At 43.9% G+C, this 144179-nt stretch overlaps 2 protein-coding genes across 10 annotated transcripts; one reads left to right on the forward strand and one right to left on the reverse strand.

Moving 5' to 3' along the window:
* Window positions 1-1957: 1957 nt before the first annotated feature.
* GTF2A2 (general transcription factor IIA subunit 2) lies at window positions 1958-9900 on the reverse strand. Of its 3 annotated transcripts, XM_033167868.1 has the most exons (6): window positions 9778-9895; window positions 9398-9470; window positions 6639-6783; window positions 4553-4657; window positions 3646-3772; window positions 1958-2209 (listed from the first exon to the last, which is right to left on the reverse strand). In XM_033167868.1, the coding sequence occupies exons 3-6, from the start codon at window positions 6708-6710 to the stop codon at window positions 2184-2186; spliced, it is 330 nt and encodes a 109-aa protein (XP_033023759.1). In that variant the 5' UTR covers window positions 6711-6783; window positions 9398-9470; window positions 9778-9895; the 3' UTR covers window positions 1958-2183. The 3 variants fall into 3 exon arrangements, with proteins under 3 accessions (XP_033023759.1, XP_033023757.1, XP_033023758.1); XM_033167866.1 differs by lacking the exon at window positions 9398-9470 and having other exon boundaries at window positions 6639-6812; window positions 9778-9900; XM_033167867.1 differs by lacking the exon at window positions 9398-9470 and having other exon boundaries at window positions 9778-9898.
* Window positions 9901-10111: 211 nt separating this feature from the next.
* BNIP2 (BCL2 interacting protein 2) lies at window positions 10112-94890 on the forward strand. Of its 7 annotated transcripts, XM_033167859.1 has the most exons (11): window positions 10112-10200; window positions 14046-14173; window positions 15908-15972; window positions 17578-17742; window positions 19320-19496; window positions 19607-19709; window positions 20237-20368; window positions 21371-21457; window positions 21553-21651; window positions 23890-23925; window positions 26566-27520. In XM_033167859.1, exons 2-11 carry the CDS (start codon window positions 14124-14126, stop codon window positions 26612-26614), a joined length of 963 nt encoding a protein of 320 aa, XP_033023750.1. In that variant the 5' UTR covers window positions 10112-10200; window positions 14046-14123; the 3' UTR covers window positions 26615-27520. The 7 variants fall into 7 exon arrangements, with proteins under 7 accessions (XP_033023750.1, XP_033023751.1, XP_033023752.1 ...); XM_033167860.1 differs by lacking the exons at window positions 23890-23925; window positions 26566-27520 and adding an exon at window positions 94822-94890; XM_033167861.1 differs by lacking the exon at window positions 23890-23925.
* Window positions 94891-144179: the final 49289 nt, after the last annotated feature.

Consider the following 144179-nt stretch of genomic DNA (forward strand, 5'->3'; position numbering starts at 1 on the left):
GTGAGAGAATTGGGAATGTTTCTTTTAGGATGTTGCTAGCCATACACAATTTTTATAAATGTTTGAATAAGTATTTTTTTTAAAAAAATGTGCTTCCCAGTTAATCAGGGTTACTTTCCACGTAAACTTTTAAAAACCAGTAATCTACATAAAAGGAGTAAGAATTTGCTCCATGGCAGCACGTTGTGGCAGATCTCAATGTTCTAGAAGGAAAATGAAGCCTCTATCCAATGAAGTGTGTGTTAACATTTCTCCAAAACAACAGCACAATTAGGAGGAAGGTTGCTCATAAAGGCAGGAGACCAGAAAAAGATCAGTGCATCTGAAATATTTGTTGGCTTCAGGTCATTAGGTTCATTCCCATTAAAAGGAGCATACCAAACCATTTCTGCAAACTTTTGTACAAGTTAAGCCAACACAATTATAGCTTTGGGTGCATGAATGATTGTAGTGTACATGGAACGCAGTACAGGTAGATCACTCACCACTGCCCTAGAGAGAAGCAAACCTGAAAAATATGGTACCTTAGGGAATACACCTTGACCTGTTAGGGAAAAGTTAGCAACTTTCTTAGGAACAGAGCAGGACCACAGACTTGTTCTGTAGATCTGGGATGGGGAACAAGGGGCCCTTCAGCTGCTGAACAACTAATTCCCATCAGCATGGCCAGCACTAAAAAATGATGGCAGCAGCATTCCAGCAACACCTGAAGCACAACCCAAAAAACCTTCGGTAAGGAGTGTTGTGTGGCACATGCATTCCTATGAGACTGCAGAGGTTGTGGGATTCCAACTCCCATCAGCTCCAGCCAGCATAGCCAATGGTCAGGAGATTCTGGGAGTTGTTGGAAGGCCACAGGAAAGTGAGCTATGGAAGGGTAGGCCTGTTAAGCAACTAGCCATGATGGCCAAGATGATCTTCCATGTATGGAGCTCCTTGACTTTTGAGGAAGCTCATTTGCCAGTACGATTATCTGCCATTACTGTTTGAATACATTTCCTACAAATCTGTTTTTAGCTTATGCATGCTTTTCGCACTGTTTTACTTTTTGCTTGTTCATAGGTTCATAGGAACGCGGGTGGCGCTGTGGGTTAAACCACAGAGCCTAGGGCTTGCCGATCAGAAGGTCAGCGGTTTGAATCCCCCCAACAGGGTGAGCTCCCGTTGTTCGGTCCCAGCTCCTGCCCACCTAGCAGTTCGAAAGCACGTCAAAGTGCAAGTAGATAAATAGGTACTGCTCCGGTGGGAAGGTAAATGGTGTTTCCGTGCGCTGCTCTGGTTCGCCAGAAGCGGCTTTGTCATGCTGGCCACATGACCCGGAAGCTGTATGCCGGCTCCCTCAGCCAGTAAAGCGAGATGACCGCTGCAACCCCAGAGTTGTCTGCGACTGGACCTAATGGTCAGGGGATACTTTACCGTTACCTTTTAAGGTTTAAAGTACATCAGAATTGGCTCTTTCTAAAGGGTTGTAAATGGTGCCTTTCATATACTGTACATGGTTCCCAGGGTTTCCAAGGCTTGAAAACAACAGGCATTATTATTCTATACTTTCCTTATACTAGCTGCCTTTTCACACTTCTCTTCTGTGAGGGGAGGGGGTGGTTACCCTTTTATACTAGCAAAGCCTGTTTGCACCATATATTCTGGTAAAATACAGAACTAGAATAACTTTAGAAGATTCAAAGTTTAACAAGTCTGCCTACTGTGACATCAGAATTTCTCAATTTGTGTAGATTCCCAGCTAATTACAATGTGGGGCATCCTTCGGCATTATATACATTGTTGACTGTATATACACAAGATAGCAGATTCCTTTAACCCACCCAGGGATTCCTATTCACAGAAGTAAAGGAAACAGGCCTACTTACCACTCATCTAAAAGTTTTAAATAAAATGTTTATTGGAGAAGTTACCTTGATGAACCAAAAAGCAATAGCATTTCATCCTTATTTTTTTTTTTGTTTCTCTTTTTAAAAAAGCAATATTCTTTGTCTTCATGTCTTAGGTGAACTCAAAAGATGCTCTACAGAGCTTCTGCCAAGACAGTTCCACAAGGCATTCCAGCATGGATTACTCATTTCTGCATCATTAAAATAGGTCATCCACACACTCTTTGGCCACCCTCCTCTCTCAGAATTGCAGCCTCTTAAAGACATTGCTGGCACAGGGGCCCATCTTCCTCTTCACTCTGCAGCATTGGAACCAGTATCTGGAAGCGAGAAGAAGGCAATTTAAAACAGGACACTGCTGTTAAAGACAACAACTCCAAGGCCAAAATGAGATCTCACAAATTTTATGAGCAATTCTCCAACTTTTGTTAGCTCCACAAGGCTTCTGTGAATCCTGAATGAAACTAAGAGATTTGTGCCTAATTTTTACATTACTCAACTCTTTTCACTGATTTCATTCTAAACCTTACCCTGAGAGTCAGGCCATTGCGCCATATATCTAAGCATTGCTGCATGTGCTTGGCACCTCTCCAGGTGTCTTGCCAGTTGCAAAAGATTTCAGGGAGTCAGGCTAAGATGCCAAGAACTGAACCTGGGGCATTCCTTATGCAAAGCATATACTTTACCACTGACATAGAAACCCTTCCTGCTGAAGTTCTGGTGTAAGTTGTATGGGGAGCTGAATACAAACTTCATAGACCAAGTTTTTCATATGGATTGAGCCAGTTTTGAACAGAAGGCAGCCAGACAGGAAACACTGCAATCAGTAACAGTGGCTCACTCTCATTATCTCTAGGGCTGTTGACTGCACCACATCCTTCTGAAACTCTTCAGTACCTAACACTGCACCAGCAAGTTACAAAAATTGCATTCATGTGACGAAGGAAGACTGATTTTTTTTAAATAAAAAAAGAAGGCACATAAGTCTGTAAGTAAGAAGATCCTTCAAGAGGCAATGCTGTTAAGATACAAGGGTGCCAATTTTTTAGTCAGCCCCTGCTTCACTGTCTTTAACACAGGGTTGGGCAGCACATACCAGTAGTGGGTAGGGCGAGAAGCACATGGAGGTGGAACAATGCATGGAAGCTTCTTCTCTGTACAATATGTCACATTCCATCCATGCAGAAGTTGAGATATTTCTGCACCCATACACCCATCTCTCCATCCAGGCAAGCAAGAGGCGTTGTCACACTTCAAGGACATATTCCAGGCAGGCAAAAGTACCCCAGAAGGGCTCGGAGAATGGTGGCTGAGAGGTGTGGCTTGGGGAGAGTCCCAAGGGCTATATAGGGCCTGAGGTTCCCCACTCCTGCTTTAAAAAAGAACATGGCAGACAGGACTTTTCTCTCTCCCACACCTGGAGATGCTGCAACTGAACCTGGGACCTTCTGCATACAAAGCATATGCCCTAGTCCAGGCACAGGCAATGTAGTGCCCTCCAGATATTTTGGACTATGAGTCCCATAATCCCTGACCATGAGTGGGGTGGCACCACCACCAAACAATGGGCAAAATGTCTTTTAGGATACTTTAAGGGAAGGGAGAAGAAGCCTTTCATATGCTTTGTGCAAAATTTTCTCATCAAAGACTCGTGGCTTTGCCTACAGCTGTAATTCTTGTGCATTAAAAAAAAAATCTATTGCTACTCTGCCACTTGTTCTCAGCATCTTCACACACATCACATTCCAGAACTTACTTTTCCCATCACAGGCTACTATTTTCACTTTATCCACTTTCACAAGCTCAGTGACCTCTCTGAATTCAACATCATTCAGTACAAATGTCCAAACGTTGTCACAAAATCTGTATGTGTTCAGGGAGCCCTTCAGGAGCGAACAGGGGAAGGAAGACAGAGGAAAAAAGAACATCTAAGTAACTTCAAGAAAAGCTTCTTTGGAATTGTTTCACTCATATTTTGTGCCACCCATGTGGCCTCAGAGTAATTCTGAAGGGTGTGCTTCTTGTGCCACCTTGTGGTAGGCTTAAAGAAAAAAAAAAAAAACACCCACACAGAATTAAAGGAGAGGATTAGAATAGCCAAATGCCGGACTGAGAAGTACAATTAGATCTCCCCCCATAACCCACTTAAACGCACAGTTCAGCCCTTGGGCATATAGCAAAGCTAACCCAGTTATTTGAAATTTTGCATTACTGCTGCATGTCCTGCCACCAAAATTTTATAACTAATATGTTATAATGATTTATATCCGCCTTTCAGGACACAAAGTCCATATGCTGGTTTCTTTTCAGATCATATATTTCACCTTTTATAAATCCTTCCAAGATGGCTCACATGAAACACTAAACCACATTTTTTAAAAATCAGGAAAAAATAATGTCAACGTATAGAAAAAATAACCAAGGTGCCTCCTCCAGTTTTGCGCTGCATTAGAACATCAAAGAATATATTCTTCTGAGTCCACATTTTTGCTGATTCCTAACATTAATTTTAAAAAAACTTGGAAGATTTTCCATACCAACTTGCTTCAGAGGAAGATGTTGCAAGCTGGAGTCAAAAGAAGTCTGCACCCATTTTAAGTCAGCAAGTTACTGTAAATGGTAGAAGCCATTAGCTACTCCTCATTAGCATTTAGCTTTCTTACCCTGAAATTGACTCTGTTTCTGACCCGTTGTGCCAATGCAGAATTGATAGCTTTGTCAAACTGAAGTAGCACTTGAAGGGCAAGCTGGGGGGTGATCTGCTGAGACTGAAATGGGAGAGGAAAAATGAAAACATTCAGCTTTGAGGATAAATTACATTCAATATTGAATACAAGCTCATATCTCCAAAACCTTAAGTTATAACAGTTCTGATTACATAGGTAAAGGGACCCTGGACCATTAGGTCCAGTCGTGTGACTCTGGGGTTGCGGCGCTCATTTCGTGTTAATGGCTGGGGGAGCCGGTGTACAGCTTCTGGGTCATGTGGCCAGCATGACTAAGCCACTTCTGGCGAACCAGAGCAGCACACGGAAACACCATTTACCTTCCCGCCGGAGTGGTACCTATTTATCTACTTGCACTTTGAAGTGCTTTCGAACTGCTAGGTTGGCAGGAAGAAGAAGAAGAAGAAGAAGAAGAAGAAGAGTTTGGATTTGATATCCCGCTTTTCACTACCCGAAGGAGTCTCAAAGCGGCTAACATTCTCCTTTCCCTTCCTCCCCCACAACAAACACTCTGTGAGGTGAGTGGGGCTGAGAGACTTCAGAGAAGTGTGACTAGCCCAAGGTCACCCAGCAGCTGCATGTGGAGGAGTGGAGACGCGAACCCGGTTCCCCAGATAACGAGTCTACCGCTCTTAACCACTACACCACACTGGCTCACTGGCAGGAGCAGGGACCAAGCAAAGGGAGCTCACCCCGTTGTGGGCATTCGAACCACTGACCTTCTGATCGGCAAGCCCTAGGCTCTGTGGTTTAACCCACAGCGCCACCCGCGTCCCTTACATAGAAACATTGTAATCAGCACTATAAAATTCCTTTATTAATTTATTATTTCAATTTCTAGCCTGCCCTTCACCAAATCAATGATCCTAGGGTAGGACACAATGGACAACATAACAATAAAATCATACAACAGTTTAAACAAAAATGTTAAACCATTATCTAAGCAACACAATCCTAATAACAGAGCAGACTGACAATTCAATTAAATTTGTGGCTGCTCTGTTACACCAATCCAATTTAAAAGGCCTGAGCAAAAGTTATCAAAAAATTATGCTTTCACAATTCTAACTACAGATAGAAAATTCCCTTGTTAAATTCTAACCAGTAGAGTCCCAACGATTTTCCATATTTACCTGAACACCAATACAAAAAAAAATAAAAAATAAAAAAATCCTTCCAGTAGCACCTTAGAGACCAACGTAAGTTTGTTCTTGGAATGAGCTTTCGTGTGCATGCAGTGTATCCAAGAACAAACTTAGGTGGTCTCTAAGGTGCTACTGGAAGGATTTTTTATTTTATTTTTTTGTTTTGACTATGGCAGACCAACACAGCTACCTACCTGCAACTGAACCAATACAAAAATTAGCTACCCTCTTAACATATCTTAGTCAGGTCTGTGTGTGTCTTAGCATGGGTATTCTGCCCATCTTCAGTTTTTCCAGACTAGCAAATAAGCATTTTATTTCTGGCACGGAGTTTGCAAGATTGCAAGCCTTATGCTCTCAGCTTAAAAAGTTTAAACTTTAAATGTTAGGGTTGCACTGAAAAGTTAGGACCATCTTCCTTTGTGGATTTCCTCTTACCATTACACTGATGTGTTTATTTACTTATAATTCACACATGATGTAAGGTATGGGGGGGAGGGGGTAAACAGCAAATAAACACTATGTTACATTTTATTCAGTCATATTTTGACTATCTGTTGTGGCTTGTTCATGCATCCCACCATTTACGTGTGTTCAAGTCATGTACAGTGCCAGAAACCTGGAAGTGTGGCAGAGACCTGAAGAGCCCCAACAAAGCTCTACTGCACCTCTGGCTCATGAGGAGAGCATTCCAGGATCCTGAAGAGGATACTCCCTTTGGGCTCTGAGGAAAGTCTCCTTGTGAGCTGGAGGTGCAGTAGGGTGCTCCCCACTAATGCTCATTCCACTTATGTGTCCAGGGGGCCAGAACGTAACCCTGGTGTAAGTTCAGCACTGGGCTGTTCAGGCTTACAAGGGCATAAAAGGTTACAGTCTACCTGTATGAGCTCATCTAGGCTCTCCTGAAGACTATTCCCCAGCGTGGTGTTTCTATAGAGCTGGTAGGCCATGGCTCATGAGAAGGACAGAAAACCGTTGTTGACCATCCACAGATCTGAAACTGCTGCAACTTTCACCAAAAGCCTAGGAAATCCAGCATAACAATTAATGACCTAGACAGGGAGCATTTGAACAAAGTCTGATGAGAACTTCCACCTACCAAAGAAATGCAAGTTAACAAACTGGCCACAATGATAAAAATTACAAAAATCAGAAAGAAATCAAATATACCTTGGAAGCAAACATAGCTTGTCTACAGCTTAAGATTTTTTAGGTGTATTAGAGATTTAATTCTTAAGTACTGGCTGCCAATGCAAATAACAAAACATGTAAAGTAACACAGTTTTCACTGTAAAATAAGAAAAACCATACAAACTCCCTAGGTGTGACAAAATTATTCCTGTGACTAAACATCAACAAATATTTTTCACAAGGGTGGTACATGGCCTTGAAAGATTTCCACTTTGTCAAATCCAGGAAGTTTTATCCTTAGTTAGCAGATATACATACTACATAAAAAGGTAAAGGGACCCCTGACCATTAGGTCTAGTCGTGTCCGACTCTGGGGTTGCGGCGCTCATGTTAATGGCCGAGGGAGCTGGCGTACAGCTTCTGGGTCACGTAGCCAGCATGACTAAGCCGCTTCTGGCGAACCAGAGCAGCGCACAGAAAATGCCGTTTACCTTCCCACCGGAGCGGTACCTATTTATCTACTTGCACTCTGACGTGCTTTCGAACTGCTAGGTCGGCAGGAGCTGGGACCGAGCAATGGGAGCTCACCCCGTCACAGGGATTCGAACCACCGACCTTCTTATCGGCAAGCCCTAGGCTCAGTGGTTTAGACCACAGCGCCACCTGCAACCCACATCACCCGTGTGATGTTAGGAGGAATTAAATAATAATATTCATGTTTTATTGGTGTTCATAATACAATCATGAATTATAATAATTCCAGAGATGATTCTGAAAGTTTTTTCTCTCTCTCCCCAGAAGGGTACCATCGTTAATCTGTCACAGCAAAAATGTTAGGGATGTTAAAGACTAACAGCGGGGTCGAATTGGAAATACCAAAGGCAGTACTGTGGCTTTTCTAATTTAAAAGCATACGGAGTAAGTCATTATATTTCTTTTGCATACTTTTAGCACTTCAGTCACAGAGCTTCTTCTGCACTAATTTAAGGCCTCACAGAACCTACTTGCTGCTGTTTGCTTTTAGCTGCATTCAGCTGCTTTGATATTATGCGACACTGCAAGGGCTTACCTGGCCAGGTGCCACCCACCTTGCTACAGGGTGGCCACCCTGCTCCCATCTTGGCAGGACAATGGGCTGCTGGCTGGGGGTGGGGCGAGGGCCAGGAAAAATGGCCAATGCCCTTTGGCCTACTAGGCTCACTTTGTTTCCTTCCAGATTCACCCACCCACCCCTCCCTAAAAAGATAACATGGTCTTCTTTTGCAGGCTAACCTCTTGCTTTCTAGGTCAGCAGGTGCTGCTATGGTTGTAAGATGGTTGTGATATTCAGAACCGGGAAGGAATTTTCCTGCCCGTAGCAATTCGTCACAACTTTAGCAGTTTTTAGGCTTTGGTCAGTATCCTATAGTCTATCTTCGAGATGGGGGGTGACATCCTCATGTGTTGCAGCATTGCAGTGCCCCTTAAAGTGTGGATTGCTGGAGTCACTGGCCCTAGAGCGGCAGGTAGGTCAAACTCCCGGCTTTGGTGAGGTGGAAGGGCACGCTGAGTAAGTTCACGCTTTACAGTCCCCTCCAACTGCACCTGACTGCCCTGCGCATCCTCAGCCCTTGTTGGGATAGGGATACCTTCCAAGGCCTAAGCCAAGGTTCCTACACCTGAAATTCAATAAAGTTGTGGCCTAATTTAAACCCATACATTATTGTCATGTCTCATTTTTTGGTGGGGGGGGGGGATAAGCTCCGGGGACAGGGTTTACTGCATGGGCTTGCAAATGGATGATTTAGCTGAGGTTCTTGAATTGCAGGTGGGGGACTAGATGACTATCAGGTTCCCTTCTATGATTAAAAATTGGATCCCCAGATGCATATTTGGGTTAAAAGGTTGAAGGTACCTGCCCCAGGGGTTGCATGACAGTGGAAGGTTTCCTGCACACACAAACACGTGTACAGAACACGCACACCCCAAACAAGCCACCACCCACTTCAGCTGATGCCTGCAGATTGCCTGGTGTGTGTGGGCGTATGCCATTGCCCATACCAGACACATCCAGCAATTGATCAGATCACCAGAGCTGGATGAGCAGGCAACATCCATCTCCCCAAAGACCCCAGCAACATTTGTCCTTTACCATATTTTTCTTTTCATAGTGGTGCTGTAAGAAAACTGCTAGCACATGTGCGAAGTAGGGTCTGTCCGGTATTGCTTTCAAATTGGATTGGGAACTGTGTGTTGAGATTCCTGCATTGCAGGGGCTAGACTAGATGACCCTCTATGATTCTATGAGAGATTTCCACCTCTGCCAAAACAAGTAGAGTCTGGGGCAGGACGAGGAAGATTAGGATGGGGGACCCTGCCCCAATACTTGGGAGTTAACCACCCCTGTTTTAAAACCACAGAGAATCTAAATAACAACAACAACAACAACAATACCGTACAATAAAGCAGCCTTGTAATAGATTTTTCAAAATATTGTTTTAGGATTCAGTAACTTTGTAACTGCTACCTTTCACACGTGTTTTGCTTTTTGTGTTATATCTGTGCTGCTTTGTCGTGGGTAAGGCGCCTGGAGTTCAGACCTGGGGAAAGGGCGGGATATAACCAAACAGAACAAGAACAACATTTCCATAGTAGAACTACGACGTTTCAATAGCACGACCGTTCCCCACATGAAAGCCCTAGCAGAGCAGGAGCATTTTAAACCACCACACTTTAACAACCAACACTTATTGTTGCTGCTGCCGCCGTGGTTATTGTTCTTATTATCAAGTGACGACCCAGGGACGGCGAAGGAGCAGAAGCGCTGCCTTCCGTGGCGGGCGGAGGCCTTCCTTTCCCGGGGCGCCGCCCCGACAGAGTCACCCCTTTCCCGGCAGAAGGCGGTACCTGGAGGAGGAGGAGGCCGCGGCGCCTCCCGCCCCTCACGGCCACCGACGCGGAAACAGCGCACGACTCTTCTCCCTCCGTTCCCTCAGGCTGCTCGGTCCGGAAACGGAAGCTCCCACTCCGGAAATCGAAAGAGGAAGTCGCCACCATAGAGATTCCGCGTAGCTGGGCTTCGGTGTGTTCCGCGCATGCGTCTACCGGGGCGGGGCGAGTGGGCGGAGTCGAAGAACCCCCGTTTTCTTTTTGCCTCGTCCGCTTTTTTTTGTGGCGCCGCCGCTTCCTGTCCGGCGACGTTTGCTTCCGGGGCAGGGGCGTCCCTTTAGGAAGATCTGCGGGGGGAGGGAGCTGCTGGCGGGGGAACGGGCCGGGCTCGTAGTGGCCGGATGAGAGCGAGGAAAGGCAGGCCGGAACGGAGGTGGACTGGTGAGTATTGTGGCGGGAGGTTGGAGAGATATTATGGGATGGGGAGCTTGGAGGGGGTTTTTAATTTTGGGGGGGGGGGTTTAAGGGAAATTGACGCACACACAAGCTTCGGAACAGGAAATGAGGGGCTCTCTCTGTCACGTCACATTCAACCCCCCCCCCCAAATAATCTGGATGGTTATTGTCATTGCTTACGTATATCTGTATATTCGTTGAAATACTTATAAAACTGGGAAGCATGTAGGGTTGCCACCTTTGTTCTGGCAAAATACAAGACAGGGTGGGGCTCCACCCCCCCCCAATCTGGTACTGTAGTGACTTCAGTCTGTTGCAGCCTCACAGGATGGCCCCTCTGGACTTCATCAGGGAGACACGCAGGCACACAAATGAATTTGTAAATCTGTCTGCTTGGCTACCCAGAGCTTAAATGCATGGCCTTTCCCACAACCTTTCAAACACGTGCACTTGGAGAGAGTGAAGACCTAAAATACAGAACAAAACTGTAACAATACAGGATGTAGCATTTTCCATTGGAATACTGACAATCCTGTATTATACAGGACAGGTGGCAACCCTAGCATGCAGATGTAAGCTTATGAACAGAAATCGAGGGGGGCAGCAAAAAGCCATCCCCATGTTCTAACCAAGAGCACTGAGAAAATAAGTAGTAGTTAGAGTGTCAGGCTAGGACCTGGGACACCAGGGTTCAAATCCCCTCTCAGTCATGAAGCACACTGGGTGACCTTGGGGGACAGTCACACACCATCAACCTCACCTCACCAGGTTTTTTTTTTGGGGGGGGGGGTGCTACGTAAGCTACCTTGAGATCCTTGGAGGAAAGGTGGGATAAAATTGTAACAACCTCTACTAATAATTATGGTTCGTTTATTGACTTGAATAGCTTTCACTGGAGTCCTAAGTGCATATTAATTAATTTCTATACTGCCCTTTATCTGAGTATCATAGAACTGTTTACAATATAAAAACACAAAAATATGTAGCATAGTAACAAATAAAAACAATACACCCATCCGCACTTTGAAAAGCCATAGATAAAACTCTTATGTGTTCACATAGCCTGATCCTGTGCAAGCTTGCTTACCTGGAAGTAAGACCTGCTGAGCTGAATTGGGCCTGCTATTAAGTAAGCTTGTGTAAAATGAGCTCCTTGGGAGTTGAAGTGTGAACATAGGGCAGGACAGGGGTTGTATGCAGTTCTGCTGCATAAACGAATGGGATTTTGTGATCTTAAAGATGAGAAATGGAAAAAAACCCAACCCTGCAGGTTAAGAAGGAAGGAATGAAAACCCGGCTTTTAATGGAAGTAATGTAGAAATAAAGGTAAAATTGAGATATCATGACTATGCTGTGAACTAGGTTTAGCAATGGTGGAAATTGTGTGATTAGTGATGTGTATTTTGCCTTTTGAGCTTGTCCAGTCTCACAAGAAAGGATATATGTTGTTCAGTTATTGAGCCAAAGTGACTTGTTCTGCATATATTGGCTTCTTAGGATGAGTTTCAATATGACTTTTGAAATTCTGTAATATTAAGAATGGCATTTTATGTAATCTTCTACAAAAACTCAAGCTATAATAATTTATCAGTGTTAATTGTGACTGAACTTGATAGCCTTGTCTGTGATAGCCTATGCAGTTAGCTCAGTTCAGAGGTGATGTGTCAAAATCCTATGGCTTATTAGGAATAACCATCAATGCTATTGTGACTTTTTTGTGAAGAATTACAGGTAAATGTGATCCTCAAAGGAAAACAATTTGCACATCATATATTCAAAGTACATTAATAACTTGCTATTTCACAGCTATAGCTTTGTGTTTTTTGTTCCTGGAGGCTGTTAAGTGAGTGTTTTATTAAGCAATAAGTTGTTGGGTTATGTTGTAAGGCACACAGCCAAAACACTGCAAGCAACATTGCTTGTGATGTGCTGGGTGGAGTTGAGCAATTACGAAAGAGCTTTAACTGTTCTTCTAAGGGTGCATAACTTGCTAGAATTTTTTTCCCTTCAAGGTTTGCAAAGCCAGACAATGAACTTTATTGGGGATTCTCCTTGGGAGGTGGGTTGTCTTTTGTTTGCCTAACCTACTGATCAAGCCAACCTACCTTCCTCGGAGCTATCCTGGCAACCCCTGCTCCCAAAGAGGGTGTCGGCTTCGTTGCCATTGCCACTGCCCAAGCGCCTTATCATAACAGTATCCAAGGCAATTCCTCTGGAAAGGCTGGTGGGGAGGTAGGAGGCTGGTTGATTGTTCGGAGACACTCAGAGCACTCTGTGGCAGCAGAATCCAAATCTCTGGCAATAATTTGTGTGTGCATGCGGGGTGGGTTGGCTGACTTTGCCCCAGGTGGCCAAGGCTCTCTAGGTGCCTTGGGAGGTGGTGGGATGGTAATCCTCCACAGTTTCAGAGTTGCAGGGAAGTCTGATCTCTTGTAAAAGGATGACACTGTACTGACCGCAGCAGGTAGAACTGTTGAAGCTGCTCTTTCTACTAAAGAGCATATGGGATGTTGCCAATGTAATGTGGGAGGTATATGTTGCCAAATCTTAATTATATAAGCCACAGACTTTACTAACGGAAAGGGATGATAGCCCTCTTTTAGCCAGAATGTTATCCAAGGAAAAGTTGACTTCTTTATATGTAGTATTTATATATGGGTTCTGTCACAATAAATCATAAAAAGAGAAGTTAGTGATAATAAAACATATGTGGATTTACCTATTCCCAAAGTGTGCACAGTAAAATGTCTTCCCCAACTGAGTTCAGGTGAGCAGTTAGGAAGGGTCTTCAAATATTGTTGGTTTCTGAGCATTCCTGGGGTGGGGGTCCCTCTGCTCTTTAATAGTATGAGGCTTATGAAGAGCTTGAATGGAATCTGAATTATTCAATCTGAATTACTTAAAATAAGGGGGTGTGGGTAGAGATATTAGGTGCTAAATTGAAGCAAGTTGAAAACCACATATTTCTCTTCAGTCCCCTGGGTTTTATACAACAGAATGTATTAACGTTTTTATCTTTTACACCCAGATGTTTATATATCTATCCACTGAGGATTTCACTTTGTGAGTGAATGAAGTACCAACTAATCCACAAAAGTTCATGCAGCAATACATTTGCTAGTTTTCAGGGTTCAAAAAAAAACCTCATTCTGGTCTTCTCCTTGCCTTTATGATCTTCCTGGGTAGCAGCAGCCGCAACCTCCCACTGGCCCTTGGTACCCTGGCTCAGTGTTTTTCAACCGTTTTTGGGCAAAGGCACACTTGTTTCATGAAAAAAAATCACGAGGCACACCACCATTAGAAAATGTTAAAAAATTTAACTCTGTGCCTATATTGACTATATATAAAGTAATTCTCTTGAATTTTTCAATTTTTCCCACGGCACACCAGGCAACATCTCGCGGCACACTAGTGTGCCGCAGAACAGTGGTTGAAAAACACTGCCCTGGCTGATATTTGGGGCCAAAGCATGCTTCCCTTCAACTCTGCAGTCCTAGCCAACTTTAAATATATATCTGCCTTTACTTATACTTCCTTCCTTCATATGTAGTATGTCCTGGATAGTGGAGCTTACCATAAAAAGTGGAGAAAGTTCCCAAAAGATGCATAAAGCCACTCTTAGGGAACTTTCACGTAAAATATGTAGTAGGTTATGGGATTGTTCAGACAAACCCATGCCTCTTCGCTTTGCCCTCAAATGTGTGTCCTCATATTCCTGTTTCTCATTTATGTTACTCATCTGCTTATTGCTGTGATTCTTAGGAAGATAGATCAGCTCATGAGTACTGGAATTTCAATTGCTGAGCAAACACTTTCAAAATACTTTGCAGTTCTTTCCTAAGATCTAACACGAAGCAGGAATTCTGGATCACGTAGAATCTGCATCAGCCATTGAGGCGACACTGAGGATGGAAGGAGTTGAACTTAAAGAAGAGTGGCAAGATGAAGACTTTCCAAGGTAAGATGTGGCTATGGCAGAGCTTGATTTGCTCTGGAACATATTCTTCAGAAAGTGGAGTTTGGCTTGTCCCTAAAAAGTGTTTGTCTGTTGTAGCCAAGGGAGGTACTGCTTCCTGTGTGTTCATGTGGCTCCGTAAGCCTCATCTTCTGCCCTCTTTTTATGTTGGGGATATTTCACATATTCAGCTATGAATTTAAATTATATTATTTCAAAAGCAGACTCAGGAAAAATGTGCAGTTTATCTTTGCACATACATTCTTTTCTTGGGTATGTATGCACATTTGCCACATGATCTGAACCTGACTGCAGAGGTTCAGCATAGAGGTAATAAAATTTTGATTTACCATTTTTTTCAAACTGGGCCTTGAGATTTTAAAGAGCTTGCAAACTTTTCAAGGTCCCGAAGAAGGAGTGTTTTACTCCAGAGCATGCTAATCTACAATTAAGAGTTTTGCACCAATGAGCACTGGAGACTGTTCTCCATTTCATTTTGTTCATTTGAGGTCCTTCCCTTCCTGCTCTTTTTTCTGCCCTGCACTGCAACTCTCCTCACCTGATATAAGGGGCAGGACATACTTTCTTATTGCAGGATGGTCATCTAGTCCAACCCCTACAATGCAAGAATCTTAGCTAAAGCATTCATGACAGATGGCCATCCAACCTCTGCTTAAAAACCTCCAAGGAACGAGAGTCCACCACCACTTGTGGGAGTCTGTTCCACTGTAGAACAGCTTTTACCATCAGAAAGTTCTTTATGATGTTTAGTTGGAATCTCCCTTCTTATAACTTGAAGCCATTGGTTCTGGTTGTACCCTCCAGAGCAGGAGAAAACAAGCTTGCTCCAACTTTCATGTGGTAGCCCTTCAGATATTTGAAGGTGGTTATCAAATCTCCCTCAGTCTCCTCTTTTCCAGGCTAAACATCCCCAACTCCTTCAACCATTTCTCATATGGCTTGCTTCCCAGAACCTTGGTTGCCAGAACGTTCCAGATTGTCAATATCCTCCTTAAATTGTGGTGCCCAGAACTGGACACAGGTGTGGTCCGTCCAAGGCAGAATAGAGTGGTACTATTGTTTCCCTTGATCTGGACACTAGACCTCTCTTGTTGCAGCCTTGAATAGCATTAGCCCCCCCCCCCCCCCGCACCACACTGTGGTCCACTAAGACCCCTTGATGCTTTTCACATGTACTGCTAGTAAGCCATGTGTCCCCCATCCTATATTTGTGCATCTGTGTTTTCCTGCCTAAGTGCAGAGCCTTACATTTGTCCCTATTGAAATCAATTTTGCTAGCGTGCACCCAGTTCTCCGACCTGTTAAGGTTATTTTGAATTCTGATTCTGTCTTCTGAGGCATTAGCTACCCCTCCCAGTTTGTTGTCATCTGTAAATTGGGTGAGCATCCCCTTAATTCCGTCATCCAAGTTGTTTTTTAAGACGTTGAACAACAATGGGCCCAGGACAGAACCCTGCAGCACTCCACTTGTCACTTTTTCCAGGATGATGAGGAACCATTAAGAGTACTCTTTGGGTTTGGTCAGTCAATCAGCTATAGATCCACCCAAATCTATTGGGTTACGCAAAGCTGATGTCTGGATGCTGTGTAAGAAGTGATTGGGCACTGATAGAGATGAGAAAGATGGAGGGGGTGAGGAAAGATTTTTCTTTTGCCCCCCCCCCCTGTACCTAGCACTTTCTTCATTGTTTCCTCTTATGTTTTTTACTGTCCCAGACCTCTACCAGAGGATGACCATATTGATGATATGTCAGATCCAGCTGAAAGGGGGGACCAACCTGGTAAGTTTTGTATAAAGGTATACAGTGGTACCTCGGGTTACATACGCTTCAGGTTACATAGTCCGCTAACCCAGAAGTAATGCTTCAGGTTAAGAACTTTGCTTCAGGATAAGAACAGAAATCATGCTCTGGCGGGGCAGCGGCAGTGGGAGGCCCCATTAGCTAAAGTGGTGCTTCAGGTTAAGAACAGTTTTAGGTTAAGAACGGACCTCCGGAACGAATTAAGTACGTAACCAGAGGTACCACTGTATATGGTTCTGCATATGACTTTGGACTTCAGCTCACATAATCCCTAGTCAGCGTGGGAGGTGGAGCATCTGGGGGACCACAGGTTTCTCATTCCTACTCTTATCTAAGGGTCACCCATGTGGGACCTGCAGGTGCCAGTGTGCCCATAACTTGGTAAAGGTGTGGGTAAATATCCCCTTAAAAATCAACAATGCCTGAGAAACGATTTGCTCTTCCTGCACAGTTCCTGTTCGTCCTGCCTCAGCCTCCTCTACATCGGTCACTCCCCCACTCCTGAAAACAGGATTGGGCATCGATCATCCCATTCATTCAGTACAGAGGAGATGTTCAAATGGCTTTTCTCTGGGAGCAAGTACCTTTTCTCCACTGATGGGTGGCTGACCGTGGGGTTCTACTTGCACCATTTGTGGTCCTGCATCCCCCGTGACCCCCCTCTGTTTTGTTGGTGACTTCTGATGCTGGGTAAATGTGACAGAAAATGAAACAAGAAAATAAACTGCTCTGGATTAAATATTCAAGGATGGAAGATACTATTTACTTGCTCAGATCTTTAAGGGACAATCTTCAGTCAATTTTTTAATTTCATTTATTTTTTATGTAGGAAAGTTTTGACTGTTTAACAGAAGCCCACTACTCACACTTCTGAGTGGCAACTGTTTGTCAAATAGTAGGAGCATAGAGGGCTGCCTTATACTAAATCAGACCATTGCTCCATCTAGTTTAGCACTGGATTAGTATATAATGAACTGTTTGCAGAACTATATACAGTATGTTAGCTACAACTCTTTAAAAAGGGCGATTGAAACTGTAGCATAATGCTTATGCTGTTTGTTTAAAAAAGTTTTCACTTACAAATGTTTGAGTTTGGTTTACATAGACTTGGAGTATGCTTTCATCATTCTGTTTCTTTTAATAACTTAAGCTGTATTTTGTGGGGGTGTATGGACGCGGGTGGCGCTGTGGGTTAAACCACAGAGCCTAGGGCTTGATGATCGGAAGGTTGGCGGTTCGAATCCCCGTGACGGGGTGAGCTCCCGTTGCTCGGTCCCAGCTCCTGCCCACCTAGCAGTTCGAAAGCACGTCAAAGTGCAAGTAGATCAATAGGTACCGCTCCAGCGGGAAGGTAAACGGCGTTTCCGTGCGCTGCTCTGGTTCGCCAGAAGCGGCTTTGTCATGCTGGCCACATGACCCAGAAGCTGTATGCTGGCTCTCTCGGCCAGTAACGCGAGATGAGCGCCGCAACCCCAGAGTCGGACACGACTGGACCTAATGGTCAGGGGTCCATTTACCTTTATGGCTGTCACTGGCTTTAACATGTCTTATAGAATAAACTTCCCTTCCTTTCCAATTTATTAGAAGTGAATGGCAACAAAGTTAAGAAGAAACTATTGGCTCCAAATATAAACTTAACTCTGGATTGCAGTGAAGAATCCATTTTGTCTGACTTGGATGTGAGCGGGGATATTGATCTGGATGATATGGACACACCGTCTGAAAATAGCAATGAGTTCGAATGGGAAGGTAAGACTTGACTCTATCTAAGCCTTGTGTATAGGTATTTCCTCTGCTTCCTTTGTCAGCATTGTTGATTACTGGAGTTGTTCTGTGTGGTGGGTGGCCCACTGGGTTTCTGGTCGCTTCATCAGAAGCCTGCTGTGGCCTGTTTGCAAGGATGATAAAAGTCCTCCATATCAAATTGTGTACAGTTGGCATGGGCAGAACTTTGGATTGTGTGATCTGTTTTTTTAAAATCTAGAATCTAAAGGCCCAGCAACCAGAGCCTGCTCACATCTGTCAGCTTGGGGTAGGACACTGTGGGCATCGCTGTGCTGGTTAGTAAAATGTATAGGGTGGAAGTTCTAAAAGCACGTGGTAGTTAGTTGTTTTGTAATTGTATGCTTGTTGTTTTTCCAAACTGACATAGCTACCGCTTCGCTTCAAGGCTGCTAGTGGCGTATTTGGTTCAATTTATAAACAAATGCTACTGATATGAAGGGGAACAGAAGTTATTTTTACTCAGCACAGGATTTTCTAGCTGGTACAAAACTGACAGTGATGATAGCTCTTGAATCAGTTGTGTACCAATGGTTCAGCAGAGATTTCAGAAAGGGTCTCTTCAAAGTTATTCAGTTGCTCAAAGCAAGAGGCTAGACCTGCAGCCGATGACTGTGGTGGCATATTGCTTATTTGTATGAGCTTTTCAAATGTGGGGTGAGAAGTTCGCAGCTCTAGGTACTTAGACTTTGCAGTTCGCTGGGCTGAAGAGAGGCTGGAGTTGTTCGTTATTGGAATAAGGTTTCTGTCTTTTCTCTTCTCTTTAATGCGGCTGTCTGCGTTTTCCTGGAAGGATAGTTTCCATTAACAACTCTGTCTTGGAAACAAACTACTAACATGCTGCAGTAGTTTTTTCACACCTCTGTGGTAAGGTTTGTGTTACTGAAATTAATTTGACAAAGCCGTGAGGATGATGTATTCTTCAGGACGCTTCCCAAGTCCTGCTTAGTTTGGATTGAAATCTCTATTTTGCATGTCTGCCACTAATCATTGTGTTGAGATGATTCACTAAAATCAATGGGGAAATAATAGGTGAAGGGTAGATATCTAGGGCTGTCAACTGATCAAAGGGTTTGGGCATTATCCTAATCCACAAACTGATTTGGAATAACAAAATAAGTGTTCTATTGAGCCTATTACATATATGTAATCATTGCCTGATTAAAGGTTTATCCACCTCAAGACTGTGGTCCCTTTTACAGGGGACAGCTCTGATTTACCAAAATAGATTCTTATCTGATCAGAGGACAAGTTGTTTAAGCTTCAATGTATATTTATGGATTTGGAAAGGAATCACAGCTATGTTCTTTCCATTTAAAAGCAACTCGGCACAATCACTGCTTAACTGCTTAGTCAAAATGCAACCCAAACAATTTGTAGATAAGTTTCTTGACACTTCATTCAATATAATGGGCACAGAACTTTTGAAGATTTGGGGCATACAGGGAAGCAACGAACCTACTATCTACTAATCTGCGATTCACTGTAACAGTATTGTAATTCCTTTTTTAAAAAACAAAAACAAAACAAAAACCTCTGAGCAGATGATCTTCCAAAGCCGAAAACTACAGATGTGATTCAAAAAGGATCGTTGCAAGAATATGCAGCATCAGACGAAAAAGAGGAGGAACGGCGATGGCGGATGTTCCGGATTGGAGAACAAGATCACAGGGTGGATATGAAGGCAATTGAGCCATATAAGAAAGTTATCAGTCATGGAGGTGAGAATAGTGACAGATGCCCTACTTCACCAGTCCCCCACCCCCCCCAAAAAAGAATTGCAGGATGCCTGAAGAAAAGCATAACAATTAGATTTTCTTCTTCATTCTAGGTTATTATGGTGATGGGTTAAATGCAATCGTTGTATTTGCAGTTTGCTTCATGCCGGAAAGTGGGCAGCCAAACTACAGATACTTAATGGATAATCTCTTTAAGTGAGTTGTACTTGATGCATGCATGAACCTGCCTTATTCCAAGTCAGACCTCTGATCCCTGCGTTTCCTCCCATGTCAGAGGCAGAATGCTTGCAAGTGGTGGAGGTGGAAGCAGACAGCAGGAAAGGGCCATTGGCTGGCCCGAGTGCTGGGCTAGATAGGTCATTGGTCTGATTCAGCAGGCCTCTGCTCATGATGACCTTTCCTTAACCCAACCTGAAGAAGCTTCTGCCTTAGCTCTTCCAAAGTTCTCCTACCCTTTTCAGTGGGAGATGCCAGAGAATGCCTAGAGACCTTTTTCATGCCAAGCACATGAGTGATGACCTCTCCCTTCTGGCATTGCTAAGGCCAGACTTACAAATACAATTTTGGCTTTCATTCCTGACTCAGTTTTGCATGTTTCTTAAAAGGAACCGCTGCCTGATTAACAGAGTGCAGGAGAGGGATGCAGTGGCCATAAGGAAAGTTGGTGGGGGAAGATAGCACCAGAAACCTCACTGTCTGTCTCTCCTCCCACCCCCAAACAGGTATGTTATTGGCACACTAGAATTGTTAGTAGCAGAGAACTACATGATCGTTTACCTAAATGGTGCAACAACACGGAGGAAGATGCCTAGTCTAGGCTGGCTCAGGAAGTGTTACCAACAGATTGATAGGAGGTAAGAAGAATGTGAGATGCAGACAACTGCACAACACATGACAATTCTTTTAAAGTGTTATTTACTTCTGTCAAGTGATGTAAGAAAGCTCTGTTGTTACGTCCTTTGTGATTTGGGTTCCATACTCCCAGGGCAGAAGTAGTGCTGGCGCTTAAGGTGGTGTGTTCTCATGAAGAGAAAAAAATGGCACCTGGCCTCCTATGAAAATGTAGCAGAGCCCATTTTTACACAGTGTTGAGCATAGTTCTGAAGAAACTTTCAGAAGAGTGGACTACTGAACCTAGAAAGCTATTTATACTGAGCCAGGGTGTTGTTCAGTATTGTCTACATTGCCTGCCAGCAGTTCTCCAGAGTTTAAGGCAGGAACCTCCCAGCCCTCCAAGGGGATGCCAGGGATTGAACCTGGGGCCGCCTGCATGTAAAGCAGATACTTTCCCGCGGAGCTACTGTATAGAATAGTTTCTGTTCTCTATCCTAGAAGGAAAAGTCATACTGTGGATACTACATGTCATTAGTGTCCATCATGAATGTCTTTCTGGGCAGGTGTCTAGCATTCCTTCAGCAGCTTGGAAAACAGGGTGACTAAGCTCCAGTTTGGAGGCTTGAAACAGCCCCCAAAAGCAAATGTCCCTGACACCCCCCCCCCTTGTTCTGGCAACTAGGTTGAGGATGCAGGTGTTTGGGTTCACCTCTGCCCTTGTCCCAGAATGGCTCTCCATTCCATTCCTATCTCCTGCCCAGGAAACATAGCAAGAGCCTGTCTCTGCAGGTATGGGGACACACTCCCCTTCATTGTCTCTTCAGATCACCTGAGCATAACTGTGACTTTGCTATTTTAGTCTAATTCTAATGCTGATCCCAGACTTACTAGGAGTTTCCTTCTGGCTTACACCTAGAGTAGAGCACTTGCAACGTTCAGTGTCTGCTAGTATCTAGGCTTTGTTGTTTTCCTCTTGCTTCTCTTGTTGATTGTATCTTTTTAATATTTTGATTGAACTTTAGGTTAAGGAAAAACCTGAAATCATTAATAATAGTTCATCCTTCCTGGTTCATTAGAACACTTCTGGCAATCACAAAACCTTTTATTAGGTAACACCCATAATACTTACTTCATTTCCCCCCCCAGTACTGGTATGTTTAGCATTTCAACAGTAACAGTGTCTTTTCTATTCCTTTTTTCCTAGCTCAAAATTCAGCCAAAAAATCAGATATGTCTTTACTTTGGCAGAGCTGGCTGAACTCGTCCCCATGGAATACGTTGGCATACCTGAATGCATAAAACAGTAGGTTGCTGGTTCATAATCCCAAAAATGAAGTATAAATGCTCAGTAACAGAGCAATCCAAACTTTTAGGAAACAGACACTGCTATATGAAGAGCCCTGCCAGCTCACAGTGGCTATTACGAGGTTGAAGGAACAGTGTTTTCCCCTGTGCCCAAAAGTGATTCCAGCTGGCATAGTTGAGGGCCTTTTGTGCATGCGTGATTGTATCCAGGGAACAAGGAGGCTTGGGATCCCGTGACTGCATTGCAGGGGGTTGGACTAGATGACTCTTGGGGGTCCCTTCCAACTCTGATTCTGTGACTTTGCTGCCACCTCTGACATGTCCACAACACACCCCATATTCAGCCTTACCACTGTCGGAGCACCACCATTGTGCCAACAACAGTGGTGTTGTTGTGAGCCACTGCCCTGAGAAGCAGTAGATCTTTTCCTCTTCCAATAGAGAATGAGGTCTGCAGCATCCAGGCTGCCCTGCAGCTTCCCTCCCCAGGTCTCCAGTCCTATACATTGAACTCTATGGCATTTACTTCTGGGTAGACATATATATAACTGCACTCTGAGCTTTTGAAAAAGTTATAAATGCTTGCCTCAGCCAATATTTCCTCCCAGTGCAGCTGGTAGTCAAAGTAAAGGTACAGTATAAGTTGGGTTATGTGCATAATTATGTCCCGCAGCAATTGGTAGTACTGCCAGAGCTGGCGTGGAGAAGCTATACACCTCCTAGTTGCTGTTAGACTAACTCCTAGCAGCCTCAGTCAGCATGGCTGGTAGTCAGACATGACAAGCGTTGTTGTTCAGCCACATCTGGAGGGTGACATGTTTCTCCAGAGGGAGCAGAAGGACTTGGGGGCTGCCTCCGGCATGTTCCTTGGACTTTGGCCTCTATCTCAGTTCAGCAGTAAAATGTTGTGCTGCTCAGGTATATGATGATTTAGGGTTGGTAAGCTATGTAAAGCCCAAGGCTTTAAAAGCCCTCCACCCACTGCGGTCTCTGCTCAAGAAAATAACAGAATTATTACTCATTGATAACCCAGTGATATTGCCTTATGAACTTCCTTGAACCTAAAGGGCATCTGGGGACTTAGAAAACACTGGTCCTTTGGCCTTGTGTGCAAAGGTAGCTTAGTGTGACCAAGAAACACAGCTGGGACAGGGTCATGGGGGTGGGCATGGTAGGGATAGGGGTGCCCTGGGTGAGAAAACCCAGGTCTCAGAGAAGATAGAATGATCTGTTTATTACCTCTGTTTGTTCGGAGGTTGGCAGCTTATTTATTGATGGTCTATACTTACTTTTGACTCAAACGACACACACACATGCCAAAACTCTTAGGATTGCTTTAAGGGTTTTAAAGTGACCAACAGGAAGCTGACTAAACACTGCTGGGCAGCAAATGATCTAGTATGGGAACTGTATTTTGGAAGATCCAACAGATGAGACTTGCTTGTGCCAGTTTCCTAGTGACTCCCCCACCCCATCTTCCAAGGCTGTTATAAGAGCATATGTCTGAGAGATTCGTGCTGTGTGACTAACCACTGCACCACAATGGCTCTCTTGGTTGCCAGACTGGGATGCCCCAGATTCAAACCCTTACTCAGCCATGAAGCTCATTGGATGACCTTGGGCAAAGCACTCTCTCTTTCTGCCTAATCTACCTCACAAGGGGAGTGGGGAGCAAGGGAGTGGGTGCCCAGGTACTTTTTGGAGAAAGAGCAGGATACAAATGTAATAAGGATTTTATAATAGTAGTGTTTCCTATCACTTTCTATGTGCTTCACATACATTAAAAAACACAAGGCTGGCAATTTAGTAGACATGACACAAAAGGAAAACTGAATAGGGAGGGAAGAGGAAAGTTTTTGAGTAGCTCATCCTCTGCTGGCCAAATGAATGGGACCAGGTTGGTCTCCTCCTTGCCATGATGGCCTTTTAGGACACATGGGGTTCAGCCTCCCAGTGGCCCTGGCAGAGGGCAGAGTGTGCCTCCCTTCATCTCTTCAATCCAACTGGCAGCTGGAGCAGAGTGTTCTTTTCATGCAGGGAGGGAGGCACACAGAGCGATCTTGCAGCAGGCATGGTACTTTTACTACAGAGAAGCTAAATGCCTTTACTTTTGTTCACCTTAGCATTACTGCGTAAAGCCCTTTCCCAAGACAGGTGCTGTTAGCTTCAAAACTGGATTTTGCTGGTATACGGAACTGCATCTTATTTACTAAAAAAAAACATTTTCCCCACAAAGGTATGAAGAAGAAAAATTTAAAAAGAAACCCAAAAGGTATATGCACATCTTGATCAGGGCTGTATCTAATCTAGCCAACTTTGCACTGTGCTGAATGTTGGGATATATTTGGCTTGCTGGGCTGCCTGCAGCTTGTATGAATGAACATTCACCCATTGTGCCATTGTGTGTGTGGGTGTATCTGGCTAGCTTATGCTGTGCTGTTCGCAGAATGTTGTGCAAATGGCTCGTTGCTTCAGAAGGAAGCCGAGTAGCCAAAAGGCTAAAGCATTTGCTGTCTAATTATAGCACTAATTGTCAAACCTAGAAGTACAACAATTTTCCACTTTAGGAAGTTGGAGAGCAATTGCTGCAAAATACATTCTTAATTCTAGATGGAGAGTGACTGTGACTCAGCAGTCACTGAGGTTCCAAATTGCTTTAGTTTGCATTGTCACAGTCTAAACTGGCTGAACACCATAAAGGGGAGGAGGGCTTTGTGCTGCCTGTATTTGCTATGTCTTTTTTGTGTCTTATCAATGCATGCCTGGGTTTTCTGGTGCTCAAGAAGTGCATGGCCTGCTAATAAATGTATCTCAGCAACTTCTTCACTTCACAAAATATTGTCCAATCCAGAGCACCAACTGCTACTCTTGCCACTAACAATTTCACTTGATCCAGAATGTGCCCATGGTGTATAATGATTAAAAATGCCTATTTGTGAAGATTTTTTGGGGGTGGGGGTTGTTCCCTTGCAAAGAAGGGAGCAAACTGCTACTTAGCAAGACAGACCTACTCTCTCTTCAGAGCTACATCACCAAACAAATGGATAAACTTGGGAAGAGACTATGTGTACTTCAGGATTCTGAAACAAATTGCAAAGACGCTGTCCCACATTTAATTCCACCCTTTATAGCATTAGAAGGAATTTGGGCAGCCAGTCTGTATGGTTTGTATACAAGGTTTTTGCATCAGGCACAGCATTACTTTGAGGCAAAGCTCAGCTTTTGGTGTCTGAACTGCCCAGCAGTGCTGCCCTCTCCCCTTAAAATGAAACTGGGACTACATTTAAAACGAGCTCACAGGAATCCACTGCTCATTTGCTGTGTTGGTCTTTGCCTCCACAACTGCCATTCATTGACCCGGTTTGCATGTAATGTCACGCCGTGGCTGAGAGTGCGTGTACTCAAGGGAAGGTCACAGGCACTTTGCTTCTCTCCTGGTCCTGCTGCTGTTGTGGAACCCTGAGCTAAGCCATGGTTTTTCATAACATTTGCATTCATACCTGTGCTTATAGTTTGTCTTTCTCCTGACGAACCATGAGCTGCAGCTAAGGTTTGATTTTTGGGAAGGTGCAGAGTGGCCACAATTTCTAATGGGAGTATTTGCATGCCTATGCATTCACACTTAGCCATGGTTTGACTTAATGATGCATGCAAACTGGACCTTTGACTTAACACACAGACCCCCAATTAACTTTCCGCTGTTGTGGAGGAGGAAGGTCTTCACCATAGCTTAAACCAGGGAGAGGTAGAATCAGAGATTTGATACCATTTTCTTGGAGCAGTGAAGGGTTTCAAACGTTGATATTTGGAAGACCTCTGATTTGCTGCTTCTGCCTTTCCTCTAAATATCTGACATAACCTAAATATTAAACTTCACCACCAACTGGAAAGGAGAGGAAAACACATGTGAGGAAGAGAACAGGCTTCATACCAAATCAAATCATTGGTCCATCTAGGTCAGTATTCCCTACACTGGCTGGCATTAGCTCTTTAAGATTTAAGGCAAAAGACATGCCCAGCCCTATCTGGAGATGCTGGTGATTGAACCTGGGACCTTCTGCATGCAAAGCAGATGCTCTGTCACTGAGCTGCAGCCATTGCAGATACCCAGCCCTGTCCCAGCAAGACTGCTTAGAAACTTCGTATGGTTGCAACAGTTCCAAAACTTGGCACGCCTCATTGGCTGCCTGTCAGTAAATTAGGCAATGAGAGTTTTTTTCAAAGCAAAAATACCCTTTATAAAGTTGACTTTCTTGGAGCCGTTGACATCTAGATATACTAACTGTAAGGAACGTTTCACACCACTATATGCTGGCCAACCTGAGTTTGTCACAAGAGTCTACACTCAACATGGAGCTCCAGCGACCCCAAGTACTGTACATGTTGAGTTAACGGGTAGAGATGTCATTATACACAAACTACTAGGGATTTCATTCAATAGGGTCCCGTGCAATGAATAAATTGGTCTGAATAAATTGAGGATAAATGAAGGAAGTGGTATCTTCGGTGCTTTTTTCCTGGGGGGGGGGGAGATGCAGGGGTACGCATACCCCTAAACATTTTGTGAATCTAAGTTTGGCCTCATTGAGGAGCAGTATTTCAATATGAGTAGGAAAATGAGAGTACACCAAAACATATTTTAAGAAAAAAAGCACTGGGTATCTTACTGTATTGTGGTCTATTTTTTCATTTTCCTGTTAATTTGTCATTTTTTAAAGTCACTTTGTATTCTCCTTATAAATTCTAATTCATTATTCTGGGGGGAACTTGCTGCTCTACTTGTGCCTAACAGTTTTGCTGCAATTGCAAAGTAGTAAGCATTACTCTCCCCCCGCCAAAGAATTTTAAATTTCTACACCCTGGTTGAAATTATTTGACATTTCACTTTTCCTCCCTTCTGTCTGATGAGCAGAATTGACCAAGAGCTTAACGGGAAACAGGAGCAGAAGACCGAACAGTAAAGTATTTTATTTTATTTTTGGTGTGTTTTGGAGTCTAACCAAGACTGAAGGAAGTGCCGATGGAATGACGTCTTGCATGATCAAAACCTCTTCTGCGGAGGAGGAGGAGGAGAACTGCCTGCCTCTGGACATTTACCCAATGGACTACTCGCTGCTGAATGGATTTGCAAGTCCAGGCTAGACGTTGACACTTAATAGCTGCCTGTTCTATACTGCAGTATCGCAAAGCATCATAGGAAGCACCCATGTTGTTTTTTTTAAAAAAAAATCCTAAATGATGCTTAGTAAATATTTATATGCTTAAATGTTAAGGAAAGAGATAATATATATTTTTATGACTTCTCAAAACAATTATAATGTTTATCTGCAAAACCCTCGCAGGTAAGCCGTGCTATAAATGACTGTTTCATTTATTTGATAATAAAAGTGCATGGCAATTTCCTATAAACGGTCAAACACTTCTTGCCTAACAGAAAGAAAAGCAAATTAACATGGCCTCATTGATTAGCTAAGCTAGCAAGATCCCCTTGATTTTCTTGCATAAACACGGAGGTTCTTTTGTTTCCCATATTGGGCGTACCCTGCTTGCGGAGGTGTCCTTGACACAAAAAAGACACCACCTGAGTCTTAAGTTTCTTTGGCCAGAGGGCTTTTTATATTTGGTCTGGAATGGCTGCGCTTCTGAAACAGATGGATGTCCTGAAACAAGGAACTAAGGATGTTTACAGAACCTTTGCTGTAATCTTTGGCTGATGGAACTGTGCATGTGTTAGAGCCCTAGTTTCCAGATTGGGTACAAAGCACCGTATTGGTATAGGTGAACCACCCTGAGAACAATAGGTGCCTTCCAGTCAAGCTGGAGATCAAGGTTGGAATTGCATTTTGTAAGGAACACAGGGCTGTTGCCCCCAAATGGTGTGCCCCCTCCTGCAATGTTGAGGTCCCCCCCCCCATGACATGAAGCACACCTCTTCTCATATCCTGATGTCACTCGGGCTTTCTTGCTCACCAGTAATGTGGGTTGGAGAAACGCACAGCATGTTGGCATCAGGATATGGTTGGTGTGGTGCATTGCCTGCTATGGAGAAGGAACGCCTGGCACAGGTGTGTACTTGGTGACAGCCCTCTGCTGCTTGTAAAAGCAGCCTTCAGCAAGTGGGCCCCCTCTGGGTGCTTTGCCTTACAGCTCCCATCAGCCCCAGCCAGCAGGCTTTGTGGCCAGGTTCCCATGCACCTTTCACAAGCACTAAATTCACTTTATGTACTTTTTTTTAAAAGGAGTCTGTGTGTGTATATAAATTCTGCATGTTCAGAAGCCTTTTCACCTGTGTGCAGAAATTGGCTGCGCTTGTGCGGCAGGATCTATAAACTGCAGACCTAAGCATATGCACTAATTCCTATAGGTTAATCCTCAAAGCAGTTGCCTTGCAGCAGAGATCTTAACACACACTTTGCTGACCATGGAAGACATGGTTTTTAAAAAAGTTTTTGCTTATTCACAACACAGTTGAAAACACCCTTTTGTCTCCAAACTGTTTACTTGGAAATGCCGCCCTTGTGTCAGTGTATGAACTTAGTCAATAAATAGTGTTTTTACAGAAAGGACAATGTGTTTTAATTGGGTGTTTTTCTTACAAAGAGTTCTGGCACTCTTCAGAGTGTGTGTTCACAGATAAAGTGGTGGTAGTTGTGTTACTGTCAAGGTTCATTGACTTATCAGAGTCTCTTGTACACCCTGGATGTTAATGTAATGCCGCCTTGTTGGAAATGAATGCTGCTGCTCCATTTATCCTGGAGTGGGGAAGAGTTACCTAAAGGAATTGCAGGACAGATTTCCTGTGTTGACACTTACGATGCCTGCTATTTGAGGTGGCAGAAGAGCCACTCTGCAGAATGGAAAACCTACGCCTAGATGGACGTTATACACTGACTGTTGCACTTGCTGTTTGGAAATCTGAAAAACTTGTGGTATGGTTTATTTATATACCACTTTTTAATTCAAGGCTCCTAAAAGCAGTGAGCAACAATATATATTAATGCAAATAAAATAAATGTACACTGTATCAATCAAAACAAAATAGCATCAGAATACAGATCATGTAATAGGACTTGATTCTCACGAGGTGGAGTGCAGAAATATTCCATTCTACTTTGGTTCTTTGCAAGAGCAAATAAGTCACCAGAATACCCTTGTTGGGATTTCTTTTTACTCATCATGATAGTCAGAACCTCTCAAGCTTGGCTGTAGGAATGGGGGACCTGTGGCCCTCCACATGTTAGCTGTGCCGGCTGAGGGTGAAGGGCATTGGAAGGCCAGCATCACTCCTGCTCTATTGCTTCACTTGATGTGGATTTTAGCAGGCAGCGTTAGAGTGAAGGTGGTTTGATTAGCCAGGTCTTGCATCCCTACCTGTAGCCCATTGAAAACCTTCTGAAGGCCAGAAGACCCTCTGGAGTGGCGTTCAAGTGTAGTGTGAGGGGTGACAATAAAAAGGAAAGCCAGAAGTTCCTTTAGTTTCTCATCTGTTTTACAGCTTCCTAAGGGCTGGTGTTTTGTTCTCTGTTGTGGCATGCTACAAGACACCTGGAATTTAGAACGGTTTGCCTTTGGAAAACTTTGACACACTTCTATGCAATATGCTTGCGCAAAGTAAAACCAGTGTCTGGGGCAGTATGCACTGAATGGCAGTTGCTGTAATTCATAAGCAGAGAGAGTGTTGTTTCATGGCCTGTTTGTGGGCTTCCCAGGGGCACGTGGTTGGTCGCTGGAGATTAGGATGTTGGCCTGGATGGGTCTCTGGCATGGTAAAGCAGGACTCTTACGTTCTTATGACTTTATGTGGCCTCTGCATAAGTAAATGAGACTTGCACCACCAGTTTCCCTTACTCTAAAATGGGGGCAAGTAACTTCAGAGCTCCAGTTCACATGCAGGCCTTGGCAAGCTTCAGCCTCTTGTAGGAATCTTGTTGGCACTGAAATCTTTTAACAATCCCAGCCAGTTGTAAACCAGAGATATTCAGAAAACCAAAAGCTTTGATGAGGCATCCCTGCTTTTAAATAATCTGTAGAAAGGATGTGTGGGAGGTTTTTTAAAAAAGTGCTAGCTTTCACTAACTTACATAGAAAACTTCTTAATTGTTTTATATTCAAGAGAATCTCAAAGTGATATACGTAATATGCATAAAATACATGGTAAAATATTAATATAAATAATCAAGTAATAGCCTATTAAAATAACATACTAGCGATTCAATAATACCCACAGTTTTCCTCAGTACAAAATCCCAACCAGTTATTTTGTATGACAAGGAGGACTGGCCAGATGACAACTCCTACAGCCTCAGAATTTAAATAAAAGCAATATCTGGTCTGGCCTGGGGCAGCACATTCCCATCCTCCCTGCCTCACATCTGGGAACATAGGTAGCTCTGTGCCAATAAGGCTCAATGAGCACTTGTGTATCTAGATTGAAAGAAGGCCTCAGAGAAAATGAACGTGCAGTGACCATCCTGCTCTTTAAAGAGAACTTTGGGAATTTCACAACCGGTATTGCAGCATCACACTGTGGGCTAACATGGTGAAATGTTCATGCATTGTAACAGAGATGTTAATTAACTCCTACAAAGACATAAGTGGCAGGAGGTTTAAAGTTTTAAAAACTATAATTGTTTTGTACGCTTCTCAGTTTTATTTCAGCTCCAGTTTTGCTTTGTTTTTGATTTAGCTCTTAGGGAATATTACTGAATTTTGTTGTGTTGCTATGTAACACCAGGAAGGTGGGGTTGTCTGGGGGTGGCTTCTATGGCTGTTTTCTGTTTCCAGAGAACCTTACACAGCAGGCAAATCTGACCATGGCATGGGGACAAAGAGCACCTCCTGAGTGCAGCACAAGCTTCTTTTAAAACCACAGGCCAGTCAAAAAGTAGCTCTTCCTTTATTTTTGAACAGAATATTCAGTTGCTACTGTCAAGCCTACGAGGCAGATGGCGATAAAGGAATGTTTTGAACAAGAAGGATAATATGAAGTACTTCTAAAGTGCTGCAAATGATTGCTGTTGAGTGGATTTATTTACTTGAATATAAATAGTGGTTTGTTTTTTTAAATGTTGGTATTCTGTATATTTGCTGTTGGGATATGATGAAAGAAATCTGTATGGTGGGGGTACTGGAGTTATGAAAACAGTTTGTGGTAGAAAAAAGGGAAGTTTTAAGAAAACCTATTGCTATGTGTAATATAGGTAGCCTCTGTAGAAAATGGTAGTCTCTTTTTCTGAGCTATTCTGTGGCATATAGTATGCTCACAACTTACGTGGGAGTTATGTTCTGGGGATCACACCTAAAGCGAATTATACACAAATGGCGGGTGCGGTTGCCAAAGTCCTTTTTTTTTTTGAACCTCACCCTCTTTCCACCCCCTATTTCATTTTCTTTTTTTGCCACAAATATAAAGCTGAATGTGCTCAAGTAAGTTAAATGTGTGCAAGTTGCAGGCATCCTGTACTTAAAGCCAAGGTGATTGTAAACCATTCTGCCATTTTAGGTCTTAAACCTGACAGAAATGGGCAGAAGAAGAGGAAGGCTTCTTTGGTGCTGCTATGAATACAGTCCATGCAAACATATTCTAAAAGCAGGAGATATCCTTTTAGAACTGTGTCTTGTTTTGTCAGTGTTCATATAAACCATTTAGCACATTAGATGATAGATTTTCTAAAACTCATATGATTCGTGTAAAATACTTCCTTAGATGAGAAACGAAAACTAACTGCCATGGTTTCCTCCTTCCTCTTCCCAATGGGAGACAATTCTCTGCAGAGCCATTGTTTGGAACTGTCAGCAGCCAGGAGACCTCTCTTGATAAATGGCTGCTTAAGGAAACAAAATCATGATGATTATTTTTGAACATAACTCCTCAAATGGACGGCTGTGGAAGCTTTTGTTTTGATTCGAATGTTAGAAGGAATACTTCCATTTCAACTGTGCAAGTGTACAAGGCAGCCATGCCCAAGATCCTTTCAGTGAAAGTTACCTGTCACTTCTCACTCATTGCTTTCCATTTAACACCCTGAACTGACTTAAGAATAACACGTATTAAAAACATTTTCAAATCCAATATTGATACAGACTCAGAAGTATTGTTGGGAAAGGGAGGTCTTAACTAGATATTGAAAAGACAGTAAGGACAACACCCATCTGATACGTTGTATATATACATGCTGTTTGTTCATCAATGAAATTTCGGACATGTGATGCCATTCATGCTACCCTGGGATAGCTGTGGGAGGAGCTTGGCGAAAGGATGTGTACCAGTTGGTTGTGCTGACCTTAGAATTAGCAGACCCAACCTAGGGTCTGTATCCAATGTTACTTATTCACTAGCGCAAGGTTGGGTTTTAATGGTGCACAACACGTTTCACCCACAGAACAAATATACTGCTGGGTGACTTTAACTCAAGCTACATCGTCCAGCCTGGACACTGAAGTCCAGCTCTGAGGGCCTTCTGGCGGTTCCCTCACTGTGAGACGTGAATAAACTTATTTGTGCCACTCCTAAAATCTCTATTGACGGATCTGCTAGGAAGACTGACCTGCGAGGGGTCAGAGGACTGAACCAATAGAGGAGGGGGGGACGTTTGTGTGTCTTTATTGTGATTTATTGTGGAATGATGATTTCCCTTTCCCTACAAAAAAACAAATTGCCACAATTCTGCTTAAGTGGCTGGTGGGGGGGGGCAGGGGTGAGGGGAGATACCTGCCATTTCTGCATGCCCTGCAGAGTTTTCCTTCTGCCACAGGGTGGCAGCCAATCTCTGAAAATTGGGAAATCACAAAGCTGGATTCAGTTGTAACCTGGATAACAAGCAGCGGAATCTGTCAAGAGCTTCACTGGTACAAATGTGGAATAGTTCTGCTTTGGCTACATCGGATATATGTTGCCAAAATTTCGTGCTTTATGAGGCTAAGCCTATATCCCCAGAAGTATGGCCTGCTATCAGATATATGTGGGGATTGCAGGTGTCAAGATTAAATCAAAATACATATTGGACAGTGATTCTGTGCACAACTGGAAGTTAGCGTCGGTGAACTCAGTAGGACTCAGGACTAATCCAGCCAAGCTGCTTAAGAATAAAACTTAACTTGCAGAATTAATTTGATGCTCCTTCAGAGAGGAACCTTTCCTTTGTGGTACTTCACTGCACAATACATATTTGGGTGTGGTGATGGCTGTTAACCTGGATGGCTATAAAAGGGGATTAGACAACTGGGGATTACATATAAAAGGAGAAGGGAAGTCTGTCAGTGCTATTAACCGTGATACCTTGGTGGAGCCTCCAGCTTCAGAGACAGTGCATCTTGGAATATGAGTTGCTGGGGAGTGCTGTTACTTCCATACCCTGCTTATAGGCTTACAAAAGGCATCTGATCAGCCACAGTAGTACTGTATGTAAGATGCTGGACTAGATGGTGCCATCTGCAAATTGCATGAGCATTCCCTCAATTCCTTCATCCAGAGACAACAACAACAGACACAGGACAAAATCCTGCAGCCCCCCACTTGTCAGTTTTTTCCAGGATGATGAGGAACTCTTTGAGTTCAGGATTCAGGTAGGTAGCCGTGTTGGACTGACGTTGTCGAAATAACAAATTAAAAAATTGTCCAGTATGCGGGTGGCACTGTGGTCTAAACCACAGAGCCTAGGGCTTGCCGATCAGAAGGTCGGCGGTTCGATTCCCCGCGATGGGGTGAGCTCCCGTTTCTCGGTCCCTGCTCCTGCCCACCCAGCAGTTCGAAAGCACATCAAAGTGCAAGTAGATAAATAGGTACTGCTCCAGCGGGAAGGTAAACGGCGTTTCCGTGCGCTGCTCTGGTTTGCCAGAAGCGGCTTAGTCATGCTGGCCACATGACCCAGAAGCTGTCTGCGGACAAACGCTGGCTCCCTTGGCCTATAGAGTGAGATGAGCACTGCAACCCCTGAGTTGTCTGCAACTGTTACCTTTTAAGGTGCTACTGGACAATTAAAAAAAAAATCTTTGAGTTCAGTCAGTCAACCACCTAGCGGTTCGAAAGCATAACGGTGCAAGTAGATAAATAGGTACCACTGCAGCAGGAAAGTAAACAGCGTTTTGGTGCGCTCTGGCTTCCGTCACAGTGTTCCGTTGCCCAGAAGCGGTTAAGTCATGCTGGCCACATGATCTGGAAAGCTGTCTGTGGACAAACATCGGCTCCCTTGGCCTGAAGCGAGATGAGCAACATATACCATAGCCGCCTTTGACTGGACTTAACTGTCCAGTGGTCCTTTACCTTTACCAACCAGCTACAAATCCACTTAACAGTTACCTTGTTCAACTCACATTTCACCAGCTTTCTTGCAAGAATATAATGGGTGACTTTCAAAAGCATTTTGAAATCAAGACACACTATTTCCACAACACTCCCCTGATCCTTGAAGTTTGTAACTCTACCAAAAGGAGAAATGAAAATCATCAAGCATGACATGCAGGAGCTTCCACTTAATTATCTAATTCCTGTGTATTATAGAATTATTATTTTTTTTAGAAAGCACTACAATTTTCTAAACGCTGTATATGAGTATTTTATGATTACAAGATAGCCCGTGCTTGCAGGCTGACAAGCTAAGAGGCATGACACAGAAGGAATTGGGTGGGCAGAGGAAAGCAAATATTGGGTTGCCTCCTAGCAGCCTTTGGTATCCTGGTCAACGGAAGAGGATAGAGTGTGCCTCCTCCGCTTCTTTAGCTCTAGGGCAGCTGGCAGTTTGAACTGGAGTGATCTTTTTAGCAGGGAGGAAGCAAATTTCCTGCATTTCCTCTGGCTGATGGATGGAGCCATGCTCCTGGGAAGGGGATGGAATCCCTGCCTCTTTGCACATAGAAAACTAACATGTCAGGGATAAGGCTCCTTTTGCCTCTCCTGCTAGTTTTCTAGGTGCAGGGATTTTTGTGTATCTATGGAGGAGTTTTTCATCCTGGAACTCCCCACTTTGATACAGAAGTGCTACAGTCCAGGGAAGGCTTCCCATGAACTAGGTCAACCAAGTGGACAAAAGCGAGGCATTACTTACTATACAACAAACTGCCTGTTATTCTCTTTCCCTGGTTTTATTTTCCCAAGAATAAACTGCCACAATCCCCTCCTTGTTAGTCTAGTGTCGCTTCCACCTATTCAGTCATTGATGAGATGTTTGTTTGTCTCTCTTGTGTTTCTGGATGTTTGCATTAATTTAAAAGTGGCCTCATGCTCTCTGTAGCTATCAGAGAGTTGCTTCCCTAAATATTACAGTGGGGACTCGTAATTGGTCCACCATTGTGCCCATCTGGGCTTCCCCAATGCTCCTTTTGTATGCAAAGTTAATGTAATTAGCAATGTGTTAAGCTTGTAAAGGACTCTGGTGTTGCAACAAACACATGGGTAATTATGAAATGATAGCCAAGCTTTAGGCTCATTCTGGGGATAGAGTCTGTGGCTGCAGAGTCTTTCACCCTAAGTTCAGTGGCTCTTTATCCCCCTCTTTGCCAATTCCCAGGCAGCCATGAGTAATTCCTCATTAACCTTAACATAAAAAGGGAAACCCATTTCTACTCAGTCAGCTGGGTGCTGTTTTGCTTGTGTCTATCAACGGGGAGGGTCATATTGTCTCTACTAATTATGCTTCAAAACCCTACATCCTACCAAAAAGAACAAATTTAAAGAATGATTGAATGGACAAATTTGAAGCAGGATTACATGAACATACAAAGCTGCTCTTATCCTTAATTGGACTACTTGTCCATCTAGACTAGTTTTATCAGTTGTCCCTAGCAGAGGCCCTCCAAGTTCACCAACCAGAGGTGTTAGCATCACACCTCAGGACCACGGTTGTATCTCTGCAAGGTGCTGGAGGTGCGGCTACCCTTGGGTTTGGTGCAGAGGCTCGAGCTGGCACAGAATACCATGACTCAGTTGCTTGCAGGGGACAAACCACCCCCAGCATAAAACAACTTGCTTGTGGGATTTGCACTGGCTATAAATCCATTCTTGGGCCACGTCCAAGGTTCTGGAACTAACCTAAAGGCTCAGGGCCAGGTTACCCGAGAGACTCCCTTATCCTTTATGCACCAGGTAGATCACTGGTCTGTGGGAGTGTCTCTCCTGCAAGTTCCAAAGATCTCAGGAGCTTGGTCCACAATTACTTAGAGCAGGGAGGGCTTTTAGGGTGGCTGCCCACGTTCTGTGGACTAGCATTCCCGTTGATGCTATTCAGGCTGCCCTGCAAACAAATCAGAACAACCTGCTATTTCTTTCTTTCTGCCTGTCTCTCACACACACAAACCCACAGCTGCGGTTTATCCAGAACAGAAAACTAAGCACAATTCATAGTTAATTGGGACTGTTGAAGCATATATAAAACATCTGAAGGTGTTGAAGGCCAAGGTGTAGACTTAAGTCTCGCTTTCTACACAGAAGAGAGTTCAGATAAAAGCAGTAGAACAGAGCCTTGAGTCTGATGCGGCCTTGCTTAACCTAATGCTTTATCTAGCTTGGTTTTTTTTTATAAGCGTATGTAAAGGAGCTTGCACTGAATGACTCATCAAAAATAATTATGAAATAAAATAAAATAACAATAATTTAGACCCAGCTCTAGTCAAGTCACTATTTAATGTTACTTTCTCTATTTGCTGTGATAAGCATTAAAATTTGCTTGCTGGTTGATTAATCATTGTTTAGCAATGTGCAGTGGAGTCCAGTAAACGGTTTGAAATTGCCACAGTGTAATAAATGGTTATTTGATAATGAATGAAATTGTTTGAAAATACTGTTAAAATGTCAGCTTTTAACACACAGATCATTCGTCAAAAAGTGAATGCAAACATGGAAACCACCCAGTGACACCATAAATATACTGCAACAAATGCAGGGCAAATAGCAGGGAAACTGGAATAAATTGATATATGAAGTTAATTTCAATCTGTAAAAGTAATTGCATTGGTTTAACTTATTTAACTCTTCTTACAGTAATATTTATGGTGGAGGGTGAAAGTAAAGAAATAAATGATGATAAATAGATAAAAGACATAGGAAATGGGAATTGTTTTCCAATTTAATTACACTGTCACATAAAATTATCACTCAGATACACAATGCCGACAGCAGGAATACATTAAAACTCTATTATGCTCTGTAGAATGGCATAGTATCTGTTATTGTTTATGCCATAAATATTTTTGTTCTTTCATATTATCTTCCATCTTTCCGGATTGCTAAATACCACAGGCCTGAGCTTGTTTGCTCAAAGGGAACATCCCTGGGACTTATTTCCAAGCAGGTGCGCTTTGAGTCACAATCCCATGTGGAAAAGTTATTAGGAATTGCTTTCATCCTTTTGCTAATGCTTTTATCCTAAAATAGGCGAAATGTGAATTCTTTTAAACTTTCCTCCTGCTGGCCATTACAATATATAGGTTCTGTGTGTATTGCATTATCTAGTCCTCCTCTGGACACAATTAAGGGTGTTGTTTGAGGTCAGAGTCAGCAGAGTGTGAGGCTCCAATCGAAGACTTGGTGGCAGAGGACATATTTTCCATGCAGAAGGCGTTTCTTTCCTGGCACATTTATTCCCCAGCCTTTCAAGCCTGGGTTGGGAAAAGCCTCTGTCAGAAATCCCGGAAAGCCACTGCCAGTCAGTGTAGAGGAGAGGTAGCCAACATGGTACCCTCCAGATGTTGCTGGACTACACTCCTGTCAGCCCCAAGCCAGCATTTCCAATGGTCATGGATGATGGGAGTTGTAGGCCTGGAACATCTGCAGGGCACTTCACTGACTATCCTTGGTGTTCAGCAGACCAATATGTAAGCTTTGTTACATGCCCTTTCTACCTACAGTACCTGTCTATCTATAAATATAATAAAAATGTAAGAATGTTGTCACACTGAATTTGTTTAGTCACAGACAGGTACTGCTGTGAACTACAGCATGATGACAAATGGGGCTCTCAGAGCTTCTGGGCCATCACAGCACCATCAGAGGGTGAGGCAGAAGGAACTGCAGAGGGAGACAGCAGGTGAGTTTGTGGGAAGGTGGCCAAATAGGTAGGTGGCAATAAGCAGGTGGGTGGGCTGGCGAGTTGCTGGGGTTTGGAAAGGTCTAGCGGGGTGGGGTAGTTTTGGCAAGCTGTATGGGGTCTTGGTGGCCTTGGCAAGGTGGAAAGGGATGGGGTGAATGGTTTTGACAAGGAGTAAATGGTGGGGGTGAGTGACTTTCGGGACGGAGGTTGTGGGGGTAGGTGGGGTTAGCAAGCAAAAGGAACAGGAGTGCATCCCCTAGTACATATAATAATGATGCAGGTGTGCTGTCACACTGCAGTTTGCTTGGCCACAGGCAGGTGGCGCTGCAAACTACAGCATGATAAGAGGAGCTGAATGGCTGACAAGCCATGGAGGGACAGTCAGAACAGGTGGTGGCAGCCCCTCTCAGCTCCACTGGCTGACTGGTTCCCCTGCCTCTAGGATCATGATCCCCAGGCTGGCTGGCATTGCTACTAGGCACAATCCCGTCTTCCCGGCCACTTTGGGGACCCACTACTTCTGCTACTGCTGTACAATCAATTAGGATGAAGAGTTGATCTGAAAGGAGGAGCACAGGAAGGAAGCCAGAAGAAGTGGTCAGTTGGCCTGTAATCCAGGGCTGCAGCTGCCTCTGATCTTCATCTGAGCATGAGATGAAAAAGGTTCTAAGCATTTGGTGATCCTTCCACTTCTCCTTTGCACATCCATTGTGGTTGGGGATAGGTGAAGCTGGGGAGTAGAGGCAAGAGCACAGCACTTAGTAAGAAATATTTCAGCTAACAGATGGGGTTAAGGCAGCTATTGGTCCTACTTTGGAATTTAAGAGAGTGACTGAGCTGTGGCTTTAACAACATTAGACAAATTATTGGAGGATAACGCTATCCATGGCTACCAGCCATGATGTTCCTCCACTGCCAGAAGAAGTATGCCTCTGAATGCCATTGGCTGGGAATCACAAATGGGAAGAGTGTTACTGCATTGATGTCCTGCTTGTGGGTTTCTCACAATGGGCTTTTGGTTGGCCTCTTTGAGATCAGGATGTTGGACTAGATAGGCCTTCAGTCTAATCCAACAGGGCTTGCTCCTCTACTTAGCATCTGTGCTACCTGAGGATTTCCCAAGGTCCTGCAGGCCCTAGCTTGAGAAAGCAGACCTAGCCTCGGTCATGTGTGCAATACTTCCATCCAGCCAAGACTACTGTCGGAGGCAGATTTAGGGGAGGCGCAACCAGTTCACCCGCACTGGGCAGCAAACCAAGAGGGCACCGCAAGGGGGTGCTGCAGCAATGATGAACAAATGGCAGATGGCATTCCCCTGTGCTGGAGCAATGGCAGCAAGTGCTCAGGGACTGAACCCAGGACCTTCTGTATTCAAAGCATACACTCTGCCACTGAGCTTTTGTCTATACCAAGTTTCAACCTGCCTGACTTCTGCTTTAATTCTGTTTATTGCCTGCCTGTCACCCCATGGCACTTGTTCACCCTTGGACTTGAGCTGCTGGCATCCAGCTCCCTTCCAGCTCCACATTCACTGATGGAAAAACAGCGCAAACCATGCAATGACCCCAAATAAATGGGAACTTCTGAAAGAAGCTCCAAACCCACGAGATGCTTGAAAAACAAGACAAACAATTAAGAATGAATTGATGAAGGGAAAACCTTCTACAATATTCCTAGAATGGTCCATCAAGCGTCCATAAATTAAATGAATGGACTTGCTCCAGAACTTTATTCTAGGTCTTAAAAATGATATGTGTATATGCTGTAAGGATGGTTTCTTTTCTCGCCTATTGCTGTAAGACAGGCTATAACTAAAATGAAATACCATTAGAATTTGGAAGTGATCACGGACTGTAATCCAAAATGATCTATTATTTACAGTTCTTATTAAAAATATTGAACATGGAAGACTTTCAACTTCCTGCAGCTTGGCATTCTGTTTGAGTCCGACTTCAATTTCAAAGCTAGTAAAGTCATATATCCAAATTAATGATTGATTTACGGCCTTTATACTCCATATGGTTCCCCTCAAATACGCAATATTTAAAAACACTGGCTGATTTCTTTTTTCCCTTTTTTTTCTTTAATCAGGATATTTCTATAGCCAGTTTTGTGCATTTGTTATGATGCTAAACTCATTTTCATTATCTCTTGCTTTAAATGTTAACATAAAACCCATAATGACAAAAAGAATATCTTTTTATGTGATCATTTCTGCTGTTGTACCAATTTGCAAGATTGATGGATACACCAAATTAGTTATCAAGTGGAGGAGATCTGTGCAATACCATGTTGTGAACACTCCTGCTTCAGTCAAGAAAGCCAACATCACCTTTCGGAGGGGATCTGGGCTATCCTTCTGGCAACCACAAAGTAGATGTGTGTGGCTCTTCTCCATTTCTGTCAGTTGAATCCCATTGCAGGCTGCCAAGCCATTTATATCCAAAGCAAAACCAGGTGAGACTTTTTCATAGAATCCAACTCTAGAATTCGAGTTGAAAGGGGTCCTAAGGGTCATCTAGTCCAATCTCCTGCGATGCGGGAATGACAGCTAAAGAATCCTTGAGAGATGACCATCCAACTTCTGTTGAAAAATCTCCAATTGAGGAAGAGCCTGCCACCTTCTAAGGGAGTTCTTTCCACTGTCAAGTTGTTCCTTAATGTTTAGTTGAAAACTCCTTTCTTGTTGTTTGAATCCATTGGTGCAAGTCCTTCTCTCTAGAGCAGCAGAAAACAAGCTTGCTCAATCTTCAAAGTGGCAGTACTTCAGCTATTTGAAGATGGCCATCATATCACCGCTTAGTCTTCTCTTCTCCAGGCTAAACATACCCGGCTCCCTCAACTGTTCCTCATAAAGCTTGCTTTCCAGACCCTCATCATCTTGGTTGTCACACATTCCAGCTTGTCAATATCCCTCTTAAACAGTGGTGTTCCTTTGCTTGCCAGTCCCAACTATGGAGACCCCAACAGCCCCTTGCACAAGACTACCACATCAGCCAAGAAGGTACCCTCCTCAAGGAACCTGCAAATTTGGAGACATATCCAGCCTCCTACCCCAAATCCTGCCCTATAAGATAATATCCAGGATCCCAATATCAGGAGGGGAGATGACTGAACCTTCCCTGGGAGGAGGATGTCCAAATGAAAGCATGCTCTGGATCAGGGCTCTGCTGATGCTCCAAGATGGAGTTGGCCAGCTATAGAGCTGCTCCTTCGATGCCTAGAAGTTCCCGATTCAACACCTCATCCTTCTCAGCTGTGTGACTTCCTTAGCCAGACAGCTTTCTTAGCAACTTTGATCACTGACCTGCTAGTCAGTTCCCCAGGCTCACTAATAGGACAGGATCCTGAGCTAAACAATAGTGATAATAGGAACGGGATTCTCATAGATATTGGGCTGCAGCTCTTCCTGGGGGTTGGGGTGGGAGAAAGTGGGCCTTTCTGGGAGAGCCACATCTTGGGATCTTGCTGGAAATTTGCTGGAGCTCAGGTGGCTAAGTGACAGTGGCTCCCTAGACCCAGCAACATGGTATGCATCCTCTTTCACTGGATAGGTCAGCAGAGAATTAGGTAGCTACCTGGTTTCCTAGCACTGCCTTCTTGTTTACCATCCATGTCCTTTTAAAATGGATTGGAGGTCTCAACAAGGTAATTTCCCATTTACTTGTAGTCCAGTTATGGAGCAGTCCTGTTGGGAAAATGTCAATGAATCCATCTTGACAAGGTGCCTCACCCAATTGGATTCACATCTTATATCAAACCAAGGATTCCCTGGGTGATCTTGACTATTCTTTGATTCCAGGTCTCTATTTCCTCCATCTCTAAAATGGGCACAACTATGGTCCACTGTAGAGGGCCATTCTGTGCCTGAAGGAGACAAAGCCTGCCAGCTACCATGAACATGGAAAATACTACTGTGATTAAGAATGATGAGGAATTAGCAATTAGTGTATGTAAATCTGCTGAACTAGAAGAATCTCAGTTCTTGCTCTGAATAGGGGAAGAGTTAATTTCTTAGCATGCATGTCCCAGACTTTTTTTTTTGATCAGAGAAAGTCACGTAGTCTACAGCTGAAAATCTGGACATCTACAATATTTGTTGTGTGGTTTATAATTATTCTTAATGCCCTTGCAAACACATGTAATAAAATGCTAACAAACCATCATCCATTACCTAATTATATTTATCTAGACAGACAATGCTGAGGGTGGGCAAAGCCTACAGTAAAAAATATTGTTTTTCATTTGGCAAATAAAGCCTACATTTACAACTTAATTATCCCCTTGTAGTGCTGTAGAGAGTGATTTCAGTTAATCATTCTTGGGTCCTAAGAATCCCCACCCCACCCCCACTCAGAAAACATGAGGTTTAAAATGTATGTTGACTCCCAATTAAGTCTACTTCCCCTCTGGTAGGGGAGTTGTTAATGGGATTTAAATGTTTTTTGCCGGTTTCAGTGGGATCCACGACAGGAGATTTTCCCTCCCCCTGTCTTTGATGAAATACCTTTCCTGGTAAAAGACGAATAGGGAAGATTGTTAACTATTTTGCAAAACATGCTTTTGCAAAATATCCTAATTAACGCATATACTTCCAGGCTCCTGTTCCTGATCATCAAGAAAGTAGGGCGAGTCCCAAAGACTCTCATTAGTGAGTGCTGGATGTACATCCGATGGAGACAATGCTGTCAATCTGATGGTGACCCCTTCAGCAAGCTTTTGGTTCAGCTGGGCCAGTTCATATACTGGTAGCTTGTGAGCTTTCCATGTGCTCCCTGAGACATGTGGAAATGTGACAGCACATAAAAGGACCAACACAGGTGTGCAAAGTATGGCATTTTGGCAGCAAGGCCCACATGGAAGGCTTGATATCTCCACACAGTCCTTGCCTTGCCACAAGTCATCCATCAATCTCATGGTCTGAGGAGGTGATGGGCATGGCTGCTATAAGATGCCCTTGAATATTATTTGGAAATGTCACCTGGTCCAGAATACTATGGCTGGTTATTGGGAGCCCATAACTTCTTTGTTATAGCAGTTGCAGTGGCCACCAATTTGTTTTCGAACCCAGTTCAATGTTGGGTTGGGGCCAATGAATGTTGGAAGATTCAGGACAGATAAAAGACGAAAGTTCTCCATGCAGTGCACAGTTAAACTATGGAACTCATTCCCACAGGAGGCAGTGATGGACTGCTTTAAAAGATGATTGGACACCTTCACTGATATTAAGGCCATCAGTGGCTCCTAGCCATGATGCCTGTGCTCTACCTGCATAATTGGAGGCAGTAAACGCTTCTCAATACCAGCTGCTGGAAACCACAGGAGGGAAGGGCACTCTTGCATTTGGGTGGCCACTGTGAAAACAGGATGCTGGTCTAGATGGGCCACTGACTCGATCCAGTAGGCTCTTTTTTCTGTTGTTATGCTGGTTATGGACTTCCATGCTCCATACAGTTTAGGACCAGGTTACCTGAAGGACTTTCTCCTCAGATCTGGGCTTGCCTGTATATTAAAATCTGCAGAAGATGCCATTATCTTTGTTCTGCCCATAATATTTCAGTCTGGAGTTTGTAGTGTGTCCTCTGCTAATATGTACCATGTTTCTTTTCTATCAAAGTTTGAATTGGTCTTAGAACATGCACACTCATCTGTGACTATCTGGTAATGGGTGCAGTGTGGTATAGTGGTTAGAATGTTAGACTAGGACCTGGGAGACCAGGGTTAAAATCCCCACTCAGCCATGAAGCTCACAGGTGGCCTTGACTCAGTCACTACCTCTCAGCCTAGCCTACCTTAGAGGGCTGTTGTGAGGATAAAATGGGGAGGCTGAGCTCCTTGAAGGAAAAGGTGGGAAATCAACAAAGACCTGGAGAGATGGAGTAAAACAAACTTCATGTTCTCAGACAAAATAGCCATGATTAAAATGATAATCCTCCTGAAGCTAACATACCAAACCCTTGCAATCTGGTTTCCTTCAACCCAACTCCATAAGTGGCAGAAAAAAAAACTACATTCATTTATCTTCTCACACAAAAAGCCATGAGTTTCTGCATGAAATGCCAGGGCTGGTTCTCCATCTTGCAAAGACATTTCAGGGGAACAGGAGTTCTGCTTGAAGAAACATTTAGTCAGGTCCCAATAATTGATGCATCTTCCTATCAAGTCAGGCCCACAAGCTTAGTCCCCGGGGTGTTTAATAGGTAAGATATATTGTCACTCTGGTGTTCATTTCTCCAGTAATTGTGGAAAACCTAATGAGACCACTGATTGCAGGTGGAGTTATAGCAGCTCAGCTGCATGATGCAAGTTTGACTGTATTAGTATGCATAGCATCTCAGCCTTCATTTAGGAAGGGAAATGTAGACAACCCGCAAAATATTTTCTCTTTTTTTCTTCCAAGGAAATAGTTACTGATGCCAATTTGTGCAGTACCTTACTGGTGCAGGAAAGGATATCTTGTAAGGCTCTCTGTTCTTTGCATGCATGGCACCAGAGCTCAGATTACATATATAGCAGCCTGTGGGTGGCGGACCAGGAATCCTTGTATGCAAAGTTCTGTTAGCTCCAAGGAAGAAATGGAGCCACTCCCAGCTCCTGCACCAAAGAACAGACTCTGCCACTGGATTCCAATGAATGGATCAGTCTTCTCAGAGGATCAAGAAAGTCCCAAGACACTTCCCTCAAAGTAACCCCTGTTACCCCCCCCCCCCCGTGAATATAATTCTTATTCAAAAAGTGAAGTCCTATTCATGTGGAGGAAGCCTAAAGGGCCATTAACTTGGTCTAAACAAGCTTCAAAGGACATGGCATCCATGAAAGTGAAAATAAAAGAACAAAAGGATGGTTGAAGTACTGAGGAAAAAATCACTAAGAAATTGTGAAGAAGAAGAAGAAGAAGAAGAAGAAGAAGAAGAAGAAGAAGAGATATGCAAAAATAGCAAATAAAGTTTCAAAACATAATACAGAGAACCGAAAAATGGTGACCGCTCCAACTGTGTAGCTACGGAGCGGTCACATTCAGGGAAAAATTCCACAAATGTTGGCTGAGCACTCCCGGAGTGCTACTCCCCCTGAATGCACCCAGAGTATTTTCTGTTTAGATAACCTCTCCATAGTCACCAGCTGACATTCTGATTATATTTTTAAAATGTGTATGTCACAATATATATATATATATATATATATATATATATATATATATATATATATATACTGTATATGAGGCCCCTAGAACCATAAGAAATGCAAAAAACAACTGTTAATAACTCATTCTTGAATTGCCCCCCCCCAAAAAAATCTATTTGCCCCCTGTGCGGTGTGCTGCCCACATTCGGAAACACGGGTCTAGAAGAAGCCAATGACTGAAGAAAAAGGCACTAATCCTACTTTAGTAAAGGTAAAGGGACCCCTGACCATTAGGTCCAGTCGTGGACGACTCTGGGGTTGCAGCGCTCATTTCGTGTTAATGGCTGAGGGAGCTGGCATACAGCTCCCGGGTCATGTGGCCAGCATGACTAAGCCGCTTCTGGCGAACCAGAGCAGTGCACGGAAACGCTGTTTACCTTCCCGCCGGAGCGGTACCTATTTATCTACTTGCCCTTTGATGTGCTTTCGAACTGCTAGGTGGGCAGGAGCTGGGACTGAGCAACGGGAGCTTACCCTGTCGTGGGGATTCAAACCGCCTACTTTAATCACCTAAAACACTGTGTCAAGGCAATTTACACATAAGATATTTAAAACCAGTTAAAAAACACGAAAACATCAAAAAATGCTAACAAGTGGACACTCATGGCAAAGACACGTGTATCCAGTGCTTTCCCCCAGGAGGTACTCAAGGGTACGCAGTACCACCATGTTTTTGTGGGGTTTTTTGTTTAAAAAGTGTGGCACTTACTGTAACAACTTCATGGTGAGTAGCAGCACCTATTTTTCTAGAAAAAAGCACTGCATGTATCCATCTGGGAAAGCCTTTTAGAAGACAATTGCCTACGTCTGATAGGACAAGTGACAGGGATGCTATTCCACAGAACAAGGGCAGCCACACTCAAAGCCCTGCTCTGAATTTACTATGATATTGGAGATATTTGGAACTCATGGGGGAAATTCTCCCTCAGACCACAGAGATCTACTAGGTGTATAAACGATCAGGAGATCTCTCAAGTAACCTGGTCCTGAGCCATATAAGACCTTGTATGTTAGTACCTTGAACTTGGCCCTGTAGCAAATTGGCAGCCAGTGCAAATTCCACAAGCAAGGCGTGATATGCTGGGGGTAGTTTGCCCCTACAAACAACCTAGTGGCCAAGTGCTGCACCATCTGCAGGCTCTGGATGACCCCCCTCTGCCCAATGTAGCCCCATGTAGAGTGCATTGTATTAATCCAACTGTGAGGTTACCAATGCATGGACAACTGTGGTTGAGCTACTTAGATGCAGTACTCAGGGGGTGAGTGTAGCCAGATTCAGGCTGTGTGCCTTTCATCTTGGCTACCCAGCCCATTTTGTTGTTCAGTTGTTCAGTCGTGTCTGACTCTTCGTGACCCCATGGACCAGAGCACGCCAGGCACGCCTATCCTTCACTGCCTCTCGCAGTTTGGCCAAACTCATGTTAGTAGCTTCGAGAACACTGTCCAACCATCTCGTCCTCTTTTGTCCCCTTCTCCTTGTGCCCTCCATCTTTCCCAACATCAGGGTCTTTTCCAGGGAGTCTTCTCTTCTCATGAGGTGGCCAAAGTACTGGAGCCTCAACTTCAGGATCTGTCCTTCTAGTGAGCACTCAGGGCTGATTTCTTTGAGAATGGATAGGTTTGATCTTCTTGCAGTCCATGGGACTCTCAAGAGTCTCCTCCAGCACCATAATTCAAAAGCATCAATTCTTCGGCGATCAGTCTTCTTTGATGCTATACTATACTATAAAACTTTGATGCTATACTATACTATAAAACCCATACTATAAGGTTTTGCTAGTTTCTCCCACACACTGCTGACATAGCTATTTTTTGTGCCTAAACTGCTGAAAACCAGCACTTCCAGGGTCCTGATCTCACTGTAGTTCCAACCTGTTCTGGAGCCCTCACCTATCTCTCTTCACCTTGCTTGGGTCCTCTTTTCCTCTTGGTGGTGGACATCACAATGGGTCAGGGCACCCCACTCTCACGATGCCTTCCACAGCTACTGCTTTTGGAAGCGCACAGGGGGTTCATGGATTTCCTAAAATGGAGCTGGAGGAATGAGGGGCTGGGGCTTGTGTCTGCCCTCTCCACTAAATTTCAAGCACTGTTTCAGTAGTTCAGGAATATTCAGCACCTAGCCATGTGGAATTCTCCTCCAGGTATGCTCAGTGCTGTGTGTGTGTGTGAGCTGCAATTCCATGGGAATGAAGACACTCCACAGAACGTGACACTGGCCACAGGATTTAGCTTCTGGAGAATATTGGAGGCTGAGTACATGTTACATGCAAATTCATGTGAAACTGCCCAAACACATGAGTGCTTTATTAAAGAGAAGAGGTGCAGGGCCACTCTACCAGCACAGGTGAGAGACCAGCAAACCATCTCGGCTAGCCATTAGGACAACTTATAACTAAAAGCTTGAACCTGAGCTTACTTATTTCCTCCTCCCACCCAAACCATTTTCCTTGCGTGTCTTGCTGTTGTCAGTCTGGGAGCAGGGATTTGTGTGTGTGATTTCTAAACTGCTCTGGGAGTCTTTAAAAAAAAGAACACAAAAACCACCCACATTTGTGAACATTGCAAAACTGAGTTTGGAAGGTTGTGCTTGTAGACAAAGTGGGATAGTCTGTCCTCAAGAGGTTCACAGAAAATGTGATGGGGTAGCCAGGAGTGGTTTGGTGGAGAGAACATCCCATCACAACCAATGCAATGAATATTCTATCAAAACTGCCTGCCCTATCTTTGGGATTGAGATTAACTCTACCTACTGAACGTTGCAAAATTTATTTCAATGGCCTCTGACCGCCATACATCAGCAGCCAACCCCTATCTATATAAAACAATAAGCAGAATCTTAAGGCTCTCTTAGAGGCTGTCGGCAAGATGTATATTTGCTGACATCTAACCTGACTAAAGCCAAACACCATTACCCCTGTGACTGATTGGAGAGCAGCCATCAGTTAACAGTTTTATTTCCCTCCTGCAGCTGAGTTCCTTGACCAAGTTATCTAAGCTGAAATAGCCTTTCCAGGGCTGTTACCAGCTCAATGGTTCTCTTGTAAAGTTGGAGGGGGGGGAGGAGAGAGGGTGGGGGACACCTCTTCATTTAACCTCTCTGTCTCGGTTATTACTGATGGGCTATCAATAATTTCAACTTGGTTGAGCAGTTGGCTGAAGGTTAAATAAATCCTCCTGGTTGTTTGCATGATTGTATCCGAGCGGAAGAGTTCCAATTGGACGGCGATTTCTTAATGGCTGATTCCCCAGGAAAGGACTTGTAGAGTCAAATATAGGTTAACAGGGGGTGGGGGTGGGACAAGAGAAAACTGTGTGCTTAAATAGAGGGAGGAAACTGGCCAGTCTGAAACTGAAGCATGAAGTGGATGGCTGCCTTTAAAATATAAATAAATAAGAGATTTCTTATGTATTAATGCAACATTTTTATATGTAACTGTAATATTTTTGTTTAAGTTGTCTGTTGTTGCTTCAGTTTTCTGTTGCTTAGAGATATTTCTATTTAGATTGCTTAGAGATATTTATAATATATTAAGCAATATAGACATTCCTTTGGTGTCTTGGGAGACAATGGAAGAGTGTGCCTTTGGGGTAAGTCAAACCATTGCAGTTGCACCCACAACCCAAAATCTGTTGGAAACATCATCCTCATCCTCATCATCCTCCCCACCATCTGTTTACTTGTATGCCTCTTTCCCACAAAATTGTGCCCAAAGTGGTTCACAACATGTCAAGTTACCAAGTGTAACTCTCTCTGTGTGTGAAACAATTAGAAATACATTGGTACCTCGGGTTACAGATGCTTCAGGTTACAGACGCTTCAGGTTACAGACCCCACTAACCCAGAAATAGTACCTCGGGTTAAGAACTTTGCTTCAGGATGAGAACAGAAATTGCACAACGGCAGTGGGAGGCCCCATTAGCTAAAGTGGTACCTCAGGTTAAGAACAGTTTCAGGTTAAGAACAGACCTCCAGAACGAATTAAGTTCTTAACCAGAGGTACCACTGTAATATGATCCATAAATACAGGAAAAAATCATACAAGTTTGTATAAAACAATACAAATAAACCAAGCTATCATAACTACTTAAAACTAATCTGGAGAGAGGATAATGCCTAAACACGGAAATTAAAACACCCACAAGCTCCAGATAGTGCATCTGTTTCCAACAGAAGAAGTGTGCATGCACACGAAAGCTCATACCAAGAACAAACTTAGTTGGTCTCTAAGGTGCTACTGGAAAGAATTTTTTATTCTGTTTCCAACCGTCAAACATCCAAAGACCGCACCCCATCTCTCTCCTGGGAACCTGCAGTGATGGCCACTGCACAGTAACTTTAATTGCACATCCCCAGAAGACAGGAAATGATGGACTTCTGGTCTTACCTCCCACATTCTTTTCCCTTTGCAAGGCCAGGCAAGAGGCCGATGCTTGCATTGCCAGGTTCTTATTGTTAAACTTGGCCCCATGATCCTTTTGCTGTCCAAAGAGATTATTGCTCATTCCATTTCAGGCCTGTCAATTTGGTCACATGCCAGAGTCATTACAATACTTGTCAATGCCGGAGAAATATTTCCCCAGCAAAAAGGGCAAGTGATGGTTGGCTTCCCATTAATAGTTGTTAATTGTGCACACAGCAAATTATTGCTGGGCCAAGTTCTGAATTGCTTACCAATGCACACGTTATTAACCAGGGGCAGGATCAAAGACCGGCAATGTATTGCAGTGATCTGTGACTGTTTTGCAACATGCATCCTAAAGGAAGTGAGAAAATTAGGAGCTATTTAAGAATTGCCTCTTGGGTTCATATTAAAGGAGTCAGTGTGGTGCAGCTGTTAGAGCAGGGACAGGGTAGCTGTGGCCCTCCAGACATTGTTGGACTCCATTTCCTGTCATCCTTGGCAATGGCTGGGGCTAGTGGGGTTTGGAGCGCAACATCGGGGGTGGGGGGGGCACAGTTTGCCCATCTGAGTGATGAGACCCAAGTTGAAATCCTGCTCAGCCATGGAGCTCATTGGATTTCTCTCTCAGTCATGGCCTTGTATTTAGATTGCCAGTTCATTGGGAGGTGACCCTGCTGCAAGCACTGCTCTAGAGCAGCCTTCTTCAACCTGGTGCCCTCCAGATGTTCAGGGTTAAAATTCCCATTGGCTCCAGCCAGTGCATGCTTTATATCAGAAATGAAAATAGTAAAATAGTAACCTGGCACTTACTGTAACAACTTCATGGTGAGTAGCAGCACCTTTTTTTTCTCTTTTTTTTTTTTGCTGTGCTGTTGTTATGCTGCCCATTTGATCATGACACAGATCTTACTTAGCATCTGGCTCCCTGAGTGAAGTGATTGTTTTTATTTGTGTTCATGAATGTAATATAAGGTGAGCCCTGCTAGATCGGACCAAAGGTCCATCTAATACACAGCATCCTCTTTGCAATAGTGGCCAACAAGAGACCTCTGGGAAGTCCAGCAGCAGCCCTTCGCTATTTTGCACCACCCTCCACTTTTCCAACGGTATTCAGAGAGACACTGTCTCTGGCCATCTAGCTATCATGACTAGTAGCCAGTGACAAACCCTTTTCGGGAATTTGGTGAAGCTAGTGGACATCTTCATCTTGTGGCAATAACTTCTATAAATGATACGTGGTGTTGAGAAGTCCATCCCCATTCCTCACCACTGTTTGGTCTGTTTTGAATCTATGTCCTATCTGTTTCATTGTGTGGCAAGTATGAAAACAGGGTATGACAGATTACTTGGATTACTTAACTCTGGGCAGAGGGTCATTTTTTTGGTCTATGCATCCTCAGCAGCATGAGCCACCAATGTGGCACCCATGGGTGCACATGCACCCACAGAAGCTTTCCCTGCTGCCTGCAGGATTCCATCCCTCTGCCCCCTTTCCACTGAAGGACACCTTTTTCAGCCAATAGAAGGCTTTATTCAAGTCTAATTGCAGCAAGGGGGTGATTTCAAGGCAGTTACAGCCAGGGAGGAAAGAGTTTCAGTGCCTGTGTGGTCACAGTTTCCTCACTTTGCAAATGTGCTCATTGACCCCAAAAGGCTGGGGACTCCTGCTCTTCAGTCTTGCATCCATGCAGAGACAAGTCTGTTGAAATTGGTGGCTTGAATTTTGAAGCATTTGGGGGGATAAGAATGCAAAAGCAGGATCCAGTGTACAGAGCCACTTTTTCTTAAAAAAATTCAATCACTTTCTCCAGTAATTGATCTAGTTGGAATTTCAAGGGGAGTTATTTATTCTAGGCCTTTATAATATTGTATTATATATGATAGGTAGTGAACAACCCTGACTTTGCCTAATAACAAAGCACAATCATTATGTAAACAGGGAACCAATCTCATCCAAAATCTGTCACATAAATGTCATACTATCCAAAAAGAAATGTGTATGATTATACACACACTGTAATTGAAAACGTATAATACATTAGTGAAGCTGCCCATTTATCTAACTCTAATCAGTTCCAATAAAATCTCATTTAGAAAAGTTGAGCGTAGTTCAGGCTGGTTGGTGATGAGAGTATCAGTCATGTGAAGAGGCAACCGAACAGTCCTGGAAAGTACTTTAGAAGTATTAAAAAAAACTATATGAAAAATGATTACTGGTCATTAAGCAGCAGCTGAAAAAAAAGAGTGTTTCAAGCTCTTTCATACTAGTGCAATGCCAGAGCAGGAGCCCAGATAACCCCACTTCTACGAGGCCTCTATGCCTTTTGGCAAACATTACCTCACAAAACAATTTTGTCAACACATAATGAGTAGGTATATACACATACCCACCAACTGACACGAAAAAGCTGGGAGCATCACAAAAAACCTTAAGCCATCCTGGTTTCTTATCCCGTCATGCAATTTCCTGAATTACTGGTGCCCGGAAACCGAGGCACCACAAGGCACCAGGTTTGGGGAAGGAGGCATGAGACAGGGACCTAGAGTCTTCCTGCCTCTTTCCCAAAGCCTAGTTAGTGCTTGCCCAGCTTTGGGAAGGAGGATGGAGGGCTCTAGGATTCTACCGTAGCCTCAAACCTCCTTCCCAAAGCCTGTGCTGGGTAGGGAATGGGATAGAATCAACCTAGGGTAGCAGGCACCCTTCGTCTTCATTCCCAGTTGCTAAAGATGGTTCTAGTTCCTATCTCCACTGTAAGCTTGCATTCTTCTTTTAATTAGCACAATTGGCAGGAAGGATACAGAACACTAAAACACTGATTTTCCATAAGGTTGTATCGCAGGCAGATTCTGTGCATGCTTACTCAAGAGCAAGTCTCTGAAAGTTTGATGGCATTTGCAGCTACAACACAGTTTTCTGTTGACCAGGCTGTGGTAAACAGGAAGAATTATTCAGAGGTTTGTTCAATGTTGAGTCGTCTTGAAATCTGAAATTCCAAGAAATTATAAAGAAGTTATGAGTAATTGCTTAGGTGTTATGCTGCTCTGTACTTGGGTTCATAAACCTCATGTTGTCTGAAAGGTTTTTGCTGTCTCCGTTCTCATTGCATGATGTATCAAAGTTCAGTCCTGCAACCTGTTTTTATTGCAGGACTGAGCTTGGACACACTGATTAAACAAGGGTGCCCTGATCATGTGCAGAATGCTGCTTCCTTATCACTGGATAACCACAGGCAGTCCCCTCTTCACAGCCCTGGGATCACCAAATCATAGAATTGTAGGGTTGAAAGGGATCCAAAGGGTCACGTGGTCCAACCCATTGCACTGCAGGAATCCATGTTCCAAGGCAGAGGAACTGCAGCACCGGCATCTTTCATGAAGCAAGCCCTAACCTCAAGAAACCTTAAAGCCCAGCCTCTGGTTGGCCACAGTAAAAAGGATGCTGGACCCTAATTTATGAATTACCTTCTAAATCACTGTCTTGAGATGATTTGCACACAAGACAACCAAAAACAGTGAAAAACACAACAAATGCATTTAAAATAGGATCAGAGCCCTTACCATGCCACTGCTGCCCCTCCCACCAACAGCCACCTGCCGCCTTACTTTGCTGGCTTTCTCTCTGCCTCTTCCTCTGAGGCTGCCAAGAGGTCTCATTGGCGAGTGCCAAGAGGCCTCTGACGCCTGGAAGGCCATTGCTGCTTCTGCCGCTGCCTTGGGCAAGACCTAGCAGGCTGCTTTTGCTTCTGCCGCCGCCTCCTGGTGCCACTTCTACCACTACCTCCTGCAGCTTCTGCCGCTGTCTCCCGCCGCTGTGGCGAGGCCTAGCAAGCTGCCAACACAACAGTTGTACTTCCAGAAGCTGTTTGTGTACTTCTGGAAGCTCACTTCCAGTGTCAGCTTTTGGAAGTATGTCAGTGTCGGTGGCCTAGCAGCCTGCCAGTCCTTGAAGCAGTCTGGGAGTTCTTGCGGTGGCGGTACCCTAGCAGTCCTTGCAGTATCCTGGGAGGCCCTGCAGTGGTGGCATCAGTGGCCTTGTGCAGAGGCAGCAGATGCCAGCAGAAGCAGGACACCATGTAACAGGTGGTACATAAATATTGTTTCATGCACCCCAATCTCCAAGCAGCGGGAGACTCCAGGGGTGCCTGCACTTACTTGGGGCTTCATTTCCTTCAGGTCAATGGAGACTGTGATGTGTTTAGGATATATGGTTTTATGTACCCACATGTACAACCTGAGTAAAGGGCTCACAGCATGTTAAACCCCACTTGGTCATGACCATCACTGGGTGACCTGGGGCTACTCAACACCTCAGAGCTCACACCCACATTATGCATTTAAAACCACCCCACTTTAGCAGTCACCATGCTTCCCCCCAAAAATACTGACGTGTAGTTTGTTATGGGGGCTGAGAGTTGTTAGGAGACGCCTTACAGAGCCAAGATTCCCACAGTGGTTTAACCATCAATCCCTTTCCACAGGGAGCTTTGGAAATTGTAGCTCTGGGAGGGGAATAGGGGGCTCTCCTAACCACTCTCAGTGCCCTTAACTAACAACACCTCCCAAAATTCTTTGGGGGAAGCTGTGGCTGTTTGAAGTGGTACCATAGCATGTATGGCGTTGAATGCGGCTGCTGCCTCGCCAAGAACCATTGTACTGCATTTCCAGATTACTTCTTGGTGCATTGTCTTTCCCCCTACACTGTTGTTTTACTACCACTTTGAAATCCCAAACTGTGAAAAGTTCAGCAAAGGGATTAAAAACCTCCTCCAAGTTCAGTAGCAGCTAAGACCGACACAGACTCCATTAAAATGAGGCTGGTGGCTGGTTTCCAAAGGCTGGCTGGGCTGTTGCCAGCTTTTTTAATGAATATCTGTAATTTAGTTCTTATTTTCCTACCTCTTTATTAAACACCTCCCAGCCCCATCTCGCCTAATATTTGAACCAGCAAGTTTAATGACCATCCCTTCATTAAACATTACAAGCTTTTTAAGACCTTGGCAGAGACACCTTTTCTTTCAATAACTTAGTGCTGCTACAAAGTCAACAGTGACGGCTAAACTAATCCCTTGTGTTCGCTAATTATTATAGCTCGTTCTTGGGCAAGATGGACGGAATTGCATGGAAAGTGCAGAGTTTACCCCCACCCCTTCCATGCCACAGATTCCACATGCCAGCGAAATCTCTCTCGTGCCTTGACACTAGATGTCAACAAAGGGTAATTGTGGTCTCAATTTTTTAGGCCAGCCCAGGTAGCTAAGAGCAAGCCCTGTTAGCATTTTTATAGCAAAGGTGAAGTATAGCTAGATGCAAACAGGAGACATATATTACAATAAAAAAGGGTAAAGTTGTCTAGTGTTTTTAAAGTCAGTCATAAAAAGATGAATAATGGTGCAGTTTAAAGCTAAAAGACAGCTGCCACGCTCAATGGCCATGATGGATGTCTAAACACCCAGTGTGGAGAGAACCTGTTCCCCGGAGACCACCATCCAAAAAATTAATTACTACGATTCAGCATCTTTAAATGTGCCACTTAATATACTGCCACCATAATTAAATTTCCAGCCCTGTGACCTTGAGACCATTTCCTCAGATAATAAATGAGATCAAGGTTTAATCGATGCAGATAGACAGCAAAACTGTCCAAGGAAAGCACAAAACCATCATGGGAACACTCAAGGTCAGGTAAGGAAAACCATAGGAAGCTGTGGATTGGCACTAATAAATATATATATATATATATATATATATATATATATATATATATATATATATATATATTCATGCTCTATTTGCAGAACAATAATTCTACTAGGAACAACTGGAGTATTTTATTGCTCAACAAAGTGATGAGGGCTGGACTTACATTATCTTGGAAGTAGCTTTGGGTCACTAGGGTCAATTTTTGTGAAAACGTGACAAAAAATGCAATTATTATTATTATCTTTAATAGCAACAACAATATGTTGTACTTCAATAGCTCATTTTCTCTTTGGTGGAAAACGCTACTATCCTGTGGATGTCTCCCACAATCCTGGAATTCTATTAGAATATTGTTCCAAATCCGGGATTTTTGAACCCCAAAGTAAAAAGTAGGGAACACATGGAAGTGGTTCATCTGTTATTGTTCCATTTCTTGACTCCTTAAAGGGCTTTGTGTCTTTAATATCTCAGTAATGCATACAACACCTGGGTAAGGTAAAGCAGCATTGTAGTACTCCCTCCCTTCAGATGTCAAAGAGATAGACAACTACCAGACATTTAGAGGACATCTGAAGGCAGCCCTGTTTAGGGAAGCTTTTAATGTGCAATGTGTTAATGTATTTGATTTTTGTTGGAAGCCGCCCAGAGTGGCTGGGGAAATCCAGCCAGATGGGCGGGGTACAAATAATAATAATAATAATAATAATAATAATAATAATCACTAGCAAAGTGCCTACACTTGTGATGGGGGAAGTGGGTGGACTACAGTGGGTGGACTGATGAACTGCAAGGATCCTGGAGCGCCTTGCTGAAGCTAAGCTGATCTGGATGTGATCAGAACCTGGACAGGAGACTGCCTGGGAACCTCAGGTAGTCACACTGAGCTTCCCAGGGACATCTGGTTGGCCATTTTGAGAACAGAGTGCTGGACTAGATGGGCCTTTTGCCTGACCCAAAAGTCATCTTCTGGTGGAGAATGTTGTGGATCAAGCTGGGAGATATACACTTTTAAAGTCTATGATTCTTTTGTCTCAGTGAGTAGTGATTTTGAAATAATATTCTGTGGACCGTTAAAGATAATTTGTGGGTTAGTTGAGGCTCCAGTAATTTGTGGGTTAGTTGAGGCTCCAGTACTTTGGCCACCTCATGAGAAGAGAAGACTCCCTAGAAAAGACCCTGATGTTGGGAAAGATGGAGGGCACAAGGAGAAGGGGACGACAGAGGATGAGATGGTTGGACAGTGTTCTCGAAGCTACTAACATGAGTTTGGCAAAACTGCGAGAGGCAGTGAAGGATAGGCATGGCTGGCGTGCTCTGGTCCATGGGGTCACGAAGGGTCGGACACGACTGAACAACAACAACAACAACAACAACAACAACCCACAAACTGGGACAGAATGTAGGCGTACACTTTTGGGGGTGAAGTCAAATGATTGGAGAGTTACGGCACCTGATGTGGCTGTGGAAACTGATACAGGAGAGGCATGTTTTGTTGCAGCTGGGGCAGATGAAGGTGCCTGGTTGCGCTGATGCAGGTGTGCCATGGCATTTCTTCCTTTTGTGCTCCTCCCACCAGTCATTCCTCCTCTGGTTACTGTTGTGGATACACAATCTGACCGATTGTCTCCAGGCACTGCATCATCTGCAAGGGATTCCCACATGGCAGGGTTGATGTTGTCAGCCTCCATGTCACATTTGCAGACATCATTATAATATAATGCCTTTTAAACTGCATGATTCCAACACAACGACAACAGAGCTATCAGCCTGGTATTGAAATCATCGCTCTTGATATCAGATTGACAATTGTCACTTAAGAGTGCCCTCAAGGAATACTTGGTTGGGGGCGGGTATTCATTTTGTTGCTGTACTTTGTTGTTTGGACGCAGGTGGCACTGTGGTGTAAACCACTGAGCCTTGGGCTTGCTGATCGGAAGGTTGGCAGTTTGAATCCCCATGACGCGGTGAGCTCCCATTGCTCGGCCCTGCTCCTACCAACCTAGCAGTTTGAAAGCACGTCAAAGTGCAAGTAGATAAATAGGTATCGCTCCGACGGGAAGGTAAATGGCTTTTCCATGCGCTGCTCTGGTTGCACCAGAAGTGGCTTAATCATGCTGGCCACATGACCTGGAAAAACTGTCTGCGGACAAAACGTTGGCTCCCTCGGCCAGTAAAGTGAGGTGAGCGCTGCAACCCCAGAGTCATTTGTGACTGGACTTAAATGTCAGGTGTCCTTTATCTTGTTGTTAAGCAAGTCAGACATCTTTGTTGATCTACTTCAGGGGTACGCAACCTAAGACCCATGGGGTAAACCTTGCCGACCCCTGATTACATCAAATCATCCAGAGATCTACCAGTAGATCTGGAGCTTCTTTCTGCTGTCCCAGATTAACATAAACCTTTGTAGACTAGAGCCCGCTTAATGGATTTCTCTCCCCACCCCAATGTCAAATATCAATCAATCATCAATCAGTCAGAAGACTTACTGCCCACCTTTTTCTAAGGTGGCCAACAGCTAAAATTTCATTTCAGGCTCTACTAGGCAGACTCACTGGATGTCACTGGAGGGAAATGCTGCAATGAAGTCTCTATATCTAGATGTTCAGACTGTAGAATGTTGGTTGGGTGATAGGCAAAATACTCTGCTTCCAAAACAGTTTTCCCAAATTTAAAATGTTGTAATGGCAGGTGCCAAGAAACGGTGGCTATAGAAGGAGTAAAAGCTTGATGCTTTCCTATTCCTTGACCACTAGACGTTCATTGAGATTTTGTAAGATTCTGCTCAGTTGGTGGGGTGTATGAGATGTTAGGGGAGGGGTAAATTCAGGTGGGGGGCACGTCATGCTTCTTTTGGGTTAGTTTGTCCACCTTTGGTCCTCACCCTGCACTCAACTCTCACCAGTGACTCCTAAAAGCTGTCAGTGTGCAACAGTGACCACAGCCCAAGAAACAACTTTCAATGGCTGGCTAAACCAGGGGGAGGTAGCTGATGGGTCTCAAACACTTGGTGAATTTGGGACTTCCCCTGCCTATGAAGACAGGCTTCAGCGGATTGAGCAGACAAGAGGAATGGAGTCCCTGAGATGGTTGGATGGTGTCTTGTATGCCTCCTCGCGGCAATTCCTGCAGCCAAGCTGGTGCAAAATGTATTGCTCTGCTTTCCTTTGGACCACATCAGCAAGGCCAAGAAGGGGGTCTTGTTGTCTGGGCACTCTAGGGCAGGCATCCCCAAACTAAGGCCTGGGGGCCGGATGCGGCCCAATCGCCTTCTAAATCTGGCCCGCGGACAGTCCAGGAATCAGCGTGTTTTTACATGAGTAGAATATGTCCTTTTATTTAAAATACATCTCTGGATTATTTGTGGAGCATAGGAATTCATTCATATTTTTATTCAAAATATAGTCCGGCCCCCCCACAAGGTCTGAGGGACAGTGGACCGGCCCCTGCTGAAAAAGTTTACTGACCCCTGGTCTAGGGCCTCCATACACACTGCTCAGGCTTGCACCCCAAGGAGATCACTTCAGTGCTGATAAAGTAGTGATTTGACTTCACCCCCAGAGACACACTCTTGACTCAGACGGATACCAACAACATCAATGGAACACTCAGGTACTCCAACATTTACTTCCAGAATCATAAGGACTAGCAACATGAGCATTTTTTAAAGCAAAGAATTCCAGAAAGCCAAAGTTCTCTAACTGCATATGAATTCTGAACTTGTTCTGCAAACCCCACATGTACTTCCTTGGACAGTTGCTGTGTCCCAGGAAGGAACTCAACATAAACAATCCCAATATAGTTATCTCCCTGTCCCCTGTTTCCATCAACTGCTCTAAAAAAATGTTTCGCATCGAAAAAATATGTCAGAACTGCTGAGACAAACAAATGCATCCTTAAAATACAACGAAACAGAAAGCGAAATGCAATCTCTCACTCTGCAATGTTACCTTTTTATTTTCTCTATCTTAATTTGGCTTTGATCACAGGGTGGGGTGGATGGGGGAAGGTTGGGTGATAAACAAGATGTTTTACATATGCCTACTAGGAATAATTGATAGTTCATGCTTCTCTGTGTTATACTTGTTAAAATATTTGCATTTAAAAGCCAAGTTGGAGTTCTAGCTCAAGGCTATATGCATGTCTTTCCTAAGGAATATCAGATAGGGGAAAGGATTATAAATTATAATTGTTTGGGAAGACTCAAATTTAAAGAGACACAGTGCTTTTCACTTTGCTGCTCTTTGGGAAATTTCCAGAACCTGGTTTTGCTTGGAGTAACTCAATCATGCAGATGTTTCATACCTGAGATTACCTGGCCCATACACAGCTGCCAGGACCAATAAGAAAACAGGACATGTGGGGGTACCTGGGAATCCTACTCCACTAACCACTATTGCTTACTTCCATCATGGCTGGACCTCCCCTGAAAATCAGCTTTAAAATGTTTTAAACAAACCAGCAAACAAATGATAATAGGGACACACATCCCACTGAAAGCAATGCAACATTCATATCGATCTGGTATCCCTGGCACTAATATGTGCATAAAATCTGGGAGACAGTATCTACAGTTTGTAAGATGCTTCCTGATTTACTCAGCATGGCCCAGTGCTGGTGTGACATGTCAGGTCTGTATGAGCCCCAAGGAAACAGGGATGCATTTCCCACCATAAGTGACGTGGTGCAGAGGGCATCCTCGGTTCCACGGTGCACAGGCAAGCTCAGTGGCTAAAGCCTAGAAAACAATTTGTATGGTGAGAACCGTGTGGGTGGGGAGCACATTTTCTAGAAAGGGAAACCCCTGGCTTGATAATTGCACAAGAATACTTGTGCATCAATTACTGGGCTTGTTTTTGCTGTCATAGGAAGGAGGGTATTATTCCGTCAAATTAGATGGGGAGCTCACTGGGGAATTAGATAGCGGAGGAGAAAATTGTGTGATGCTGTTATTTGGTCCAGCAAAGGCCTGTCATCTCATCTATCAGATACCATCTCCAACTGAGGGCCTTGCCTGCAGCAGCGGCATTCCTACGGAAAGGGAACTTTAATTAGCCATGAAATGCCTACTTGTCCTTGGCAAACACTGGGCATAGAGAAGTTTTGCTGGAATGACGGACTTCTCTTTTTTATTATTAATAATTCCAGCTAAAGATAACAGCACTGGAGATACAAAACTGAGAAAACGCTTACAGTGAGGCAATGGGGAGTCTTATTACATGGATCTTTTACAGAGCAAGAGAGGCCTGAAGGACCGGCTGCTCCCTAAAGTGCCTGTTTCTCTGTTGTTTTGGAACCTTCAGAAGTGTAATGGGTGGGGTGGCTGGAGAAAGGGTCTTTGCAGTGATGGTGCTCCAAGTTGCGGAATGCTCTTCCCAGGAACACCAGCTGGCATCAAGTTTGTTTTGCTGTTTTTTAGCTTTCAGGTGAAGATGGCTCTATCTTTCCAGCTTTTCGTGGCTAATTAAATTTCTGCTATTCCCGATTTTATTGCTTTATTTTATTCTGCTTCTGCCACTGTTCTTCTCATTGCTGTGTTTTAATTAAGTTTTCTTACTGCTTGTTTCATTGTGTGCTCTGCCATCAAAACATCAGTTGAAAGGTGCCCTTGAAACCCTTTAAAGGAAATAAAGTGGCCTGGAGGTCATAATTGCTACTCTAATACTTTTTAATTCTGGCCACTGCACTTCAAGAAGCGTATGGAAGAAATTGGGATGGGTTCAGAGGAGGGCAACAAATATGGCCATGGGTGGGGAAAATGTTGCTGCTGTTGCTGCTGCTGTTACAGAGAGTATTTCTATCCCTAACCTTATATTGTGAAAGCAATGTTTAGAGTGGGTTATAACATATTAAAAATAACCATAAAGGCAAATTGATTGTTGCAATGGACACTCAGTGTATTTTGGTTTCACAGAATATATAACAGTGGCATCTAGCATATTGAATCAATCAGATGGCCGTATACAGGTGGTAATAAATACTGTTGTGTGCAGCCGCAATCGCCAGGGTGTCAAAAGACTTCAGCAGTTCCAACATACCCAGGGTTTAGTTTCCTTGGAATGAAGATCAGTAGAGACTGTGGGGGTTTTAGGATATATGACTTTATTTACATATACAACCTGAGCATAGGATGGAGGGGCTCACAGCATTAACCCTCCAACAGATCTTGCTTTCCCGTTTGGTTGCCAGGACAGCCCCCAAATGCAGTATAGAGCAGGCATGTCTCTGTGTCTCCAACCTCTCTGTCTCTCTCACACTCACACACACACACATATGCTAAAAGGACCAATTCTCTCCCCCCCCCCACACACACATACTGAAAGGACTGTAGAGCTGGCGCCTGTCTCATATGGAATCAGAGGGCTCTCTAAAGGGTGGGTGCCACCATGCTAAGGCCTGGTTCCTATTTCATACTTTCTGGCCCTGGAATTTTACTTCATTTCTACAGGACAGCCTCCTGCATTGCACATGAGGCCAGCAAGTTTGCTTGGCGGGCATAGGGTTCTCCAAAGACTCACCACTGCACCCCCATGGCCCCTTGCACCTGCTCCCTAAGGCACCCACCACACTCTGCCCTACTCTTGGGACACGAGAGCTTCCAGTGGTGCTACTTCCTTGGGCTCAGTGTTTGAGCTGCTGTCGGTGGCAGGGGTGGGAGGAGAGGCGATGGCTGGTGTTTGCACACTGAACGTTACAAAGAGTAACACGATATCAATATTAATCTAGCTCTTTGGGAAACTTAAGACCTTTCCATTTGAAGGAGGCAATATTGCACAACAATATCATCTGTGTATTCCAAATTAGCCACCAACCGTGTGAGGTTTTTTCCTCTTAATTATACGATTTCCCCCCTCTGCACCTCTAAATGTTACTGACCTAAAAAGATTTGATCAAAGGCTGTTGAAATCCTAACCCCCGCAGCAAGCATTAAATTGGTCCACTCTCTGGCCTGTACTGACAAATCATTATACTCCAGAGGTTTGCCGCTTGTGGTAGCGTCTCAATTAGAGATCAAGATGAAGCAACAGTTTTCAGCGCTTGTCTGCCTGGTCGCAACAAGAAGCAAAACAGATCCTTGTACACAGGGCAATTTTGTTTCAAGAACACAGCCAGACTGAGCAACGCCTGATATGGTTAACTGGAATAAACTAATCAAGCAACAGCAAGATGAAACGGCCAACTCAGAAACATTGAGATTTGCCCTAGCTCCAACCCAGACTATTATGACAGAGGCTCTTGCTTGAGAGGAAGCAAGAGATCTTTATCAAGGCAGAGAAGACCGACAGGCTCAACAACAGGCATCTGCTACGGCCAGGCTAGGTGGTAGGAAAGGCGAGACTAGCTGGGCTGAAAGCAGTGGTCCAAATCTGTGCCATCTATGCGGGGCTATGCCAAGGCTCCCCAAAATCTTCATTGAAGGGGCAAGGCCCCTCAATATTCTGCAGCTAGGTGGGACCCACATCGGGCCCTTCCACAACTGCTACTAGGCCCCGTCAGGCCTTCTGGGGAGCGCGATAGGCCCTGTTGGGCTTCGTGACACACGACACACGGGGGACATCATGCACATGTGCCAGCCCCCCCCCCCTCGATGTTGGGCAAAACCCAACGTGCCTGTCAAAGTCTACAGAGTCCAAGTTCAGGATGAGGACTTCAGAACTGCACTCGGATAAAATATCAGAGGGCAGGTAAGCCCCACCTTGCACAATCAGTCAAATGATATGGCACACGTACACCATTTGAATGAGAATGCCCATCAATTTTGAGGGGGCATGGCCCCCTCAAATATTTTAGGGGGGGGGCTGAAGGGACCTCGGCCCCTAGGAGCTGACTCCTGTGCATGGAAGTAACATAATTGTCCCCATGGGTCTGTGTGCCCACTCACTGAACTTTCAAAGGCAGGGCAAGGGCCAGGTACTCACAAGACATGTCAAGTTGCTGGAAACCATGGGCAGGGGAGGGAGAGATGGTTTTTTTGCTTGGATCTTGCTTGAGGTTTTCCCACAGACATCTGATCAGCCACTGTGAGAACAGGATCCTGGACTAGATCGGCCATTGGCCTGATGCAGCTGCAGGGCTTTTCTTACATGCTTAAGGAAGGCGGGGGGAGGCCTCAGTGGGGACTAGCAGCTTCCTTAGCCTTTCCTCCAGGCTGCTGAGATTCAACCTCCTGTGGGACATGTTTTCCCTTCGTCCCAAAGGAAGGCAATTCGCCCAGGCCCAAGCCTTTTAGAGCTTTAAAAACAAACCACCATCACTTTGGATTTCGCTAGCAAATGAACTGGAAGGTGGTGCAGCTGTTGTACTGTAGATGCCACATGGAATCATATTCTTGGAAACAAAACGTAGGAAATAAAAATATATATTAAATAAATACAATGAGTTGCTGGCACAGGATCAGTCCTTTCCTCTGCTTTGCCCTCAGCCTTTTTGAGTACCTCATCAGTTTGAGCCGTTTGCCACAAAATAAATATTCCTGTCAGAGATACATCTTATTTTAAATTTAGGATCTTAATGTGAACCATGACTTATGTCACCTTTTGTACTGCTTTCTGTTTGACTATAATTTTATCTATTAATCATGTTAATCCAATAGAATCTGCCTTAATCAAATGTGAGTCAATTACCCAGTTCTTCAAATTATATCCGTTAATGAAAGGCATTCGTTAATTAGGGCCTCAAACCAATGTGTTCACAAATGTCCCTTCTGTGGGTCGGTGGCAGGTGGGGCCAGAAGCAAAAGTGGGCAGAATGCAAATGTTACCTTTGTTCAAAAGCCTGGCTTCCCCACACAGTTACAGAGCCCTTTATATCTTCCATCCAGGGAAGCAAGAAGAGAGTTCAAGGGCACAGGCAAAAAAAGTGTGACTGAGGACAGTGTGGGGCCTGGGAGAAGTCCCAAGGGCCAGATAAAGAGAATTCATCACCTCTGCTTTATCATTTATTTATTTATTACTTAGATTTATATGCCACCTCCCCCCCCCCCGCCCCGAGCTCAAGGTGCTGTGCATTTTTCTCCTCCCCCTTTTCTCCTCACAACAACCCTGTGAGGTGGTTTAGGCTGAGAGACAGTGACTGGCCCGGGGTTACCCAGTGAGCTTCATGGCTGAGTGAGGATTCGAACCCTGGTCTCCCAGGTCTTAGTCTGACACTGTAACCACCACACTACCCTGGCTCATTTTAGATAAAGCCAGGGGTCACCATTCTAAAAAGCAGAGTGAAGGCGGCACATGGAGGCTACATTTAAAAGCTAAACGGCCATAACTTTTTGCTTTTATACTAAGTTGCATGAAACCTGATGAGATAGTAGCCTCACAAGAGGAGATTAACCCTGCCCAATTTCAGTGAGGTGGATTAAGGGGTTTATGTGTTAATCACCTTTAACATTTTTATATATATATATATATATATATAATCCTTCAAGCTGCATGTTTGTTTGTTTTCGCCTTTCTCCGTAACTGCTTAGCCAATTCCGTTCAAATCTGGACACAACGTTCCATGGCCATATGGGAGGGATCATATGTACTTACATTGTACAAATACCACACCTTTCCCAGGTAAAAATGTGATTTTGTGCAAACAAATCTAGCGCCCTCCAGTGGACGTCAAAGACCACAGCAGTCATCTCATTTCACTGACACATCCCACCCGCCTCTGGCCCCTCCTCCTGCTCCTCCTACATCACCACCACCCTCCCCCTACACCTCCTCCTCCTACAAACCACCGTAGTCGACCGTAGTGAGTGGATGGAGAAGTGGGGGGAGGGGTAGACGGCAACCGTGGTGGGGTGCAGGGGGGAGGGGAGCAAAATGCCTCCCCCCTGGGACACAGGGGGTGGTTTGGATTCCCCAGCCAAACAGAGCACGTGGGAGGCAGAAGGCCAGGCATGGCGGTGCTAGGATCCAGGAGGGTCGTGAGACTGTAAAGCCGGGCATGGAGACAAGTGGGGGAAAACACCTCAGAAACTCGAATACCAGTAATAATAAGTTGTGTAGAGGAAGCCGAAAAGGGGGGGGGGGAGAGAACAGGCAGGCTGAACGTCACCGAGAAAAGGTGTGGGGGGGCATACGCTTTCTCTTTTATACTGTATCTTCCTTTTACGTTTCACCAAATCAGCCACAGCAACGCGTGGCCGGGTGAGCTAGTCTTTAATAAAAATACATTAAAAAACACACTATATTAATAATAGTTTAAAACAACTCACAATCACAAAAATAAAGTGGTTCCCAAAACTAATACCTCGCATGTCAAAAGCATTCTCCAGAAGCTATACAGTGAAAGTGACATGGACACCTCTGTGGGGAAGGAGTTTCACAGCTTAGGGGCTGCCCCAGAGAAGGCCCTCCCCCAGGCTACCATCCCAAGCCTCTGAGAGAGCACCCCTGCTGATCTCAGCACCCAATAGGGTCTGTTGGGAAGGAGGCGGACTTTTAGATGTTTGGGGCCTGAGTTGTTCAGTTAAACACTAATGTGAGCACCTTCAATTGGGCCCCCAAATGAACTGACAACCAGTTTTACAACAGAGGTTGCATGAAATCTAAATGGAACCCCAATCAGTAATCTGGCTGCTGCATTTTGGACTAACTTATATTTCTGGGAGGGGCGCAGGTGGCACTGTGGTGTAAACTACAGAGCCTAGGGCTTGCTGATCAGAAGGTCGGCAGTTTGAATCCCTGCGATGGGGTGAGCTCCTGTTGCTCGGTCCCTGCTCCTGCCCACTTAGCAGTTCAAAAGCACATCAAAGTGCAAGTAGAAAAATAGGTAATGCTCCGACGGGAAGGTAAACGGCATTTCTGTGCGCTGCTCTGGTTTGTCATGCAGGCCACATGACCTGGAAGCTGTCTGCGGATAAACGCCGGCTCCCTCAGCCTATAGAGCAAGAAGCTGTACGCTGGATTCCTTGGCCAATAAAGCAAGATGAGCACCGCAACCCCAGAGTCATCCACGACTGCACTTAACTGTCATGGGTCCCTTTACCTTTTATATTTCCAGCACATCTTCAAGGGCAGCCCCATGTAGAGTGCATTGCAACAATCCAGTATTCTAACCACTCTACTCAGAGTATTAAATCTATGCAGCCCCAGCTGATGTTTTGGCAGAAAAAAATCACTCCAATAGCAGCACCTGTTTGCATAAATATAGCTCCAAGCTGAATCAGGTAGTTGCATTTGGGTTCTTTCACTAGATATGGCTTCTGTGGGCTTGCATTTTTTATTATTATCATGACATAATTGTTTAGATAAATGAACAAAATAATGCATTATAGTCATTGTTTTCAGGGTATGTGGATTTAATTAAACCTTCGTAAGCCTGGCTGAGTTACTTGTATCATACATACATCATTTTAGTTGTATGCTACCTTTCCATAGTTCAAACTATGCTCAAGGCGGCTTACAACTTGAAAATAATCACACAATTACAGACGTAATGTAGTCATAAACAATAAACAAAACATCAAAAAGCACACTACCAAATTAGATCTTATACAATGTAAGATGTAATAGAGACACAAAAATAACAACACCCCAGACCAAGAGTCTACTCAGCAGCCTCAGCTTGTAGCTGGAGTCAGTCCAGGCCCTGCCCTCCCAGGCCAGCTGGGGAAAGACCTGCAAGGCAGGGAGCAGGTGTTTCAGGACTCCCAGCCAAGGGTTGTAGGCCAAAACATCTTGAAAGCGCCAGGTATGGGAAGGCAGAACATCTTCTTTGCAAGCAGAAGGCAGGAGCTTCAATCCCTTGCATTAAGAATTAAAACAGGTATTAGCAGGGGGTGGGAAATCCCCTCTGCCTGAGACCCTGGAGAGCTGATTACCAGTCAGAGTAGACCAGGGATGGAGAGCCTGATGTTTCCAGACACTGTTGGAGTACAACTCCCTTCATTTTGACCATTGGCCATGCTGGCCAGGGCTGACAAGAGTTGAAGTATAACATCTGGAGGGCCAAAAGTTCACAGTTCCTGGAATGTAGGGAAAAAAGAATAGACAGACTTTCTAAAAGGGCCAGGCTTGGTCTTTTGATGTCTATCTCTTCAAAATTAGTTGACTAATGTGCTTATTTGTTCGATGCAGTGGAGGATTAATAACCCCCACTTGTACTTTTTCGTCACAGAAAGATCTGCAGCCCCTCAACGGGCATTCAGCGGCTCCATTTGGGGCAGAAAACAGAAAGATTACTAAAGTGTATAATGAAGTGCATGAACATTCCCTAGGGCTAGCTGTCAAAAACATTAACAAAGAAACACACTTATGTTCCAATTAGCCATGTTACTGCTAATTGAGCCAGGCATCAGAATGGTAAAGGATAATCACGTATCAAATATACACTGAATTCACCACAGGCAGATTTTACTCTTCTAATAAATGGCACCTTTTTAATTTTATTTTTGCAGGGTGGGGGAGGGAAGCATTTCAAGACTGACCTTTAGGAATGGAGCTGCTGTTGCAAGGGCAACGCAAAAAAAAAGACACATAAAACGGTAAAAACCTTGTGGACAAAGGCCCGTTGCAGCAGTGGGTATAATTCTTTCCTGGCCCTATTAACTGTTTTACACCCAAATCACGCCATTCCCACAGTGGGCAGCCTATGGGAAACCCAGAAGCAGGACCTGAGTTCAACAGCGCTCTTCTCACCTGCAATTCCCAGCGACTAGTATGCAAAGGTGAGCTGCCTCTGACCGTGGAGGTAGACCATAGCCATCCTAGCTAGCAGCCCTTCCCATCCAGGGTCAAAGTCTCTCCCTGACACCACCACCCCCCAACCCAGCCCAGGCCACTGTTTGACTCTTGGGCTGAGCACTATTCTCATACCCTCCAAGTTTTTCTATTTTCCAGGGACAGTCCGAGAATTACAAAAGCTATCCCGGCTTCTGATTTGATTCTGGAATGCCTCTATTTCCCCCACCAGTGCTGCTGCCGAACTTGGGGAGGAGCTTGAGCTGGTGCTTGTCCTGAAACGTGGCTGTGGCAGCTGCCTCTCCATGGCCGCCTCCTCCTTGGGAAGCTTGTAGAAGCTGCTGGAGAGCAGGCAAGGAGGAGGAAAGGCTGCTGCAACCACTGAGGCCCAGCCCCACAGGATACCCTGGTTCTGAGGAGCAGGTAGAGGGCAGGGCCACCCTGGGTGGGACGAGAGGAGGAGCGGGACACAGGGAGTTTTTGTTTTTTAAAAAATACATTTTGTGCACCCACGTCTAATCTTGTGTCTTTCTGAAATTTATTTATTGCTGTGTGTTTTTCTTTTTGTAAATCTACCAAAGAATCAAATCAGATCAAATTAGGCCTAACTCCTCTTTTTAAAGGACTCAGAGTTTGTTGTTGGTCAGAGATGAATGAACTGAGGCAAGAGCTAGTGAAAGTAAGGCAGATCTTTATTATTCTGTTGCAACAGGTTCCCCCCTCATAGGAGGCAAGGATCCCAAAGAAGGTGTGGCACAACTTTTAAAGATTAGCATTTTTGGCGTGGACATCCCCTTTACAAACGTCAGTGTCACAGAAACTTTTAATGGGAGCATGTGTTGTGTGGTGCATCCTGAAGACATGGTGGGGGGTGGGGTGGGAGAGACAGAGTGGCACAAAACACATGTATAAAGATAAGAAGTGGGGGGGGGATGCAATGGGCATTTTTCTGAAAACATGAGCCACAAGGGCAACGGTCCAAAGAGACCCAGCTGCATGATGATGGTGACCTGAGGATTCAAGACATTACAAATATGAAAAGAACAAAATAAATAAACCGATCAATACGCAGTAGGTCTGTGAATGTCCGTCCCCCCATCTGATTTGCGGCTCCGGGCTCCAGTGCATTGGAGCAGCTCTGATCAGACCAAGGATGATCTAGGCCTAGCCCAACATGGATCCAGAGGCCTAAAACAGTCATGAGTTTAGCAGGGTGTGGGTGGGAGACAGAAAAGCGCCTATCTTTTCCTCTCCCCCTTCCAACCAGATGTTTAACCATAGTTTTGACAGCTGCTTCTCCCCCTTGACTGCATGTTTAGGGTTTATAATTGGTAGAGAGAGGACTTCCGCTTGAGGCGCCACGGAAGATGGCTGAAAATTCCATCACTCTGGCTCTCACAGGGTAATTAGAGGCTGAGATGGGAGTAATCAGCCTCCCAAAATCTTCCCGGGGGTACGGGAAGACGCTGCCTCATCCGCAGATGCCCAATAACTCAGCCCTGAATTCGGAAGGAAGGAAGGGCTGGGGGCACTGGATGGAAAGCCCCCGGAAGACTCTGGCTCTCCTGGACGCTGTCTCCGTGAGCGAATCAAGTTCCATTTCTTAAGATGTAAAATTGGATTTAAGTTTTGGACATGCTTTGAGTGAGGAGGGAGAAACTACTCTGCTAAATAATTAAGCCACTGAGGTGCCAAAAAAGACTGAGTGGAAGAAGGAGTAACATCTGATCGGTATGTTGGAATGGAACTGAAAGGGGGTATTATTGTATTTTGCTTCATTATATTACTTGGCAAAAAAACAAAAACAAAACCCAGAAGGACAGTTTTTATTACCTACAACAAGCGAGAATGGAAAATTTGATATTCGTGGACATAATATGGCTTTACTATAATAAACTGTGTGGAAATAAAAATATTATATAATTAAAGCTTTTGATCTTTGACTGGCTTGGAAGAGAATAAAAGATTCTTCAATTTGTTGATACCAGATAGAAGCAGGATCTCATTAGCCGCTGGAGTCTCGTTAAAAACTTTGGATGGTTTACTGGAATCTTTGTGGGAGATGTGTCGTAGTTATAATTTGGGAATCTGCCATTTTGGAAGTCAGGGCCGGGCTGCAGAACTATAAATAGTCATAGGGGGGAGGTGAGCCTTTAATATGTCATTATATTGGTATTGATTTGGCAGAAACACCAGCGTGTGAGGAGATACTGTGAAGTTATGGAAGGAAATTATAGACATAAAATCCACACAGAAACATATCATTATTTGTTTTAACTCGCTTGTGGGAAAAACTCAGAGGCTGCGAAAAGAATGAAGGATAACAACAGAAAGAACTAGAGGAATCACCAGAAATGAATATGAAATGCAGTAGAACTGAGATGATGATCAGCCCCTCCAAACTGGAAGCACAGGAAGCCCCCCCCCCCATTTATAATTTGGCAGAATATTTGATATGTATATGTGTCGGAATACGTTTCACGGATCCGCCATGGATTTATATTTATTTGGTTATTTTATGAGGTTTTCGGGATCTATTTTTGGTATAACTACGCGCGAAAGTGAAAGTGAAAGCATGAATGAATAGTGTGGTTCACTTACGAGATTAATCCGCCTTTATTTTATAGTTCCGGTCATGTTCAAAGTTGTTAATGAGCGTTAAACTTGCTTCCCGCCTTTTTGGAGGGCAGCAACAGTGATTTTATTGGTTGAGACATTGATGATGATGTCACGTTTGTTCCCTAATAAAAGGCAGAGGCACCCCGCTTAGGCACGTTCGTTCGTGCATTCTTTCCGTTTCGCTTTAGTTGGGTTTTAGTTGAAGTCAAGTTTAGTTTAAGGGATTAGGAGCGGGCTGGATGGGTTGGATGGGTTTTCTTTAGTTAGAGTTAGATCGCGGAAGATCATTCGGTTTAGTTTTAGTTAGGTTTCTTTTAGGTTTAGCCTAGGGCTAGGCTTGCGGAAGATATTTCGGTTTTAGTCTTATTTAGCTAGCCTCGCGGAAGATTGGGCGCGCAGGGACTTTAAGCTTAGGAGAACTTAGCTTAGGGGACGAGCCTATGCGGGTTCTGCCGAAGCCACTAAAGATACAACCGGCGTCTGTCTTCCTTTGGGGTAAAGGGGGAGTAAAAGGTTCAAAGTAAAAAATTTAATTTCTTTAAGTTGGTCCATCTATTCAGAGTCAGGGTATATTTATTTTCACGAGGCAACTTTTCATTAAGAAGGCAACTAGGAACTCATACACCTTCGGAGTCATCAATTGGCTTACTCAGCTTCCTTCGGATTGTGAGACTTGGCCGGCGACCGTGCTCAAAAGCACGCGGAACGCTGGCCGCTTTCCCCGCAACTGGTACCTCGTGCATGATCAGTCCAAGTTCGTGCACGAGGAGCTCCAGCAACCAAACCCCGACAAGTGGTGCCCCTCTCTGAGGCGAAGCGTAGTCGAAAATCGCTTCCACGAAGACTCCGGTTAAAGGCAACATATCGGAAGTGGCTCGGAAACAGACGTTGAGAGGTGAGGTATAACGGCCCGGTTTATCCAGGATTTCGCTGCAGTAGCGCGAATCCACCGCTTGCCCAAAATAGAGTAAAATTTGCCCCAAGGGGTCCCCGGGTAGAGCGGCAAGGAGTTTAATGTAAGCCTACGGGCAGGGTAAGGTCTTCCCTAAAGCCTACGGGTGGGAAGGGTTTCTGGCAAAAGCCTACGGGTGCCAGGGTTTTCGGTCAAAGCCTACGGGTAGGGCCGGTGTCTCCCGAAAAAGCCTACGGGTGGGAGGGAAAGGTTTTCTGGCTAAAGCCTACGGGTGCCAGGTTTTTCGGTCAAAGCCTACGGGTAGGGCCGGTAGCCCCTAGTAGAAGCCCACGGGTGGGGGCGGAGGTTTTCTGGCTAAAGCCTACGGGTGCCAGGTTTTTCGGTTAAAGCCTACGGGTAGAACCGGTGTCCCCTAGTAGAAGCCTACGGGTGGGGGAGGAAAAGTTTTTGGAAAAGTGTTAAAAATGGGCTCCTCACTCTCAACTGCTCAAATTAAATTTTGTGAAGATTTATTGTACCTTTTGAAAAGAAATGGTCACCCTGTCTCTGAATCAGAAGTAGAGCTTTTAGTTAGAACTATTGGGGAAGTTTGCCCTTGGGTTCCTAAAGAGGGAATGAAAGATCTAGCTTCATGGGAAAGGATCGGGTTAGAATTTATGGCCAACCCGAAAATCGGAATTCCTGTGCAATTGGTATGGAGCAAAGTAAGAAACTGCTTCCAACAAATCGCTCCAAGAAATGTTTTGCTTAATGGAACAGTGAATTTAGGAAGTACTGCTCTTAACAGTGCCCCTGTGCTGCCGCTTGCGGTTGTGCCATTTTCGGCCCCCTCGCAGCAGCCAGTTCAGGCCCCGTTGTCGTACACACACTCGCCCTTGTCCAATTTGTCATTGCCAGATTCATTGCCGCCTGTGCCGGTGCAGCAGACGCCGTCGGCCTTTCAAGCCCCGCCGCGGACTGCCCCACCGCCAGTCGCTCAGCAGCCATCGCAGGCCTTTTACCAGCCAGCGATCTCAAGTCAGCAGCAGCCGCGGGCCTCGCTTCAAGCAACGGTCCCGCTTCCTCCATCGCAAGCCGCGCTTTTGCCAGCGATCCAGCAGCAGCAGCAGCAAGCAGCCTTTTTGCCAGCAAACCCTGCTGCCCTGCAGGCCGCGCTCAAGCCAGCAGCTCCAGTTTTTCAGCAAGCTGATTTTCAATCAACAGCAATCCAAGCTTCAATGCAAGCAGCACAACATCAATTTACCAACCCTTCGGCACCTCCAATGCCAATGCAGATTCCAAGACAAGAGCAAAGCCAAACAATGATGATCCAGATGCCAGAACTTGCAGTACAGGGCCAACAACCTTATGCCCCAACTTCAAGTCAGCCATCTTGTCTTCATCCAACTTCAAGTCAGCCATCTTGTCTTCATCCTACTTCAAGTCAGCCATCTTGTCTTCATCCAACTTCAAGTCAGCCATCTTGTCTTCATAGTCAGCCATCTTCAAGGCATCCAGATGTCAAAGACTCTTTAGCGCCATCTAGTGGCTCATCATTTGGAAAGCATCAAGAAGATTTAAACTCACTGATGCCACCTACAGATCCAACAGCAATGCAACCCATCTGCAGAACTCAAGCTTTAGAAGCAGCTTTGGGACAAATAGACTTTAGTGCTGATCCAATGCACATCTTTCCAGTGATTCGTGCCAATGGAGGACAACCTGCAAGATATCAAGCCATCCCTTTTGAAACGCTACGTGAACTGCGAAAGGCCATACGCGAAAATGGACTTCAAGCTCCTTATACTAGAAGCTTACTTGAAGGACTGTCTACTAGTAGACTTCTGCCATCTGATTGGAAGTTAATACTTCGCACCTTCCTGTCGCCTACAGATGCTCTTCTGTGCCTGCAAGAGTGGAAAGAAGTAGCAGCCAGACGTGCAACACCACTCGCCACAGAGGATATGCTCACAGGATCAGGACATTACTCCAATCTCAATCAACAGCTAGCCATACCTGATGCTGCACTCGTCACCATAGCAGACATCGTAGTCAAAGCTTGGCGCAGATTACCCAATCGCACAGATGCCAGCTCAGTATCAGGATTCGCTGCGGTTAGGCAAGGTCCTAAGGAGCCTTATGGGGATTTCGTGGATCGCCTGATTGTTGCAGTGGAACGCCAGATAGAAGATCGTCATGCCAGAAACATGCTGACAAAACAACTCGCCTTTGAAAATGCCAACGATGACTGCAAGAATGCCCTAACAGCAGTTGCAGCTCGTCCAGATGCCACATTGACTGAGATGCTACGCGTCTGCCAGAATGTTGGTACCCACTCCTACAAAGCACAACTCTTGGCAGCTGCGGTACAGATGCCACGTCAAGACAGCTCTACGCCAGTCAAGAAGTGCTATGGGTGTGGAGGTGATGGGCATTTCAGGTCGCAATGCACGGCAACACCAAGGCCTTCTGCCAAGCCACCAGAGAGATGTCCCATCTGTCAAAAAGGATTTCATTGGGCGAATGATTGTCGTTTGAATCCACAGAATACATCACCTACCTCATCTCCAGTTCAGGGAAACGGTTCTGCGGGCCGCGCCCCGGCCCCGGTAAAACAATAGGGTGCAAGCTCAAGAACATCATAAAGATCAACCATCCCAGAAAGACGAACAACGCTACTCCTTATCCAGGTCCTCAGGAAAAAAGAGTGATCCAGAGAGATGTCTACTCCTCAGATGTCCAGAGAAAAGATGTGACCTCTCCAGACATTCAGGTTCCAGAGGTCTCATCATCTGCCTTACCTATCCAAAGGGTTTCAGCAGAGACTGATGTCACCCCCGCTTCACAGCAAGCAATCGCAGTTAAGTCTCTGATCGCAGAATTGCCTTCAACGTTAAGAAAACATCCTACTGAGATCAACCTTGCAGCACCTGAGCTTTACTCACCCTCGAGTCAAGGTCAATCTGTCATTGAAGGACATTTGCCCTTGATGAAACAGCAATATCCAGGTAGCAACCCAGCTGATGATCACTTTCCATGTGGCCAAAGGATACAAATGAGTGAGCCAGCTCCCTCTTGTGGAAGCTTAAACATCACTCCGGTTAGCAATGTCCACACCTTTGTGTCACCTCCAGCTTTTAAGCTCAGCCCGCCACAACCAAACAATTATCAGGAACAACAACTTCGACTGCCTTGTGTCAAAGAAGAAGTTCCATCCTGCCAGTTTGATGCACGACTGACTGAATGCCAGCAGGTTCAACAGCATCAGCAACTTTTACCAACAGAAGAACCTCAAGTTTGCCAACTCAACGCAAAGCAGCTTCAAAGTTGCCAACTTCAGCAGTGCAAGAAACCTGAAGCCAAGAAGATGTCTTCAGACACTGCCAATGAGGAACAAGAAGCTTCTTCTGCCCCAGGTATACCACTCTTCTTAACAGAGGACTGCTACTTTTCAAATCCATGGTTTGCTCAGCAATTGCCAACATCTATTCGTGGTCCATTCCCAGACACCTCAATCTGCCTTATTCTGCCTAGGATGGATCGCCTCCCTGCCACAGTCACATTGACTGCAGGCCTAGTTCGAATCACAGATTCATCGCAGTTGCTGATTCCAGGATTCTCAACAGTTCCTTGTGTCCTCACAAAAGGTTTGGAAATTGCCAGACTCTATTTGCTTACTTCCACACCTACAGCTCCTGTAGACTCTTTGCCTCCTCAGGCAGCAATGGCGCTAATCAAGATTACAGAAGAACGCCCGCACCTCGTCTTAGAAATGGGTGGACGAAAGATCAAGGGTCTTCTTGATACGGGCGCAGATGTCACAGTTATCGCCAGAAAGGACTGGCCTGACCAGTGGGCAACGACTGTCACCCAGGAAGTCTTCGGAGTCGGAGGTTTCGAACCCGCCCACCACAGCGTGCATCCGATTACCTTCCAGTCAGACTCAGGCTCCATGGTGCAGCTCCGTCCACTTGTTATGGATGTGCCTATCACCCTTTGGGGTAGAGACTTATTGTCAAAGGCAAGAACTGTTGTCCATACACATTTTTGATGTGGGCCTTTGCATCAGCGCCAGTACATGCTCTTCCACTCACATGGAAGGAAGGACCCCCTGTATGGGTCGACCAATGGGCGCTGACGTCAGAAAAGCTCGCTGCAGCAGAGGCCCTAATCAAAGAGCTGCTACACCAGGATCGTGTGCAACCCCCTACTCTCCATCAGTACCTCATGGATAAAGCTCCACAGTCATTGACCTTAGAACTTTCCCTTGATAGTCTTAAAACTGTCCTTTGCAGAAAACCTGTTGCAAAGTTTTCCTGGAGAGTTTCGCTGCTTGGTAAGGTGAATTCTCCTGTCTACAAGTTCTGTTCAGCAGCATCTTCAAGCGCTCTCACGTCGTTGAAGCTTTCCTTTGCTTCGGTGATCCAGTCGCCAACCATGGGACGTTCCTTGCTATGTTCCGTGCTGTCTTTCGCATGGGCATTCTGTTGGCTGATTTTGATTGGTACTCACCGTGTCTACAGATTGCTGCCATCACTTCCTGCAGCATACCTATTTCCAACCGAAGTCGCAAACCCTTTTCACCTGCTCTCTGTTACTCTCTACCTGGTTGCAAATATGCTCCGCATCTCCCCAGGTATTCTTTTGGAGTATCTTTTCCTGTATCAGCCAAGAACTTTACTACAGGCTCTTCAGGCGGTTCCTCCTAGTGCTCAGGAGTACTGTCTTCCGCAAGGAATTCTTCATCTGAAGGTCAAGTCAGGTAACCCCTGCGTGGTACTTGCCAGCCTGCATCTTCAACGGTAGCCCCTTGTTGCTTAATCCTTCTCAGCGGAGGACTGTCCTTGCTTCTGCGGAAAGAACCCCTATTTCCCACACCTGTTTGTGTGTTCAACTCCATTCTCCACTTCAAGAAAGAAGAACAGCTTCCTCGACCTTTGGTCTCTTATCGCCTCTTGCCTGACATCGAATGGCGAGGACCAGTTCCACTCATCACTTGGGGTCGTGGGTATGCTGCAGTTGCCCTTGAAGAAAAGGCTGTTTGGGTGCCTGCCAGGTGTGTGCGCCCTTGGAGAGCCAAAGAGCCAGCTTGAGAATATTCAATTCACTATCCGACTGCACAAGTTTCCAATGTCAAGTGCAGCAACTCTTCAAAAGTGCTCAACAAACAGCACCAGTTGAGTTCTGGGCAGTTTGTCTTATCTTCCTACTGCCTAGGCCTTTTGTTTGCCTCTGGGCGGCCTCTGGTTCCTGGCTGCCTGGATTTGTTCCAGTTTTACTCTTTCTCACATTCACTAGCAGATCGCTATGATTTGCTTGCTTAACCTTTTTTTCCTCTACAGGTGTTCCTGTATCCCTCGTATGCAGAACTTTATTCAGGAACTCTTCCTATGTTCCATGAACTTTCCCTATCCTCCAGGATCGTAAATGCTTGAGTAGAAGACGACCGGCAACTCATTCATCGTCTTCATCTTCCTCTCCAGTGTATTTTGCAGTTCTAAAACTGTCCTGTACTTTTGTTGTATTTACAAAGCTTGTATCTTCAATTTTGTATGCTTCTTGAAATATCCGCCTCGCATGTTACATGTGTTTTCAATATAGCTTGGTAATTAATGATATGGGTGTTTATGTATACAAAGCTTTTCTGAAATGGTTTCCATTTAGAGTGTCACAATTTTGATGATATGGAAATGTTTATGTAAGGTCAAAGCATCGTCTTTGTGCAGTTCTAGTCATAGACATATTCATGCATATATGTTTCAATAATCTTAAATCTCCACGTTGTGCTTACAAAAGTTGTAGTCCAAAATGTGTGTCTTAACGCTTATATACCTTATTTGAAATGCTTTTTTTTTGTTCAAAGAATTGGTCACTCTCGCATTTGTTCAAGATATATATGTCAAGTCTGGTGGCATCCTACCCTCTTGGTACCCCTTTTTCTTTTGAAAAAACCCCCTCTATATGCTACCTTTGGCAGTAAACCAGGTTCCCAGCTTTTCCTTTCACTCTATTTCCTGCTGTTGATGGGAGACCCTTATGTAGGTGGTTTAAATCCCATCTCGTTTTTGCTGGAAACCCTTGCGTAGATGGCTTAAATCCTTTCTCATGGCTGGGAGACCTTTACTTAGGTGGCTTAAATCTCAACTCACGGCTGGAAAGCCATTACATAGGTGGCTTAAATCCCCTCTCTGGAATCGGACCCTAGTTCCCCGTTACCTGTGGTCGCTGTGGTAAGTCCAGAATCTACCTTCCTGAAAGTTCCCTCGATTCTGTAGCCTCAGAGCCACAACCCTTTTCCCTTATCCATTTTTCCTCAGTTTTCCAAATAAAAATTAAAAAAAAAATGGGGGAGGGGTCTGGGTAGGCCATGAAGCCCCAGCTCTAGTTAAATTTTATTTTGGGTCCCGGATCGGGACCTCTCTTATGTTTGGGCAGTCGTTATCCGTTATTTTTAATTTTGGACCTGCATCAGGTCCTCTCTTGTCTTTGGGAAGTGATTTGTTGTTTTACGCTGCACGCGAAAGTATGATGTGAATTGTTGTTTTACGCTGCATGATGTATATGCCTAGAAAGTTTATAGTGTATCGGATCGATCACTATTATGTTCGGCCAGTGGTTTGTTATTTTCATGACTTTATTGCTACATTATTGTACAAGTATTTACTCCTGTGAAAAGGTGAACATGGACAATGTTGATAGTGTTTATATCAAAGTCTATATCAAAACAAATGGTAATGTTTATGTCAGATAAATGCTTATGATATCTCTAACCTTCTTTTATATAACTAAAACAAGAATAATTTAATTTAAAACAAAAAAAGAAAGATGATATGTCGGAATACGTTTCACGGATCCGCCATGGATTTATATTTATTTGGTTATTTTATGAGGTTTTCGGGATCTATTTTTGGTATAACTACGCGCGAAAGTGAAAGTGAAAGCATGAATGAATAGTGTGGTTCACTTACGAGATTAATCCGCCTTTATTTTATAGTTCCGGTCATGTTCAAAGTTGTTAATGAGCGTTAAACTTGCTTCCCGCCTTTTTGGAGGGCAGCAACAGTGATTTTATTGGTTGAGACATTGATGATGATGTCACGTTTGTTCCCTAATAAAAGGCAGAGGCACCCCGCTTAGGCACGTTCGTTCGTGCATTCTTTCCGTTTCGCTTTAGTTGGGTTTTAGTTGAAGTCAAGTTTAGTTTAAGGGATTAGGAGCGGGCTGGATGGGTTGGATGGGTTTTCTTTAGTTAGAGTTAGATCGCGGAAGATCATTCGGTTTAGTTTTAGTTAGGTTTCTTTTAGGTTTAGCCTAGGGCTAGGCTTGCGGAAGATATTTCGGTTTTAGTCTTATTTAGCTAGCCTCGCGGAAGATTGGGCGCGCAGGGACTTTAAGCTTAGGAGAACTTAGCTTAGGGGACGAGCCTATGCGGGTTCTGCCGAAGCCACTAAAGATACAACCGGCGTCTGTCTTCCTTTGGGGTAAAGGGGGAGTAAAAGGTTCAAAGTAAAAAATTTAATTTCTTTAAGTTGGTCCATCTATTCAGAGTCAGGGTATATTTATTTTCACGAGGCAACTTTTCATTAAGAAGGCAACTAGGAACTCATACACCTTCGGAGTCATCAATTGGCTTACTCAGCTTCCTTCGGATTGTGAGACTTGGCCGGCGACCGTGCTCAAAAGCACGCGGAACGCTGGCCGCTTTCCCCGCAACTGGTACCTCGTGCATGATCAGTCCAAGTTCGTGCACGAGGAGCTCCAGCAACCAAACCCCGACATATATGTATAATTTGGAACATTTAATATGGTTTGATTGGATTGTTAAAGTGGAAAACTCAATAAAAATGATTCATAAAAAATATAATTGGTAGAGAGAGGAGAAAAAGATGCAAGCAGGCTGCATTCATCTCTCTGGTGGAATCTACACACATATTAAAAAAAACACTGTAAAAATGTTTTTTTTAAAGGTTTTGAAAAATACATTGAATTTGGCATAGCTCACTTTTGCCATCTAGTGTCACACCTTTATATTGCACTTTACAACACATTTAAAACATTTTATTTGCAGCAGTATAGCTGAGTCCTCTCTTCCCCTTTCCTTGTTGCCGGATTTCCCTCCTTCGCAGAGTCCTGGGTTGCCCAGTGTGGGCCCAGGGACAATCCAGAGCTGCCTCAAGCCAATCCAGCAGAATCCTGTCTCAGCACAGGACCCAGTTGGGTCTGGTGTACAGTTCTAATTTTCTATTTGTAGTTTTGTAAAGACAATTTCCCTTAAAAAGAGTGTTATGAGCTAGAACACATCAGGAATAAAAATTGGGAAGTCTTGGGAGGTGGTTTTTTCGGTCATTCCTGCTGCTTTGTTCATTCCTGCTGGCTTACTTTTTTTAGACTCCTGATCACACCTGACTGCTATGTAACTACAACTAAAACATGGATATCCATATTTTGTGTGTGTAAATTTCTTGCTACATAGGCAGTCTGCAGCCAGCCAAAGATAAATAATTATTAAAGGCTGTGTCACTTTTTTAAATTCATCTTTTTGATCTGTAGGCTACCAGTAGAAGATATAATCTTTTATTTATATTATGTGAGGTAAAATTTTGAAACTGGATCTCCCCCACTCCTCCTCCTCCTCCTCTTCTCTCTCTCTCTCTCTCTCTTTAACATCTATCTCCCTGCTCACTCCATAATTAAGCCTGCAGGGCTTGGTGGTTTACTAGCAACACCACCCATGTCAATTTCTGTTATTGCTAATTTAAAGTTCACAGCTCCACATCTTGCAAAAAAATATTAGGGCAAAAACAATTTCTATTAAAAATATTTTGAGTTGCAGGCATGCACTGCAAGGAGTGTTGCTCAGTGCAGGATCTTGGTGCCAGTAGCTTCCAAATTACAGAGGGGCAAGGCAGGAGAAGATGGAGGACTGAAAGACAATTACTTTGCACCAAGTCTTTGACATCTTCCTGCCATTGACATGCTTTTTCTTGCCTTTGTTTGTGTATCCTTTGAGAGAGAGAGAGAATTTCGCCCCCCAAAGCATTCCTTCTTTCCTCCTCTCTCACCCCCACTTTCCATGAAGGGAAGAAAGGGACTTGCCATTTTACCCAAAGTGTAACAAGGTCAGATGGGGAAGCTTTCATCTCTCCTCCCCACTTCCAGCCATCTGAACAATAGCTGCCGTCCTCATGGTGCGTGCTGCTAATTTATGCAGCCGTAAGACAGGTAGCACATCTGAGCTGCATTGCTCTTTGGATAGGTGCAGTAAATAAGTACCTTAATGGTGGGCTTCCTAGCAAGGGGCCAACATATCACAGTGTGGCAGTTTTATCATCTTCCTGAGATGCCTGCAGCCAAGAGAACATTGCAGCACACCTATTCCCTCACTTCAGCCAGGCCTCGCTGCACATGCGAGCATCGGATGGGGAGGCATCATGCCTCTCAGGCTACTTTTAACTGTTTTCTATCCAGCTCTGATCTCTGGCTTTGTTCATCTGTCAAGCTCCTTCTTCAGCACCAGTCAGCACATCTGCTCTTTCCCCTCTTTTTCTTTTCCTGAATCTCATTGCAGGGCTTCGGGACACTTTGTAGGCATCCCACGCTTACTCACAGGAAGTAACTGCAGGAGGGTATCAGGTGGGGGAAGGCTGGTGTCAGTCATCTTGAACTAGATGGCTCACAGGTCTGTATAAGGCAGCTCTCTGCATATTCACTAACATGGTAGCACTGGACCATCATAAACTAAAATTTGATGAAAATGGATTAGGTTGGTTGGTAGGTAAATGAAATGACATAGCTTTGGGAGAGCAGCACAACTGGATGGCTGCAGTGAAAACCCATCCAAGGAAGACTGGAAACCATGAGATAGCCGACAAACCATTGCAGGAAGAAGCTACTCCCTCTGTTGACATTTCACCTGGCATTATTAACATGGCAGTGTAGAAATCACACGGCACTGTAACATTCACATTGACAGTACACAGAGGAGCAGAGTTCACACTGCTAATGGGAACTGCACAGAAACCACAGGAACATCCAGAGATTCCCCAGCATCATTCAAATATAGCTGCAGTCATGAATAATTGAAAACCTGGGGTATTACATTTAAACATCCCTTTCAGCATCAACTGGAAGTTTCAGGAGCTGAACAACTTTTCACCTAATGTTTGCCCATCATACAAGGAAGCTGTAGCAACTGATCTTTTGATCTTGTTTTCAGCTGGGGGGCAGGGAGTTGGGTGGTGGAGGATCTTCGGCTAAATTATTCAGGAAATAATAGGTTTTTGCTTATTTCTGATTTTGATATAAACCTGCTTAAGTGCTATTTAAAGAGAAATGTTCATTTCAGAACCTTGAACACAGAATCTGAATGGACCTTGACAGCCATCAATCCCAGACAGCCTGGCCAATGGTCAGGAATGATGGAGTCCAGCAACATCTAGAAGGTCACAGGTTTCCCACCCCTGGTGCAAATGCCGTGTTCCACTTGCTTTCCTGAAGGGGGTAAACAAGATCATAGAATCATAGAATTGTGGAGTTGGAAGGGACACCAAGGGTCATTTAGTCTACCCGCTGCAATGCAGGAATCACAACTAAAGAATCCCTGACAGATTGAAATCCAATCTCTGTTGAAAAACCTCCCATTGAAGGAGAGTCTACCACCTTTTGAGGGAGTTCTTTCCACTGTCAAATGACTCTTGTCAACAGAAAGCATTCTTTAGTGATACTTGGGTCAGAAGTGGGGGGATTTGTGCAGCCGGCAGAACAATATCTACTGCTTGCCGAACAGAAGCTGCATGATTTACTAGATTTTATTGTTTAAGCCTTCTGTTTTTGCAAAGCTCAGTGAGGCAAGCGACTTGCCATAGTTCCTGCCGAATAGCTCCCTTCCATTTTGCAATGTATATAAGATTGATTTTCCAAAACAGTGCAAACAAAATGCCTTGGTACAAAATCATTACTCCTTTCTCTGGCAACGAAGCTGCTCGTCTGAACAAACCACCAATGACTTTACAGTCTAACAAGTTTCAATAACCTAATGGAAATTCAAAGAGCTGGAAACAATCTACAAGAGTGTTGCTCTGGCTAATTTTATTATGCAGACACACTTAATCGGTCCTGTTAAAGTCACATTTATGGTGGTGAGGAAACAGTATTGGATTGCGACTATCACAGTAAATCGACATGGATTATCAGTCATTAAAGAGGAACAAAATGAGTGGCAAGTGGTGATATTTTATATTTATCAACTCTTCAGCCGGTCAAGGTTCATTACGATGCTGTACCATAAAGTACAGAGAGCCCTGGTGCATTCTCTAGAACATTTAATTCTCTATTGTATTTGTGTAGAATATAATTTCCAACCGCAATAAAGCCTCATAAAAGTTACGCCCCAATGAATAAAGTGTTAATAAATTGACCCAAGACATTTAAATGGCTAATTATATTTGAAATAAAAGAGGGCAATTTTGTGTTTCCACACACACTTTGAAGTGGCAACTCCAACCAGCCAGCCAGTGACAAAATGTGTGTTTGGAGTTGTTTTTTAAATGCCCATTTCACTGTAGCACAGAATGGTAACATTTTTGGGGGTAGGTGGGGTGGGGATTCTGTTTACACCCATAGTGTATCAGAAACAGGAGGCTTGTGGTTCATCTGGTGTACCTTTTTATTATTGTTAACATATCTGTGTGTGGCATAGATGAGAGTCAGGCCCATTAAGTAGAACCTACAGCCTTGGCCTTATTACGTAATATTCAAACTCACAGAAGAATAGGCTTTATTTTATTTCGTATCCTGTTTTTGGCCTAAGCATCACTAAGTGGATGACAACAAGTGCTGACCACAAATAAGTAAATGACAACACAGTTGTAAATCTGTATTAATTAGCTGTGTGCCAATTATTTAAACACACACAATAATGTTACTTAAACCAGCACAAGTTAAAAATAACCCCAATATAACTTAATCATATTGCATCCAGAGTTGTTAAACATACCATAATTATTAAAAGACACCATGAAATTATGGGTCTTTAAAGGTCTGTTTAAAAGAAATGAAACAAGGTACAGTCATACCTTGGAAGTCAAACAGAATCCGTTCCAGAAGTCCATTTGACTTTCCAAACATTTGGAAACCCAAGCGCACCTTCTGATTGGCTGCAGGAGGCTCCTGCAGCCAATCAGAAGCTGCGGAAGCCCCGTCAAATGTTCGGCTTCCAAAAGTAGTTCACAAATGGGAACAGTCACTTCTGGGTTTGCGGCGTTTGGGAGCCAAAACTTTCGAGAACTAAGCTGTTCAAAAACAAAGATATGACTGTACTGTTATTTTTTATGGAAGGGATGGGGAACCTGTGGTCCTGCAGATGTGGTCCTCTGGGCCCCATTTACTTTGATGCAGGGCAGCTGGACAGGTTGCAAAATGCAGGACTGGTGAGAAATACCTTGCCAACCACATGCCATATCTTGCAGAGGGCCAAATCCACATGCATCTTACTGGACCCCAAAAAATATTGTTAAGAATAAGTTCTGACCACAAGAGTGAGTGTATATTTTTTCCTTCTGAAAGTCAACCTAAATTTGCATTGCTACATATAAATTAGCATAGGCAAATTTTATGCAATTATGTGTCATGTGCCTGCTCCCCAAATCTTCCAAGTACTTATCAATATGACCCTGTAAACCACTGTTAGTGAGCCTGATTAGATTCAGCGATACCAGAGTTCAGCTAAGAAAACCGTGGTGTTGAGCATAATGTCTGAATGCAGCCACTGTGTCCTTTCCAGGGTCCTGATTTAATGTCTGGATGATTCCTGAGCTGGTGTGGTATGATCAGCACCTCCTGATAGGTATCTCCACAGTTCTTCCCCTGCCACTGGTCTTGAACAGGAAAAAGGGGATGATTAATCAGAGACTATAGTTCTATTGCGTTTTTAGTTCAGTTGTGTGTGGCCTTAGCTTACCCCAAATCCCCCTCCAACGCCTTCCTTCCTACATGGGCAATGACTCTTTCCCTTTTTGCACTTCCAAAAGCAAAGAAACTGACATATGTTCTTCCAAAAACACACACATATACAAAATTCATAAATCAACCAAGAAGTGACATTAATGGTACAAATGGGACCGATAGCAGGAAGAAAATCCTTTTTTTCATTGAAGAGCTGTCAACAGACATAACTTATTAACCTTCTCAGAGACTCTTACCCAGACCACAAACCTCTCCTTGGTGACTGAACTGAAAAGTACCACCTTGATATTTACCAACAGCAAACAACAACAGAACCCCACCCCCTGCATACTTTTCACTTGCAAAGACATGAATCACACAAAGTGCAGCACCCTCCTTTGTATCTTACACTTTGTTTTTCAAAAAAAAGTAAGTGTGTGTGTGTGTGTGTGTGTGTGTGTGTGTTTTGATGGTTGGTGGAGTGATATGACATTGCTAATGTTGTGGGCCTTACCAATACCATAGGAAAACTTGTGTGATCCAACCAGCATCCTGGAGAGGGCTATTGTCCCTAGGTCTCGCTTGTGGGCTTCTTAAACGTATCTGGTTGGCTACTGTGGAAACAAGATGCAAGTGTCTTTGGCCTGATCCAGCAGGACTCGTATGATCTTCCCATGGTGGTCAACCAGATGGTTCCAGAAATACCATGTGGAAGGTTTGAAAGCAACTGATATCCAGATGTATACTGCCCCTGAATATGTAGGCTTCATTTAGCTACCATGGCTAAATGGACTTTGGGCTAAACAGTCCATCTCAGCTTCCCTGAGTGACCAATCAGTTGCTTTTGGGAAGCCCATAAGCAGGACAACAACAACAACCCACCCATCTGGCTGGGCTTCTGCAGCCACTCTAGGCAGCTTCCAGCACATAAAAGCGTAATAAAATGTCAAACATTAAAAACTTCCCAATACAGGGCTGCCTTCACATGGCTTCAAAAAGTTCCTGTCCTGTTCCTGTCAACTCTGAGCAGTTTAGCTCAATTCCCCATTGAACTTGTGGTGTTGGGGAGGTTCCTAGCCTCACAAGAGCCCCAGGAGAAAGTCCCCGGTGAGGAGTGCTGAATCAGCAGAGAAACTGTCCAGTGAAGGAATCCTGGAGGAGCTCAAAAGCTTGGGTGAGAGGCGAAGACAATGTTGCACCAGCAACAGTCTGGCAGCAGACAAGCAGTTTTACAACTTCCTCTTCTGCTACCATTTGCTTCTTGGAGCATCACCACTTCCACTTATAGCAGGGCATTGATCCTGAGCACACACTCTTGATATGGCTACCCAAGTAGAACTCTGTGAAAGGCATGTCAGGCATGTGTGTGTGAAAGGCATGTCAGGCATGTCAGAGCCTTCTGCTCTGGCCTGTCACACAGGTCTGTGGCATCTTGGCTGCTGAGGTGCTGAGAAGTGATGGCAAACGATCCAGAGCTGGAGTGTGGTCCTGTTAGTAGTTCCCTGATTCTGCAGCATCTTCTGCAGCTTTGGGGTGTTCCTTGTGGTATGTTGGCTCCTCTTCGTACCATTACACGGTGGGGCCAGGAATAGAGGCCTCCTTTTCCTCAAGGTAGTTTCACTTAGTTTTAGATCTGGGGATGGTCCCACCACAAGAGTGATTGCAAAAGCACAGGCTACTGTTTTACCCTACGTTGGTTAAAATTGGAAAGGGCCACCAGGGTCCAGCTCTAAAGGTTGATGGTGGGCCAAGACTTCTTTAGAATAATTCTACCACTGTTTAATACATTTCCTTGGGACTTTAACATGAGTTCTTCCAAGCAAGTAGATTACTGCTCATTCATTTCAGAAACACAAACACAGAATTAAGGTAGCATGTTAGTGAGATGTAAGCTATTTCTCAGAAGAACAAATACCCTCCGGCTCTGAGGATTTTCAATGCAGACATTCAGCAAGGAGGGGTGGGTGGGTAACTATCAAAGGGAAAAAAGTAAATATTAGTCTTGCATCTATTGACACTTGAAATTTCATTTGAAAACAACCGTTTCATCACAGTCCTATAAATTTCTCACTGGAACCTCTCGCTACTTAATGAGGAAAGAAGAAATTCAGCATGGACAGAATGATCCAACTTTAATGAAGGCAGATAGCACAGTGGACTTTCAGACCCAACATGAGTTGAACCTGCCCTTACCAAGGTCAGTATTTTACTATATGTTGATTAAAACTGGATAGTCAATGTCTGTAGATTTTTTAATGACTCTTATTAAAATTCTTTTTTCCTGATTGATTGTAGATGTTGAAAACCACAATGTGAAAATGCTTGTTTAATCATAAAGGTAAAGGGACCCCTGCCCCTTCATGGATCACTGCCTTGTCGTGGCGAAGGGGCTTGAATTACTCAGGCAAGCTATGGACAGGTCAAGATGGACAGGTCATAGCGGAGAGTTTGGACCAAACGTGATCCACCTGGAGAAGGAACTGGCAAGCCGCTCCAGTATCCCTGCCAAGAAAACTCCATGGACAAAGACAACAGGCATATAAAAGATATGACGCTGGAAGATGAGCCCCTCAGGTCGGAAGGCGTCCAACTTGCTACTGGGGAAGAGCGGAGGACAAGTACAAGTAGATCCAGAGCTGATGAAGCGGCTGGGCCAAAGCCGAAAGGACGCTCAGTTGCGGATATGCCTGGAAGCGAAAGGAAAGTCCAATGCTGTAAAGAAAAGTATTGCATAGGAACCTGGAATGTAAGAACCATGAACCTTGGTAAGCTGGATGTGGTAAAAAATGAGATGGCAAGAATAAACATTGACATCCTAGGCATCAGTGAACTAAAATGGACAGGAACGGGCGAATTCAGTTCGGATGACTATCATATCTACTACTGTGGGCAGGAATCCCGTAAAAGAAATGGAGTGGCCCTCATAGTCAACAAAAGAGTGGCGAAAGCTGTACTGGGATGCAACTTCAAAAATGATAGAATGATCTCGATACGAATCCAAGGCAGTCCTTTTAACATCACAGTAATCCAAGTTTATGCACCAACTACCAGTGCTGAAGAAACCGAAATTGATCAATTCTATGAAGACTTACAACACCTTATAGAAATGACACCAAAGAAGGATGTTCTTCTCATTATAGGGGATTGGAATGCTAAAGTAGGAAGTCAAGAGATAAAAGGAACAACTGGCAAGTTTGGCCTTGGAGATCAAAATGAAGCAGGGCAAAGGCTAATAGAGTTCTGTCAAGAGAACAAGCTGGTCATCACAAACACTCTTTTCCAACAACACAAGAGACGACTCTACACATGGACATCACCAGATGGGCAACATCGAAATCAGATTGATTATATTCTCTGCAGCCAAAGATGGAGAAGCTCTATACACTCAGCAAAAACAAGACCTGGAGCTGACTGTGGCTCAGATCATCAGCTTCTTATAGCAAAATTCCAGCTTAAACTGAAGAAAGTAGGAAAAACCACTGGGCCAGTAAGATTCAATCTAAATCAAATTCCTTATGAATACACAGTTGAAGTGAAGAACAGGTTCAAGGATTTAGATTTGATGGATAGAGTACCTGAAGAACTGTGGATGGAGGCTCGTAACATTATACAGGAGACAGCAACGAAAACCATCCCAATGAAAAAGAAATGCAAGAAAGCAAAGTGGCTGACCAATGAGGCCTTACAAATAGCGGGGGAGAGAAGACAAGCAAAATGTGAAGGAGATCGTGAAAGATACAGGAAATTGAATGCAGATTTCCAAAGAATAGCAAGGAGAGACAAGAGGGCCTTTCTAAACGAGCAATGCAAAGAAATAGAGGAAAATAACAGAATGGGAAAAACCAGAGATTTATTCAAGAAAATTGGAGATATGAAAGGAACATTTCGTACAAAGATTAACACAATTAAGGACAAAAGTGGAAAGGACCTAACAGAAGCAGAAGACATCAAGAAGAGGTGGCAAGAATACACAGAGGAATTATACCAGAAAGATATGGAGGTCTCATACACCCCAGGAAATGTGGTTGCTGACCTTGAGCCAGACATCCTGGAGAGTGAAGTCAAATGGGCCTTAGAAAGCCTTGCTAACAACAAGGCCAGTGGAAGTGATGATATTCCAGCTGAACTATTTAAAATTTTAAAAGAGGATGCTGTTAAGGTGCTGCACTCAATATGCCAGCAAGTTTGGAAAACTCAGCAGTGGCCAGAGGATTGGAGAAGATCAGTCTACATCCCAATCCCAAAGAAGGGCAGTGCCAAAGAATGCTCCAACTACCGCACAATTGCACTCATTTCACACGCTAGCAAGGTTATGCTTAAAATTCTACAAGGCAGGCTTAAGCAGTATGTGGACCGAGAACTCCCAGAAGTGCAAGCTGGATTTCGAAGGGGCAGAGGAACCAGAGACCAAATTGCAAACATGCGCTGGATTATGGAGAAAGCCAGAGAGTTCCAGAAAAACATCTACTTCTGCTTCATTGATTATGCAAAAGCATTTGACTGTGTCGACCACAGCAAACTATGGCAAGTTCTTAAAGAAATGGGAGTGCCGGATCACCTCATTTGCCTCCTGAGAAATCTCTATGTGGGACAAGAAGCTACAGTTAGAACTGGATATGGAACAACTGATTGGTTCAAAATTGGGAAAGGAGTACGACAAGGCTGTATATTGTCTCCCTGCTTATTTAACTTATATGCAGAATACATCATGCGAAAGGCTGGACTGGATGAATCCCCAACCGGAATTAAGATTGCCGGAAAAAATATCAACAACCTCAGATATGCTGATGATACAACCTTGATGGCAGAAAGTGAGGAAGAATTAAAGAGCCTTTTAATGAGGGTGAAAGAGGAGAGCGCAAAATATGGTCTGAAGCTCAACATCAAAAAAACTAAGATCATGGCCACTGGTCCCATCACCTCCTGGCAAATAGAAGGGGAAGAAATGGAGGCAGTGAGAGATTTCACTTTCTTGGGTTCCATGATCACTGCAGATGGTGACAGCAGTCACGAAATCAGAAGACGCCTGCTTCTTGGGAGAAAAGCAATGACAAACCTAGACAGCATCTTAAAAAGCAAAGACATCACCTTGCCGACAAAGGTCCGTATAGTTAAAGCTATGGTTTTCCCAGTAGTAATGTACGGAAGTGAGAGCTGGACCATCAAGAAGGCTGATCGCCGTAGAATTGATGCTTTTGAATTATGGTGCTGGAGGAGACTCTTGAGAGTCCCGTGGACTGCAAGAAGATCAAACCTATCCATTCTCAAAGAAATCAGCCCTGAGTACTCACTAGAAGGACAGATCCTGAAGTTGAGGCTCCAGTACTTTGGCCACCTCATGAGAAGAGAAGACTCCCTAGAAAAGACCCTGATGTTGGGAAAGATGGAGGGCACAAGGAGAAGGGGACGACAGAGGATGAGATGGTTGGACAGTGTTCTTGAAGCTACTAACATGAGTTTGGCCAAACTGCGAGAGGCAGTGAAGGATAGGCGTGCCTGGCGTACTCTGGTCCATGGGGTCACGAAGAGTCGGACACGACTGAACGACTGAACAACAACAACAACAAAGGGACCCCTGACCATTAGGTCCAGTCGTGGACGACTCTGGGGTTGCGGCGCTCATCTCGCTTTACTGGTCGTGGGAGCCGGCGTACAGCTTCCAGGTCATGTGGCCAGCATGACTAAGCTGCTTCTGGCGAACCAGAGCAGCACACAGAAACGCCATTTACCTTCCCGCCAGAGCAGTACCTATTTATCTACTAGTACTTTGTGCTTTTGAACTGCTAGGTTGGCAGGAGCAGGGACCGAGCAACGGGAGCTCACCCCGTCATTGCGGGGATTCGAACCACTGACCTTCTGATCGGCAAGCCCTAGGCTCTGTGGTTTAGACCACAGTGCCACCCGCGTCCCTTGTTTAATCATGGACTTCTGCAATTCTTCATCAGAAGCATCAAGGTTGTCAATAGGGGTTGAATTCTGGGGACACACTTCTCTGTAACGGAAACAATTGTACTCACTTCTCATATTGAAGTCTGAGTCCTGGTGCTGTCTTTCAGAGCCATTCATATTTTGGGACCAGGTCTTTGATCTGGCCTTAATCTTAATATGTTGCCTCTGCTGCTGATTATTTTACTTTTGCTTTTTGCCTTTTGGACCTGCACAAGACTACCTACACATTTCCTTGGATGCATTAACAAGGAAAAAAGAAAGCTGCCTTATACTTAGACCAACAGTTCATCTAGCTAAGCTCATCATAGGCTGTACTGTCTAGCAGTGGATCCCCATGGATTTCAGACTGGGGACATTCCAAGCCCTACAAGGTGATGCTGGGGATTGAACCTGAGCCCTTCTGCGTGAAAAAAACGGATGCTCTGCCACTGAGCTGTCTGCCCAAATACCTTTCAACTGAAGGTGTGCTCCAAGCAGGGATTCATTTAGCTGAAGTTAACTTCTGCTGCTACATAACTGCTGCTATATGTACAAACTGCTATGACCTCTGAAGCTGATTGCTGAATAGGAACCTGTTGTTTTAGGGCTTTTGTTCACTTTCTGGAGAGTGCCCACATTTTATGGGACTGAAGGAATGCATTAGGAAGAGCTTTCTTACAATGAAAGCAGTTCAACAATGAAATTGACTACTTTGGGAGGTAGTGGACTCTTGATTGGTCCACATGACCCTTGGCACAAGCCCCTTCCAACCCTACTGTTCTGTGGTTCTGTGGTATCTGCCTTGTTGCCACTCCTTTCCCTACAATTGCTCTGTCCCCCCAGTTCCGGAGCATTTCTCAGGAATGGTGGCTTTGGAGTCTTGTTCCTCTTTTCCTTCCAGTTCCCAAACTCTCTTTCCTAGCAAATGTGTTGCATATCCATACTTAATGATGAACTAAGGCTGAATATTTATGATTCTTATTAATTATGTAGATTTCCCCTCTTACTCCTTCTCCCCCCTCTTTTTATTGAAATTATCATTGGAGGGGGGGGGGAGAGAAAGCATCTGCAAAAGCAGATCAGGAGGAGCACTGGATGGAATACGTAAGGGTTGAGCACGCTAGTCTGGAGGAAGTGCCAGCCATCTGGAGCCTCTGCCTAAATTGCTAATTAAATTGGAATCAGGCCTTTCCTAGAGTTTCTGAACAATCTTTAATCGCCGCTCTCTGGTTGTGGCTCCAGTTGTCTACTTCTAGTAGGAACCTACTTTCATTTGGTGTTTCTGACTAATCAAGGACAGCTCTTGTTTACCAGGAAATAACAGACTTCTTGCTATATATGGCAGTGATTGTTGTGCCCTCCAAATGTTTGCTGGACTACAACTCTCATAATCCCTCATTACTGGCAGAGGCAGAGCAAGCTGCTCCGGCCCCCAGAGTGGCACACATGCTGTGCACCTGGAGGCGAGGCTAGCATCCTGGGAGGTACCGCGGCACTGTCACCCCCCCCCTCAGGGATGACACCTGGGGTGGACCGCCACCACTGCCTCCCTTCCTCCGCCAGTGACTATTGGTCATGCTAGATGGGCTCATGGGACACTTGTTTTATATCATTCATTCATTCATTCATTCATTCCTTCGATCTTTATTTTATTTCAAAGGTCAGGGTAAAGAGGTATGTCTCCATATAGTGGAAAGCTACATGATGAAGATAATAGATGCACCTCTCTCTCTGGGAACTGAGTTCCTCAATTTAGTGCTCTTCCTGGTTGCCATTTCTCCCACTTCTGAAACTACTAAGAAGCATCCCTCTACTGAAAGGGTCTGTAGCAATGGAGATGGCCTTTCAGATATTTGGTGCCAGTGTCATTTATGGTTTCATACGCTAATGAGAACAACATGAATTGGGCCTATGAGAATGTGATTCTAGATTAGATGGGCCACTGGTCTGATCCTCTAGGCTCCACTTTTGCTTTTAGAATAAATACTGGGCTAGAAGGAGAAACCCTGCTGTCGGGATAACCAGCTTCTGGGATAACCAGTAATCCTGGAGAGCCTGCTCCCACTGGTTATGATGGGTCCGCTGGTTATGAGGTTTTCCTGAAGGTCGTGAGAAGTTGTCTGGAGTTGCAAAGGTTTCTGAAGAGGATAGGATAGGCAGCAAGAAGAATAGCAAAAGGTGCAGCCGAAGGCAGGAAAGAGGCCAAATAAAAAATAAGAGACTGCAGTCTATTGTTGGGGTGCGCTCTCCCAACTACTCTCTGTGCGTGTTCTCTCTTTCGTTTCTCCACGCTTCTACCCACCACTAACAGAGAGCAGGGGCCATTTATTGACAAACTGAACAGCGTCATAGCATAAGCAGTAACCAATCATAACACAGAAATAGCGAGTGTTTCCGGGCGGGAAACAAGTCTCCGACCGTTACCGTGAGGCTTCCTGACGCGCTTTCTAGCAGGCGCGGAGGGATCCAGGCAGCAATCACCAGCCGGATGTCTTTTCTTCCGTGCAGTAGCGCGGAAGGTTTTGTGAAGCGTCAAAAGCGCGGGACATCCCAAAACGTATTCCCACACCCTGCTGCAGGCCTATGTTAGGAGCCCTGCCAGGGAGCTGTATATAATCATGTAAATGGTTATATAATGCTGACAGGCAGGGCAGATCATTTTCAGGTCAGAGAGAGAGAGAGAGAGAGAGAGAGAGAGAGAGAGAGAGAGAGAGAGATGCAGTTATTTCTTACAAAAAGCAAAACAAAGAACACATGGAGACTTCTAAAGGATGAACCTGTCTAAAAGAAAATGGTGTTTGGACTGGCTTGCGGCCCTTCATTCCCTAGCCCTCTGCATCAGGTCCCTCCCTCTGTGAATGTTGCTACAGTGAGCTACAAGGGACTCCCACTGTGTCTGCCTGGCTCACTGTTCCACAACATGCAACAACTGCCTTGTTCTAGGAGGGGTGGCAGCAGCAGGTTGTCAGTAGAGAAGCTGTCAGGGGGGCCCTGAGCATCTATCTCCTCTCTATCATCGCTGTTTGCACCTGCATCCAAACTTGGAACCTCATCCCCCTGCCCTGTTCTGGGGCACCTGTCTTCTTCCATCTCTTTCCTCCCTGCTTCTAGCACTTCCCAGCTTGTCCCTCTCCTCTGAGGTGTGGCTGGTGTTCCACCATCAATCACCAGTTTTGAAATCCTCTTCCTCTACATCCTGGAGGGTGCTTGGTTGGGCGGATTCCACCACTCTTCCTCATCCAGCCAGTCCATGACACTGTAGAGGTTAAATACAGCCAACTCTCAGCTTTCCAGCAAATAGTTGTAATGCAATTATTTGAGATTTCATTTGGGCCCCTTGTTTGCCATGCCATGACTCAGCCCTGAAAGCTATTAAGTCAGAGAGAGCTTTCATTCACAAACCATGGATTCTAGCAGTAATGGTTACCATCTGCATGTAAAGCAGGTGTTCTGCTACTGAGCTACAGTCCATCTCCATAAGAATAGAAGCAGCAATAAGTATTTATACTATCTGTGTGCATCAAAAGCCCCTAACATAAATAATACAGTGGTACCTCAGGTTAAGAACTTAATTCGTTCTGGAGGTCCATTCTTAACCTGAAACTGCTCTTAACCTGAGGTACCACTTTAGCTAATAGGGCCTCCTGCTGCCGCCACACGATTTCTGTTCTCATCCTGAAGCAAAGTTCTTAACCCAATGTACTATTTCTGGGTTAGCGGGGTCTGTAACCTGAAGCGTCTGTAACCCGAGGTACCACTGTATTGGTAATCCTTACAGCAGAGCTTTCTACACTTCTCATGTTGGTGACACACTTTTTAGACATGCATCATTTTGTGACAGTAATTCAGTTTTACTAGCAAACTGGAGGTTAAACTAACCCCTTTCCAGCCCCGAGAGGAGCATGGGGAGTATTTGTGCAACACACCTACACACTACAGCCAACACAGTAACGTGTTGCAACACACACTTTGGAAAGCTCTGCCTTACAGCAACCCTGTCATCCCCATATGAATGAACAGCTGAAATTGAGAGTTTGTGACTTATCAAGGTTACCTAGGCAGAGGTCAGGTTTGGATCAGTCACTCCACATCTTCAGACACTTCAGAAACTACCTTATAGTGGGTCATAGAATCATAGAACTGTAGAGTTGGAAGGAGCCCAAAGCGTAATCTATGTCTAAAACCTTGCAATGCAGGAATCACAGCTACCTGCACTGACAGGCAGTGGCTCTCCACGATTTCAGCCCTAACAAGGAGTTGAATTAGGGACCCTCTCTGCATGCAAAGGAGGTGCTACTTTTACCCCCTAAAGGTCACTTGAGCCTGTTAAGAGACCCGCAATAAGTTTTTATTGAAATTCCTTCGATTTCTTTGCAATAAGTCTGAAGCATTCTCAATATCCCGTCCGCAGGTCTCTAAACGAAGTTATTCAAACATCTCCTTCCTAATTAATCTTAAACCTCATTCAAAGACATACTTGTTGCTAATATCTTTCCCGTCCCCTCCTTCCCTAGCCCACTGCACTGGTACCCCCCAATTGCAATTTTGGATGGATTTTTGGAAAGGCACCAAACTCTGAGGTGATTGTAGGAAGAGAAACAGCTGCCTGAATTCTCAAGGACACGTCACTCCCCCAAATTAAACAACATTCGCTCTCTGTCAAAGGCTCAGCCTTGCAAACTGCCAAAATGTGAGGAGAGAGAGGGTTTCTGCTTAGACCTTTCTGTGCATGACAGGATAAAACCTGAGAGTTTCCTGCCTCAAGGAAAGCGAGATAATGAAATAATCTTTAATCTTTGTCCCTTCCAGGCACTCTCAACACCTGTTATCCTTGGTATCATTGCGGACACAACAGGGTGTGAATTCATCTTAAGGCTGGTAATTATTCCAACTAATTATTCATTTGGATGGGGAAGGAAGGAGGGGGGAGTGATTAGTGATGCTCCTTCAGGTGCACTTTATAAAAAATTCTTGCTGAAGCTTCACAAATAGAGAAAATGGCTGCTCCTTCCCTTCTGCTACTAAAAGATCAAAGTTTCTGCACTCCCTCCCTTAGAAAGGGGCTATGGATTTGGGATGCTGCTGGAGAGTGGGAGACAGGCTGAGCTGGGCCTTGGGGTGTCATCCATACTAATGCCTTTCTCTAGGAGAGTTGGTCTCATCCACACTTCTGTTTGTACCATGTGGAAAACCTGACTGACGTTTGTTCTGATTCAGCAGTAGGCTAAACAGCAGGTTTTCCCAGGGAAACGTTGAGACAAAAAAACCTCCTGCTTGACCCATGACTAAAATCATGGACCTGTGCCAAGAAATCATGGCACAAATTATTGCAATCGATAAATAAAATGTGGTTTTATCAACGTGGTTGGTACAAGCTAACTTTCTAGGAGCAGGTGCCCATTTGAATTAGTAGGATAGGGGTGTTATTTGGATTTTCAGTAGGGCTGTGAGGGGGGGAAAGGTCTTCCCCAGCAAAATGTTTTCCTCTCCATTCATTCATTCATTTATGTAATTTGCAAGTCATTTCCCTGGAAGCATCTCAAAGTGATTTAACATCAAGAATAAAAAAAGACTAAAAACAATTTCAAGTTCCATAGAGATAGAGACTGGGAGAAAGATATCCACTTAAAAGTTGTTGTTTTTTTATTTCTGCCAGCGACCATTGGGGTATTTTTAAAATTTATTGCTCTTTTATTTTAAAAACCTATATCCCACTTTTCACCATCTACATTTTAAAATGGCTTACAGTGCTGAAAATACGCAGTACATTAAACACACATTAATTAGATATTTGAATTAAGTATGGCATAATACTTAGAATCATAGAATCCTAGAGTTGGAAGAGACCACAAGGGCCATCCAGTCCAACCCCCTGCCAAGCAGGAAACACCATCAAAGCATTCCTGACAGATGGCTGTCAAGCCTCTGCTTAAAGACCTCCAAAGAAGGAGACTCCACCACACTCCTTGGCAGCAAATTCCACTGTCGAATAGCTCTTACTGTCAGGAAGTTCTTCCTAATGTTTAGGTGGAATCTTCTTTCTTGTAGTTTGAATCCATTGCTCCGTGTCCGCTTCTCTGGAGCAGCAGAAAAGAACCTTTCTCCCTCCTCTATATGACATCCTTTGATATATTTGAACATGGCTATCATATCCCCCCTTAACCTTCTCTTCTCCAGGCTAAACATACCCAGCTCCCTAAGCCGTTCCTCATAAGGCATCGTTTCCAGGCCTTTGACCATTTTGGTTGCCCTCCTGGACACGTTCCAGCTTGTCAGTATCCTTCTTGAACTGTGGTGCCCAGAACTGGACACAGTATTCCAGGTGAGGTCTGACCAGAGCAGAATACAGTGGTACTATTACTTCCCTTGATCTAGATGCCTATTGATGCAGCCCAGAATACAGTGGTACTATTACTTCCCTTGATCTAGATGCCTATTGATGCAGCCCAGAATTAAAACACCAGGCAAGCATTCCCAGTGCAAATGCTTCCTAAAATAAAATGGCATCAACCAGGCATCAGCAGGGGTGATCATGCCTGTCTAATTTCCCGTGGCAGGGCGTGACACAGAATTGCACCCACAAAACTGAATGCACAACTTGTTGTCATTTGTTTCTAGTCAAAGGGAAATCACTAACAGCACCCCCCCATATGATCTCAGCGATTGTCTTGCTGCATACTGGCTTCTTTTATATTAGTTTGATTGGTTTTTGTGTTTCTGGTGGTTTTGCTTCGTTTTGAGAAAGTTTGCTCTCTTTTGGGTTTCTAGTTTCTAGTGATCTTGCATCTTCTATATTATATTTGCTATATTTCACAAGGGTTGCTTTTTATTTTCTGGCAGTTTTGCTTCACTTCAGGAGTTTTGCTCCTTTTGGGGGTTTTGGTGATGTTGCTTCTTTTGTTTTAGTTTTGATTTCATTTCTTGTGGTTTTGCATCTTGGGTTTCCTCGATGGTTTCTGCAAAATTTGCTTATTTTATATTAGTTTTGGGTCGCGTGTCCCCCCCCCCCCATTTCTTATGGTTTTCTTCATTTCGGATTCGTTTTCCTTGTTTTGGAGATTCTGGTGTTTTTTACATTAATTTGGTTTGGCTTTTGTGTTTGAAAGTTTTTCTTCATATCGGGGTGGTTTTGTTTGGGGAATTCTGGGGCTTTAAATTCTTTTACATTAGTTTTTATTGGTTTTGCTTCTTTTACATTATTTTTTTGGGTATTAATATTTTATTTAAGATGTTTTAATTATAAAGAAACAAAGTTATAATGCTGTCAATCAATTTATTAAAGGGGATCACATCTTTATTCCAGTTCATCTATATCAGTCTCTTAGCTACCATTAGGATACATAGAATCCATTTTCATTGTCCCGTTGTGAACTACCATACAGTACTATAAATACCATAGGGAACGTGGTGGTGCTGTGGTCTAAACCACTGAGCCTCTTGGGCTTGCTGATCAGAAGGTCGGCGGTTCGAATCCCCACGATGGGGTGAGCTCCTGTTGCTCTGTCCTAGCTCCTGCCAACCTACCAGTTTGAAAGCACACCAGTGCAAGTCAGTAAATAGGTACCACGCTGCAGCAAGAAGGTAAATGGTGTTTCTTTGTGCTATGGCTTCCATCACCATGTTCTGTTGTGCCAGAAGCGCTTTAGTCATTCTGGCCACATGACCCAGAAAAGCTGTCTGTGAACAAATGCTGGCTCCCTTGGCCTGAAAGCAGAGATGAGCACTGCACCCCGTAGTCGCCTCTGACTGGACTTAACTGTCCTGGGGTCCTTTGCCTTTACCTTACCATGCAATAGGTATATAGTTCAGAAGAATGCTCTGCGCTGAAAATCTTAGCTTTTTCTGGATGGTCATAATTATACAATCCAGCAGTTTCTCCCAAAACATGTTTCAGGGAGGCATTGTCCTTGCCATATCTCCTGCATAAAGCCACCTTAGCAAATCCTTTTTTATACAAGCATAAAGGAGGCCAATATATTCTGAATATTATTTTATGTTTATAAGTATTAATTTAAGGTCTGTTGATACCATAGGTATCGAAGCTAAAACACTTTCCCACTGTCTGGGTAATACTGAAAGTTCCAATTCTTTATTCCAATCATTTCTTAAGATCTGCATATCAAACTTATTGTTAATAGATATCTATAAAAAGTACCGGTAATTGCTGGCTTTTTAGTTTCAAATGAACCGTTCAGTTGCTTCAATAGCTCAGGTGTTTCGGAAGCTGAAAAAGCTACTGGCCCAAACACACTTGTAAAGCGATGTTGTAATTGAAAATATTGCCTTAAAAACAAAGAACTATAAAATTCATTTTCCTTATATATCAGTTGGTCCAAAGTCAATACACCTGCTTCCATCCAATTTTTCCACATTGCCATCTTTTTTGTATTTTTTTTTTAAAAAATTACCCCACAAAGTAAGTTTGGCATGTGAAAATGGATTGAATTTAGTATTATTTGACAGTACATTCCATATCCTTTTAACTGACTTAGCTGCTCCCTGAGGTTTCAAATATTTTGATCCTAGTACAGTGCTACTTCGAAAGTCGAATGAAATCCGTTCCGGAAGTCCATTCAACTTCCAAAACATTTGAAAACCACGGCGCAGCTTCCGATTGACTACAGGAAGCTCCTGCAGCCAATCGGAAGCTGCGGAAGCTGTGTTGGACATTCGGGTTCCAAAGAATGTTCACAAACCAGAAAAGTCATTTCCGGGTTTGCAGCGTTCGGGAGCCAAAACATTCAACTTGCAAGGCATTCGGGATCCAAGCTACGACTGTGTTGTCCAACTAACCAAGGCGGCTGTATGTGCGTATTCACCCACATCAGAACATTAAGTGGGTTTCCAATATTAAATACTTGACAGTAAAAAAGCATAATGATATAGTTCCAAATTTGGAAATCCAAAACCACATTCTTTCATTTGTAACTGCATTCTCAGCAAGGAAATCATCAGTGTTGTTGAGCTCCAAAGGCATTTCCTAAACAGGGAGTTTGTGTGTAAGATATGCAGGTAATGTAATAGCCATGGTTAATATACATGGACCTAATATGAATTCTCTGGATATGTCCAATGAGTGTTTCATAAAACTGAATCATTGTACTTGTGACTATCTGATTCTTGGTGCTAATTTTAATGAAATACTGGACCCCACTTTAGATAGAAATACGCCAATAAGGAAGAAAACATCTTTAGTGAGGCAATCAATTAGACAATATACGCAAGAATTTAATTTAATAGACCCATGTCGATTAATGTATCCTACCGAAAGAGTGACATAGCTAATGTCAATACTACAATTCTGGATTTGATAATACAGCGAGGATGATGATAAGAAGTAATCTAATCTTACATTTTTTAATGCTGCATTAAAATTTTTAAGATTAGATTACTTCTTATCACCATCCTCATTATAACTCAGCCAAGGTAGAAAAAAATTGGTACATCAATGTTTCTCTACTTAATGATAAAGAATTTATAAAAATGTGGACAGACTGCACAATATTTTGAAATGAATTCAGCTCAAGTATTTGAAAGGGAAGCATATAAAGCATTTATCCATGGTTGAACTACTGCATAATCATATAAAAATAAATTAAAGAATAAAAGGTGGAAACCTGTTGAAAGAAGAACTTAAAGATCTATGGGTGCAAATGTTTAGGAATCCAACCATGATGTTATGTAAAGAAATACAAAAAGGAAGTTTAAATTAAATAATATATTGTCTCAGCAAATAAAATTTATGCTTACTTGTGCAATACATGGATACTGCGAGAGTGGTGAAAAACCAGGGGAAATTTTGGCAAATCGTTTAAAACAAAAGAAGGATAAGGTGTTTATTCTAACTATTGAAGGTGTTATAGGTGAAAGTGATAAAAACTCAAAAGATATTTAGATCAATTTTTTAATTTTATTTAAATTATATACCAAACTAAAAGATGCTACCTACAAAGATAAACAGGCTATTTTTAATAGAACAAAATTACGCCATTTAGATGATATACAAAAGCAAATGTCATTAGCACCAATATCAGAGGCAGAAATTAAGCAAACTATTCTTAAAATGACATGGCAAAATACCAGGATTAGATGGATTCCTCATTGAATGGTATGTCATAAACAGATCTATTAGTACCAAAACTTAATCAATTGTATGATGAGATACTTTTTAATCAACCTTATATTACAGTTATTCCCAAATAAGATAAAGATCATACACAATGTATGAATTATCAGCCTATATCTTTGAATAATGTCGATACAAATATTTTAACAGTGACCCTGGCAAATAGAATTCAGAAGGTAATAGCAGCAATTATCAAGAGTGACCAGATCGATTTTATAAAAAACTAGACAAGCTGTAGATAATATTTGATTAGTGTTGGATTTGGTAGATTTAAATAAAAATAAAGAACAGTTTGAAATCATATCAATAGATACTAAAAAGGCTTTTGACCAAAATAATTAAACAGTATATGGAGGTAGCTTTAATTAGATTTGGATTTCCTTTGGGGTTTATAAAATGGATTAAAGTAATATATGAAGCACCTACATCAAGAGAAGGTGAATGATAGTATGTCTGCTGCCAATCCTCTGGCTTGAGGAACCAGACTAGGATGTTCACTTCTCACCATTGCTTTTTAATATTTGCTTAGAACCCCTGGCTTGCACTATTAGACAATATTGTGATGGAGTACTTCATAATACACTTGAAAATAGTTTTATTTTTAGATGATATTCTTCTGTTTATTTTGAAACCTCAGGCTAGTATTCCTATCTTGATGGAAATGATAAATGCTTTTGGTAAAATATCTCATCATTCTGTTAATTGGTCCAAATCAGAAATTGATGCTAGTAGATCAAAATCTGATTACACAATCATTCAAGTTAAAGAACAAAATTACTCCAGGTTTATTAGCTACAGGTCATTATTTTATAATTTTATATAATGAATTTATGTCACGTTCAAATGGTAAGCTTGCTGAATTTTCACCACAGTATCAAGCGGAATTCGACTGTGTAAAACAATTAATGAAGTTAACAATTTGATGAAAGATTTCCTCATGCAATTATTCCAATATTTTCAAGTAAGAGAGGCAACATTTTGTTTATTAAATGGTTTATTAAAGGCTGGAAACAGAATTCAAAGTTTTACTAATAGCAGATCAAAACAAAGAATTTGTAACAAAATAGAAAATTCTTTCCAGTAGCACCTTAGAGACCAACTGAGTTTGTTCTTGGTATGAGCTTTCGTGTGCATGCACACTTCTTCAGAAGCAAAATTACTCCAGGTTTATTAGCTACAGGTCATTATTTTATAATTTTATATAATGAATTTATGTCACGTTCTGAAGAAGTGTGCATGCATACGAAAGCTCATACCAAGAACAAACTCAGTTGGTCTCTAAGGTGCTACTGGAAAGAATTTTCTATTTTGTTTCGACTATGGCAGACCAGCACGGCTACCCACCTGTAAAAGAATTTGTAATATGTCTTCCATAACTGTGAATTTGAAATTTTATTTTAGAAGTCATTGGTTATTTATTGTTAAATGACCCGAAATTATTACTGTTGAATTGCGTGAAAGGTTTAGTTTTATAGGATGCTATTGAAAGGGTTCAAATTTGTTGATTGTGGTAAAATTTACTACAGTACTGCTAAAGCTTAGAAGAAGACAGTGCTGACTTGTCCAAGATTGGTTTGAAAGGACTTAAGTATAGTAGCATTGCTGAAACTTATGTATGAGAGAGAAAATTGACAATGATAGTTGATTGTTAAGATGTTTCTGAATGTCAGGTTCCAGAATAATATAAATATTATAATTTATTTACAATGCTTTAATACGGGCATCCCAAAATTGGCCCTCCAGCTGTTTTAGGACTACAACTCCCATCATTCCTAGCTAACAGGACCAGTGGTCAGGGATGATGGGAATTGTAGTCCCAAAACAGCTGGAGGGCAGAGTTTGGGGGGTGCCTGCTTTAATAAATACTGGTTAGGTAAACATAATTATGTAAAGAATACTCCTTATACATTAATATTTTTGTATGTTAATATATAGAGACAAATATATTTTTGTATATTAGGTTATTGTGTTCTTTGAAATATGCATTTACATATATGGTTGAAAATGAGAAAGTGACATGTTATATAGTATTAAAAAGTAAACAAAAGATAAAAGAGCAAATAATGCATATTAGGTAAAATATGCTTGCAAAAAATGTCTGTATTAGGAGACATTGAAATGCTGGCAGATTTTCATGAGGACTTTTTTAAAAATGGATACCGATGCAGAAATTAAGCTAACTGAACAAGACTAGAAACATGAGAAACTGACAAATATGTTCACCCCTAATTGGTTGCAAAGGGTGGGGCAACAAAAACACCAGCGAAAAAGGGTTGGGGTCCTTGGGCAATATTGCCCAAGCACCCACCCACCCCCTCAAAAAAACCCTTGAAGCTCACCCTACTCCTAGTCAGGGACTGGTCTCCCCTTGTCCATAAACAACTTGTTCTTTAGGAATCACAATTAGAGATCAGAATGGAATAAGCTGTAAGCTGTAAGCTTGTTTTGTTTCATGCACTTGGCTGCCTTGCCAGTGTGGATTAAAAAAAATGGGCCATGCCTGCTTTGGTTCTCCTGTTCAAACAGTGTGAATGCTGGGAAATAGACAGCAAAAGAGTTGTCTCTACCCCTGCCAAATTTGTTTTTAGTTTCCTAAAATGCAAAATTACATAAAAACACAAAACCATAAAACAAACTGTCCTCGCACACAAGGCCTGTATCTTCCTTTTGTTTTTTAAGCAAGCACCACACAGAGAGTTGCTCCGGGTATTTAAATAATTGGGAAGATGGTTCCCTCCCTTTGGAATCTGCTGATCATTAGCAGATAATGATTTGATGGAGATGGCAAAGCTTCAAGCAGTCAAGTGATTTTTATGTTCTTAAAGAGGCAATTACCACTTTTCTGTCGTCATTGTATGAAGCTCTCCTGTATAGTCGTAGAGGGCAGCAAAATGTTCCTCAAATGAGTGGACACAGGAATGGGCTATGGTCAGATTATCTCTATAAAGCCATCACATTTGTTCCTGACCTTCCATCCTTTACCCAGTTAAGCACGACCATCTTGGCCTCTTGGATGCTAAATGTGCAGATCAAAATGCAGCCTCCTTTGGCCTCATTCAGCAGGGTCTTCTTATGGTCTTAGGCACCCTAAAGCCGTGATGTTCACCTATTCAGCTCCTGAGGGAAAGTGGCACCTAGAGAGTAAAACCTCCCATGTTCATCAAATACTCAGGTTCCCCCTTTCAATTTTCAAACTGTATACCACTCCTGCCCTTATCAGCAAAGTAGCCCATGGGCAGTGGAGAAGAAGGCAAAGAGAGGCCTGGTTCTCAGTGAAGTGCTAGAATTTTGTGTGGTGGTGTCCCATTTCAGTCTGCAGGTCTCACGGAGCTGACATGACAGAATGATATTCCATACAAAATATATAAATAAATCCCTGCCTGAAGAAAACCAGCATGTCAGGGAAGTTGCTTAGAGGCTCCACCCCACCCGAGTGAATTGCTTCTGCCCTGAAACTTTTATTGTATTTGATAACTTAACATGCTGCCCTTCAGTCTGCAAAATTCTCAGGGTTTCTTAAAGAATGAAGTCCAAAACAGTTCTGATGCAAAACCTTTATACATTTAAACAGGGGCAAAGTCCATTAAAACAGAAAAACCCCTGTTGGTTAAAGTTAGCTACATTGTGTGCTCAGGAACCTGGTTAAATCAAGTCACCTTGTATCAAAAGGATATCCACTTTGGTGCTTGGAGAACCTCCCTAGGCAGGACATTCCACATGTGAGGAGCTACAACTGAGAAAGCCCTGTATCCAGCCAACATCTGCTTGATCGCAGAAAGCAGATGACTGTCTCTGAAGATGATACCATGGGTGGACAGCAATACACTCTGCCCTGAGCTAAAGGCTGATTCAAAGTCACTAAGTGGCGTGGATCAAAGAGAATCTCTGGTCTAAAAGGGTTCCATTCAGTGTTGGACTTTGCAAACAGTGGATGGGGACGGATGCCTCAGGCAGCAGATTTTGGGTGTTATGAAAAGGCAGCAGAATTGATACTTATTTGCATTTATTCTTCCTGCAGTTTTTTTACTCCCAAATAGAGATGCTTGTGGAATTATCTGCTTCAGGTACAAAAATAGCGACTTCCCTACACCTTGACATGAAGTGCGGGGCGAGCATCCTTTGCTTTTCCTGGGTCAGCCTGACATGAAATCCTACCTGTGAGTTAGCCACCCACATGGTTAAATAATTAAACCACCGCAGCAGCAGTTCCTCCCTTTACAAAATCTACACTGTCCAGAGGTGCCCCTGGGTTTCTTAGAAAAATGGAGTAATTAAAAAATCAAGTTTAAATGGAAATTTCTCATTTTTCATACTGATGTTCTTTGCATACCAGTTACATATGCTGATTGGGTCTTATTCCGTCAGCTCGGCAAATTGTACAGTCATTGCTCCCAATACATCACAAGGGAAGTTGTCAGCTCAAGTACCCAACAGCTGTCTGGGCAGATGTGAACAACTGCCTTTGTATTATCTGGAGAAGTCAGGGTGTCTATTAATATAATGAGCATGCCTGTGTCAACATTTTCTTTAGCTGCATCAGAAGAGGAGGCAATCTCTGGCAGGACTCATTCTCTAGTCTTGAAATGTATCCCCAAACTTTCTAATTTTGTCAGCATTGATCTGGGTAAACCTGTCTTACCGGGGGTGGGGTGGGGGTTGCCTCATGAAAAATGGATTGTTTTACCTTACTCTAAGACCATTTAGTGGGAAATAAATGGGACTGAGAGGAGCTCCAAAAGAATCTTTCCAAAGTGGGTACATTAAATAACAAATGTGATGCAATATAAACAAGTGTAAAGTGATGTCCACTGGGAATCATAGTTCATAGAATTGTAGAGTTGGAAGGGTCCATGAGGGTTCAACCGCCGGCAATGCAGGAATATTTTGCCCAAAGTGACCCTGAGATTAAGAGTCTCATGTTCTATCAAATGAGCTAAAAAAGGTAAAGGTAAAGGACCCCTAACAGTTAAGTCCAGTTGCAGACGACTCTGGGGTTGCGGCACTCATCTCACTTTACAGGCTGAGGAAGCCGGTGTTTGTCCACAGACAGTTTTTCCGGGTCACGTGGCCAGCATGACTAAGCCGCTTCTGGCGCAACAGAACACTGGAACCAGAGCAGCGCATGCAAACGCCGTTTACCTTCCCGCTGGAGCGGTACCTATTTATCTACTTGCACTTTTTGGGGTGCTTTCAACTGCTAGGTTGGCAGTAGCTGGGACCGAGCAACGGGAGCTCACCCCATCGTGGGGATTCGAACCGCCGGCCTTCTGATCGGCAAGCCCAAGAGGCTCAGTGGTTTAGACCACAGTGCCACCCGCGTCCCTACCAAATGAGCTATCCCAAGCTAAATGGGATATAAACGAATGAGTTCTGAGCTGGTGGTGACTGTCCAGAAAAGAGAACTTGGGATGCTCAGTGAAAATGTTGACCCAGTTTGCTGCAGTTTTGAACAAAGCAAATTCTATGCTAGGGATCATCAGGAAAGGAGTTGAAAATAAAACTGCTGATATCACAATATCATTATACAAATCTATGGTGCAATTGCATTTGGAATATTGTGTCCAGTTCTGGTTACCTCACCTAAAAAAATATAAAGATTGGGGAGCTGGGGCAACTCCTCTAGGAGGAAATGTTACTACATTTGGGTCTTTTTTATTTTAGAGAAAATGTGTTAGGGCAACAGGGTAGATATTTTTAAAATTATTCATGGTATGGAGAAAATGGATAATTTTATTTGTCTCTCATAACATGAGCTCGTGGACATCCAATGAAACTGAGTGTTGGAAGATTGCAGGACAGACAAGAGGTAGTACTTTTTCACACACTGTATAGTTAAAACAAAGTAATTCATTTCCCCAATAAGCAATGATGGCCACCAACAAGGATTGCTTCAAAAAAAGGATTAGACAAATTCATGGAGGAGAAGGCTACAAAGGCTACTAATCCCAATGCTTTGCCTCCATTATTATTAGCTGTGCTAACAGCAGTGAGGCTTTAGGCTGACTAAATTTACCTGGAAAATAAACTCCAGGAATATGCTCTCTTTTTCTAGGAATGGGACATGGAGTTTGCAGTCGTCACCTCTACATTTATCGCTCATGATTTTCGTTGTTCTAAACCTAAATTATTATTATTATTATTATTATTATTATTATTATTATTATTAGTGCTGCTTTTATTAGGATAATTCAATCAAAAATAGGCTTATATCCCAGAAATACAAGACAAACTAGAGGACACCCAAATACCCTAACACACCACCAACTACATGCCTTCTTAAACAATCCAGCAGTAAAATCAGCACCCATTAGGCTCTTGACTACCTTTGAAAACCTTCTCCTAGCAGCAGAGGGATATGGCAAAGGGATGGTATCCACAATATACAATATACTAGTCCAGAATCCCACAAACCTGCTCAACATGATAAAAAAGGGGGGATCATGACCTTGGCTATGAAATAAACCCTACCCAATGAACTAGAATGTGGTCTCAACCTCCATCTCAGCCAAAAGAAGGCCACAAGAAGCCACTTTGACACTTACCTACAGATGGTACCTAACACCATGGAAACTGGTGCTGATACACCCAAGAACCTCACCAAAATGCCAGAGAGGCTGCACCTCTAGGGGCACATACCTCCACATGTGGTGTGAACGCCCCCAAATCCAACCCTTTTGGACATCAGTCTTACAATAAATATGCAGAATAACTAAACAGGCATGAGAAGACACCCCAGAACTGGCCCTATTGGATATTTTCCAAGACAATAATGCCCACTCACACTGTAAAAAGCAGCCAGGAACATCATATCTAGACACTGGAGACACCTGTCAGGAGGGAACATGGACCAATGGTATCAAATCGTATGGGAAACAGCCTTACTAGAAAATCTAACCAACAGATTGAAACTGACACGGGGACAATTAAAATAGGATGCCTTCACCCCAGTGTGGCTCTCCTTTATTGCACACACAGCCAAACAAGAACCCAATGACAGCATACAAATCAATATGGGTAACTTGACCCAACAACCCCCCCCCCACATGCAAACAAAACCAACTGCAGTCAACTAAAGGCAACCAACCATGCCCCTCCCCCACTCTCTCATTGCCAAGGAAAACTAATAAATGAACAGAAAGAGAACCTACCCAAGTGATGCTGAAAACAAAAATGTAAGTTCACCAGCCCCTCCCCCTCCCCCTCTTCTCCCCCCACCTTATCCTGTATAAAACATTGATGCCTCACATCAAATGTAACTGATCTGTAGGGAAAACTCTACAACCTGAAAAAAGAGACAGTGCAAGTACTTTTGCAACCCAATAAGATCTTTAATAAACATTATTTAATAAAATAATAATAAAAATAGGCTATATCTAAGACAATGATTTCTGTTTTGTTTCATTTGATAAAGTGATATCCCACCTTGTGGTCATAAAGCCCCCTCAGCAATAAAACCAGGTAGTATCCAAACAATCCAGATACTCATAACAGTGAAAAAGTAACCACCAATAGACTTAGGCAATCAAATAGTACAAAGATGAATAAATCCACCCACGCCCCATTAATGAATGTCCCACAAAGTGCCTTCAACTTTCATGATCAGCCTCTCTAGGAAGGGAATTCCACAGCACAGAGGTTATCCTTGAAAGGGCTCCCTCCCTGTCACTCACTGTTTTGGTTGCAACTTCAGGACACCCTAGCCTACTTCCCACTGTCTTTGGCCACTGGCAATGCTGGCTGGTGCTGATGGCAGTTGGAAGCCGGCAACATCTGGAGAGCATCACCTTGGCTAGCCCTGCATTAAGGGAGCCTCCCTTTAAACGTGAGAAGGATCATCACTTGCTGGAGACAGCAGCAGGTGTTACGTGCTCCTTAGAGGCTGGACCTGCCTCCTTCTTGGCTACCCCCTCATGCTGCTTCTATAGAAGACTGTTGGTGAATAGGAGACACTGCTGGTATCATCCCACCCTTGTTTCTGATGTAGATTCCCCCTCCCCCTTGTTGCTTAGGCAGATCTTCACTCTCCCCTTATTTCCTGGCTGGGTGGTGTGGGAAGTACCATTTTGCCATTCACCTCAAGTGCCAAAATGTCCCGGTTTTGTATATACTTTTTGAGAACAAGCACTTATTTCAGAGCCTGAAGAGTATGCAGGTTTTTGGTATCATCATCATTTTTTTATTATTATTACAGGTTCCTGGATGTAGACAAAGCATTGTTTTTTCTCCAGCTCAAATCTTCTGAGATGTCACTGATTTTGCCTTCTTACGTTAGGACACATGACAATGCATTGCCACATAATATATTATGTGACAACTAATTTGAAGTGTGAATGTGTCACTGCAAGGGAGACAGAGCCAAAATGTCAATTGCAAAAGTAAACCTGGGCAGACAATGTGGGTAAGGAAGAGACGGAGGAGGGATGATTCAAGATGCCTTAGCACAACTTGGAAAACAATGTTCTCCAGAAAAGAACACTAAGTGCATTTGGCGTTGAGGGAAATACAAAGAGATTAACAGAATGATTGATGGGTGAAGAATTGCTGAGCACCACCAGACACTTGAAATGCAAATCTCTTGTTGAAGATGCAAGTCGGTTTTGAAATGCTGCATCAGATGGATGAGTCCTGGAAACCACTTGGCAGAAGAAAAATAATAATGACAGTGATAAAACCCCAAAACCAACACAATCCTTTCTCTAATTAGGCAGATCAAGTATGTAGCTGACATTTCCAATCACAATATTAACCAAAATGGTTTAATTATAAGTAAGCTTTTTTTGTACAGTGCAAATTAACGTACAAGACATTGATTTAGAGTTGTGTTGTTAGATCTGAAGAGGAGAGTCTTGAAGGAGAGGGCCATTGATGCCTACTGGCCATGATGATAGCTGGAGGCAGCAATGCTTCAAAGTACCAGTTGCTGGAACCACTGTGAGAGAAGAATGCTGAACTAGGTGGGCCATATGGGCCAGCAGCTCTTGTGTTCTTACATTCTTAGACGTTGGGTTTGCTCTCAGGTTCGTGATCTCCATTCTCTGCAGCATTCTGTGTTGTCCTAGGTCATGCTGTTTCCTGATGCAGAGAGCAAGGCCAGTGGGCTGTCTCATCATTTCATGGCAATGGAATCATACTTCCGCACTGACAATAGGACCCAGGACAGGCTATGCGATATGATCAGCCCTGTCATCCAACAGGGTGCAATGGCAGCGGGTGCAGGAGCAACAGGCAGGGGCAATCACAACTGGCTTCCACTCAGCACCTGCAGTTTGAGATAGCTCTTTCACTCTATCTAATGATATGGCTGGCCTGGACCATGCTGAACAAAAGGGGAGAAATGCAAAGGATAAACCCTTGTGGGTTCCATTGAACTCAGCCTTAAGAACTGAACTGACAACCCATGCAGAAGCTTTAACACAGGATTTACATGAGATCTAAATGGAACCAAAGCCAGTAATTTGACCGTGGCATTTTGGACCAAGTTTCTAAGTTGTCTTCAAGAGCACACACAGTTTCTAAGTTGTCTTCAAGAGCCCCATGCAGAGTGCATTTTTCAATAATCCAATCTGGAAGTTACCTGAGCATGGAGCACAGGGGTACAAGTTATATCTGACCGAAAGGGACTGTAGCTAGTGAAAACAAAATAAAAAATAAAAATAAAATCCTTCCAGTAGCACCTTAGAGACCAGCTAAGTTTGTTCTTGGTATGAGCTTTCGTGTGCATGCACACTTCTTCAGTGAAACAGCCATAGCTGGGATAAAAGGCAGTGTTCCCCATGAAGAGGGGTGGGTTGTTAAAGCATTATGGGAGCTGTAGCTCTGTCAGGAGAGCAGGGGATTCCTAGCAACTCTCAGCACCGTAACAAACTAAAGCTCCCGGAATTCTTTAGATGAAGTCATCCATGATTGATTAAATGTATGGTTTGGCCTTTGAGTCCAACACCATCTGGGGAACACCAAACTATAGATGGCTTCTCTATATTTCATTTCTAAAGTTTAAATGCTTTCATTAATTTTGCTGCTTCCTAACAGAAAGCATGCTTGATTGTTTTATTAAATAAATAATTAAATAAATGGCTGTGTTTGTACGAATTCTTTAGTGCCCAGCTGGTGCCCGGGCCCAGTTCATTCTGAGTGCCAGGACAATGTGTGCATCTGGGCTGTGTTTCAATGGGCTATTATTGTATTTAAATGGTGCAAGACTCTGTAAAAATTCTAACAGTTTAGCTGCACAATTAAAATTTTAAAATATTAAAATTACATTAAAATACAATTTGGATTGTTTTAATGGAAAATTAAACATTTAACACACACACACAAAGAAGCCACTTTGAACAGGCCATAGCAGAATATGGTATTGTAGTGTTCATAAAGTTTGGTAGCTGCTGCACCTGATCAAACCTTTAAATGGGAGAAACCAGAGCCCCATATAAGGAAGAGTGGAATAATAAGCATAATGAACAACAACAACAACAACAACAACAACAACAACAGCAACAACAGCAACGCAATATGTTATGTTACGTTAAGATTTATCTTTGTGCTATTTTCATCTCAGTGGGCACCAAAAATATATTTAAGGTTAAAATACAAAATTCAAGATAAAAATAAAAAATCACAGTGACCAGCAATTATAGTTTTAAAAAGCATCAGCTGTGAAGAGAGTTTTTAAAATCAGAATTGCAGCAGGCATGAAGGAGGTTAACCCTTTCCTCCATGATGAACACAAGCCATGGTTTAACTTTTGAATTTCCTAGATATGTTAGATATCTGGATAATCTGAATACCCCCAAGTCTTGTCATGCCTTTTGTAGGGCTAATGTTGGCATTCAATGATATGTGGGCATGTTCAATAAGGCATTTTTGGATGTACGAGAGGAACTAAACAGGAAGATCAAACTCTCTCTCATGCCTTTTGGAGGTCATAGCAGGCACCAGGTTGCTAACCCCTGATTTACTCCCTGAAGACCTCTAGTTGAGCCAGGCTGGGTCACCACATCTGACGAACTATCAAATCCTGAGCCTCTGTTTGAGATTGCACTTTATATCAGCACAATACATTCCTCCTTGCTTCCTACCTCTCTGAGAAAGAAGACCTACCAGCATCAGAACAGCTTCTAAAAATATACCCCTGTATTAAAAGCCATCTCGCCCCCCTCTGCCACCCCCGTCTCTCTGCACCCTTCCATTCCTGGCTGGCTGCTAACAATAAAATGTAAAAGTAATCCCTGATTTTTCTTTCAAACTCTCTCAGCTTTAAAAGAACCTTCCCAAAAATGATTGATGCGCAGAATTAAACCCAAAGGCAACCCCAAGAAAGCTGCTTTGAATAGCAGCAAATTCCTAGCAGTGCCTGGAAGGCTTGCCGCAAAGGAATCTAATCTCTGAACTTCTAAAGGTCAAGATTGACTGTCTGGTAACATGGCTCAAGTGTAAATGCTCTGTAATGCTACACGAGGTGATTGCTTTGCTCTCTAGACAGTGTCAATTTTGTCCCAAGTATCTGCAGATGTGTCTAGCATTAAGTCGGAATGGTGTCAAGGGCCCTCCTTGAGCACTGCTAGCTTCTCAGAGAAACTGGTCCTAAAGCCCCAGTCGATTACATATCAGGCCCAATAGGCAGCCATTTAAGACTCGGAAAAGGATGGAGTATGGCGCTGCATTTGATTTTTTTTAATGTCTCGCTGCCAGGAAACCCAGCCAGAGAAATTCTCCAGTGATTCAGAAGCTGTCGCTTTCCTTCCTTCCCATGTCATTAACCCCACCTTCTCGAAACACTTACTCCTCTGGACCAAGCCAGGAGACAAGTCCACAGCCAGGAGGAGGTCACCCCATGGCTTTTTTGTTTCTCTGTGCAGGCCAGCAGCCAGACATTTGGTGTGGCGATGGCAGCGGACAGGCAGAGCTGTCCATTTTGTTCCTCATTTCCCCCAAGCTTCAGTTCACCACATCTCCCTACCAGTGTGCAATTTAAACATAATTAATAATAATAATAATAATAATAATAATAATAATAATAATAATAATTTTTATTTGTACCCCGCCCATCTGGCCGGGTCTCCCCAGCCACTCTGGGTGGCTTCCATCAAATATTAAAATACATTTAAAATATCACGGATTAAAAACAGAAATAAATAAAATAGCCTGCGTCCTTATGAAAATTTATTTCAGTATACACATTTTGTAAGCAATTTCCCCCAATACAATCCATTTTTGTATGTGGTTTTCATTAATATATTGTTGCACGCCACCCCAATCTCTGAGTGATGCAAGATTCCAGGGGTTCCAGGCACTTACCCAGGGTTCGTGTTTCCTTTGGCAATCAGGCACAGCAGAGACTGTGGTGTATTTATGATATATGGTTTATTTACACATATATACAACCTGAGCCTGGGACGTGGGTGGTGCTGTGGGTTAAACCACAGAGCCTAGGGCTTGCTGATCAGAAGGTCGGCGGTTCGAATCCCCGTGATGGGGTGAGCTCCCGTTGCTCGGTCCAAGCTCCTGCCCACCTAGCAGTTCGAAAGCACGCCAAAGTGCAAGTAGATAAATAGGTACTGCTCCAGTGGGAAGGTAAATGGTGTTTCCGTGCACTGCTCTGGTTCTCCAGAAGCAGCTTTGTCAGCTCCCTCGGCCAGTAACGCAAGATGAGCGCCATAACCCCAGAGTTGGACACGACTGGACCTAATGTTCAGGGGTCCCTTTACCTTTACCTCACAACCTGAGCCTAAGATGCTAGGGCTCACAGCATCACACTCCAGGAGGTTATTGCTTCTTCCATGGCCATAGCCTTGGATGCCAGCTGAAATCAGCCATGGCCCTCTGTCTCTCTGCTCCAGCTTGCTGCTTTTTACAAACTGCAACTATTTCCCCACCAGCTCGTGACACCCCCAACTGCCATCCTAAAAATAACTGTTCTCCTTCCAACTCTAAAAACTCTTTCAAAGGCTTTGATCTTTTCAACTAATCCTGAGTTGAGGGAGGGTCCCCTCCCAATTGCCCTCTTTGTCCCCCCAACAACCCATTACCAGGCTGGCTCCTGGCTTGTGTCTGGCACCTAGGAATTGGAAGTGGGGTCCAGGCACCTTGCACTCAAAACAGTATGCATGAGTTTATAAAAGTTTGTGCACACTTTCACAATTTAAGAGGTGCCAGTTTTTACAGATAGCTGCATCACTGTTTGTGTCTTGTCTCAGGAAGTGTGGATTAGCTAGGCCCTGAGGTCCAGCCGAAGTGGCACCATTCTCTGGAACTTCTCACCTATGCTGCCTTGTGAATGTGGGAACGTTTATATAATATAGTAGCAGAGTTAAACGTTCTTTATTTAAACCTGCACAGCGGCAAATGGCTGCTGACTTGTTTGAGTCTTCCGTCCTTTTCTTGATTGTCAATCCCTTTATCCCTCTCAAAATAAAGATACACATGAATCTGATTTATAACTGAAATAAAGTAATTTACTGACAGATTCATTCATATTTAGGTTACAAAACTGGAGATATAAACTATATAAACTATATGAGTGAGTCTTTTAACACATCTTTAAGCAGCAGCATCCTAACCGACCAACAGACTAAAACTAACTGACACAAAGTTGGTCCTCCCTTAGAATGTTGGACTTGACTGACATCATCCCACAGTGAATATGTGGTGATTTTGGGGCCTGCCCTAATGTTTAATTAGGGTTTACAGATGTGATCAGTTGTGATCACTGGGTCTCCTGCCCACCTCCCAACTGCATGTTTCATTAGGAGTTTAGGCTCTAATTAAACATGTGGTGGGGAGGGGGGAAGGGGCTGAAGGTGGACCCTGCAGAGAGCAGGGCTGAGCCTTTTGCTCACCTGCTGGTGAGTGGAGAGTTTAATTCTGCCGGGTGCTGCTTCACCAGCACATTCACTACAGGGAAGCACTGGTGAAAACATCCTGCAGAGGCTGCCTGCCCCTCATCCTCTCACCCTACCCTTGGCTTTTCAGCTCCAGAACACCTGGGGTTGTCTCAACCTAATTCATCAGAAGCCCAATTGGCCTGAATTGGGCTGATTTGATTTGGTATCCAGACTTTGGTTGGATCAGCCCTAATTTCAACTAATTGTTTCAGTTGATTTTATGAATGAGCACCTGTAACCAGACACATGCTGAAGTGGCTGGCCCCAGATGGCAGAACATTGTTTTGTATAAAAACCTGTTTGCTTTTCTGTGCTTTTAACTTTCCTTCCTTCCTTGATGTTTTATTGTATTTTATTTTATAAACTTGTGTGCCATTTGGTAGAAGGGAGGGGAAGTCTGGCATAGTGGTTAGAGTGCTGGACTGAGCTCTTTGGAGAAAAGGTGGGATATAAATAGAATAAGCTCAAGAACCTTAGCAAGCAGACATGCCAACGCAAGAGCAGAAGACAATTTTTTAGCAACCCCAGAATATTTCATGCAAATGACAACTCTGCAGTGGCAGCTGTATGTTTTAGTTGATTTATTTGTTTGTTTGTTTTGTTTTAGATAGGTGTACCCTGCCCTTCAAAAGCAAAAATGTCCCCAGGACTTAAAGTCAGGAATCAGGTGAGTCTCCCCATGGAGCTTCTTCCATAATCAAGGTGCCACTTATTGAGACAGCCCTTTCCCTGTTTGCTATCTGTGATGGTGGGGAGAATCAAAAGAGGGCTTCAGTCCATGTGGGAGCCCATAGGAGCACATGGCAGAATTTCATTAGTTGAGCAGCTGGACACCCACTGCATCTAATACCTACAAACAGAAACCCCACTTCGTTCTTTTCCCCCATTAAGTGTGTGCTTCAGAGGCTTCATTCTGAGATGATGCCAAAATTCCTTCATTTGCAGATTTGGCCCTCATTTGTTAGCTCCATGATGTGCATCATTGCCCATTAAAGACTGAGAGGACACGGCACTATTCCTTATATTGTTACTCGTATCTGAATCACAAAAGCCTCGTAATTCTCAGCATGATGCCACCTCCAAAATGAGTTAGCCCTTAATTAAACAGAGCTCCAAGCTCATTCTTTAATTAAACAGATGTAAATGTCCAATCATCCAACACTTCCCAGCATGCACTGTACATCACTTAATAGCATCACCCACAAGATGAAGAGTTGGGGACTTTGTCCAGTGGTTCTGGCTGCTGCTGACTTTCACTTGCAGCATTTAAGTTATGTTTTCTTGTCAAGAGGCCCAGAAGTTCACACGTGTCAAAATATCAGAGCATTTAATAAAGATGCCCACACCGTAATGCTGAGCCACACTGGTGTGCAGGGTTTGAGCATGTTGCCGATAGCCACTGAGGTATGTGAGGCACTGTATTCCCTTCCTCCAAGCTTCTGGAGTACTGAGCTCTGGATCCTCGCTTATAAGGAGCCTCTTTTTCTGCCATTGCATGGGGTGTGGTGGTGAGCAGACCCAGTACTTTTGGCTGTGTGATTGACAGCTCACTAGGTCCAGCCCTTGCTCTGCTGCACCATGGTTTAAGCCCTGCTGACTTGGGTGGCTCCCAGGGATGTGACTTGGGAGTGCTCCAAAGGGGCTGCACCAAAGGGAGAACTTTCCCCCTTTGGTCTACTTCTAGGCCATCAATGGAAAGCCTGGCCTTCAGATTCCAGACTGCGATCAAACTATGTAAGCTGTTACTGATAAATATTGCATCTATTTAATTTAACCTATTCCTACTTATTTGTCCTCACATCGTACACTCCATGCTACAGGCACCATGTGGAGTGGCTCCCAGCCCAGGTGCCCACTTGTGACATCAACAGAAGGTGTTGGGTGATAGTGGTCCAGCATGGAAATCTAGAAAGGAGGGTGGAATGTCCAGGGTGGCCCTGGTGACTCAAGGAGGTCAGAAGTTATAGGACAGAATAGGAGAGAGAGAGAGAGAGAGAGAGAGAGAGAGAGAGAGAGAGAGAGAGAGAGAGAGAGAAAGATTGGGGAAAGATGGAGAAAAACAATATGTTGAAGATGCAGAGATGTAGAACAGAAAGTGGGAAACCTCAGGCTCTGGGGCTTTTGATCTGGCCTTTGGGACTCTCCCCAGGCTACACCCTTGGCAGCCCTGCTCCACACACTCCTCAAGTGATTTTGCTTGGCTTGAATGTGTCCTTGAATTGTGAGGATACCTCTTGCTTGCTCAGGTGGGCATCAGAAACCTAACTTCTGCATGGATGGACTAGTGACAGCTCTAGAAAGGTAAGAGTCCCATCCTGATATGGCTGGACACAGAGGAATTGTGGAAGCAGCCAGCTGGGGAAGCACCAAGGGAGGAAGGCTCAGAGCCCGGGAAGTGGTGATGGGACAACAATGAGAGAAATAAGACTGGGAAGAGGAGGTGTCAGAAGCAGAAGAAGTAACAGGGCTTAGTGAGCTGGAAGAATCTGTGGCAGAGAGCAGGCCAGAATCAGAGACAGAAGCTGAACAGGAGAGGAGAGGCCAAGAGGCAGAGATGAGTCTGGCTGGTGAAGATTTCCCCCTGCTCCTGAAACACATTTCCCTCCCCTCTTGTTTCCCAGAACCAGAAGATGGCTGAAATGGGCGGAGGAGAGGTTGGCTGTATGCAGGCACAGTCTCCGATTGCTTGGCAAAAGCTCTGGAGAGGTCCCATCTCTACCTGGCCGCACCCAGATGGAAGTAGCTCCCACAGGTTTTACACGAAGTTCTCCTTGTTGGAGCCACATTCCTCTGTGTGCCCATTCTGGCAAACAGGGAATGTTGGACTTGTCTGCTCTTTCTAGATATCCCATGAAGGCCATGAAAGGGAAGGAACTGCTCTGCTTATTATACCTGACACTCAACCAAAACTGTGGAGACTGTGTTTTGATAATGAAGAGTTAACTCTATCTTTGAATTGTGTAATTACTGACTTGCACATGCCTGTGACTCACCTATTACCCTACCCAGTTTTGTGTCTGGCCTCACCCACCACTGTCCTCTGACTCCTGTAAGGTTGCCTGTGAGGGAATGCAGCCTGGTGAGGGTGGGCTTGGTGTATGGCCAATGGCAGCATTTGGCCTGCTTGGGTGTAGCACTGTCTAGGAGAGCCCACTCCAAGGGTCAGACTGACCAAGCAGCAGTGGCAGGTAGGTAGGAAACCGCCATGTTCCCACAATATTTCAGGGTGGCACTGACAGCATCCTGACACTGACGGAGTTTCTGAACCGAAAGCACCACCCTCCAAGATTCCTCTGCTCCCCCCCTGCATCTCCCTACTAAAGGATCCAGCCACATCTGCCGTAGGAGAGATATGACAGTTGTAATGAGTTAGGCAAAATCCCCTAGGACAAAGCCAATCCACCTGTGGATGAAATTCCTCCCCAGCCCTGAATCCAGCAACCGACTGCTGTCCATTGCAATGCTTTCAATTTAGCATACAACAGTAAGAGAACATAACCACCAAGGATATATTAGAGAGTGGGCGGGTAGTTTGACTGAAGACTGCAGTGGGGAGACTAGGCGAGCTTCCCTTTTATGCTCCAGTGGTGGACCAGACTTTGAAAGTCTTCATTGCAGTCCACCTCCAGAGCCCCACCTGCCTCGAAGCCTCATACTGTAACAACACTGGCTCCCAGGTCCCTAGGTCCTCCACCCCCCACAGCACAGCTGCAAAGTGTGTGAAGCACCTGGAGCAGGCTGCTCCTCCCTGCCAGCTGGGCTGAGCCACCAAGTCTGCTTCTGGTAAGCCAGGAACAGGGAACTGGGGGGGGGGGCATCTTTGGGAGGAGTCCTTCGAATGGGGACTGGATCCTTCCAGGTTTGTATACTAACATTTTATTTCTGTGTTATGCATGAATCTCTCCTTCAGATTCCCTAAAATTAGATCAAATTACTGCTCAAAGACTGATCCGCCAAAGACTGGATGACATCGATCTACAGCAAAATTATATGCTGGGGGGAGGTGTTTGTTCGCCCCAGAACATCGGTATCACTTTAACTTACCGCGTTCCATCATACCTCTCCTCCCTTTCGACTGTTGTCCATAGACTGGCCTTCACCAAAGCGAGGTTCAACGTTTTTCCCTCCAACGTCCTGAGACATAGATTCTCAAAGGGCCAAGCCTCCGCCATGTGTGAATGTGATAAGGAGACACTGGAGTCTCTCCAGCACATTATGTTCACTTGCCCCTTGTTCAATGTGCCACGGGCAAATTTGTTGGGGTCAATCATACAGAAACTAGAGGGCACCCCACCAGAATTCCACCTCGCCCAAATCTTGCAGGATAAGGATACTCATACGACCCTGAAAGTGGCAAGGTTCCTGGTCGCTGTCCTTACCCAAAAGCGACGCCAAGGAGCACTACAGGCTAGCTAAGGCGTAGTATGCCATTCTATTTTATTGTATTTTATTGTATTGTGGTGTTTTAGCGGCTGTTGTTCCCACTTGCACAAGTTGTTATCTATGTGTTTTTTTTTGTTTTTGTTTTTACTTGTATGGGCCTATGGCCGTAAATAAATTCTAAAATTCTCTTCTGTTTACTTTTAAACTGTTAAATTAACTTACCGGTATATCCTTTGTATTGTTTTCTTCAATATTGTATGGATTGAGATGTGTGCATGTTCACTTCTTAACATTTATTTCTAATACATTTCTTGAATTGCTGTATATTGTTATATTTGCTATGTTGTGAGTTACTTTGGGCACATATTTGTGGGGAAATAGAATAAAAATAAACAGATGCTGTAGCAGTGAAATGGCAGGCCTAAAATCTCAATATATAGGAGGCTGCCTTATACCCATTAAGACCATTGGTCCAGCCACCTCAGTAGGCTATTGTCTGCGCTGACTGGCAGTGGCTCTCCAGGGCTTCAGGGAGGGGGAGTCTTGCCATTGTGGATTGAACCTGGGACCTTCTGCATGCCAAGCAGGCACTCTATAATTAAGCTATGGCCCTTTCCTCCAATGTCTCATTTTCATTTTATTTTACATGCAGTTTCCTGTTTTCTGTGAGAGAGCATTCAAAGTCCCAAGGCATTCTACTCCAGTTGAGCAAGCCATAGTCTAATAATACCTTAGAGGATACTCCTCAGCAAATGTGCTATTTGTTTTATTTAATATAAAATAATACATTGTTGTGTTTTTACTGCCAGGGCTGGAAGGGAGGGAGGGACTTGTACTATTTTAATTTTATTTTTTCTCCTCAGGTGCCAAAATAACTTGGCTGGCCTTGGCTACTATGTAGCTTTCCTGAGGCAAGAGCAGATGAGGAGGAAGCGCTGCTGGCTGTTCCGCCTCAGGCGGCTAAATGTCTTGGGATGACCCTGCCTAGAAATATTCAAAATAAATAAATAAACCAAAGACGCTCCAATAGATCTCCATCTATAACCTTTACTAGTCTCAGAAGGGTCATTACATCTATTAGCCTGTGGACTCAGCACTGTGGCTGCTCTGAAGTTAAGGGAAGATCTCTCTCTCTCTCTCTCTCCACCCCCTTCCTATAGGGAAGTCACATGTGCATTTCTGGTGATTTCTTAGATTATTCCATAAGTAAATCAAACATTCTTTCAAGCCCAGTTATCAAAATGGTCCCCCCTCCTTTTTTGCCACCATGTCCTCCATCAAAGTGCAGTAATCCAGATCAACACATTTGAAACCTCTGCTAGCACGCCTAATAGCAGAGAGAGTAATTAAATTTGCACTTTTTTATATACGACGTACTCAATAAATCTGAATAAATTAACAACGCATTACTAAGGCGGCTACATTAAATTTGCATAGTGCATTTAATGAATATGCAACGGCAAGTGGAAAAGGTCTGCCACTGTGAACCCTCTGCATTAGCATAAGCACTCCCAGCATCTTTCTTAAATAATGCACTCATTTGCACATCACTGACTTGGCTAATTCTGACTTCAGTCAGGGTAGCCTTGTAATTAAGACTCCTGCTTTAATTTTTAATGAAGTTTATGTTACATCAATCCTGACAGTAATGAGGGGGACATGGAAACAAAAAGGCTCCTAATAATTAAATTCACAAACCAGTTTGAGGGATAATAATTCCTGAGGAGAAATTACATGACTAATTATTAATTAAATATTCATACCAGTGCAGTCCTGTCTCCCTTAACTGCTCATCTTGTTGGTAATAATGCTAAGCTTTGGACGCCGTCCCAACAACCACGCCGGGTTTTAAGGTCTTTGGTTAATTTTAGTGCACCATTAATCAATATGACACATGCAAAAAAAATGTTTTAATTGGTCTCATTTTATTGTGTCTAAATATTACTACAGTTGGTTTAGTTGGTGTAGAATTAATCTAGTTAGTCGGGGGCTTGTTTTATGGAAACATAAATTCACTTTATATCTATAAACCTCTAATGGCAGCAAAAGTTGACCTTTTTGGGGTCCCATTACTATTTACAGATAATTACATCAACTCTTTAAAAGGTTATGTAATAGCTTTGCATTTATCATAGTACAATGAAAAACACGCACCATTATTTAACTCCATACAATTCTGAGGTCTCCGAGACCCTCATTTCCTCCTGCTGAAAAGTAAGCAATATTAATTTGTGTGTTTTCAAAGCAACATATAAGAGCTTTTCTTCAAATGCGTAAAAGGAGGATTTAAAATGTTTGTACATCGTTCCGTATTTGTCTTTTATGTGATGTATCATTAAAAGGAGATGCTCCTTTAGTGACAGTTTTCACAGAAATCACATAAAGTACAATTGTGGAAACTTATACAAATGGATTTTCTCATAAAATGCACCAAAGCCATTCATTTAAGAGGAGAAATAGCAGCCATTAATCTTCCTCAGTTTTCTCAGTCTGAGAGTTTTATGCCTGTCCTTATAACAACCCTATAAATGTCTCCTCCTGAAAAGTTGCATGGGAAAGTTTAGCAAAAGGAACAAACAAAACAAATTGTATTTTTTAAGTAAAAAATGTCCAACAAGATCTTAACCATGTGGTATTCCCCACCCCCACCCCATTTTTTCTTAAATCTACCAAATTGGAGATGAAGAGAAAAGCTTATACTTCCAACTGATTGTCAAACTATTAAGAAAGATATAATGCACAGACTTGTCTTCCTGCAGGGGCCTTTGGAAATTCTCAAGTAGGGCAAACATTCTGTTTCATTTTTCTAATAATCCAAACTAGTTGGTTCATCAAAGTAACGGAAGAGTCTGCTGCGATCCATAGGGCAGTGATACCCATTAGCTAACGCTTGTCAATGTACTACAAACTGACAGGTTTGTAGGGCATGATTACTGGATCTGATTTGCACAACTCTTATCCCTTTTACTAAATCTTAAAAATCTTTTTAACTTTTGCTTTTTTCTTTACTCTCTTAAACTAACACCTGAAGGCAGCTTTGAAAGAGGGAGGAAAAATTACAGCTCCATAACGAAATACTACTTGGGTCCTCTTCAATAATAAGATGTCCTTACGAGCCATCTGTTTGCAGTTCTGTTTCCAGTTTTTTTCCATTAAGGAAATTATTCCAGGGTGTGAAAAACCTCACTGGAGCAACAATCACCTGAGACTGCTAAAAGAAGCGAGACTGGCCCGGTTGGAGGGTTGCACAAAGGAAAATAATGAGAACATAGCACCCAACAGTCCCACTTTGAGCAGGACATTCCAGATTCACAAAAGCCGCCCCGGCTTCTGTTTGAGGTCCCAGATGTCCTGCTTCCACCCCCTCAACTCTGCTGCCTCCTCCAGGGTGGCTTGGGGGCAGGTCAGTGTCTCAGCTGCAATGCCACCACCACTGTGCTCCCAAAAGTGGCTGCAGCACATCTGGAAGCGGGAACACCACTTCTGGGGACTGTGGTGAAGCCAAGGTGGCCGCATGAAAGCCGTGAGGAGGCCAAGGCCTGGCCATTGCTGTGGCGATGGTGGCGGAGGAAAGGAGCAAGAATGTGACGGTAAGGCAGGGTGGGGGCAGCGGGGGGCAGGAGAGGCTGCTGCACAAAGATTGGGTGGTGGTGCAAAAGACAGAGTGCAGAGATCAGATGAGGAGAGCAGAGATTGGGCTGGTGGGGGTGAGGAGTGTGGAGATCAGGCAGCCTCGATTTTGCCCTCCCAAAATGTTGGAGGCTATGCAATAATCTTAGTATTGCTGCCTATAGCAAGGTTGTCTGTTTTCCTTCAGACTTTCCAAAGATAAAGAGTTTTCTTCGGAGAGAAAACCTGCATCATTTCAGCCACACAATCATGCCATGGCAATGGAATGAGGGGCGAAGACTCTTCAGCAACCTAGACATCCATTTCAAGATGCTGTCTCAGTTAACCTGCTCTCATGCCGTGTCCATGCCTACTCTCTTGCCATACGTGTCCTCCTGAGTGCGTGTTGCAGGAAAAGGAAATCAGGGCTTGGCCCTGTTGAATCAATAGGAGCAGCTGGAGTACCTGGGATTCTTTCTGCAAAATCCATCAAAGCAGCCACATTCCTATGCCCCACAAATAACCCAGAGGTGCATTTTACATAAAAGAACACATTGGTCGGTGGTATTGATCACTTGGGACTGTGTGTGTTGAACATGCGAAGCTGCGGCGGCCATTTTAGGTGAGGGCACATGGGAAATTTTAAAATGCCTGTGAGTGTGCAGCGGCCATTTTAAGTGAGGGCACTGGGCACCTTATGGAGGCCTACTGCGGGCCTTGCTGTGGTTTTTTTACTGTAAAAGTGCACCCCCACACACAAAGACCCCCTCCTCACAATTAACTGGCCCCATGCTCTACGCCATTAAAAAGAGCATTCTCCCCCACCCCAGTCCCAAAATTACGCACCCCAGCTACAAAATCCCCTCAGAGCTGGTCTTACTCAATGCAACCTCTCAGGCAGCCTTGGGCTTATTTCGCTCCTCCATTTTTTTCTCCCCCCTCTCTTCTGCAACTGCCCTGCCTCCTGCTCCGTCTTTTTCCCACATTTCCACTAAGCAGTTTGTGTCAGAAAGTCGTTGGGTGCTTATAGATGGCAGTTATAAAATGCTGGATGGGGCATTGTCGGTGCAGGTCTGATGACGTCAACAGGCAATCCGCCTTTCTATTGGATGCTGTTGGAGTCTTCATTCCTTTTGCTGGTGATGTATAATAGGCGCGCCACTTTTTCCCCTTTATCCTTTATTTTAGGTATGACAGGTGTGTTTTTTTAAATTTTTATTATGCGAGATCCTTCCTTGATGGTCAAGTTACGCTTTGTCCTAATTTGATGTTGTTTGGTGCAGCGATTACGGAGAACATAGGTTTCCGGCGTACACACAATGGGAACATTTATATATATATATAGATATTTTATATTCTATAAGTAATTTTATAGAATGAAAAATTGTTGACACCACCATTTGTGACAGAAAACTGAATGAATGAGGTTTTTAGGGGAAGTTTTGCTCTTAAAGAGCAAGCAGAGGACTTATATCTGATCTCAGCTCTGTGGTGCTTAGTGCTAAAAATGGATATAAGTGATCCCTCTGTTTGCTCTTTAAGGACTTTTCTTGAATCTGTATTTCCATATATCAGTTGGGATGATGGGCAGGTGGGGAGGTCTTGTTGAGACAGGACTGGTGGGGCAGATTGAGGGACATGATGGGCCAGAATAGGGTCTACACCAGGGGTCAGCAAACTTTTTCAGCAGGGGACCGGTCCACTGTCCCTCAGACCTTGGGAGGGGCGGACTATTTTTTGGGGGGGGGATGCAAGAGCACCACAAGCCCCAGTGTACCTATGTCTTGCCAGCGGCAGGGGCTGGTGGCTGCTGTGGCGGAGGGACGATGTGTGGCGTGCAAAAGGCATGGGCATTGCAAGCGGGCGGGGGGCGGTACGCCCTGGGTTCCAGGGGAGGGGGTGACACTTGGGCCAGCCCCATCCTGCCGGCGGGCCCCGAGCAAGCCACGGAACGAAGCTGCTCCGCCCCGCGGCATGTCTGGGGTCCGCCCGCCGGCACCGCTATGGGGCTGCCCCGCGCGATCGGTGGCTCGTGGGGCTGCCCTGTCTGTGCTGCTTTAAAGCAGCGTGGACGGGGAAGCCCCAGGAGCTGGTGCTTGCTCGGTGGGTCGCCGCTAGAGCAGCAGCGCCGGCGGGATGGAAGTCTGTCCTGATGCATGCGTCATGACGTCACAACGCATGCATCAGGACACCCCGCACCCAGGGGGGTGCCTCCACGCGACAACACCCCTCCGGGCACCCAAGAGGCTTCCTACACCTCTGGCAAAAGCGCTACTTTTGGAGAGGGGCTGCTTAACATGGTGGCCACTCGAGTGCTGCTGCTGCTGGCACCAACAAAGCCCAGCCCCCTTCCTCATCTAGGTGGGGGGGAGAAGCCAGGAGGAGGGAGGGGGAGGAGCCAGCACCGTGTGAGGGAGAGAAAGGGAGAGGGAAAGAACACGCATGCGCTGGCGATCCACGCGGCAATTCCCGGACCATCCACGGACTGGATCCAGAAGGCAGTTGGGCTTGATCTGGCCCGCGGAACTTAGTTTGCCTACCCATGGTCTACACAGACAGGCAGTGGCTCTCTGAGGATTCAGATAGGGGTGTTTCCCAGCTGTGCCTGGGCATGTCATAAATTGAACCTGGGACCCCGGTGTTATTCAATGTGTGCCATGCACCAAGGGAGACCATCTTTATTCTTGATTCTCCTGTCAGTGGGGTTACCATCAGAGAAGTCCAAAACTGGTTCACAGCTGTGACAGCATTGGAAAATAATCCAAATGTTCCTGAGCCCAATCATGCCCAAATGTGCTAGAAACGGCACCCCTAATTGTCACCCTTTGCCATTCAAAGTGTGTTGCTATGAAATATAAATAGAGCTGTGCTACATTAGCAACCTTACCACACTTTCGCAGCATGTAGTTTTCTCCAAAGAGCCTACATTGCAAATGACTGCCACTTCCCATTCTGTAATTGCCTCTGTAGTGGAAGCTCTCAATTTGCCAGGCTCCATCAAAACAGCTGTGCACTGTGGCTTAATGCAATTGACTTGAGCTGTGTGGTTTTATATCAGGTGGGTCATAGGCTATGACCTTAAGGTCAAGTTAAGGAACTTGAGCTCATGGTGCATCCTCTCTTTCTTGACTGTAACTGACAGAGCAACAGAGTCAAATGCAGAGGCAAGTGCATTCTCACCAACCAGGTGTTCCTGGTTCCTTTGAAGGGATCCCTATGGGGAGGTAGTCAGTGGCAGAGCCTGCAGAAAGTCCCAGGTTCAGTCTCTGGCAACTCCAGGGAGAGAAGGGATCAATAAGCAGGAGATGGAGAAGTCCTCTCTCTGCTTGAGCCATTGGGAAGCTCACAAACAGTATGACTCAGTAAAAATCAGTTCCATTGTGCACATTTGAAGAAAGATCTTTACAAGATTTTGTAAAAAGCCAGAATGATCCCTTTGCCCCTCACACCAATTGAAAACAAAATTTGTTCAAAACTCATTAATTCAAAAGTAGCTTCTGTCTTTGTACAGTGGTACCTCTGGTTACGAACTTAATTCATTCCGGAAGTCCATTCTTAACCTGAAATCATTCTTAACCTGTGGTACCACTTTAGCTAATGGGGCCTCCTGCTGCCTCCGTGCCACCAGCATGCAATTTCTGTTCTCATCCTGGGGCAAAGTTCTTAACCCGAGGTACTACTTCCGGGTTAGCGGAGTCTGTAACCCGAAGTGTTTGTAACCCAAGGTACCACTGTATTCGTATTCTTCAGGATGTGGAACAGTTGGAGCTTCTGTCACCAGGATAGATTCAGGTCAACTGCAGCTGTTCTCTGTTGTTCAGTGGAGACTGGTTCCCAGAACATGACTCCTTTCATACAGCTGCTGTGTGATTTAGGGCTGTGCAAGTGATGCGCACACACTGGGTGCTGAGCCAAGGGGGCACCATCTCAAAGCCAAGTGAGGTGCTGGACTTTGGGAAGGAGGCGTGAGGCTCTGGAAGGGTCCTAGAATCCTCCCACCTACTTCCCAAAGCCTAGTTAGCGGGGTGCCTCCTTACCCACCTTTGGGAAGGCAGCATGAGAGCTGGTTGGGGGGCACCAAATTTTGGCCTTGCACAGGGCACCATACTACAGTGGTACCTCGGGTTACATACGCTTCAGGTTACATACACTTCAGGTTACAGACTCCGCTAACCCAGAAATAATGCTTCAGGTTAAGAACTTTGCTTCAAGATAAGAACAGAAATTGTGCTCTGGCGGAGCAGTGGCAGTGGGAGACCCTATTAGCTAAAGTGGTGCTTCAGGTTAAGAACAGTTTTAGGTTAAGAACGGAACTCCAGAACAAATTAAGTACTTAACCTGAGGTACCACTGTATCTAAGTTTGCCACTATCATGACTCAACCCTAACATTACTAAAACACTTTTGTTGTTTTTACAGTTAAGTGCGATAGCAATATTTAACTCAAGATAGCTAAAACAACACTATTTAGTTCAGAGTATCTTTCAAATTTGCCTGATTACCAACTGCTTTGGGAATGCAATGATACTTACAACTCTTTAAAGCAATATATCAGAACATTGCTTCTACTTGCAGTTATCCCTTGATTGCTACACATGATGCTCTATGCATGTCTGAAAGCAATTTCCAGGTCCAGGGAGTAGGATCCTAGATTGGAGTAGAAATTTAGACTGGATGCAAGGGGCCCTCTTCCTTTGGTGGTCCCTGGTTATATCCCTGCTGAAGCAACAGAGTGCTCTACCAAATTAAGTGGAGCACAGTGTGGACAAAATTAGGAAGTTTATTCTGGGTCAGCCTTCACCAGCCTCCACCTTGCTTCCTCCCTGAACATTGACCATGCTGGTTGGTGCTGGATAGCTGAGTGCCTCTGCAAGAGACAGGGTTTAACTTGGAGTGCAAATGTTCTTAAAAGGGAACAATAGACAAAAGTGACATTCCTATTCTTGAAGGCTGGACTAGGGGGAAGGGCCATAACTCAGTGGTAGAACATCTGCCTTGCATACAGAAGATCCCAAGTTCAATCTCTGGTATCTCCAGGTAGGGCTGGGAGAGACTCCTGCTGGAAACCCTGGAGCATCCGTGTTGACAATACTGAGCTGGATTAACCAATGGTCTGCCTTCGGCCTGATCCAGAAGACAGGTGCTTATGTTCGGAGCTTGCACAAAATCTGTCTACTGAGCTAAGGCATTCAGACTGAAGGGACAACAACAGCCCTACAACAAACAGTCTGGCAACTGGCCCCAAATAGACAACAATATCTTTTTTAGAAAATGGCCATGAAGGCTGGCAATCTGGCAATCTCAATAGAATACAGTATAAGCAATTGTATGAACTTCTGTTACTTTTTATTAGATATTACGCAAATTTTATTAGATATTACGCAAAGATCAAATAAATTGGCCTAAATCCTGAAGACCTTTTTAATGGAACTCTGAATAAGGCAAAAACAATTATTACCCAGAGACTTTTTGACATCGAATTGCAACAAGAAGATGCCTCTCTCCCTGAGAATTACAGGTGCCTAAAATCTTGGCTGAACTTTGCAGCTGCCCCTTATTTATCCAATATCACTTATGAATCATACAGATGGGCTTTCTCTAGAGCCCGATTTGAGGCGATGCCTACAGCTGTATTGCACGGCAAATTCTTGCGGGTACCAATTCATGAGCGTCTTTGTCCATGCATGTCCAATAAGGTGGAATCTGTTGCTCACATTCTTCTATTTTGTGAACTTTATAGTGAAGAGCCATCTCGACTTATACTACCCCTTTTATCAAAATTTATACCCTTGCAATATTATTTGGAATTTTCTCCCGGAATTTTACGTAAATTCCTTTTAGAAGACTCTTCAAGCTCAGTATCTTATGCTGTGGCCAAATTTTGCACCCTAGCTGTTAGAAAACGTAAATCTCTTTATTGAATAATATACTATAAATTCTTTTAGTGTTATTTTCTCTCTGGCCTTTTGGATTTTGTCCTCCTTTGATGATGTTGCTCGTCTTTTGATTGGAGTTGTGTTGTTTTGTATTGCTGGCGCTTGCTGTAATAAAACTGAACTGAAGATATTATTGTTACTTCTATTAGATGGTATTTTTGTGATTTCACTTTACATTTTAAAAAATTATTTTCTGTGTTCTATTTTAAACCATTGTAACCCACCCTGGGACCTTAGAGTGGAAGGTGGTTAATAAATTAAAACAGCAACAAACAAACAACAGCTGAGTTGTAGTTGTTTTGACTAAGAGGTTTCCTTCCTCATCAAATAGGAGAGAAATATGGATTTGTATTTTTTTCAGCATCTGTATGCTAAATGCTGTGACCTGCTTGTGCCTGCCTGCTTCTCTCTCTCTCTCTCTCTCTCTCTCTCTCTCTCTCTCTCTCTCTCTCACACACACACACACACACACACACACAAACACTGAATGAGACCTGATACTGTATATGGCGAGCACTGACAACTCCACACGCAACTTGTGCTTCTCAACAATCTTTGCCTAATTGCAAAGGCTACCACCCTGTCACAAAACATTCTCCTTGCCTGGCATGTTTAATTGAGCTCCTGAGAGGCAGCATCAGGAAGACCAGGGAGATAAATTACAGGGAGTCCCATTGGTTCCCCCAAGAATCCATTGATGTTTCATAAATCCAAGTCAGGACAAATCCAATTGAGTTACCATGCTGAATTAACTGACATCTAAATGGCATTCATGTCTACAAATGGAATAATTAGAGGCCCGAAAATGGGATACATCAAGAGTTATCCCAAGTGGCAATAGCGATGCATTTGCATTCATGCAATCAACTGTGCTTTTTAAAAAAAATGAAAATAACATAAAATAAAAGAAAGTCATAAAAAGAGGGGGCAGGTGTAAGACTCAATTTGGGGCTGATAACCAGTTTTTAATTATTATTATTAAGGTTAAACAAGAACAACCCCCTCCGGGTTAATGTTAATTACATCTCTGTGCCCCTTTTTATTATTATTTATTACAAAACATTCTTCCTTGCCCATATTTCTTCATACTTTGCTAAAGGATACACCACAGCTTTGGGTTTTTGTTCCCTAGCAATGAAGACAATACTCCGAAAGAGTTCTCCTTCTTTATTGCTGCAGTTTCAAGGTGAATGCTGGCTGTACAAGACTGACTAGTCCTCAGCACTATTAATAATGTTTCCCATACTATCTGGGGCAGTCACTTCAAAGGAACAGCATTTTACAAGGCAAGGAGAGTGTGTACTAGAGACTTGCACTATTTTTGCAATACCTGATTGACTTTAGATATGCCTAGGTACATAAGAGGGGCCCTGCTGGATCAGGCCCATCTAGTCCAACATCCTGCTCTTACAGTGGCTTCCTGCAACAGTGCTGCTTTCACAGATTGAAGTGGTTAAGCAGGGATATTTGTGGTAAGGTGATCTTGCAGGTAAGCTGGTCCTGAGTTGCTAAGAACTTTGTGCACTTACATAAAAATATGTCGCTTTTGGGGGGGAGGGGGATAGCTCAGTGGCAGCCTGCTTGCTTTGCACGCAGAAGGGCTGAGATGGCTTACATCTCGCAGTAATATCCATGATGTCTGTCATGCACCATGCCTCTGAATGCCAGTTGTTGGGAATCATAAGTGTGGAGTCTACTTGAGAAGCTCAACCTGTGGTTTAAGCTCTAGCTTCAGACCACATGGCTCTCACAAGCCACTCCTGTGAGTTACTATACCAGTAATTTAGGAACTTTCATCACTTTGTAACCAAGTCAAGTCTTACTGCCTGTGTGACTTTTTCTGAGTGCTATATGGAAAAGCATATGAACCTGACCTTTGGAGAGTTTGTAAGCAAACCATTTTTAACTTACCAAATGTGACCTTTTTCAATACTTGGGAAAGAGGAAAACTTTGGAACTCCCTTTAAAGGACACATGTTAATGTTTTTCAACCCATATTTCCATGTTTTATTTTGCTTCATGTTTTGTGAACCTCTGCTGGGGTTCTCTCACCGGAGAGCACTTGCCCCAAACTTGGATCGGGGCATCTAGGAATTCTCTCTCTCTCTCTCTCTCTCTCTCTCTCTCTCTCTCTCTCTCTATATATATATATATATATATATATATATATATATATATACACATACATACAGTGGTACCTCGGGTTACGTTACCTTCGGGTAATGTAATTTCGGTTTGCGAGCATGGCAAACTCGGAAGTGTATACTTCCAGGTTTTGCTGCACACACATGTGCAGAAGCACTCTATCGCGCCCCCTGGGATGAATTAAGTTAGTATCCAGACGGTCCACTGTATATTTCTCCTGCAGCAACAGTATCTTCATGGAGCCCCTATTATTTTTGCCACAGTTTTCAAGGCACGGTCCCGGAATAGTGGAAGAATGTACTACATACCCACTGCTTGCATTACAGGGCAAAACTGGGTGAGGTGACAGAGCTATTTGTATTTTGCCAAACAGGAACTTTAGAATTGTGAAACTGTGGGAAGGGCAGCTTTAACATTTGCTGAATGAAAATTATCCCTGCCGCCTGCAATTTGTTTTGTACACATCAGTTTTTCCTTGGAAGCCTAATGGACACTTCAAAGGTGGATGATCATTGGGCAAATGCTAAAGTGGTGTGTGTGTGAAATTCAGATGTAAGAAAACAAAAGAAGACAACGAAAGGACAACTGAATCAACTGATAATCCACAACATTTTGAAAAATGTTATTGTGCCTGCTGAAAGGGTTAACTCCCTCCCCCAGAATAGCAGGTCCTGACCAGGATTCTCCCTCTCCTTTTAAATTTTATTCCACTCTGCACCACTTATATCCTTTAAATTGTAGAGATTGAACTCATTGCGGAACTCTGTTTGTTTCACAGTTTTGTTCCCAAATAATAAATGTTATTAGTTCTCATTGATGTGTCGCCTAATAAAAAAAAATTCTAGGTGGTATTACACAGTGAAATAGACGAAATTAAGACACCATAGAACAGCAATGTGGGAGAACTTTTTGTTTTTTATTGTGGTAAGGTGAAGGTATACAGTAACCATAATACGTAGCATAAATTGAAATTTTAAGGAAACCATGGAGGGAGGGAGGGAAAGTTGTAGGTAGAATGATTGATTGCTAAATCTGAAATGCTGCTGAATTGTTTATTTGTTGAATATATATATATATATATATATATATATATATATATATATATATACATATATGAAAGAAATTAAAACGCCATACAACAGGTAAAAAACAACAACCCAATAAACCATTAAAAAACCAACAATAGTACAATTGTAAAATCTGGCCATAAAATCTGGCACAGACACAATTCAAACTCCCAGCAAGTAATAAAAAAATGAGTCAAGTTACAAAGCCGAAACCCCAATATTCTGCTGAGATGAAAATGAAATAGCAGTGATGCAAAATAATATTAGAGATGTTAAAAGGCCTGGGAGAACAAAGTACATATGTCATGTTATTAATATATTGTATAATTAGTGTGTGGTATTTTACACAGTACGAGAGGTCTCATACCCAGGAGCACAATACAAGAGAAGCTGAGAGCAGGACTCAACAAGAGAAGCAAGAGGCGTTATTTCAGTCCATCAAGGACCTGCTGTATGAGGAGAGGAAGACAGATTACAATCCTGCACATGTGAATTTAGCCACACATTTTTCAGCACATAGTTCATACATCCTAGTAACTATTTCTTTACTTGTATTTTTATATTGTATTTTATTCTGTGAACCACCCTGAGATCTTGTGATGAAGGGCAGTATATAAATAAATTAAATTAAAAAATAAAAATGAATTTAGTGCCAGCCTTGTGGTTTAAACTCCTTGCTTCATTTGAAAGCATGCATGACCCAAACTGTGTGCATATTCTTAAACTACAGTGAAGCTGCGATCAAATCAACATAGCTACTTGAGATAATGGATTCCTCTAATTCAGATACCAGTCTAATTTGCATGCATATTTTATTTATTGCACCAATTAAGTTTGGCAAATACTTTGCAACGAGGTTCCTATGACCTCATAATTTACCATTTCTCCTGGGACAACAAGCCCAAATTAGCACTTTTTGAATAATTTTGCAATTTCCCCTCCAGGAAAAAAAGAAATACAATTTTACCTTAATGGATTTATTGTTTGCACATACCTTGCCTTTTACTAATTTTCAGTCCAATCTGTAGCCCAGCAAAATAGGTGTAGCTTGTTTTAAGTAAGCTCAGCTCCTGTGAAGTCCATGAGAGTAATTCAGTTTACAATGAACTACTTTTTTTGTATATATAACCAACATTGGTCTGGGAACATTCCTTGGATATTTCATGCTTACGTTGACAAAATAGATATCCAATGTTTTAGCAATGAGCCCTGCAATATAACAATAGCAATCAGGAAATTTTGGGGGGCAGGAGCACTGGGTGTGCCTTTAGAAAAAGAAAGCATTAAAATAAATGGCCCAAACCAGGCTGTTGTGACACTAATTTTTGATGTGCAGAAATTTTCTTGGAATGTTCTTTGTTTTGTCTGAAACATTTGGTATTCTGACTTTTATAGGGGCACTGAGAAAGGGGGAAGTTAGTGAGGGATGGGACTACCTTTCTGCAAGTCTACACATCTTGTGACCAAACCAAAGGGAGAACACCGCTGCCCCCCCCATCACACTCAGTGTACACCAAGCGTACACCAAGCCCCGTATATCCTTGCAGTCTCTGACAGGTGACCTGAAGGTGCTGGGTTTCAAGCCATCCCGCACACCTGGTGGACAAAGTTTGGTTTAGCCTCTAATCCAGGGGTCAGCAAACTTTTTCAGCAGGGGGCCGGTCCACTGTCCTTCAGACCTTGTGGGGGGCCGGACTATTTTTTTTTTTGGGGGGGGGGAATGAACAAATTCCTATACCCCACAAATAACCCAGAGATGCATTTTAAATAAAAGGACACATTCTACTCATGTAAAAACACGCTGATTCCTGGCAATTGGGCTGGATCCGGCCCCTGGGCCTTAGTTTGCCTACCCGTGTTCTAACCCTTCATTTCCTGTGCACTGTGTCCTTCATGAAGTTTATCCCCCACCACAAAATTTAGGCTTTAAAAGAGATCCAGTGCTTAATTTCAGTGCTAATTGCTGTGGACTCCAGCCACTGGTGTTGTGTAGGTGTGGGTGTGTGAATCACAGCAGTATACAACAACCAAGTCTTGATTTGAATCCGTATCTGTAGCATTTAGAAGCAACTTGATCTGTTTCAGACCTGCTCCGCGTCATTCCAGTTCAATCCATTCTTCAAGTCTGATCTGTAAAGCTGGAAGTTCTGTTTGCCCCTGTTGACTATGATGGGGAATCTAAAAATCATTCCTGCCCTTTACACAAATTTATGAAATTTGCAGGCAAACGAGCCCCTTCAGAGGGCTTTAACCTGCCAATTTTCAGGCAGATGCATCCAGAGGATTTTATGTAGGAACATTTTCATTTTTTTAAAGTCTCTAACTTTTTATTTTCTGCCAGAATTCAGGCCTAGTTACCTGAGGGGATGAAGCCTGCCAAAATCCAGAAAGTACAGCTGTTTCCCTGCAAGAGCAGGCTTTGCCATTTGGGGGAGGGGATTCCCTACCCTAATTTCTTTGTTGGCCAGCAGTTTGAAAACTGGGGAAATGAGGGAGGTGTCCCTGTGTCAGAAATCTGCCAAAATTCAGACAAATGACTCCAGGTGCTATTGTGCTAGGTGATTTTACCTTTTTGTTAATAAACTGGAAAAATCACATTTTTTTATTTACTGCCTCTCCCTTTTTGGCAGTACCCTCTGTGAAGATAACGAAAGACTTACAATTTTTAGTTGTTTGCTAGGAAAAGAACAATTGGTAAAGTATCAGGCCGCCACAGTTAAGTCACAGTTAAAGCTCTGAAGAGAATGGTAAAACTCTTGTTTTCTTTAGTGACGGAAACAGGGACTGAAGACACACCCCTTTACCCTGGCTTTCAACATTTGAGATTTATACTTTTGAACTCAACTTATTTTTGTAATATTAAGTTATTTTTTAATATTGTGCTTTATTGTTGCAACCTGCCCTGGGACAATAGGGCGAAGGGCAAGTGAATGACAACAAAGGCAACCAAAACTACAAGATCCTTCCTGCAAGTCACAGCAATTGGAATGGGCTCAGAAAATAATTCACTGTGATTAAAAGCTAGACCTGTCTGTCAAAATGAAAGATCCATCCCCATCCCCCTCTCCTTTCCATCCCTCCTCTTTCAGCGTCCCTGGGGATTTTCTCTGTTAGCTTGGTTTTTGTTTCTTAGAAAAGAACAAGGTCATGTGTTTAACTTTTTGGAAAAACTGAGGCCACAGAGCAACATGGAAGCTTAGGGGGTCCCTGATCTGCCTTGCTAATGGTGCGATCCCAATGAGGCATGTGAGATCATGACCCAACATAGCCTAATTCACCTCATTATCAGAGGAACATCCCATGTGCATGTTTGGAGAGAGGGAGGCCTGGGAGTTGTACTTCACTCAGTATCAGAAACTGCCTCTATACCTGGGTCGTGGTTCCAGGCTTTGTTTGAGACTTTCCAGAGGCATCTGGTCAGTCACTGTCCAAAACAGGTTGCTGGATTCGGTTCTGGGTCTTCTGCATGCCCATTTAAATGGGTGACTCTGGGTTCCAGAATTATAAAAGAAAGGGGGGGGGAGACATTCTATCCAACTCTTATCTGGTTTTCTTAACTTCTGGGGACAGGGACAGACCAGATGAAAAGGCGGCCATATTTTGTTGTTGTTTATCAAATATCTATATTTAGTGTGAGGAGATACTGAAATATTTTAATTTTAATTTGAAATATTCGAGTGCGAGCCGTGTGTTTTATATCTGTTTGATGTTATTTATTGTTGTAACTATAATATAAAGGCTTTTAAAAAAAAAAATAGAGAAATGTTTATTTGCTTTTTCTTAGGGGGAAATCTCCTGAACATTCAGCACCTGTGAGGCAGATAAACAAGGTTAGTCTAAACCTGAGGAATACAAAATTGTTAATATATAATAAAACACGACGGTTCCGATTTAGATAATGCACAATGGACTTTATTAGATTGCATTTGTAATAATTTCCGGGTGAGTGGGGGTGAGATTTGTGGTGGTTCATTTCAAAAAAGCAATAAAATCATTACTTTTATTTAAAAGGAAAAGATTAAAGGTTCAACATGATTGACATCTTGTCAACTGGACTACATTTGCCATGGCACAGTATTTTTTGAACAGAGCAATTGACAGTTGACAAGATTTGCTAACTACGATTCAGACGTTTTCTCCATGCAATACATGACACCGCTGTTCATGCAGGACACAGCCTAAGTGATTGTTTATCAGTATACAAAACACAGAGCAAAACTGTCCCAGAGGAGCTGCAGCCTGAATAGTATTAACCGTGCTTTAAACTGCAATGAATTCCCAGTCTGATTCACGATGAGGTTTCAATTTATACCACATTTAGAGTACTCCAGGTTCAAGTAATCACTGCAGTAATTAGCTTACTTCCAGTCCTCCAAAATAAACCCACTAATTTTTGCAATCAGCCTTCATTTGGTTAATCACCAGTTTAATTGATTTAATTACTTTGATCTGCAAAATTAGTCAAGTGTAAATACTGTTTTGTAAACAGACTTTAGCTCCAAGCTGTAATATAGGGAATTCTAATTCAAAGCTAGAGTTAATAATAAAACCAACACACACAATTTTGTCATGGTATCCAGCAGTTTTAAGTCTCCAAGACACAGATTCATGTTTTGCTGGAGTTTGTTGAATATTCTGTAACGACACTGACGGAACAGTCTGGATACCTCTTGGAGCGTTTTCTAGGCCCGACAGAACAATTCCCCATGCAAACAAGCTCAAGTCTTCCTTTTGCTGTGCAAAACAATTAACTCTGCAAACGCTTTTTAAAAAAGCAATGCTTAAAGGTGTTTAAATGAGGCTTAATTAAAGAGTAGCATTAAAATGCAGTTAACTCCATTGTAAGCCATGCATGGTTACTGAAAACAACTGCTTACATTGGACAAAGCTGGTAAATAAATTCTCTAGCCTTGGGATGGCTAGCTTCTGTATTTGTGGGGAGACAGGGTCAGAGGTATATTATCCTAGGCACACTGACTTGCTCATAGGTTTCTGGGTTCCATAACAGACTGGGTACTCACTAGGGGTAAGGTAAAGGAAAAGGGACCCCTGACCATGAGGTCCAGTCGTGTCCGACTCTGGGGTTGCGGCGCTCATCTCGCTCTATAGGCCGAGGGAGCCGGCGTACAGCTTCCGGGTCATGTGGCCAGCATGACTAAGCCGCTTCTGGCAAACCAGAGCAGCGCATGGAAACGGCGTTTACCTTTCCGCTGGAGCAGTCCCTATTTATCTACTTGCACTTTGACGTGCTTTCGAACTGCTAGGTGGGCAGGAGCTGGGACCGAGCAACGGAATTCACGAGAACTATGGAATTCACTACCAGAAAAGGGTCACCAACTGGGATGAGTTTAAAGCAGGTTTAGACAAATTCACAGAGAAAAAGGCTGTCAATGGCAACTAGCTGTATATCACCTCCAGTGTCAGAGGCAGAACACCTCAGAATGTCAGCTTCTGGGATTCACAATTGAGAAGATCCCTGTTGCCCTCATGTCTCACTAGTGGGCTTCCCATACACCAGGGTTGGGGAATCTGTGGTGCTCCAGATGTTGCTGGTCCAAGATCAATGGGGCCATGCTAGCTGGGGATGCCACTACCAGAGGCATCCATTGGTCACAGTGAGAACAAGATGCTGGGCTTTTGTAAGGCTCTTCATAAGTTATTCTGCTAACACCTCTCTCTCTCTCTCTCTCTCTCTCTCTCTCTCTCTGTGTATCTACTTTTGGTATAATTGCGCGTAAAAGCGAAAGTGAAAGCATGAATGAATAGTGTGGTTCACTTATGAGATTAATCCGCCTTTATTTTGTAGATCCGGTCATGTTCAAAGTTGTTAATGAGCGTTAAACTTGCTTCCCGCCCTTTTGGAGGGCAGCAACAGTGATTTTATTGGTTAAAGTACTAATGATGATGTCACGTTTGTTCCCTAATAAAAGGCAGAGGCACCCCGCTTAGGCAGAGGAGTTCGTTCATGTTCTTTTAGTTGGGTTTTAGTTGAAGTCAAGTTTAGTTTAAGGGGCTAGGAGCGGGCTGGACGGGTTGGATGGGTTTTTCTTTAGTTAGAGTTAGATCGCGGAAGATCATTCGGTTTAGCCTTAGTTAGGTTTTCTTTTAGGTTAGCCTAGGGTTAGGCCCGCGGAAGATATTTCGGTTTTAGTTTATTTAGTTAGCCTCGCGGAAGATTGGGCGCGCAGGGTCTTTAAGCTTAGGGGAATTTAGCTTAGGGGACGAGCCTACGCGGGTTCTGCCGAAGCCACTAAAGATACAACCGGTGTCTGTCTTCCTTTGGGGTTAAAGGGGGGAGTAAAGTAAAAATTTTAATTTCTTTAATTTGGTCCGCATATTCAGAGTCAGGGTATATATTTATTTTCACGAGGCAACTGTTCATTAAAGAAGGCGATTAGGAACTCACACTCCACCAGAGTCTTCAATTGGCTTACTCATCATCCTTCAGACTGTGAGGCTTGGCCGGCGACCGTGCTCAAAAGCACGCGGAACGCTGGCCGCTTTCCCCGCAACTGGTACCTCGTGCATAACCAGTCTAAGGCCGTGCACGAGGAGCTCCAGCAACCAAACCCCGACAAGTGGTGCCCTCTCTGAGGCAAAGCGTAGTCAAAAATCGCTTCCACGAAGACTCCGGTTAAAGGCAACATATCGGAAGTGGCTCGGAAACAGACATTGAGAGGTGAGGTATAACGGCCCGGTTTATCCAGGATTTCGCTGCAGTAGCGCGAATCCACCGCTTGCCCAAAGTACTGTAAATAGAAGTCGCGCGCGTATATTTTGCCCCAAGGGGTCCCCGGGTAGAGCGGCAAGGAGTTTAGTGTAAGCCTACGGGCAGAGTAAGGTCTTCCCTAAAGCCTACGGGTGGGAAGGGTTCTGGCAAAAGCCTACGGGTGCCAGGTTTTTTCGGTCAAAGCCTACGGGTAGGGCCGGTGTCTCCCAAAAGCCTACGGGTGGGAGGGAAAGTTTTTCTGGCAAAAGCCTACGGGTGCCAGGTTTTTCGGCCAAAGCCTACGGGTAGGGCCGGTAGCCCCTAGTAGAAGCCCACGGGTGGGGGCGGAGGTTTTCTGGCTAAAGCCTACGGGTGCCAGGTTTTTCGGTTAAAGCCTACGGGTAGAACCGGTGTCCCCTAGTAGAAGCCTACGGGTGGGGGAGGAAAAGTTTTGGAAAAGTGTTTAAAAAATGGGCTCCTCACTCTCAACTGCTCAAGTAAAATTTTGTGAAGATTTATTGTACCTTTTGAAAAGAAATGGTCACCCTGTCTCTGAATCAGAAGTAGAGCTTTTAGTTAAAACCATTGGGGAAATTTGTCCCTGGGTCCCTAAGGAAGGAACGAAAGATTTAGCCTCATGGGAAAGGATCGGGTTAGAATTTATGGCCAACCCGAAAATCGGAATTCCTGTACAATTAATATGGAGCAAAGTAAGAAACTGCTTTCAACAAATCGCTCCAAGAAATGTTTTGCTTAATGGAACAGTGAATTTGGGAAATACTGCTTTTAATAGTGCCCCTGTGCTGCCGCTTGCGGTTGTGCCATTTTCGGCCCCCTCGCAGCAGCCAGTTCAGGCCCCGTTGTCGTACACGCACTCGCCCTTGTCCAATTTGTCGTTGCCAGATTCATTGCCGCCTGTGCCGGTGCAGCAGACGCCGTCGGCCTTTCAAGCCCCGCCGCGGACTGCCCCACCGCCAGTCGCTCAGCAGTCATCGCAGGCCTTTTACCAGCCAGCGATTTCAAGTCAGCAGCAGCCGCGGACCTCGCTCCAAGCAACGGTCCCGCTTCCTCCATCGCAAGCCGCGCTTTTGCCAGCGATCCAGCAGCAGCAGCAGCAAGCAGCCTTTTTGCCAGCAAACCCTGCTGCCCTGCAGGCCGCGCTCAAGCCAGCAGCTCCAGTTTTGCAGCAAGCTGATTTCCAATCAACAGCAATCCAAGCTTCAATGCAAGCAGCACAACAGCAATTTACCAACCCTTCAGCACCTCCAATGCCAATGCAGATTCCAAGACAAGAGCAAAGCCAAACAATGATGATCCAGATGCCAGGACTTGCAGTACAGAGCCAACAACCTTATGCTCCAACTTCAAGTCAGCCATCTTGTCTTCATCCAACTTCAAGTCAGCCATCTTGTCTTCATCCAACTTCAAGTCAGCCATCTTGTCTTCATAGTCAGCAATCTTCAAGGCATCCAGATGTCAAAGACTCTTTAGCACCATCTAGTGGCTCATCATTTGGAAAGCATCAAGAAGATTTAAACTCACTGATGCCACCTACAGACCCTACAGCAATGCAGCCCATCTGCAGAACCCAAGCTTTGGAAGCAGCTTTGGGACAAATAGACTTTAGTGCTGATCCAATGCACATCTTTCCAGTGATTCGTGCTAATGGAGGACAACCTGCAAGATATCAAGCCATTCCTTTTGAAACACTACGTGAACTGCGAAAAGCCATACGCGAAAATGGACTTCAAGCTCCTTATACTAGAAGTTTACTTGAAGGACTGTCCACTAGTAGACTTCTGCCATCTGATTGGAAGTTGATTCTTCGCACCTTCCTGTCGCCTACAGATGCTCTTCTGTGCCTGCAAGAGTGGAAAGAAGTAGCAGCCAGACGTGCAACGCCACTTGCCACAGAAGATATGCTCACAGGATCAGGACATTACTCCAATCTCAATCAACAGCTAGCCATACCTGATGCTGCACTTGTCACCATAGCAGACATTGTAGTCAAAGCTTGGCGCAGACTACCCAATCGCACAGATGCTAGCTCAGTATCAGGATTCGCTGCAGTTAGGCAAGGTCCAAAAGAACCTTATGGGGACTTCGTGGATCGCCTGATTGTTGCAGTGGAACGCCAGATAGAAGATCGTCATGCCAGAAACATGCTGACAAAACAACTTGCCTTTGAAAATGCCAATGATGACTGCAAGAATGCCCTAACAGCAGTTGCAGCTCGTCCAGATGCCACATTGACTGAGATGCTACGCGTCTGCCAGAATGTCGGTACCCACTCCTACAAAGCACAGCTCTTGGCAGCTGCGGTACAGATGCCACGTCAAGACAGCTCTACGCCAGTCAAGAAGTGCTATGGGTGTGGAGGCGATGGGCATTTCCGGTCGCAGTGCGCAACAACGCCAAGGCCTGCTGCCAAGCCGCCAGAGAGATGTCCCATCTGTCAGAAAGGATTTCATTGGGCGAATGATTGTCGTTTGAATCCACAAAACACATCACCTACCTCATCTCCAGTTCAGGGAAACGGTTCTGCGGGCCGCGCCCCGGCCCCGGTAAAACAATAGGGTGCAAGTTCAAGAACATCATGAAGGTCAACCATCCCAGAAAGGTGAACAACGCTACTCCTTATCCAGGTCATCAGGGAAAAAGAGTGATCCAGAGAGATATCCACTCTTCAGATGTCCAGAGAAAAGATGTGACCTCATCAAGCATTCAGGTTCCAGAGGTTTCATCATCTGCCTTACCTATTCAAAGGGTTCCAGTAGAGAACACAGCATTCAGTTCACCTTCTGCTGACCGCCCTTCAGTTCCTGCTGATGTTGATCCTGCTTCACAGCAAGCAATCACAGTCAAGCCTCTGATCGCAGAATTGCCTTCAACGTTGAGAAGACATCCTACTGAGGTCAACCTTGCAGCACCTGAGCTTTACTCACCTTTGAGTCAAGGTCAATCTGTCATTGAAGGACATTTGCCCTTGATGAAACAGCAGTGTTCAAGTTGCAACCCAGCTGATGATCACTTTCCATGTGGCCAAAGAATGCAAGTGAGTGAGACAGCTCCCTCTTGTGGAAGCTTAAACATCACTCCAGTTAACAATGTCCACACCTTTGTGTCACCTCCAGCTTTTAAGCTCAGTCAGCCACAATCAAACAATTATCATGGACAACCACTTCAACTGTCTCGTGTCAAAGAAGAAGTTCCATCCTGCCAGTTTGATGCACAACTGACTGAATGCCAGCAGATTCAACAGCATCAGCAACTCTTACCAACGGAAGAACCCCAAGTTTGCCAACTCAACGCCAAGCAGCTTCAGAGTTGCCAACTTCAGCAGTGCAAAAAACCCGAAGCCAAAAAGATATCTTCAAACACTGCCAACGAAGAACAAGAAGAATCTTCTATCCCAGGTATACCACTCTTCTTAACAGAGGACTGTTACTTTTCAAATCCATGGTTTGCTCAGCAATTGCCAACATCCATTCGTGGTCCATTCCCAGACACCTCAATTTGCCTTATCCTGCCTAGGATGGATCGCCTCCCTGCCACAGTCACACTGACTGCAGGCCTAGTTCGAATCACAGATTCATCGCAGTTGCTGATTCCAGGATTTTCAACTGTTCCTTGTGTCCTAACAAAAGGTTTGGAAATTGCCAGACTCTATTTGCTTACTTCTACACCTACAGCTCCTGTAGACTCTTTGCCTCCTCAGACAGCAATGGCGCTAATCGAGATTACAGAAGAACGCCCTCATCTCGTCTTAGAAATGGGTGGACGAAAGATCAAGGGTCTTCTTGATACAGGCGCAGATGTCACAGTGATCGCCAGAAAGGATTGGCCTGACCAGTGGGCAACGACTGTCACCCAGGAAGTCTTCGGAGTCGGAGGTTTTGAACCCGCCCACCAGAGCGTGCATCCGATTACCTTCCAGTCAGACTCAGGCTCCATGGTGCAGCTCCGTCCACTTGTTATGGATGTGCCTATCACCCTTTGGGGTAGAGACTTATTGTCTAAAGCAAGAACTGTTGTCCATACACATTTTTGATGTGGGCCTTTGCATCAGCGCCAGTACATGCTCTTCCACTCACATGGAAGGAAGGACCCCCTGTATGGGTCGACCAATGGGCGCTGACGTCAGAAAAGCTCGCTGCAGCAGAGGCCCTAATCAAAGAGCTGCTACACCGGAATCACATGCAACTCTTTATTCTCCATCAGTACCTCATGGATAAAGCTCCACAGTCATTGACTTTAGAGTGTTCCCTTGATAGTCTTCAAACTGTCCCTTGCAGAAAACCTATTGCAAAGTTCTCCTGGAGAATTTCACTGCTTGGTAAGGTGAATTCTCCTGTCTACAAGTTCTGTTCAGCAGCATCTTCAAGCACTCTCACGCCGTTGAAACTTTCCTTTGTCTCAGTGATCCAATCGTCAGCCATGGGACGCTCCTTGCTATGTTCCGTGCTGTCTTTTGCATGGGCATTCTGTTGGCTGGTTTTGAATGGTACTCACCGTGCCTACAGATTGCTGCCATCACTTCTTGCAGCATACCTGTTTCCAACCAAAACCGCAAACCCTTTTCACCTGCTTTCTGTTGCTCTCTACCTGGTTGCAAATATGCTCCGCATCTCCCCAGGTATTCTTCTGGAGTATCTTTTCTTGCATCAACCAAGAACTCTACTACAGGCTCTTCAGGCAGTTCCTCCTTGTGCTCAGAAGTACTGTCTTCCGCAAGGAACTCTTCACCTGAAGATCAAGTCATGTAACCCTGCGTGGTACTTGCCAGCCTGCATCTTCAACGACAACCCCTTGTTGCTTAATCTTCTCAGCGGAGGACTGTCCCTACTTCTGCGGAAAGAACCCCTATTTCCCACACCTGTTTGTGTGCTCAACTCCATTCTTCACTCAAGAAACACGCTGGACAAACTTTGCGTGAAATTCGATATTCCCTTTTCGTCACAAGCCGTGATGTCTAACTCTGGTTGTTAGCTATTCGCTAACTTCTCAACTTCCTGTCAAATGCAGCAATTCTTCAAAAGTGCTCCACTAATAGCACCAGTTGAGTTCTGGGCAGTTTGCCTTACCCTCCTACTGCCTAGGCCTTTTGTTTGCCTCTGGGCAGCCCCTTGGTTCCTGGCTGCCTAGATTTGTTCCAGTTATTCTCATACCTGCATTCACTAGCAGATCACCTTGATTTGCTTGTTTAACCTCCTTTCTTCTACAGGTATCGTTGTTTCTTCAGAGCTCGATGTTTCAGTACTTTCCTGAGCTCCATGAACTTTTCCTGAGTTCCAGGACTATTTCTTCTACATGATCGTGTGTAGTCGGAGAAGAAGACGACCGGCAACTCATTCATCGTCTTCATCCTCCTCTCCAACACCATTTTGCAGTTCTAAACCTGTCTTGTACTTTATATTGTACTTGTAAAAATTGCATATTTACCTTTGTATGCTTCTTGAAATATCCGCCTCGCATGTTACATGTGTTTTCCTTATAGCTTGATAATTAATGATATGGATGTTTATATATGCAAAGCTTTTCTGAAATGGTTTCCATTTAGAGCGTCACAATTTTGATGATATGGAAATGTTTATGTAAGGTCAAAGCATCATCTTTGTGCAGTTCTAGTCATAGACATGTTTATACATATATGTTTTATTTCAATGATCCTAAATCTCCACGTTGTGCTTACAAAAGTTGTAGTTCAAAATGTGGTAACATTTATATGCCTTTTGGTCAAAGAATTGGTCATTCTCGGATTTGTTCAAGATATATATGTCAAGTCTGGTGGCGTCCTACCCTTTTGGTACCCCTATTTACTTTAAAGATTCCCCCTCTATATGCTACCTTTTGGCAGTAAACCAGGTTCCCAGCTTTTCCCTTCACTCTGTTTCCTGCTGTTGATGGGAGACCCTTATGTAGCTGGTTTAATTCCAATATCGTTTCGCTGGAAACCCTTGCGTAGATGGTTTAAATCCTCATCCTGGCTGGGACACCTTTATATAGGTAGCTTAAATCCCCTCTAGTGGCGCAAACCACTTGTACTTAGGTGCCTTAAATCCCCTTTCTGGAATCGGACCCTAGTTCCCCGTTACCTGTGGTCGCTGTGGTAAGTCCAGAATCTGCCTTCCTGAAAGTTCCCTCGATTCTGTAGCCTCAGTGCCACACACCTTTTATGTTTCCTTATCCATTTTCCTCAGTTTTCCAAATAAAAAATTAAAAAAAATGGGGGAGGGGTCTGGGTAGGCCATGTAGCCCCAGCTCTAGTTATACTTTAATTTTGGGTCCCGGATCGGGACCTCTCTTATGTTTG

The sequence above is a fragment of the Lacerta agilis genome, chromosome 13 (assembly GCF_009819535.1).
Source record: "Lacerta agilis isolate rLacAgi1 chromosome 13, rLacAgi1.pri, whole genome shotgun sequence".
Lineage (NCBI taxonomy): Eukaryota > Metazoa > Chordata > Lepidosauria > Squamata > Lacertidae > Lacerta > Lacerta agilis.

Excerpts from the sequence above, each read along its gene's own strand:
- GTF2A2 (XM_033167866.1), bottom strand. The coding sequence starts at position 6,710 with ATGGCCTACCAGCTCTATAGAAACACCACGCTGGGGAATAGTCTTCAG. Across the intron at positions 3,773-4,552 it reads GAAACAGAGTCAATTTCAGG|GGCTCCCTGAACACATACAG; the intron begins GTAAGAAAGCTA and ends TCGCTCCTGAAG. Across the intron at positions 2,210-3,645 it reads AGTAGCCTGTGATGGGAAAA|ATACTGGTTCCAATGCTGCA; the intron begins GTAAGTTCTGGA and ends TCTCGCTTCCAG.
- BNIP2 (XM_033167858.1), top strand. The coding sequence starts at position 14,124 with ATGGAAGGAGTTGAACTTAAAGAAGAGTGGCAAGATGAAGACTTTCCA. Across the intron at positions 19,710-20,236 it reads TTAATGGATAATCTCTTTAA|GTATGTTATTGGCACACTAG; the intron begins GTGAGTTGTACT and ends ACCCCCAAACAG. Across the intron at positions 21,652-23,889 it reads ATACCTGAATGCATAAAACA|GTATGAAGAAGAAAAATTTA; the intron begins GTAGGTTGCTGG and ends TTCCCCACAAAG.